Here is a 144,179-nt window from a genome sequence, read left to right as displayed (position 1 = left end):
ATACAAAGCCTTGTTACATTTGCACACTTTGTCCTCTTGTCCTTTCTTGACAAAACCACGAGGCTGCGTTACATAAATTTCCTCAAATATGTCACCATTCAAGAAAGCAGTAACAATATCTGATTGATGTACGTTCCAACCAAAATGAGCTGCCAATGCACATAGAAAATGCACAGTAGTCATATGACAAGTGGGAGCAAAAGTATCTTCATAATCTATGCCTTTTTGTTGTGCATAACCCTTTGCAACAGGTCGAGCCTTATGGCGATCGATCTCACCATCCGGTTTGCGTTTCAACTTGTAAACCCACTTCGTACCAATGGCCTTTTCGCCAAAAGGCAAATCACATAATGTCCATATGTCATTTTCTATAAGTGGATCATATTCTGATTGCATGGCAGCCATCCAATTTTTTGAATTTTGTGCTTAATCAAAAGACAGAGGCTCCTCAACATCATGTAAGCTAGACACAGCCAAAGCATAACAATCTGATGCATAAGGTGCATGGCAAGAGCCTGATTGAGTACAACTAGACAAAGGTGCATCCAATTTACTATCACGCAAAGTGTGCACCATCCATTTTGGCATACCTCTAGCCTGCTCATTTTCAGCCCTTTCCTCATCAAGTACATCATGTACATCTGCATCAGTAATAGGCTAATCTGTAACATTTTCAAAAAACCCCATAGACTGTACATTTGCCTCATTAGAACTTACATTTGTATTTCCACCACTGAAAAGAGGCAACAAAGTATCATAAATGTCCTGTGAGCTTACACTATTGTCTCTAGTAAATGACAGCAAGGGCTGAATAGAATCACAAACACTACATCCCATGAAAGCAAAATACGCTTTGTTTGTGGATGATACAACCTATAACCTTTGCTTTCAGCACTATAACCAAAAGAAATACATTTGACAGCCTTATCATCCAATTTTCTGCGTTGTGTTTGTGGCACCAAAGCATATGCCAAACAGCCAAAAACACTCATGTGCTCAATAGATGGCTTTCTATCATGCCATGCTTCATATGGAGTAATAGACTGCAAAGCTTTTTTAGGACACCTTTTTAGTACATAAGTGGCACACATGATGGCCTCAAGCCAAAAATAATGTGGCAAAGCTTAACTTTTGACCATACATCCTGTCATTTCCATAAGTGACCCGTTTTTCCTCTCAGCAACACCATTTTTTTGAGGTGTATAAGGCACTGTATATTGGTGTTTTATCCCATGACTAGCCAAAAATGCATTAAATTCATGAGATATATACTCCCCCCCTCGATCAGAACGGAGGGTACCCATAGTACATTTCGATACATTTTCAGCCATAGCCAAAAGTTGTTTGAAGCACATAAAAACTTCGGACTTTGCTTTAAGCGGAAATACCCATGCATGCCTGGAGTAATCATTAATGAAAATCACGAAGTACAGGTAATTGCCCAAGGATGGAGTTTGCATGGGCCCACAAACATCCACAAATTTGACTACAAGTCCAAGTCTAGCAAGTGCGGATACTTACAGACAAGAGATTCTTCTTGATCCCAGGTACATAAAGTGCATCAACAAGTGTGAAGGAACTGCCATTTGCAGCAGTAAGCACAGTCTTTCCAAATCCCTGGACTGGATAAGAGGCATTGTTGGCACAAGTGATTGAATTTCCATGAGGTACAGACTTGAGAGACGTGAACAATTCAGGATGTGAGGTAATGTGCTTTGTAGCACCACTGTCGAAATACCACACATGTGAATATGCAGCAACTGACAAGCATGCATTATGGAAAACAGAGTTGTAGGTACACTCTGCGCTAAAATCCCATTCTGCATCAACATCAGCATCACAGTCTCCTTTCACAGAAGACTCAACAATGGCTGCATTTGCAGTGGAACCAGCATTTGCATTGGAACCCTCTCTTTCTTCTTAGCCTCTTTGGCCTTCAACTTAGGACACTGCTTGATCAAGTGATCATTAGCTTTACAAGAATGGCAACGCATCTTCTTTTTGCCCTTATCACCAGAATTTCCAGACGAAGTGTTGATAGCAGAAGCATTGGCAACATAAGTTTTGCCACTCACATCAGAACCATAATAAGTGGCTACATCGCTGTTACCGCCCTTTCTTTGAGAGCAATAAAAGCCTGTTCAACTACAAGCGGCCTAGTCTTGTTTTTTCTAGAAAGTGACTCTTGCAATAGCAATGTGTATAATGCATCAAACTTGACAACTTCAGGATTTCCTTGGGTCATAAGTCTCCAAGTACTAGCAAAAGTCTGGTAAGAATCTGGTAAGAATCTGGTAAGAATCTGGTAAGGCATCAAGAACAGTCTGCACAAGGGAACTGTCTGAAATGACTTAACCTGCAAAAATAAGTCTCTCATTGATATCCTTGACACCATTGTAGATGGCAAAGGCAATCTCACTAGGTGGGAACCGGCTCCTGTAAGCCAAACAGCGGACCAGTAATTACCATGGTGGTTACCACATTAACTCCAAAGGCCTATAAATAGGACCCATTACATTGTAATCGGGTTGGCAATTGTTGTCGACTATACTTCTGCTTATCTTTTGACTCATTACCCTTAGTTGTGTGGTTTTAGCCCTGAGCTATTCCTGAGCTACATTATCTTCATTTTTAATCCTTCACCTGGAATCCTTAATACAGTAATCCAGTGTACTTCATCCATATACACCTTGTACTCATTCTCTCTGAATCTGAATCTGAATTTGAACATTATTCCCAGTCATTCAATTTGTCCCTCATCTTAGTAGATGTATTTCAATTCATATAACTATTCCAGTTCAATTTCTATCTTCTCTTCCAGTTCTACTATCTGAACTAACAAATCACCAGCAGCTGTAACTTTTAACACTAGAATCAGCTATCTAAAGATATCAACTCCAATTCCATTTTGGTGATCACGGTGGCTAGATCTGTTGCTTGTTGACCAGAAAACTCCTCTCCCAATTTGAAGTTTTCAGCTGAAATTAATGGCACCAAAACCCAGGCGTGGCCGGAAACCATCCTACTGCATTGACCCTGGCCCTGAGGAGTCAGAAAGAGATTCTGACCCCAACAATGAACAAGTAACTGACATTGAGTCTCAAGAGGATCACAGTCATGCTAATGAGGCACATGACTCTCAGCATTGTAGTCAGTCCAGACGCAAAAGGGTAGAAAGGGAAGCACGCAAGGCTAACAATTCTCGGTCCAGACAGGGGGACGAGGGAGCCAAAGGTAGTAAAGGAAGTCACCATAGTTCCAATAGAAAAGCCAGGGAGGAAACAGCAACTAAGATGGAGGAAGATATTAATTGGGATGCAAACACAGACAATTATAAGAAAGCTTCTAAAAAGCGTCAAGACCCCAAGAAGAGAAGAGGAAGAAATGATGTTGATTGGCATGATTACACATCTTCATTGAAAATCTCTTTTCCCGTGTTCAAAGGGGGAAAGAAGGATGACCCATGTGTTCATATCCAAGCCTTTGAGAAATATGCAGAGCTGAAAAATATTGATGAAGATGACTAGGGTGAATACTTTCCGCAAACACTAAAGGAGGCAGCAAGGAAGTGGTACTACCATTACCCAACCTACGAGCTCAGATCATGTAATAAACTCCTTAAAGATTTCAGACTGGAATATTTAGACAACAGAGGTGATGAGGATATACTCTGTGAACTGGATAAGATTAAGCAGAGGAAATTGTCAGTCAGAAGCTATGTTGAGAAACTCAAGGAGTTGAATAGGCAAATGCAGGAACCACCATCTGAAAAGTGATTGCGAGCATGGCTCTTGAATGGCTTTCGCAGCAAGAAGCTTAGGGAATAGGAGGTGCCAGCACCAACAAAGAAATTCAATGATTTGGTGCAGCGAGTCCTGAAGCTGGAACAACAAGCTAAGAAGGAAAAGAGTCATAAGAAGAGGAGGTCCAGTAGTAGCGGTCCTTCTACTGACAATTCTGATTCTAGTGGAGCTTCCAGTAGTTTTGAGAGTAGCTCCGATGAAAAGACCAAGGATAAGACTAAGAAGGGATCTTGGTCTAGGAAGATTGAAGAGATGGCCTGGCAAATTGCTGAAATTAGCCAGACCAGACAACTGGTGAGAAGAATGGAAACTTGGTGTTCAAAGTGTAAATCTAAGGACCATGTTTCCAATGAGTGCCCACAGTGTACTTATTGCAAATCGTATGGCCATCTATGGAATAATTATGGTATTTGAATTCATCATTTCAAGAAGGGAAAAGATTTGTCAATGGTGGCATTTACCAATGCCAAACTAGTAAGAGTGGAAACTACCAGTGATTCTCAAGAAGAGAAACCAGGTACCAGTGGTACTTGTACAGGGCGCGGCAGATACCAAGGGGGTACTGGCTGGGGCCAAGGACGTGGTAATTTCCAGAGTCGAAGCATGAATTACTATACTTGTGGTAAGTATGGGCATTTCACAGCTCAATGTCCAGAAACACCTGTGACTGCAGCTATTGAGGTGAATTAGTCCCAGTACGAGCAGTTACACGAAGTAAAGAGGTAGTGATTGAGGTAATCCTAGAAAATCCAGCAAAACCAGTCACTGTTGGAAGTAGCAAATGGGCTCAGTAGAGAGAGGTATGGAAGGCCAAGGGTAAAGAAAAGGTGGTTGATGAATGGTAGGAGTAGAGAGAACTAGCGGCAAAAATCACAGAGGATTTACCCAAGAAGCTTCCAGAGCAGCCAGAGAGTTCTGAAGCTCAGGTCATTCAAAAGATACCAGCCGAGTCTACTGAGACAGACCAGTCAAAGCCTGGCATACCTGAGACCATGTTGGCTGCATTACAAGGGTTGATAGAAGAGTTGGGAACTGATAAAGGAGTTGAAAACACTAAAAGGAAGGAATGGTATTGTGAAGATACTACCAGTTCTTCAAGCTCTGATAACAACTTTGATCATGAGAAAGAGGAAATTCATGTCAAAATCTATGACAAAATTCAGAAACTCACTGTGGAGTTGGAAGACATTAGAAGAAATTTGCCTAAAGTAGAAAAATTCATCAGACAGCGAAGGAAGGCTGATGCGGAGGCCAGATCAGTTGACTTGACGGCTGTCAGAGATGATGAAGTGCCGCTGATTCAGGTGGATTACAAAGTTCAAAAATAGTGGGAACCACTATCGAGCGTCCTACTGGATGGAGGAGTAGGAGTAAACATCCTAGGAGCACATCTTCAGTAGAGGATGGGAATTACAAACCTAAAACCGACACCTTTCAAAGTGCAAATGGCGGATCATAGAGTGGTGCAAGCTACTGGTATGATCAAGAGTATGCAGATAAGAGTGGGCAAAGAGAAGTTCAAAGCCAATTTTCTAGTACTAGATGTGCAAGGAGCGGATGGAATGCTACTAGGACGCCCATGGTTGCGAACGGCACAGGTTGTTCACAACTATGCTAATCAGACTCTGACCATACAAGAGGCCAGTGGGTGGCACAATCTAGATTCAGACAAACAACACTAGAAGCTGGAGACAAGAACTGAGACCCAAAGAGCTTTGCCAGAAGTATAAGGTGAAGAAGATTGAAAGAATGTTAGCAGTTCTACTGAACAAAGAGCAAACTGAAAAACAAAAGAAACAATTTTGAGACCAATTTACTGAACTAAATTCAGGAGAACGTTCAGTTCAACTAACTGGCAAGCCAGAAGAACCACTTGAATCCAGCACACCGGTAGAACCAGTACATTCTGGGGAAGATACTGTAAATCAGAATAGTGATTCAGAGCTCAGAGGACCATCTTGGGATTATGCTGAGGAGTCAACCAAGAGAAAGGGCAGAGGGCCTAACTAGTTACTCCCAGATGATCGGAGATCGAGGAATGGAATTTAGGCTCTGAAGTAAACCCTAGATTGATCAAGGTTAATAAACATCTAAATTCTACAATGAAGGAGAAGGCGCGCCAAATGTTCCAGCACTATAAAGATGTGTTTGCATGGGAATATATTGATTTGAAATGGGTGGATCCAGAGGTCTGTCAACACTGAATACCACTGAAACCAGACGCCAGACCAGTATGACTGCAGAGGTATCGAATGAATCCCAACTATGCTAAGAAGGTCAAGGAAGATATCGACAACCTTCTCAAAGCTGGGTTCATTACTGAAGTGGCCAGTAGTGATTGGTTGTTTCCTATTGTAGTTGTTCCTAAGAAGAATGGGAAGCTGAGAGTATGTGTAGATTATAGGAAACTGAACGCTCAAGCCATTAAGGATCCATTTCCATTACCCTTCACAGATATGTTACTTGATGAAATTGCAGGATATGAGATGTACAATTTTATGGATAGATATAGTGGCTATAACCACTTACAAATTGCTCCTGAGGATTGAGGAAAGACCACTTTTATTACGGAGTGGGGAGAATTTATATATCTAGTAATGCCATTTGGCCTTTCAAATGCACCAGCCACTTTCCAGCGGTGTATGATGGAGATATTCAGTGAGTTTATTCATCAATTACTTGCCATATTCATGGACGATTTCATTGTATATTCAACCAAGGAAAAGCATTTACTATTCCTGGAGATGGTTTTTAAGCGCTGTCAGGAGAAGCGGATTTGTCTGAATCCATTCAAATCTGTTTTCATAGTCTGGAAAGGACAGCTACTGGGACATGTGGTATCCCAAAATGGAATAGAAATGGCCAACAACAAGATCCAGTGTGTTTAGTAGGCCAAGGCGGCTAGAAATGCATCAAAGTTAAGTTCTTTCTTAGGATATATTAATTTTTATAGAAGATTTGCGTACAAATTTTCTTCCCAAGCATTACCATTGTATGAACTCACAAAGAAAACCAGCAAGTTCAGTTGGACTGTTGAATGTGAGGAAAGTTTTCAGAACTTAAAGAATGCCATCATCAATAAAACAGTTCTTCGACAACCGAATTGGGATGTTATTTTCCATGTACATGTGGATGCTTTGGGGCTGGCAATGGGAGTGATACTAGCTCAACCAGATGGAAGAACTGATTATCCCGTATACTTTGCCAGTCGCAGATTCATCCAGGCTGAACAAGGATATACAACCACTGAAAGAGAGGCTTTAGGGATGGTTTTCAGTGCTACAAAATTCTGGCATTATTTGCTAGGCAAATTGGTTCATTTCTATGTGGATCATCAAGCCTTATCATACTTTATTAATAAAGTCATTATTCAAGGCAGGCTAATACGGTTCCTTATGGAATTTGAATTTAGTATTTTCCATAAACCTGGCAAAAACCACTGTGGTTCTGATTGCCTCTCTAGGAGTACGGAGAGCTACTCTGAAGCGTCTTTAAGAGACGAGCCAGTGGATGCTGAATTATTTCAGCTGGAAGCAGCAGAATCAATTGATCCTGAATTATATGAAGTATATCGGTTTCTCTCAGGGTGGGTTCCCAAATGACTGGAAGCAGAACCAGAAGAAGTCTCTGGTTATTAGAAGTTTAAATTTTACCATCATTGGTGGCTCACTCTATAGATTGGGTATCGATGGGATTCTTCACCGATGTATGCCTATGGAGGGTAGAATGCAAGTTATTTCAGAGGCACATAATGGGGAATTTGGTGGACACTTTTCTACTGATATTACTTTCAAGAAGATTCTGCATGCTGGTTTGTGGTGGCAGACCTTGATATCTGATGTCAGAAGTTTTTGCAAAACGTGTGATATATGCCAAAGAATGGGCAGACCCATAGCAGCAGACATGACTCCCTTAACACCAGTTCAGCCACTAGGTGTTTTCATGAAATGGGGTCTAGATTTTATGGGACCATTCAAGAAGGTTACTCCAAGGAATAATAGGTATATATTGATGGCTACCTGCTATGTGACCAAGTGGGTAGAAGCTAAGGCTCTTCCCGACAACACAGCAAAATCCACTGCTAGGTTTTTATTTGAGAATATTGTCTGCCGCTACGGATGTCATGTCGAGATTGTGTCAGACCAAGGGACACACTTCATAAATGACACTATGGATATCCTCATGGATATGCTTTTAGTCAAACATTGAAAATCCACACCATATTATCCTAGATGCAATGGGCAAGCCGAAAGCAGCAACAAGACCATTAAGACTATCCTCACCAAGATTGTGCAGAAAAAGCCAGAACAGTGGGACTTGAAGCTTCAAACTGCTCTATGGGCATATAGAATAGCTTATAAGGTCACTACGGGGTTAACACCATTCAAAATGGTGTATGTTACTGAAGCTATTGTACCTATGGAATTTGTTATACCAAGTCTCAGAATGGTCGTAGAGTATGGTTTGGATTTTAATCACAATCTTAAGAAGCAACTGGAGGAGCTAACCCAGTTAGATGAGCTCAGACAGAGAGCTATGCTGGAACAAGAGATTGTTCAGCAAAGAAGGAAGCACTGGCATGACAGAAGAATTAAGGTTAGGGAGTTTCAGAAAGGTGATATGGTTCTCCTATACCAATCCAAATTAGGCCCTAAGAAACCGAATTTAAAGATAGCCTGGGCAGGACCATTTGAAGTAGATTGGGTTTTCTCCAACGGCACAGTAAGGCTGAAAGACTTGTCTGGATTACTGTTGCCAGGGGTATATAATGGAGCCAAAATCAAGCTCTATTATTCAGAAGCCAGAGAACCTTGCCAAGAAAAGGGTACTGATGATCTGGGAACTGAAGACCAAGAAATTCCAGAATCAGCTATCTTGGGTCTTTTTCATGTACAGCCAGTTCCAGAGCCAGTCAAAAAGTCAGACCAGTACCAACACGACCAATCCAAGCTCATACCAAGACCAGAAAAGTGGAGACACCAATATCAGTTTTTGGGGGACCAATGGTCAGATGCGATATCAGTGGTAATCATTTCAAAGACAAGCGAGATTCTTGTCCAATGCATGTCTGCCACGTCACTTGCGGTGCACAAAACTCTAGGAACGGTAAGTGGTGGAGCTTTTATGGCGCGAACGCGTATAACAGTAAGGCGAGTAAGCATTTTTCCTCGCAAATCTCCTGCACGACGCTTACCTTCTGTTGTGCATTCACCATTGCCAAGCTCCAAAGTTTCCTCACTGCAGCCACAAACCTCTTCTTCAGAGGAAACTGTGGATTTTCACTTGTCCTTGCCAGCCACACAAGGATACGGGTTTGACGAATCAAGTAATTCATCTTCTTCTTTGTATACTGATTCATCGTCTTCACGGTGTATGGGTAGGAAGAAAATATCGGAGAAGATGCAAGAATCTATCAACGAAACCCAAGCCCTTATTATTGCTGCAAAAGCAACTCTTTCGCTCATCCCGTACAGTAAATTTCAGTGCTATGTGTTTATTGAGCAAGCCAAGGCTTTACTCAAACTGTGGGATTTGCATGTGGTTCTGCAAGCCACAACGATAGAGCTTGACACAGCCATCATACGGCAAGTCCTGGATTCTTTCAATGTTGAAGATGGAAGTGTTGTGGTCTATGGCAAGAAAGTGTCCGTAACCCCAAAAAATATTGCTTTTGCATTCCGCATGCCAAATGGGCCAAAGCCAGGGTCAAAGCCATATGTGGCAACTGCAGAGCAGATCATTGCAACTTTGAAAGAAGATGATGCTGCCAAAAAGAAACGGAAAGCCAGTGCGCAAGGGATTCCCATAGCAGGTCTGGACATTCCTGTTGCTTATTGTTTTGTGGTTGAAGCTGTGAGCCTAAAAAATAATCCAACATATGTGTCAGAGAAACTCTTTGCTATGCTCTTAGCAAAAAGATTGGATTCTAAAGTCTCTATAAACCTCTGTTAGATATTGTTGCATAATGTGCTTCGGTAAACTGCCAAGTTGAAGTCTCAAAGTGTATTCAAGGCTTGGTATGTTTGGCAGTTTCTGTATTGGGCAATTTCTCTAGACGCCCATGATCAGGTAAGAATGGCTAGCAAAAAGATTGGATTTTAAAGTCTCTATCAACCTCTGACAAATATTGTTGCATAATGTGCTTCAGCAAACTGCCAAGTTAAAGTCTCAAAGTGTATTCAAGGCTTGGTATGTTTGGCAGTTTTTGTATTGGGCGACTGCTTCAGACGCCCATGATCAGGTAAGAATGGCTTGGAGCTAGAAGCCATTCCCAATATCCAGGAGTATGGAATTATCATTTGATGAAGAATCCCCAGAAAGCCAGTCAGCCCTCATCGGACAAAAGAGAAAGGCTATACAAGAGGAAGCTGGTAGTCCAAAGAAACCAAGGACGACACTGACCAAAAGCACTTCTCTTTTGAAGCAGTTAGAAAGTCAAATCAGAACAATATCTACTGAAAGGACTCCAGCTAGCCAGACTGAACAGCTAACGGTCCAGAACACTAGTGGAGTCAGCCAGCCGGCAGGGCATATTTCAGCAACCACCAGTACTAGACAAGACCAGTCAGAAAGGACCAGTACCAGATTGATAATGGAAAAGGACCAGCACCTCCGAGTCCACTTGGCAGGGTTTCCATCCCTTATATTGAAGCAACCCTGAGATTAACTAAGAAATGGAAAAGGACCAGCACCTCCGAGTCCACTTGGCAGGGTTTCCATCCCTTATATTGAAGCAACCCTGAGATTAACTAAGAAAGACAGGTTACAGCAGATGCAGACTCATCCTCTCAAGGGACGTCTACTTCTACAAAAATCTGATTATTCTGCATTATCCTACATGGCTCTTGTCATGGTTTACAAGCCAACTAACTCTGACCCAGCAACAGTTAAAGATGGATGCTCTGTCCTCATTCAGTCATCGTGGAATACTATTGTCAATGCCATGGGACAAATGCTGGATACCTCATGTCAGAGGATGCATTAAATAAAGTAAAGATTGAAATGAAGGAGGCTGAGGAGAAGATTGAAAAGATGGAGCAAGGGAGAACAACCCAAAATCTGCACCACAGTATCCTTGAAGGTCAGTCAGCTAGGACTATTCAGCAGTTAGAAAGTAAGCTAACCAAGGCGGAGTCTGAGATATGGACCATGCGGGAAGAAAAGGCAGAAGTTGAAAGAGCTGCTGATAGGTTCAAAACTATGCTGAGAATTAAGAGAGTTGAGTTCAACTCATTACTGACCAGCCACAATGCTTTGAAGGCCACATTAACAGAAAGATATATCTATAATGGTATGGCCGAGATATTGAATCCAGAAGGGAATGTTGTTTTCAACATGGATAACTTGAGGTCTCTTATGGAGACAATGGAGAGTGATTCGCAAGATAAAATTTTTGAATATAATAGTGCTCTGTAAAATCAAGCTATCCTTGATTATATTGAATAGCAGAACACCATTGAGGAGGATGATGATAAGGAAGAAGAAGAAGCAGAGAAGGAGAATGAACCAAAAGAAGGGCATGATGATGATGATGATGACTCTCCTCCATCTCCACCTTCAGAACCTGGTACTGGTGGTGCAAGGACAACAGAAGGAAATCAATCCAAGGCAGACCAACCAGACCAGCGTGAAGGGCAGCAGTCAAGTGATCAGCAGCAGCTGGGAGAGCAATAGCCCAGCAACACTGGGAATTCACCAGCACACCAGTCACAACACAGTAGCAATGCTAAAGAGAAAGGCAAAGCTGTGACTGAGGGTCTAGCAGATGATGAGCGACATTCGTTACAGCTCATCACGCTAAACAAAATATTGAGACATCAGCAGGCTCCTATAACCAGGAGGTATCTGGAGGATGATGATCTTATCTCTAATCTGGAGCGATTTCAGTGACTATATGTCAGCGCTAGGGAAATGGTTGAACACTGGAAATCAGTTGCTTTCCATGATCAGGAGGTCTGTCAATTTCCTGAGCATCCCAGTACAATACAGTTGTCAGAGAGGGTGCCTGAATGGATACTGACTGCTGAAGAGAGAGTAGCTAATCCACATTGGCAGCGAAATTCTACTGCAAATTTTCATTCCCTAGCCATGGAATTAGAGCTTTTGCTAGGGAATAAGCGGACATATAGATGCATGAAAGATATCAGGAGTCAATTAAAAGAGGTTTTATTGCAAATGCAAATTGCTAGGGGAGTCTGGATCAAAGGGTGCGAGCTATTCTTGACTGCCACCAGCAAGGGACCTCAAACTCGAATGACAGTGGGAGAACAAGCAATTTCTCTCTAGCGATTGTTTCAACTGGTTAAAATAACCAGAAAGATGATGCAGTAGGAGAACGAGGTTGTCCTTAATTTCTTAGAATTTGTGTCTAATTCCCCAGTTTTCATGTATGATTTACCAGCAAAAGAGACAAAGTTGCCAAGATTCTTTCCACCACTCTATCCCCAACATACAGAGCCAGTAGATCGGCTCACATATTTTAAGATTACTGATGATCTTCAGGATTGGTATGAGTGATCGACTGTGGAATGGAAAACTTGGCAAGCACTTTTCAATGATGCTTTCCAATTGAATGATTTCAAGGAGCTAAGAGATGAGGTGCATAGGATCAAACTGTGTATGGGACAGTGGAAAATTCAGCTCAGAGGCCTCACTAAGATCACCAACCAACTACTGCAACTCACTGTTGAGTCCTCTAAAGTGCCTGAAAAGGACATTACGGCTAAACCAGGCCTAGGATCACAGTACACGGAGATGACTGAGATTCTTTTTGAAGCTCGAATCAAAGCAAATCAGCCTCTTCCAGAAGGATGGATCCATATAGCCTCGCATTGTCACAAACTGGCCAGAACTCATCTAACAAAAGGCAGACGAACGCTCTATGATCCCAGCACCAAAACTTATCATCCTCTCACGCCTTATGAAGTCGAAATGACGACAAAAAGGCGGGATCAGCTTGATCAGGAGGCCATTTACAGACTCATTCAGAAGGATAATGCTGGCACTGGGACTTCTTAGACTCCATCAAGACCAAAGGGCAAACGGAAGCGGGTTCAGTGGAAGGATGCTGGGTAGTTCCATCTCAGAATTCGCTCAAGGAATCTTTCCGCCGGTCTTCGAATTAGACGGTGGATTTTTTCAAAAATTTTAGCATCAAACGCTGGCTTTTTCCAGTCAGGTGTTGGTGTCTCTTGGATGGATACCCTTGGAATTACAATTATAAGGGTGTCAAGCACTCAACAACCAAAGCTCTAGAAGAATCAGACGGTGGATTTTTTCTCAGAAATTTTTGAGTCTTACCAAAATTCAAGAAAGGAGGGAAGGATGTAGATGGCGGAGGCAGTCTCACTAGGTGGAAACCGGCTCCTATAAGCCGAACAACGGACCAGTAATTACCATGGCGATTACCACAGTAACTCCAAAGGCCTATAAATAGGACCCATTACATTGCAATCGGGTTGGCAATTGTCGGCCGTACTTTTGCTTATCTTTTGACTCATTACCCTTAGTTGTGTGGTTTTAGCCCTGAGCTGTTCTTGAGATACATTATTTTCATTTGTAATCCTTCATCTGGAATCCTTAATACAGTAGTCCAGTGTACTTCAGCCATATACACCTTATACTCATTCTCCTTGAATCTGAATCTAAATCTGAAAATTATTCCCAGTCATTCAGTCTGCCCCTCATCTCAGTAGATGTATTTCAGTTCGTATAACTATGTTCTCTTCAAGTTCTAGTGTGTGAACTAACAAATCACCAGCAGTTGTAACTTCTAACACTAGAATCAGCTATCTAAAAAGATCAGCTCCAATTCCAACCAGCAAGAAAAGTGTCCATATCATCTTCCTCATGCATAATCTTCGGTTCCAGCTCTTTACGCAGCAAAGCAATTTTAGCCTCATTGCGGCTTGCATAAAGACCTGTTAGAATATCACAAGCTTGTTTTGAAGATTTTGTTGAACGAATATAGGAACATCCCAACAAGCTTGTTCTGCCATAGGCAAAACAACTCTAATAGCAGCAATCCTTGCAGCAAGACCTGCAACATCCTCAACATCGCCTACATCCTTAGAATCAAGACGTACATCAATGCCCTGCACAATATTTCAGACGCCCTTTGACACAAGAACGTGTTGCATCATATAAGCCCACATAGGGTAATTGTCCCCATCCAACCTGTCCTCAGCAGCAAACATCTTGAACAAATTCTTGTTGTTGTCAGCCACCATGGTAAATGCTACACCTGATGTGAAAATTGCCTGAAAATAGGAGAAACAGAGCGGGAACAACACATGCTATATAGCACAAACCGTAGAAGACTGTAAGGCACCTATTATGCAAAAAACGGCATTGATAAAAATTCTACACAAAATGACAAAATTGCTTGTGCAGATCTGCCTATAGTGGAAATGGAGGCCGAAATGAGCCCGAATCAAAAATCTGAGCAGACTAAGCTTTAGGAGCACTCCTGAAATATTTATCGACCTGAAAATGCTCACCAAACCTCACTGTAATTGGAGAAAGTGAGCAGACGTGTGCTAGAGCAGCTGGCGACTAAGCCCGAGAGGACGCAACCTGCTCTGATACCAATTGTTGGAATTAGGGTTGTAGAGAAACACACACAGCTTGGAGAAGATGAAGGAATCTCAAGGAACACAATAGAGAGTGTGTTACTTGGTGTGCAATGGAAAGATAGATAGCCCTAGAGTGATGGGCGTATATACAATGCACGTGGGAAAAAACCTCCTAAAGAGGGAAAAAATGCCCAGGCAGTCCTAGTGTGTTCACACACATCACTACCACATGTATATGGTAACACCGGCAATGATCGGCGACATTGAAAGGAGATCCTACATTGGATGTTGGAAATAGGGTTGCAGGGAAACACACACAGCTTGGACAAGATGAAGAAGTTCAAGGCACACAACAAAGAGTATATTGCTTAGTGCACAATGGAAAGATAAGTTATCCCTAGAATGATGGACATATATATAATGCACAGGGGAAAGAACCTCCTAGTGAGGGAAAAATACCTTGATAGTCCTAAGTGTGTTCACACACTTCACAACCTCATGTATGGTAACAAATTCCCCCTGGGAGTGATGCGGTGAATGAGAGCTTGCACATAGTGAATAGGGAAGTTCCATATCATGAGGACATGATCAATTCACAAATGGGAATAAGCCCAAAGATTTGCAAAAATCTTTGAACTTCTCATGAGCCAATGCCTTTGTGAAAAGATTTGCAAGGCTGTCCTGTGTCGGCACATAAGCCAAGATGATCTCTCTTGTTGAGAGTCTCTCTCTAACATAGTGCTGATGCACCTCAATGTGCTTCGTGCTAGCATGAAAATTTGGGCTTCTTGTGCTCTAATTGTTGGTGTAGATGATGTTGATAGTGTTCTATCCAACAATCTAAGCCTAACTGACAACTTACAACTCCAAATGGCACCAAACTTGAATTAAGGTCTTATTATACTATGTTCTAACATGTGGTGTTGTCAAATGATGAAAGTTGTACAATTTTGAAGACCAAGATAATAAGCACGCTTATTATCTAGGTGCCAAATTTTGTAACTTTTTCCAAATATTTCAACTCACACACTTAAAACAAGGTATTTTAAGACATGTCAAGAAGTTTCGACCAATTATGTTTTGTTTCAAGTGTTCTTACCTTCAATTGTCTGTTTCTTTAGAGTAAAGGTTGTTTTAGCCCAATTTTACCCCTAATGGAATTAGAATCACTTGTGCCTTCACAAAAGTGTTAATATATCACCCAAACAGGATATCCATGTGAAAAAAGTTCAGTTTCAAGCTTAAGAAATAAAAAGAATTTATTATCTACATGCCAAAATATGTCCTTTTGGGAATTTTGATGGCAATCACGTTTTATATAGTCTATTGCAAGTACTTTTGGCCAAACAAAATCACATTTGCATGCATCTATCATAGGGGAGATAATAAGTTGAATTTTGGCCAAACTTTGTATTTTTTATTTGAAAGCTGATTTCTGACTTACCAATGGGTTGCTACAGCTTTTTCAAGATCTATGATAGCCAGAAATGTTGTTTTTGATGTCTCAAACTTGCCTCACAAGTCTAGTATTTGTAAACTCTACAATTTCACAAACACTTCATTTATGAAATTTCAGAGAGTAAGATAGGTTGGAAATTCTTCTTAATGTCTACTTACCCTACTCCTAATCGCATTAGCCAAAAGATAGTGGAAAGTGTCCACCAACACTGGGTTTTTTGTGTTTCTGCTTGAAAAGTGCGTCAATTCTTAGACTCTGACATAGTCTAAGCTATCAACCACTAAAAAAAGACCTAATTCAAGCTTAAAGGTCCTCAACAATTACGACTACTCCAAAGACACCTCTACACAACTGACAAACATCAATTGTGCAGTTTCTAGAAGTTGGTTTTTGTACTCCAGGTGAACTTAGAGAAAGTTTTGGACAAAACTACTCAGCATTGAGGTTTTTCCCTAGTTTAAGTTATCTCCTCCCTAGCAATGATGCCAAAATGTGGGGCTCCTTGAATGCCAAGCCTCGCTATCTTATTATAGTGACAATGAGAACCACGTACATAAATGTGGGGCTCCCCGAATGCCAAGCCTCGCTATCTTATTGTAGTGCTAGTGAGAATCACGTACATAAATGTCATACCCGTGGGATGAAGTTGACCCGATTAGTGCATGGAGGCTACAAGAGGTTTTCAGTCTCTTTAAAAACACACTCAATCCCTATCTAACACAAAACTAGACTCAACAGCATGTCAAGCAGCAAATGCTAACTATGACATCACAAGCAAACATTGTCGATTCACTAAGCAAACAAAGACAAAACAAGACAAAACTTATAGGACAAGTAGACAATATCTAAAGACACCTGCCCCTTCTCTTAAATCCCCCTTTCAACCACTTGCCAAAACCACTCTTATTATCTATAGGACATATTTGACCTAACTGTTTCCAACCTCGAAGGCACCCTAGAGTTTAGCAATGATGCCCCAACACCCCTCCAATGCATAAAATGCAGTTTTATTATTTAAATCTTGAGTCATGAGCAGATTTAGAAGGAGGTTAGTTGCAGCAAAAACAAAGTACTACCACAAGAGAAGCACAATGTCACAAAGAGCTTTCACTTGTGAAAGTGATGAAGCAGACAACACTTCAAGTGGACACTTCATGAGGGGTTATGATCTATAGAAAGAAGAAGGAGAGTACATAGTGCTCTGTAGAACCATCGTAACACTTATTATTCAAAAACCTTACAAAAGTTGCCTTTTTTTCCTTAGCCATAAAGTTTTAAAATGTGCAATGTCCAAGTGCCCAAGGACTTTAAGGCTCCACAAATTTCTGTGTTTGTAACTTGGGCACACTAATTGACATATTCTTTACAAGTTAGAACTCTCATTGAGCCCGTAACACCTTACAATTATTAGAATGGCTTCAAGAAATTACAATACATGGCCATTTTGGAAAAATGTAAAAATATGTATCTCCAATATTTACTCCTTCTTTGTATTCTTCCTTGATGTGCAGATGCTAGTCTTGGTCCTTAAGCAGATTCTCCTAGCTGATGTTGGCTTAGTTAACACACACACAAACCTGCTTACAGGACTAAATAGCCAATTGTACAACCCTTTAAACATGTTTTTGTGTATGTGTGTTCAAATATGATAGATGTGCCAATTGTTCACATCTTCTATTCCTCATTGAACTTGTAATGGATTATTTTGGACAAGTGGCCTTACTCCAAAGTCTACTTAACTGTGTGTATTGTCCCCTTGTCCCTGATTGTGCAGACCATTGTGTTTTAGTACAACGAGGACTCATGTATAAATAAATATTGTATCTTTGGTTGTGCACACCACCGAGTTGCACTGCAGAGAGGGCTCAAGGGCAATAGACACACTTATATATAGTGAAGTAATCCTCATTGAACCCGTAATGGATCATTTTGGACAAGTGGCCTTATTCCAAAGTCCAGTTAAGTGTGTGTATTGTCGCCTTGTCCTTGATTGTGCAGACCACTGTGTTGCACTACAACAAGGACACGTATATAAATAAATGCTCTATCTTTGGTTGTGCACACCACCGTGTTGCACTGCAAAGAGGGAACAAGGAGCAATAGACACACTTATATTTAGTGAATGAATTGATCACTTGTCCAAAATAGTCTATTACAGACTTGGTGAGAGATAAAAGATGTGTACACTTTGTACATTTGTCATATTTGAAATATACACACACAAACCTTCTTAAAGGACTGTATAGCCACTTGTGCAACACTTTAAGCAACTTTGTATGTGTATGTTTATATATGATAGATGTGCACAATTGAAAAATGCACCAATTGTGCACATCTTCTATTTCTCACTAAGTTTATAATCGATGTTTGGACAATTGTAGCTAGTTACTTTACTCTAGACTCCAATAAGTGTGTATGCTTGCCTTATCCCTAGTTGTGTAGACCGTCACCTCCCACTGCAAGGAGGGATGCGGTTTTAATAGACATCTGTCCCTGGCTGTGTAGACCTCCGTGTCGCACTAGAGAGAGGGTTGCTACTGTAATTTTAGACTTGTCATTTTAAAACATTTTTCATCAATTTAGAACTTTATATCTTTGTGTTTGATGTTGCATCAATTTACGCTACTCACTATTGATTATTATAACATTTTCATGTATTAATGTTAGGTTTTCTTCTCTAATTTTGATTTCATATATTTCCAGCCATTGTAGAGACAAAGATGTCACATTTCCATCGTAAGGTCATTATTGATGCTCTTGTCCTCTACCTATATCATTCTACAAAGTATCATATATGATGAGCATTTAATCCACTTGCGTTGAAGTTCAAGGACTTCCTTACAAAGCTTGTGAGACACTATTTTAGCAAGCTAGAAGCATCATTCTCTTCAACATAATTTGACCAAATCCTTCTAAAAAATGGAATCATGCATGTAGCAATCAAGCAGATCTTAGGATAAATTGTTTGAACATTCAAGAGCATCCAATGTTGTCATGCAATAGCACGTACATAATGGGAATGGATGATAAGCATTGTGATACATGTATTTTCTTACTTCACATTATTTTCTTTACGATATTCAATCTTTATGCATATTTAGTATGAGTCCATCAAAACATAAGCCAATGCACTAGCTTGACTACTTCTACCATGCATCATTTTTAAACTCATATCAATCCTCTTATTAACTCTAGTCAAAGGCTACATGGCATGCTTACATCCACCATGATGCATTTACTTTTGGATTCAAATGACAACTTAAGTAAACCTAAGAGTTATAAAGCTAGAATCATTCAAGAGAAAGGACAAGTGGCAAGAAGAAGACTTCTAGCAGGACAAGTGATAAGAAGAAGACTTCTAGAAGGGCAAGTGTCATCACCAAACAAGCAAATATTTGGAGATAAAATTTGGAGAAGCAAATAGACAAGTGTCACTCATATTGTCTGTGGTTAACACTTTTGATACAAATGCCTCGACACTTTTTTGAATGCTACCAAATATCTTCTCCTTAAGGAGGAAAATTCACCTATAAATAGGCCCTTCTTTCCTCAATTGGGCATTGTATCAAGACAAGCTCTAATCTCCCAAGCACACTACCACTCTATCAAACCAAGACCCAATCTCCCAACCACACTTCCACTCTATCAAGCGAAGATCATAGTACTATCATCATGTACTAATCTCGACCTCACAATTAGCTTTATGTAACCATCTCTTATCAATAAAGCCTTGTTGTTGATGATTAAAGGAACATGTTAAAGGGTATCTCTTCTTTACTGCTTCAACAAATTGGCATCAAGCTTGTGGATCTTGGATAGTAAATGGTGTGTCACACTCCTCGTGTCCTGCTCAAGTCTGTGTGAGAGTTGCATGATGTGATTTTATTTTTTTCTCTTCCAATCTTTGTCCTAGTACTTAGAAGTCTCTCATCTTGCCTACTTGTTTTGAAGCATCTAGAGGATCAACCCATGCGAATAAATTTTTATCCCTTTTGCTTGTACAATCCCTTAGAATCAAAGTATCATCCATAAAATCCACTTTCAACAATTGTTAGTGTTTCTCCTTGGGCTTGAAAAACTGCAAAAAAGAGGTGAACCTTTCCTTGGCTTCGCTATGAACCGGGAAGATTTATATACACAACTTGTCCCAATTGCTAGGCAAAACATATATATCATTGTGAGCACTGAACTACAATTTCAAAAGTTGATTTTTAGCATGTGTGGACAGTAAAGGTTAGCCACCATTAATGCATTATTAACCCCTTTTATCCTACCTATGATCAGATATGAATTGAACTTTGACGTTTTCTTTTTTGTCTTCTTTTGAGTGAGGGGTTTTATGTATATGTGTGTGCAAGAAATTGAAGCTCTTGCGGTTGCACTCAAAGTTTTTACCATTAACCACTAAGTTTCAACTAGTCAAAGTCTCTTACAATTCCTTGCAAACTCCCGTAGCCAAAGGCCCCATGCTTTCCTCGCAAGAATGGCAGCTTTTCGACAACGTCCTGAGATAAAAAATGCTCCAAGGATTCTAGATTGAATGGATATTATTTCACAACTACATTTGCAGCTCAAGGGCAAAACCAAACAAAAATACTCCAAACATCCAAGGATTGAAGAGGAGGTACACATTGCTCCTACAACAAATGTTCAGCCCGCATCCCAAATTTCAGCAGCAATAGCCGAATCATCCATGTGCCCTTCTATCAAAGAGGTGATTGCTTTGAATGAAAGCCTATGCCTCCCTACCCTTCACTTGCATGGTGAATAATCACTTTATCATCTATAGTCTCCCCGTTGCCGTGAAGAAAGTGAGAGTGAAAGATCCAAAATTTAGGGATGTTATATATGTGGCCAAGATATGCAAGCTCATGCCACACAACAAGTCCCCTATACAAATGGCACTATAAGAAGTTACTGCCAGGGTTGGTCAACACCGTGGTATGATCCTGGCTAAAGGCCTTGTAAGCCATAGCATCAATCCAATGCTTATTTTAAGAACTTGGAATGGTGGCCACTTGAAGCAGTGAATACAAGCTTAGAAGCAAGCCACAAGCCTCTTATAAGGGAGTTCCAATACACCTCTAGAACCTTGGAGCAGTTATTGAGAACATCTTGACAATCCCAAATGCCCTCTTACGTTCCTACATGCTATGGTCCTTTGGGTGGGCGTGTGCTTGTAAATTCCCAAAGGAGAATAGGCCTTTTGGTTGGGGTTTACAAAGAGTGGTTTTGGTATACTTTTTGGTGTTGAGATTGCAGTTTTAACGCTCTTAGGAAATAAAGCTATAGAGGTTTTTCAAAGACACAACTTCTTACACAATGATTTGCATACTTGCAACATCTCGATACACTTTGAAAAAAAGATTGTATGTGTTAGCACTGTTGATTGGGGATCAAGTACTATCTCAAACACCAAGGATACATTTTTCCACTTGTTATAGCTATCCTAAGAGGCATGAGCACAACAAGAGAAAGATTATCCATGGGTAGCTCTTGAAAACGTAAACACAAACCCGCTTTCTTCATTAAGGCCTCTGATGTATATAGCCTTTGTTGGATTCTTAAATACTCGGTTTAAGCTTGGTTTTGTGTATCAAATAGCCTTCTAAACATGTGAAACAAGCTTTTTTGTGCAATGTGCTACAATATATTGTCCAAGGAAATGAAAGGAATCCCTTAGATAGGCCCAAGGTGTGGGATTGATTGCTTTGTATTAATCGAGTCCATAATACTGGCTACAATATTGTAACTTATTACTCTAGCCTACAACCAATTGATGATTGAATGGTCAAAGAGCCATTGCAGCATCTATGTCTTTAAAATATTTCAAGTTCGATCTTAAAAGCGTTTCAAGCTAGGGTCTTGAAGTATTTCAAGGTTTAAATTGCATATACATTTTTCTTGTTAGGGCAAGGGTCTAGAGATTGGAGGCATGAACCTACATAAAATTTTGTCCCCTCTCTCTCTCCTTGCCAGTGTGCCAGCACGAGGAGCAAAGCTCGTTTCTGTAGCCACCCCGCTTTGAGCATTTAGTGGAGTCTCTGTCTCTCTACTTGTCTTCGATGCAGCAGCCCGACATGCCATACCTTGTTTTGAGCTTTCTTGTTCACAACCACCCTTTAATTAGAACTAAGTGAGGGAGAGTGCCCACATAGGCATACCCCCTCCCATAGCTTGTGAAATTTGTGGAGAGCAGAGGAATTTTGGCAAGATCTTTTGAGCATGGTCAACGTCAACAACATCAATTTACTTCATGAATTTTTGGGTTCGCAAATTTTATTTTATTTTGAATATCTTTTTTTATGGCATCTTTATAAGTTAAATACAACCATATATCTCAAGTAATCTTCTTGCTACCTTCAACTTAAAGACTCTTTCTTCATCAAAATTGACAAGGTCAATTTTGATGGGTTTTCAAAGCAGTTGGACGGGCTTTTTTTCAGGGGACCATGAGTTTTGACCACAAGTCTAACACTAGAGGGTAACAACTATAAATGGTGGATGGTACTCAAGGAGAAGGGCATCATACCAAAGTCATGGGAGGCCTTCGAGGATGTGTTGAGAAAGGAATTTTTGTCCACAAATAAAGGGAACAAATATTGGTCTACATGGGACAAGTGCTCTATGCATCAGCATAAGACATTTTTTTAGTATATCTTGCACCATCATGACGCGATTCTCAAGCTGGAGGGTCTAGTTCCAGCAAGTGCGTGGGTTAACACAAGAGCTTGAGCATGTTAAAACCCAAGACCACAAGACGCTTGATGAAGCTATAGTGCAGGCACGTATCCATGATGATCCCGATGAAAAATCATTGCATAGCACACACATGTTTGACACTACACATGCAGATGTATGAACACCTCATGGAAATAATAAGAGAAAATTTATAGTAGCTACAGTTGATGTATCCAAGAAGCCAAGGGGCCTAGGGGTCATCTGTCTAGTGAATAGTTTGAGAGCACAAAGAAAGAAAATCTATGTTTCAACCGTTTAAGCAGTGGGCATGGCAAAAAGGATTGCTCCAAGGGAAAATATGTTGTCCAAGGTAAAGAGAAAGCGGTGCACATGGTGTTGTTGCTACCTCTCAATTCCTCCTCTCGCTTTTCCAATGTGGAAGTAACACACACCAACCTGGTGTACGAGTGTTGTATTACAGCCTCAATGTGGCAACTGACCTTTGGTCCACACAAGCTGGTGTGCATGCATGGGATTATCCAATGTCACAAGGCAAGAATATTAGTAGACGATGGTGCTTTGCACAATGTCATTAATTGTTGTAAGTTAGTGACACAACTCAATTTGCCCCAGGCTCCTAGTTCCAACCTCCACAAGGTAGCTATGATTAATGGCCATGATGATGAGGTGTGGGATGCATAAGTAAACAATGTATTGTTGGAGATTCAAGGGTAACATACGTCCTTGAATTTCCAAGGCATGAATATGGATTGGACACATGTGGTACTTAGTTGGGAGTGGTTATATGGGTTAGGGTCATCATTAAAGCATACCTATAAGCATAATATTTTGATGTTCAAATCCAATGGCATGCATATGCTATTGTTGGGAAGAAAAGATGTTCCTTCCTTGCCACTGATTTTTACAATTGAGCTTATGAAGCTCTCTTCTTAAGATGAAATAGAAGAACCCTTTTTGTGTTACTTGATGTGTCATTTTTTGTCAAATGTTGATAATGTTTTAATAAGTGACAGCTCCTCAATGTTGCATTCTTCTCTCTCTTCTCTTCCACCTCCGGCTACTCCTTCATCACATGAACAATCAACTATTGCTACTAAATTTAAAGACTTATTAATGGAATACAAGGATGTCTTTCTAGATGATCCGCCACTAGGATTATTGTTGTCATGTGTTGTGCAACACAATAGACGTGGTTTTGCAGGAGACTCGATAAGGAGGCTTGTTAGGCGTTGAGCTTCCTGGAAGGAGCTCAATTGGATGGTCATCATCCCTTCATTTTGGAGGTAAGTTCATAGGGATATCATCAATGAACTTATCTTGGAATCCTTTTAGAAAATTAGACAAGTCTAACTCTTCTTGATTCCTACCATTTACATTTGATGAAACATTAGGATCTTTTAGAGACTCTTTGACAAAAATCATGTATGAAGAATTGAGCTCTTCATTGACTTATCAAAAGCAGGAGGATTTACAAGTGGAATAGTACGACCATGCTCACTAGCATCTATATACATGTTCTTTCCCCTGTAGGTGAAGTAGATTCCTCTCAGGGAACTTCATACTGGCAGCCATGCGATCAAGCCATGGTGCCCCTAGCATAGCATCCTCATGTTGGAGAGGAGGAATGTTGTCCCTTGAAAGCTGTGTCAGCCGTTACCATATCTCCCATCTTAAAAGCTTCAATGCCCAACTTGGTGGCCAACTCCGTTGATATGAAGTTTGAGTAGAGCCAGGGTCAAACAAGATGAAGACATCATGCTCTCTTACTTTTCCCCAAGCATAGGAAAGTGATAATCCTTTGCAATGAGCATCCTATTTTGGAGCTTCGATGGTGGAAGCCCTAGGAGTCTCACTGCAAGCATTCTTTTTGTGGCAAGAACGATAGCCATGTCCTTGCTCCCCACACTGAAACACTTATGGTCCTTGCAAAAAGCTTTAAGCTCTTCAAGAGAGAGTTTGTTTTTGCCTTTGTAGACTCCCTTCTCCTTGGAATCGATTGTTCTTGTTGTTGTTGTTGGAAGTGCCTTGGGAAGAATTTTGAACATTGGTTTTCCCCTTTGCATCATTTTAGTCTTTGTTTTCCATGGGCTTGACATTCCATCTAGCCCCTTGATGGAAATTGATGCGTGAAGCAACCATGGTGTGATGGATTACTTCGCTAAAAGAACCAGGCCATTGAGAGTTTATGTATTCAGCCATCTCTTCAGGTAATCCCGCACATAATTGCTACCTTTGCTCGGTAAAGTCTATCTTTTGAAAGAGAGTAGCCTTGAGATGTAAATCCCAAAACTTGTCTACATACTTGTGGATAGACTCATGAGGGAGAAGCTTCAAGCTGTGCCATTCAGTAAGCACTTTGTCCTTTGCATAGCTTGCAAGGAATTGCTTCATGATGGAAACTCGTAGAGTTTTCCATGTCTTTGGGGCTTCACCATTGCCACGAAGGACAGTCCACCATTGACGAGCTGATTTTTGAAAGTGCATAGCTACATGGCGTAGTTTGGAGGACTCCGTGAAGCCCTCGTCTCCAAAGGCCGCATCAAATTGTTGGATGAAAGCCAACACTTTGTCAGTAGCACCAAAGGTGCCATCATAGGTGAGAAAAGAGATACTCTTTTCTCCCTCCTTGAACTTCTTTAGCTTTTGGGATCTTCACCATGCAGGGTATGATTTGCGATTTCCTCCGCTCTTGTATTCTCGAGGAGAATAGCCATAGATTTCATCAAAAGAGGAGGAAGGTGCAGAACAAGGAGAAGAAGGTGACCTCTTCCTAGCCTTTTTCTTCCTTTTTTTCCTCTTTCGGAATGACGAGGAGAGGGACTGTGTGTTGTTTTTTTTCTCTTGGGGGGAGTGGGCGATCGTCTAGACCATTGTCTTTGTGGAGCCACATCTTCAAAGGAACTTAAAGTTTCATTGCTTTCTTGCTCTTTAGATTCCTCCTCTTGAATGGGAGAGAGTCTTCTTTTGGGGTTCTCTTCAAGAGGCCTCCTAAGCTCTCTCTCCTCTTGGAGAGGAAGGGAAATTCCATAAGCACGAAGTTGCTGAGTAGCTTCGTCTTGCAAAGCTGGGTTGCCCATAGCTTGCTACAACCTAGTAACGAGATAATTGACAAACATGGGGGCATCATCATTAGCACCTTCATGTGCAAAATCCAAGCTATCAATGTTCATTCTACTCTCTTGATTATTGTCAGCAATGTTAACAAAATTAATGTATGTACTTAGTGTATACTTTGGCAATTCAAAACCTTAATTACCACTCCTCTTAGCCTTTGAAAATTGGCTCTTAAGTATCTACACCCACTGCTCGAAGTGGTTGATTATAGAGAGTAGAGGAGTAGGCTAACATAGCAGAGTTGCCAAGGGCTAGCTCCTTTCGGAACTTTTATGGCTCAATAATGGTAAAGCCGTAGGAAAGTCAAAAAAGACTCCATTATTAATTCCAAATCTCCGGAGGTGTGCACCATATCCCACATAGTGGGCTCAACAAAACCGATAATAGATCCCAGCTCCACTTACCCTAATATAAGTAACAACATCAACCATTTATAGGCTACTTAAGGACCTCTCTTCTTAAGCAAGAAAAGAGAAACCAAATGCTCTGATACCAATGTAATGCAATTGGCTAATAACTTAAGAGTAGTGGAAATTAATGAGAGTACTTTTGAAAAATTACTTTGTGATCATAGCGGGTGAACATAATCAAAGATAACAACATAAACATAGCAATTAGTTAACTTGGCATGCACAATACTTTTGCAAGAGAGATAATTTAGAGAACATGGCAACAGTTGAGGACCGGATTTATGTGGAGCCGGCCCCACCTCCAATAGGCATTTGTATTATGATTTCTCCCATTAAGAGAGACTTGTTACAATACAATCTTTGTGCTCCTTGTGACCTAGGTGATGCAATGAAGATGGAAAGCTTCATGCATCACAAGCATAACATAAACTTTGAAGAAAGCTTTAACTATCCCAAGACCTCAAACACCTTCGAAGGTGGAGAAAGCTAGCAGGGAATGAGGGTAGGGAAGAGGAAGAAGAAACATTTCATAGAGAAATAATTAGTTCCTCACTTATCATAACTCTTCTTGCTAGCATACATAATAGCATAGTAATGAAGATGGAGGAGATGGCAAGCTTAAGCATTGAAGCATGGCTCTTGATTGGATTTGCACTCCATAGCCAAGAGTGTTGATGTAGACTTGCTTGGAGAAGGAGGGGGAGCTCCTGCACTTTGCACATTGCATAATGAGAGTGTGTGTGAGTGTGTGTAGGTGAGTATACCCTGCAAGCAAGTCCTCTCTTGCTTTGGTCGACCCCCTCTTCTAGCACATGCTTGAAGCTCATTGGTTTATGCCAAGCCTAGCCAATCACAAGCTAGGGCCATTTCTAGCAATAGGGGTAGTCTTGGGACAAGTGTCCCCCTTTCCCCTTTGAGAGAGAGGACTTGATAAATGCAAAAATAATTAGTTAATTCAAGTAATTTATCATTGGACCCCTTTTAAGCCTGGCCAATAGGATTCAAGCACCTCATGAAGGTAACATGGGTAGGAGCTTGACATGTGTCCTTGCTGCCTATTAAGGCTTGGGGCTACCTTGAGTGTGTGTGTGTGTGTGTGTGTGTATGTGTGTGTATTCTCTCACTAGCCCCTACAATATGGGCTCGCCCCCTCTTATGTAGGGATCACTTTGACTTTTGGTGCTCAAGCACCTTACACATCAAGCATGACAAGTACTTCTAGCTTGGGGTGTTCCCACAAGCATCTCAAGCAAGCACAACAAATCACCTCAAGCACCTTAGTCATCCAGTAGGACAAGCACCTTAATCAAGCAGGACAAGTACCTCAAGCATGACAAGTACCTCAAGCATGACAAGCACCTCAAGCAGGACAAGCACCTCGAGCTTGGGCCAGGTTCCCACCTCAAGCTCAGCCCTAACTTAGGTCAAAGGACTTTAAACACTAACCTTTGGAGGTCTTTATTAAAGCTAACCCTAAGGTCTTCTAAGCTCCATTGTTAGCCTTGCTCTTTGATAGACCATCTCTCATTTGGGCCCCTTTACCCCATTGGCCCCGTGTTGAGATAAATCTATAAGCACATGTCTATATCTTAACTCTTGTTCCCGTTTATTATCCCACGTTAAGTGATCAGTTTAATATGAGAAAATCATTTGGGTTGGTTAGATATTAGATTTTATGACATAACTAGAAGCTTCAACATTATTCTTCGCAAGAACAAAGCCATGGCTATAAAAGCCCGTGGCACATGCTGGTGGATGTTTAAGAATGCTCATCTATGCCTAGTTTTTTGGTCATGCTCATTCCGTTTAGAAGGAAACCACCTTGTGCTTTACCCGTTTAGGATGGATCTTCCTCACCTCCCATTCCTATATTACAAATCCCTCCACACAATTGCCTCTTCTATAGGTAAGGTTCTCTATAGTCTCCCATTCAAGGACTTCAACCCCCTGTGGCATCCCCAAATCCTTGTAGAAATGGACCTTAGCAAATCCCTGCCTAATTTTTTCATCATTAGTCTGGATAATGGTGATTATATTATTCAACCTCTCACCTTCAAACATCTCCCTCATGCATGTTTTCACTGTGGGCTTATGATCATAAAATTAAGGACTATCTGGCTAGGAAACCCATGACCATAGTTCCCTCACCTGTTCCAGAGCACTTGGCCCAAAAACACCCTCTGCTCCCTCCGTCCCCCCCCCCCCCCCCCCCCCCCCCCCCCCCCCCCTTCTCAGCACGCCCCCCAACAGTTTTCCCCCTCTTTAGTGGGAAGAGCTTCCTTCTCATAGCCTGTCAATGATTTTGGGAAGAAGAAACAACATCAACAACCCATTAGACTTCGACATTCATTTTGGTTGGTGCAGTTTTGACTTTGATTCCCCCACTCCTTTTACCCTCCTCATCTTGTGCTATGTAGGGAGATATATTCCTCAAAGGACACCCCTTTGGGATTCTATCATAGCAAATTTGGATAGGCCTCTTATTCTTCTAGGTGATTTCAATATGGTGGAAACAAGGCAAGATATATACAAAGGACTTGGCACTATCTCAAAGGGTCAGAACGTGAAGCCTTCAACAACCTCTCTGACACATTTGGTCTGGTCAACATTGGGGACATTGGTGACTTCTCATGGGAAAACTATAGCAAAGACCACTTATGTCATAATGAGAGATTAGATAGATGCTACATCTCCTCTCTTTTACTATCTCCATTCCTAAGTGCCAATGCACATGTCGCTAGACCCAGCTGCATCTCAGACCATTATCCCCTGGCTATTTCTTTAGGAGGCTCTATACAAACACCTCTAATGTCTAGTTTCATGTTGACATGTCTCTTTTACAAATTTTCCTTATTAAAAGTAAATTCATCAAATTTAGAAAGATGCCCTCCTGCAATTTTTCTCGCCAGCAAAAGCATGCATGTAGGCTACTAAGGCTACTCAGAGACGCTTCTCAAATACAACAAGAAGGTAAGACAAATTCACAAAGACATCAACCTTCAAAGATATAAGAAACTGAAAGCTTTGGAAAGAGAAATTTTCCTTATTAAAAGTAAATTCATCAAATTTAGAAAGATGTCCTCCTGCAATTTTTCTCGCCAGCTAAAGCATGCATGTAGGCTACTAAGGCTACTCAGAGATGCTTCTACAAGAAGATAAGACAAATCCACAAAAAGCTTCAAAGATATAAGAAACTGAAAGCTTTGGAAATTCTCTCTCTCTCTCTCTCTCTCTCTCTCTCTCTCTCTCTCTCTCTCTCACAAACTACTGGGCGTATGAATGGCCTCTTGCAACCGTTGCAGAGCCTTCTGCGGCCTAGTTTTCCTAATTTTCCTGGTACAGACTACCTCAAGTACCTGCTTTCACGCCACGTCAGGAACCACCACAGGCGGCAGCAAGGCGGGAACGGCTACTGTCAGCACAAATCGTAGCTGCAGTACTGGAGCGCCTGCCCGGCGCGCCACCAGAGTAAGTACGAGCAGCGCTGGTGGAAACCTCCACTACCCAACAGTTACCTGTATGGGGGCGGCCGCCTGCACAGTGCAGAATGCCTACGGGGCCTGGCCGGAGCGGGGCCAGTGCCGCGCAGCAATGGCGGTGTTTCCCACGACCGAGCAAGAGGTGATCGAAGCGGTGGCCCGGGCGGCTCAACGAGGACAGTCGATAAAGGTGGTGACTGCGACCGGGCATAGCAGGCCGCGTTGGGCATGCCCGCGCGGGAACGAGGGCTTGATCATCAGCACGCAGAATCTGAACAGGCGGATTGACGTGGACCAGAATGCACTACGGGTGACAGTCGACAGTGGTGTGCAGGTGCGGCAGCTGATTGACACGCTGGCAAGAGCGGGGCTGGCGCTGACGCACAGCCCCTACTTGGACGCCATGACAGTGGGAGGCTTGCTGAGCACGGGCTCCCACGGCAGCTCGCTGGTGGGAAAGGGGCCCGCTGTGCACGAGTACGTGCAGTCCATGCGCCTGGTTGTGCCGGCGTCTGCGAAGCAGGGCTTTGCGCGGGTGGTGAAGCTGGAGGGTGGCCAGCCGGATCAGCAGCTCCTCTTCCAGGCTGCCAAGGTCTCTCTCGGCTTGCTTGGCGTTATGTCCCAGGTATCTTCTCTATAGACTGACTCTGTGTGTGTGTGTGTGTGTCTGTGTGTGTGTGTGAGAGAGAGAGAGAGAGAGAGAGAGAGAGAGTCCTTTCCCCAATTAATATTCTCACCATGGCAATCCCTCGTCTATAAAACGGGGTGGGAGTCGAGAGATCTACTGTGTGGCGTGTGATTCCCGCCTCGGGAAGTTTTGTTTGGGGGGGGGGGGGGGGGGGGGTTCAATTGCTCACGATCACCTATTGATTGCGACCATTGGATTATTTATGGAATACAAAAGATTTTCACTTTCTCAGATTTTGAACCATAAAATTGACTCTAACCACTAGGCTTACGTGCACTTATTGAAAGGTGTATGTGCAGTGGTAAGTTTATAGATCACGACGTCGCGGACAAATTTACATCTAGTTCACATTGAATTCACACCAAATTTGATGTGATGTGCAGACCCTCGCCAATTCACACCTAATTCACACCATGTTCACGTTGAGTTCACACCAAATTTAGTGTGGTGTCTATACTTAGAAGTTAGCACGGTAGCACCAAGTTCGTCCTAGATAGATAGAAGGTTGAACTTAGGAGCATGAGAGTTGCAGCTAGAGTGCTGGTAATTATCCGTAACCTACACGTGTCACATACCCAAATTTTTTTGTTCCACATTGGCTAAAATGTTTCTCAAGAGGCGATCAAGGATTAATAAAACCCTATCTATACATTTTCAATTTTGAATAAAACACCCCTCTTTCTTCACAACTAACAACTCTTTAAAAAAATGGGTTTAAAATCACCTGTTGTAAATGTCAATCTATTGATTTAGTAGAAATAGTACACCTTCATGTCGAGCGCGCATGATACACCTACGTATAGACAAGGTGCAACCAGAAAATGTTGTCTCTTAGCCTTTGATGAGAAGTTAGCTAGTAGAAAATCTAGATGGCGACATGGTGCAAGCAATGATATTATCACAGTATTCTCCTTGGAAAGAAAAGAAAAGAGGGGTGTGTGTGTGTGTGTGTGTGTTTTTTTGGGGGGTTATAGGGGTACAAACACCTAATGTAGCTTACCTTGTCTAATGCAAACAAAAAATTTGAAAATCCAAGATAATGACCCATTAAGTCTCCCCGAACTTGAAAAATAAAAATCCTTTCAAAACATCTTAAGTACGCAAGTGAAGGGTGAGTTTAGGAAATGAAAAGACCCATGCAAGTGAGTTTAGGAAATGAAAAGACCCATGCAAGTGAGCGATCAGAGCAAGGCCCTATGGGTTGTTAGGGTTTCGCTTAGCCTGCAAGCAAAACACACCAGGGGGACCCCAAGCCTTTCGTTGCGGCAAGGGGCGGGTCTCTGCAATCTATGGCACAGTGTGCAAGGGCGGGCTTCAGTCCTGTGTGGAATGAGCTATGGGGGTGTGTCCCTGTTGGGAGGTCCTCAGGCGTATATCCCCTTGATTTGTCCTGCCCTCTCCTTTTCCCTCTGATTTTTGGCAGCGGGAGTGGTCTTCCTCCAACCTCTGCTACAAGAGGAATTCAAATATCTCAGTGTTACTTGGACTGCTGCAAGTTGACAACAGTTGAGGTGGTGGCAATGGCTTGTATGGTGATGGGACTTGGCCCCCCTCTTTGGCATGTGGATCTGTTCGTTCTTGCTCTGGCGGACCTGCCTTGTGACGTTCTTCGTGTGGTGCATGGTGTATATAGTTTTGGTTGGTGATGGCGGTCGTCTTATTCTACCTCTGCTTTATATAGTGACTTTTTCTTGCCATGATGTGTGCTGGTGGCAGCAGCACATGCATGGTGGCACCTTGGGAAGCTACTGGTGGTGATGTTTTATGTCAGTTTTTCTAGTTGGCTTTAGACCATGTCAAAATAAGGAAAAGCAATAAAAAATTAAGGTGTTTGAATGCTTTGTATCAACTCTGACACAACGAATTGATGTAGGCCACCTTTTCTTCAATTTCCTAGGTAACATTAGCAGTGGAACCTCAATTTAAGAGAGCAATTGAAAAAGAGATAAGCTCGGATGATGCCTTGGAGGAGAGGATTCTTGAAGTCGGAAAAGCTTATGACTTTGGAGATGTCTTGTGGCTACCATCCATGCACAGAATGGTGGTAAGCAAGGAGTGGCGCTTGCCTTGTCATACTCCAGGCAATGAAATCAATGCATATGTGGCCTTTCAACCAACCCACTTTCTTATTAAATCAATCCTGAGGACTCTTGGTATCTCTCTCTCTCTCTCTCTCTCTCTCTCTCTTATTTATCTATTGAGTTAGTTCTACTTGTAAAGTGGAGATGTGTGTGTGTGTGTGTGTGTAGCACATAAATATGTGTGCATCATGTATTGTTTATGCGCCCCCAAATGCGATGCTTATTGTAGATTTGTTTAGAAGAGCTCAAGTAGGCTCTCCAAACATGCTCTTTTGTGGAGAGTCTTTGTTTTTTGGAGTGTCTTCTTCGGCCCTTTCTAGACACACTAGTAAAACAGCGCCGCCTTCGACGGCGGCATGGCCTCTCTTACCCTAAAGCCCCCCCTCCCCCCCCCCCCCCCCCCCTCTCTCTCTCTCTCTCCCCCCTTTTGGTCTCATAGATCATAATGGCCTTTTGGAGGCATGGATATAACATTTTGTTTTGTTTTGTTTCATTTTTATGCATTGTTGAACCTTGTCTTTCCTTTATTTGACTTCGGGTGTAGCCACTCTAGCAAGGTGAGACTATGCGTTTGGGGTGGAGCCCCATTTCCTTGCCCTTGCAGCTCCATGTCATCTATCTCTCTTGTTGCGTGCTCTCTCTCTCTCTCTCTCTCTCTCTCTCTCTCTCTCTCTCCCCGCAAGAGAATGAAGGCTGGAAGGTTGCAAAGAATTCACTACATCAAAACGTGTATATTTGTTTTTGCCTCTCCAATTCTATGCTACAAAACCAATCCATCTTCAGCCGGATCCATGGACATTGACAAAGCCAATGTCCTTAGTGTAGATCCAGAAACATTGACAGCATCCAATGGTCGTGCAGCTCACGATGGTAGGCTGCTAGTGGAGCTCCTCAAGCGGCCATATCGCCGTCGCAAGCGCTTGGTTGAAAGCAACGATTTGGCGGAACTGAAAGCGGAGGGGGAGTGCCATCGATGGGAATCATTAGGAGAAAGTTGGACTCAATTTTGGATCCTATAAGAAACGCCAACTCAGCATAGAGAGAGGTAATCCTAAAAAATACAAAAGGAGTTTTTTGGAATTCTATTTCTCATAGTACATATGTAAAAGTTTGCTCGATCACTTAAATGCATGCTTGTACAAAATGCTTTTCGAGAGCCCAACTTAAGTGTGCACGAAAATCCATGTCCGTGAATCTTAATGAGTGATGTGATGTGCGATGAGAGACAACACATAAGAGATGTTTTCAAAATACAAAAAGAACACCACGGATGCATTCGAAACGTCCAAAAACCTTCGGATAGCACTTTAAACACTGAAATCCAACGTCTCTAACTCAAGATACAACCGTTTTAAGCCTAGGGCCTCATGAGGTCATAACCAAGCGAGTAGAGGCCCTCAAGACCCCTCATGGGCCTTTATTCGCTTGGTTCTGACCCCTTCACAATCTTAAATAGTACCTATCAATCGCTATCAAGTACAATCCGTTCGAATTTGAATTGTGAGTATCTCATAAAAAGGTGATTGATGCTTGTGCGAGATAGCAACATTTGGTCATAAAAAGGCGCTCGGCGCTTGTGCAACATGTCACTATCAAGCGCCTCACTTTTCTCATGACAATGATAATTTCGCCAATATGTTTTTCATGGATATTTTCAAAAATGAGACAAAAAGCTTTTCAACGTAATGTTAGCCTTTTTCTTATTGGCTAAGGAGCATTCTCTCACTAGAGCTAAAAGGCCCAAAAATGATTCCATTTCTTTCCTAATGTCGTGGAGGCGGATACTTGGATCCTCCTGCTCAATTGCGGCTCATCAAATGCCATGCCAACTGCCTGCAAAACCAAGTGGTGTTGGTGGATTGGCGGGATGTGCAAGTCGAATGTTTCACGGCCATATATCACTCATACCTTTTGGATGGAGGTGTACCACGTGTTCGATCGCGAATGCACAGCCAAGTGCTTGGCCAAAGTGTCGCGCTGCTCTGACAGGCCCTACCCGACACACACCGCTCCTAGCAATCTGCGCAACCATGTCGTGCACGACATTCTCAACATGTGTGCTATCCTTATGGGCGTTGGAGTGGCTTACGTCTGACAAACCAACTCTCTCTCTCTCTCTCTCTCTCTCTCTCTCTCTCAATGTGCGGGGATCAGTCGGGACCCAAAGAATGAACGTTGTGTACACTGAGGACTTGCCTATGTGCACCCCTCCTCCAGGCCACCGGTTCTCTCTCTCTCTCTCTCTCTCTCTCTCTCTCTCTCTCTCTCTCTCTCTCTCTCTCTCTCTCTCGACAATTGAGATCCGTGTTTGAGTGATTAGCATGTAATTTGTCCCAAATTGCCTCACAAAAAAAAAGCGATTACGTCTAAAAAATAATGAAGCGATTCATCTCGAAAGCCTAGCATCTTATGAAAAGCTACAAACTTTTTTATCTCATGACCAGGGTACAAGTGGCCAGGGGTATTTTGGGACTTTTGGAAAATTTGAAGGACATTTTGGAAATGTGTGATAAAATATTGGGAGGCGGAAAGTGCGGACTCTCTCTCTCTCTCTCTCTCTCTCTCTCTCTCTCTCTACGCAGCACGCTGCAGGCCTCACCTCGATATTGCGTCAGCACAGCCAACCCAAACCCCGTCGCCGTTCCCCTCACGACCGCCCATGCAACCGGCATCATTACGAGGTCATTCATTCCAGGAGTTGGTTGTTTGGTGTTTTGGTTTTTGGACTACATAAATAATTCTTAGTAAAGGGTTGGATTTTGAGTGCATCTCTTGACCATCGGATAAAGCTTGCGGATTAGTATCACATAACAAGCTAATGATTATAAACTTTTTTATTATGATTTCTTTTAGGCCTTTGTGAGAGCATGTTGAGATTTGTGTACCTCTCTCTTCAAAAAGGGCATTGAGTATTGTATCGAACATTACTTTTTGGCTTTCTAAAAGAAACCCTTAGTGTTGTGTTCGGTTAGGGAGACTTTCATTGTTGTCACTCCATGAGAGAAACTTACCTTTCATTTCACATCGTGATGTTCTTTTTGCATTCTATTGTTTTAGAATGCTAAACTGAAGCTTCACCTTGCATAATTCTAATAAATTTTATACACACACATATATTAATTAGTTCTTTTTATTTCACCACAACTTCAGAAGGTTTTACATTTCTTGCATTCTATAGCTTGATTTCAGTCAATGTTAACGTTCGAGAAAGACTCTTTTATCAAGCGGCTGCTGTTGGTTGAGTTTCCTCCTCATAAAGAAGAAAATCGGAAATACTAGCAAAAATTTTGAGATTTGCAAAATTTTTGGACGACTTTCTCAGAGATTTCATCGATTTTTCTTTCATTTACCATTGTTTGCAGGTAGCTAGTCTCGATTTTCAATCGACTCAAGACTAAGCTGAGGCAATCCTTTCTCAAACATTGATACCAGTTTAATTCAACCTAACAATTTTATCACTTTCTTATTGTTTCTGAAAGCTATCGTGACCCTTTCACTTGTTACTAGTAAAATGGCGCCGCCTTCAGCGGCGGCATGGCCCTCTTACCCTCAAGCTCCTCACTCTTGACAAATTTCACAAAAGAAGATCAAGAAAACTACTCTCTCTCTCTCTCTCTCTCTCCTTCCTCTTTTGTTTGTGGCAAGTCTCGTTCTCTCTTACCACCAATACAACTGTAAGACCTTCGCCGGTGCTTAGGCATGCCAACAATATCTACATAAGCCCTACATTGAGAGAGAGAGAGAGAGAGAGAGAGAGAGAGAGAGAGTTGATTGTTTCATTTAACCTATTATCATGAATATCAGCATGAATCCTACTACCTTGGAAAAACTCCTTCCTCTTAGCAAAGCATAGTTTTAAGTGAGCTCACAAAAGAAAGATCTCTTCTCTCTCTCTCTCTCTCTCTCTCTCTCTCTCTCTCTCTCTCTCTCTCTCTCTCTCTCGGTGTTGCGAGCAAGAACGTGGATAGCTCTCTTTCTCTCTCAATGCTGCAAGCATCATTCATCGCAAGTGTAACGTTGAAAAGGGACTTCGTAGTGTCAAGCTGGCTATCAAAATTATATTTTGATCTCTCCTCAATGTCTCATGTCCGCTTAGAGAACACTACCCAAAGGTGCCGGAGAAAGGAGTTACTGACACGCGTTCGATGGGGGGGCGTAATACCTCCCCCAGGAGAGAGAGAGAGAGAGAGAGAGAGAGAGAGAGAGAGAGAGAGGAGCCGTTCTACCCTCTTTCAAGTTTGCTTGTGTAGTGGATATTGTTGCTTTCGGGGTGCTACTTTGTGTCCACAAAACCATTGGTGCTTAGAGAGAGCCACCACCTGGCACATGCATACCTACTCTAGAATACTCAACTATCAGCACCTCTAGGATTAGCTCGTGGGCCGAGATAGAACCCATGTTGGGTGTCATTGGATTAAAACAACCCTCAAAAGGGCGATGTGCAACACCACATGGGCATTGGGCTTGGGCTCTGGCACGTGACCTTCTCTACTCTAAACACCACGATCAGCTCTGGTGCAAGAGCGTCACAGGCCCCTCCATGTTTGCTTGTGTAGCAGACGTTGCTACTTTCTTGGCACTCCTTTGTGTTCATGAAACCATTCTGCAGCGGATATCACCTCTCTATCCATGTTTGCTTGTGTAGTTGTGTTCATGAAACCATTCTGCAGCGGATATCACCTCTCTATCCATGTTTGCTTGTGTAGCGGATATTGCTCCTTTCTTGGCTCTCTTTTATATTCACAAAATCCTTGGTGCTTAGAGAGAGTGCTTGGGACCACTAGCCCGGTGGCACCTACAAACCTGCTTTAGAATACAAAGGGCCCTCTAGGGTTACCTCATGGCCGAGGCAGAGCCCACGCTAGGTGGCACTGGAAAGTAGCCTCAAAAGGACGATCTACACCACCACATGGGCCTTGGGCCTTGGGCTCCTCCGCATGACCTCCTTTGCTCTGAACACTGTGATCATTTATATTCACAAAACCCTTGGTGCTTAGAGAGAGTGCTTGGGACCGCTAGCCTGGCAGCGCCTACAAACTTGCTCTAGAATACAAAGTTGGCGGCCCCTCTAGGGTTAGCTCATGACCAAGGCAGAGCCCATGCTGGGTGTCACTAGAATGTAGCCCTCAGAAGGACGATCTGCACCACCACATGGGCCTTGGGCCTTGGGCTCTTTCGCATGACCTCCTTTGCTCTGAACACTGTGATTTTCACAGTGCAAAAGCCTCCTCAATCCCAAACTTTACCGCTTCTCTCTCTCTCTCTCTCTCTCTCTCTCTCTCTCTCTCTCTCTCTCTCTCTCTCTCTCTCTCTCTCTCTCTAACGGGACGATGCTCGAGATGAGGATCATAGAGAAGGTGAGCAAGATGATGAACGCTACGACATAAGCCCAAAAGACGAACACAGTAGTGCTTTGTTGAACACCCTACACATCATCGCCAACGGCAGCAGCAGAGCGTGTTGGATCCTTCACACCTTGTGCATTTTTCTTCTAAGCTTCCTCTTGCTTGCCTTTTGTAGGCTCTCTTGCACCCATTTTGCTCTATGTTCCTGCCTTTGATTGTCTCTTGTCTCACCTCGCACGGGGCACACTCGCCTAAAAGCTACCAGAGGTAGGGAAAAGCACCACGTGGCAAGGGGGGGTTGGAATCATGATACCATTTTATTATATCTACCTCTTATCTCCCTCTCAATGTCGCTCTCTTTATATATATATATCTCTATCCTACCTCTCTATATATCAATCGCTCTCCCCCTCTCTATCTATCTCAATCTCTTTCTCTATCAATCACAAGAGTCTCTCTCTCTCTCTCTCTCTCTCTCTCTATAACTCAATTTATTTCTATATCAACCTCTCTATCTCTCTTTGAATCTCTCTATTTGAAATTGTTCAATGACATTTGTAAATTTTTTTAATAAAATGTCTAAAGCCACAAAAAAAACGTGTAGAACCATTAAAAAAACATCACAAATCTGCTAAAAACATTTAAAAAAATTAGTAGATTTGTGAAGTTTTTTGGAAATGGTAGAGAGAGAGAGAGAGAGAGAGAGAGAGAGAGAGAGAGAGAGAGAGAGAGAGAGAGAGAGAGAGAGAGAGAGGAAACCTTACTTTTTCTCTATTTTGGGGCGAAATTTCTCCTTTTTCCCCTCTCCCTCAACTGGCATTTGTGAAATTAAAGTTTGGCACGATATTAAGTTGAGACACATTTTTCCCGGACACTGGCGCCGCCAGCCCTGTTCAGGAACTTCAGGTATCTTACCATAGAGAGAGAGAGAGAGAGAGGTCTTCTTCAGTGGAGTCTTGATGTTGACAGTCAGTTGAGGCCGCCCTGATGTCCTTCAAAGTGCCAGAGCTGCAATTAAAGCCACAGCTTGCATGCTACAACATTGAGAGTCGGGAAGGGGGAGACACACAACGAGAAAGATTGGTTAACATGTCTCAATTTCAACCATTGCTTTTGCTTGCCTACCTGGGTCCTACCTGAGAGAGAGAGAGAGAGAGAGAGAGAGAGAGAGGAACTGTAGTGCATTCCCATGTAGGTGTCATGTCCATCTACATCCCTCCGTCTTGTGCATGCATTGCACTGCGTGGGTTTTTTGCTCTGTTGTTGCTCTCGTTGTCGCACACAGGTCCCTAAATGCACTACTTTATTAAACATCCTGTTAATGCAAGAGTCCATTTCCACTGTGCAAAAGAAAACCTTTCGCCACATCCGAAGTTCTCTCTGATCCCTCTTGTCGCCTCTCTCACGACTTGCACGTTGCATACATGGAAACGGGCAAACAGCGCGCGCACACACACACACACACACAGAGAAATAGAACGCACATGGCCCCACGAAGTGCTCCAAGATCTCTGAGCCAAGCGACTCCGGCTTTTTCCTACATGGTGATTTTTACTCATGGTGATTTTTACTCCGCTGTGTGTGGCGGCCCTTCTCGTGCCAGGTGTTCACGCTCGCCTTGGCTTCTAACACCTATCCCTGAGCCATCCATGGCCTGTCGCACCAGGCCTCATCCGACACACATGAGCACCCAATTGACATATTGTCCCCATTCGATACCAACAACAAAGAGCGAAACATGGTTAGCATGTCTCGATTTGAGTGATTGCTTTTGCTTGCAACTTTTTTTTCTGTAAAACTCACAATTTGTAAGTGAATTATATTAAGCACTAAAATTTACAAAATAACGTCAAGCTTAGGTCGTGAGCCTTGAGGTGCTGAAGATTACAAATTTGATTTCTACTGCTTCTTACCGAGGCTAATCATACCGGCTTTACAAGTTAGGTGAACTATAGTTCTAGGCTTTTACTTATCGCAAGTTGACAACAATGCATGTGTAGCCCTAGACCAGTGTTGCTTGCTTTGGAGCGTATAGATCATCACTCCGCTTTCTTGTATAATCTCTGAGAAGCTTGCCACAACAAGATCTTCTTCAAACACATGAGGGTTTCTCACCTGTCATATATGGTGAAAGAAGAAGTACCTGACCATTTGATTGCAGATAAGAAGAGCACGACTTTCCATCTTCTTGCCACCAAGACATAGATCAGTCTTGAACAACCTGATCTGCCATGTCCTTTGGACCCACTTGCAGATTTTTCATGCCGTGCCTCTGATTGCCTAGCATTCCATGAATAGGTGGGCCAGATCTTCACTAGCTATCATGCACCCCAAGCATCAATCGGGCCCAATTCCTCTTTCTTGGATCTTTATGCCCATCAATAGAGCAACCCAAATCACCTTCCACAAAAATATCTTCATAAATTGCAGCCACTTTGGCTTTCAGATGTTCTCCATGACTTCCTCCCATCGTTCTTCCGACCATTGTCTCTTCCATATTTTGTTAAGGGAACTAGAACAATTATTTCGTGTATTAATGCATGATATATGCCTTTAGAATGGGGTTTCCAGAAAAGACTACTTCCGAGCCATCTCCAGGACTTCTAATCAATCCCAGATTCACAGATTGACATTACAACATTGCCAAGCTCTTTTATCACTCTATCTCATAGACATTTAGTTGATACTAGGTTGCCAGAAAGTCAATGGTTTTCCAGCTCTTATTGTTACCATCCCAGAAGTGAACAAGCTGATTCAGACCCTTATTATTCACTATCCTGGCAGTTTCTATCCAATAGGGGCTTTGTGGTGGTCCTAAAACTTTAGAGATTTAGGGGGACCAATGCAAGATCGAGTTCTTGAAGTGCCCTGATTTCTTCCCCCCACTCCAATACCCCAGCTGCTCTTTTGCACTTCCTTACCAGTTCCCCTAAGATGCCCCCCAGACTTAGGCTAGTCCATGTCAGGGCTAAGAGTTTTTCATGAAACTCTACCCCTTTCCACCTACCACCTTTTGAACCAAGTTTAGCTGCATCTAATATATCCTTGTTCATGATAGCTTTTGCTTGAAACTTATAGCCCTTTAGCTACACCCAAGCTCTAATAACATTTTCGTAGATAGAGAGGTAGAGAGATTTAGCTCTTATAAGCACACATCCACACACTCATGTTCAAGATTATACACAAAGATGTGTAAAATTTATGTCTTCATACAAACTGCACAGAAATAGGCTAGAGTATCTCAAAGTTATTTTTCTATTTTTGTTGAGAAAATATATGGAGTAATAATAGAGCATTTGACACATCACAATCAAGGCATGATCTTGTATATATTTAACATCTCAATGAGCTTTTTCAATGATAGCCAAACAAGTCTAATATAGTTGTTAGAGCATGTAACATCCTAAACATACCATGTATCCATACAAAGGAAACAAACATCGAGGCCCTTGCGCTATCTTCCACACATCTTCTGCAATCAACATATGTTCTATGGCCACATTGTTGGTGTTCCTATCCAATTTGTCCTCAACAAGTAACATGCAGCAAATACAACATAGTTGTCAACCATGGCCAATGATTGCACTTGATGAAAAAGTTGTTTGCATACATAAGAAATTGCACAAAATCAACATATGCTACAAAGCACAACCTAAAGCATACTACAGAATCTGCTTTGTAGAATTTTTCACTATCCAAAATTTTGCACAAAAAGATAAAATTACATATTTAGTGCTTCTTATACTAGAAACGAAGGTCTAAATCAACCTAACTTTTCAAGACTCTTCTGAAGTATATGTCTCCCTACAAGCATTGATCAAAGATCACCTCAACCTAAGAAAGTGAGGCCAAGGGTTCAAGAGGTACGAAGCCTACTCTCATATTCTCTTTTGGAATCAAGATTGCACACACAAAGCTTGAAGGAGAAGAAGAAGCACAAGCACTGACATTTCTTACTACGGAAGTACAAAGATAAGGCGGCCTAAAATTTTGGATTTGCTTGTACATCAAGAAAAAGGACCTCCTAGTGAGGGAAAAGGTGTCATGATAGTCGGAAGTGTGTTCACAGACGTGACTACCAAAATATGATAAAACTTACCCCAAGACAGAGAGTACAAGGTCCAAATTCAAAACCTTCTTCAATAGAAGGTCAATGTATCTATGTTGAGACTCTCTCTCTCTCTCTCTCTCTCTCTCTCTCTCTCTCTCTCTCTCTCTCTCTCTCTCTCTCTCTCTCTCTCTCTCTCTCTCTAGCTATTTTATTTTAATAGATGAACATAAAAGTTCAAAAGACAGCTGGATTTAGACAAGTGACCAGGGGTAGCACAAAAACAAATTAGAACTATTCTTGTGCATAGCTATAAGAATGAGGTCTCATTATAGTGTATAAGCACAAAGGTTGATCTGTGTTGTTTGTTCCATAAAGTGGTAAGATTCTGGTACATCAAGGGCGGACAATAGCTAAGCCAAAAAAATTTCAAGAAAGGATAGAGTCCTCACCTGCATCCATTCAAACAAGACAACAACTAAGTTAGCCTTGAATGCATTTTACAAGTGTCAACGGACTATATCAGTTGTTATCCATGTCCAACTTACAACCATTTTAACTTAAAACCATCCTCCAAAGTATTCATGAATTCTTGTTTTGTCAAGGAAAAGGTGTGGTTTTGTCCTTTTTAAGTTCATTTTAATGCTTGTAAAACAAAGGTCATCACTCCTTTAAGATACCAGTGAATTTTGGTAGTAAATATAGGTATGGTTATTATATAGCCCGACTTTTTTTTAAAATCCTTAAAATAGATATTTACATACACATCATTTTGACTGGAAGGCCACCACCCCTTTCGATCCAAGTGTTTTACTCCCAATTTCAGCCCCAAAGCATTTTGCACCTTTTCCTCAACCCTACAATACTATATATTACATAGCAAGGTGGTCATGTACTTTCATAATGCATCAGAATTAGTTTAGGAACTCATCCAGACCAAGCAAGTGCATGCACGATCACTCTTATCGCCTCCATCCTTCTCTCCTTTTTTAAGAAAACCCAACAAAACTCAGTAGCCCTATCCTCTATATCCGACAAGACTCCCAAAAACACTGTGTTACACAACATAAAATTGTCTCGTGTTTGGCTTAGGCATCTACATTGCAAACCATATCAAGCCAAAAGAAGTCAACATACTAAATTGTGAGCGAGGTACCAATCCTTTTCATCATTTTTTTGAAAAAGCTTTAAAAAAAACGCAGGAACTGTATCAAAAAACCAACAAATATTATGATGCCATGCATAACATGTAAAAAACCTACTTATTTCAATCCGTTCAACCACAACACCTGCCTCCAAGTGTTTCAAGACCAAAAGCCCAGGTGCTTTCAAAACCTCAACCATAGTATGCAGTACAACCCGAAACATAGTATGTAGCACCACACCCAGTCAACAGTAAAAATGTGATGCAGGTTCAAATGCGGCACAGCCAATATGCTAACAATCCCACAGTAAGCATATACCAAATGTAACTAGAGCCTATCGGATCGGAAGGATGGGAATCGAGGAGCTTTCTCAGGGAGCTTTTTTCTTGATTTTTACTTGCAGTAGCAAAAATCACAAAAATCTCCCTTGTGGAGAGAGCTCTCTCCCTTCTCTCTCTCTCTCTCTCTCTCTCTCTCTCTCTCTCTCTCTCACACACACACACACACACACACACACATATATATCTATGTGTGTGTGTGTGTGTGTGTGTGTGTGTGTGTAACACACACATATATATCTATATATACATATAGATATGTATCTGTGTGTGTAGCTTTTTTAACTTATATGATAAGACATAATTGAACTTTTACATTCAAAAGACAGATAGCTTTAGAGAAAAGGAAAAAATTAGTACAAAAATAACGCAGTCCTCGAATTATCTTTGTACGTGGCATATGAGAATGAAGCCTCATTCTAGTATACAATGATACTGATCCAATAAAGAATTACTTCCCAAGTGGTAAGAGCAAGTATATTATCTTGACTGACAATAGCTTTAAACCAAAAAAAAAAAAATCCAAGAAAGGATAGAGTCCTCACCTGCATTTATCCAAACAAGACAACAGATTCGTTAGACTTGGATGTGTATTACAGGTGTCAATGGACTATATCAATTATTATCCATGTCCAACTTACAACCCTTTTTAACTTAAAACCACTGTCAAAAAATGTTCATGTCTTTTAGTTCTTTTCATTAAAAAAAAATTAGTAATTGTATGTTTCCTTTATATCCCAATGTTTAAAAAGACCTTTAACATATATGTCATTTTGATCAAAAGGGCATTACCCCTTTTGATCCAAAGTGTCTTATTTTAACCCATAGGTTAGTTTGTTTTAGAAAATTGTTACGCCAATTTGTTTTAGGCTCAAATTCTCAAGTATCAAAAAGCATAAAGTAACCTAATTATCAGCTTGAGATATGTACCAATAACAAAACATCTTTGTCAATTTTATTAGGCTCCGATTTCACTAGCATAACTAATTACCATGAAGCCATAAAGTGTTTCTCATCACTTTTGTCAAGCCGACTTAACAATCTCATATTCATGTATGACTGTCATCCTACTAGAGTTTTTATGAAAAAAAACCCCACTAAAAGAATCCAAGTTAAAAAGATTAGTTAGGAGAAAAAATCCATATATGTTACTAGTATTGTCAACTTCATGCGATATAACTTACTATGCGCGATCCTTTGTAAGTGTAGCCCAAGTTAAGAAGATTAGTAAGGAGAAAAAACCCATATATGTTACCAGTACTATCAACTTTATGCAATATAACTTACTACGCAGGATCCTTTATAAGTATAGCAAACCCAAACGTGGCCTAAGGGAGAAAAACCCCTTTACACTACATAGTAGTATGCAAAAAATTCCATGTATCTGATACAAATTCTCAATAGGCCCGACTTCAAGCTAGAAGAATGAAAGTAACAAGTAGAAGATCCCCCATTTTTCATTGTCTGAGTACTGCCACATTTAAAGCCCCACTATACTGGTTGTGCATTGGTTACCATATCATCTGAAATGAGTTACAGGTGTTGTTCAAGCTGGAAAAAAAACAACCCCAACCTTTTGCTCAAAATAAATCAAGCCCCTTTGCACTACCTAGTAGTATGCAAAAATTACCATGTATCTGATACAAAGTCTTAACAGCCCCAACTCTAGGCCAAAAAAGAAGACAGTATCAAGTATATGGTCCCCCATTTTTCACTGCCCGAGTACTGCCACATTAAAGCACCATTATATTGGTTGTGCATTGGTTATCATACCATCTAAAAAGAGTTACACGTGTTGTTCAAGCAGAAAAAACCCAACCTTTTGCTCAAAAGAAACCAACCCCTTTCCCACTGCGTAGTAGTATGTAGAAATTTCCATATATCTAATAAAGTGACAAATAGCCCCGACACTAGGCTAGTCATACAACAGTATCTCATATAAGATCCCCCATTTTCGTTTCCAAATATTACCACAGTAAGCACCATTTATATGGTTTAAACAAATACCTTCATCAAAAAATGATTTACAGGTGTTGTACAAGCTAAAAAAGGTAGAAACTAATTCCCCTACACTGGCCAAGAAACCAAACAGTACTTAGTATGATCATCAATGTATTTCAATCCATCTTTAATTGCCTAGATATGTCGCAAAAAAAAAAAACAAAGAAAAAAAACCAGGTACCGTTAGTTGGTGACTGCTTGTTTTTAGTAGAATAAACATTAATGTATCTCATCAAGGTATCAAGGTGAGTACCAACTTCAGATGGTAGCTCAACAACTTCCATAGCTGCTTAGTATCAAAAAATCCCTCACACCTTTTCTTGAAAAACACATGCAGAGGAAAATAAACCCATAGACTAAGTGAGGGGCCAGAGCACCCTCACCTTATATAGCGCCTCCAGGCAAGTTCAAGGTGAAGACGCCCACGATCAAGTACTCAGTAGCTATTGCTTCCCAAGCCGCCTCTATGGCCCCTCCTGCTTACATACAGGGAGTTGAGAGAAAGAGAGACCCCGTATAGGGGTTATCATATGCATTGCAATGTAGTTAAGTGAGACAGACAGAGCCAGCGGGCGTGAGGTTTAAGGTAATGAAAGTAGCTACCTCAAAAGGGGTGGGTTCCCATGATGTGTTTGGGTAAAATCATGTTAACGTGTCACTGAATTTGATGTCCCGGACAATGATAACTAGCATAGTTTTGACATATGCTAACTAGTACAATAACATGAGCTACATCGCCAAGATATATGATGTATTGTATATCAGTAGAAAGCTCTTGAAACAAGGAATCCAAATGTACAACCTCCGACAAATTTGGATATTATTTGTAAACAATTTACTGGATGCCCAATTATTTCAAGATGTGCTAATTTGAAAATGCTAGCACAAAAAGCGCGTCACAATAACATGCATTCACTCGTTTGGGAGGAGAAAGGTTAACCCCCCATTTTTCAACTACTTCCTTTTCCAAAAAGTATTACCACAAGGGATTTGTGTACCAAAATACATGCTTTTTTTGGTTTTTATATATATAATCAAACTACTGTATAGGTAAACATGTGTGTGTGTGTGTGTGTGTGTGTGTGTGTGTGTGTGTGTGTGTGTGTGTGTGTGTGTGTGTAGCTATTTTAACATAAATAATAAGACATAATTGAACTTTTACATTCAAAAGACAGCTGGCTCCATAGAAAGGGAAAATGATAAGTACAATGTTTATAAGAATGAAGCCTCATTGCATTATACATATATTAGAAGTACTTCCCCTACAATAGGTATATGTGTAATCATGTGTGGACAATTGCTTTAAGCCAAAAAAACCTTCTAAGATAAGATAGAGTCCTTACCTGCATCCATCCAAACAAGACAGCAGATACGTTAGCCTTAGATGTGTTTTACAGGTATCAATGGACTATACCAATTGTTATCCATGTCAATCTTACAACTTTTTCTCAACTTACAAGCTTAGTCCACAGTATTTATGTGTACAAAAAAGAAAATCTTTAAAACCCATAGTTTATATTTTAGCATAGATATTATTCTGATTAAAAGGCCATAACCCCTTCTAGTCCAAGTGTCTTATTCCCCCATCAACATCTTTATTAGTTTTTTTTTAGTTTTTACTTTTCCATATTGTGAAGCTCACCACATGAAGCCATAAAAGAAGCCTTAAAAATTCCATTTATAGTTCAAGGATATCAAGCTTGATTTTGTTTATTTATTGTTTTATGCCCATTAGGGTTCATGGAAACCAGTCCTTTCCCGCGTTTGTTTGTCACTTACTTTAATTATACAACTCTTAGCAAACCAAGTGGTAGAGAACCCTTGCGGTATCCAGCCAGACCGAATGTCAAACCATGAAGTAAAAGGAATATACGCCTTTACGGGTTTATTTTTCGACTATACCCGACCATGTGAATGCAAAGGTATTGTAACATCTTATCAAAACAACCAGTAACGAACAAGTCTAGTATCAATATGCAGCCGGGGTATACCCCCAAAAAACCCTACCAACTATGAACAATCCAACATTGGTATGCTGTCGGGCCAAACCCCCAATATAGAATTAGCTAGTATTTTACGCGATCTGTAACCATTACCAATAACAAGTTTAAAACCAGTAAACACCCGGGGTATACCCCCCATCCCAAAAGATTTAATTTGAACAAGTTCAGCGTTAGTATGCAGTCGGGGCAATCCCCAAAAAAAACCCCAACCATTGTGTATAAAAAATCCAATAATAGTACGCAGTCGGGCCAAAACTCCACTACTCAATTTGGCTAGTAATTTTGTGCGACATGCAACCTCTATCGGTAACAAGTCCAAAAACCAGTAAACATGCAAGGTATACCCCCCATCCCACATATTTTTATGAACCATCAGTATGTCATGCCATTAACAACAGAGCCCTACATTGCCAAGCCAAACGGCAGCAGTTATTTACAACATACCTCAATATTTTTAAACCAAATGAACAGTTAACGCAGAGTAGCCAAAAATCAGAGTTTTGCTAAGTCAAGTGGTCAACAATGCTTAAGCCACATCTCAATTACTTAAGAAGTAGCGGGATCATTAGTTTGCCACATGTGTATTAAACCATCCAATGTATTGTTAGGTATGGCCAACCCATACATTGGGCCTTACCAAGCTTTGAGCAACAATGGTTACCATAGCCGGTTGTTTACATTATCCTAAGACAAGAAAAAAAGAAAAGAAAACCTTAATAACAAGCTTAGTGGCCAATCTGTGTAGATTGAGTTGCAAGCTCCATGTTTGCTGCAACAGAGAATAAACAAACACACAGTCCTATCTCTTTATGCAAGCAAAACAAACACAAGGCTAAGTGAAGGGCAGAATGCACCCTCACCTCTTTAAATAGAAGAAGGAAGACCACCATCACTCATGGCATGTAGCGTGCAGAGAGCACTAAGTAGAGCACGCTCCTCCTAGGGAATTAAAAACGGGTAGCCGCCTCTGATGTGGTCCGGCAGAGTAGAGCAGATCCATCACTGCACCTCACGGCAAGTAGGTGAGGCCAGAAAAAAAAAATATAACCACATTATTAGGGTCTTGCAACCATTATGACCCTTTAAGGGTTCTATAGTGGAGATATATAGCCAAAATGACAACATTTAGGGGTTAGTATAGCTTTTCTAATATGCTGAAAACATAAAGGCAAGAAACAATGTGTGTGTGTGTGTGTGTGTGTGTGTGTGTGTGTGTGTGTGTGTGTGTGTGTGTGTGTGTGTGTGTGTGTGTGTGTGTGTGTGTGTGTGTTACCATAAATAATATGACATTCAAAAGACATTTGGCTTTAGAAAATCGAAAAGATAAGTACAAAATAAACTAAGTCTTAGAATTATTTTTGTACAATGTTTGTAAGAATGAGGTCTCATTCGAGTATACAAATAACAAACGAACTTCCCAAATAGTAAGTGAGTGTGTAATCCAATGTAGTACAGCTTGCCAAAGTCAAAAAAACCTTCCAAGATAAGATAGAGTCCTTACCTACATCCATCCAATCAAAACAACAATTCAGTTAGCCTTGGATGTGTTTTACATGTATTAATGGACTATACCAGTTGTTATCCATGTCAATCTTACAAAAAAAAATTAAAACTTTTACAAGATAAGTCCAAAGTAAAACAATATATCTTTTCCCTCATTTTCTTAAAAGAATCCCAGAGTTTCTAGGCAAAGCGTACCATTTTGTTTAGAAGGCAATCACCCTTTCTAATCCAAGTGTTAGAATTTCCTCTTTTTCATATATTTTCAACAGTTTTATTAGTTTATGAAAGCTCCACCAAATGAATTTAATAAAAAGTTTTATAAACAATTTTCTTAAATTATAAAGCTCGTTAAGACTTGCTTTTAGGTTAGATACCTATCATAGTGAATGGACTCCAAAACATCCCTTAAACTTAATTTGTACATCTTTTACCATATACTTCTCTTAAGCCATCCAAGTAACAAGGAGCACTACTAAAAGCACGGCCTTTCTCCAAACCATGAAGTCTCTTTTTAAGTGCTAACACTAAAACAATAATCAAAGCAATAACGGGAGCAACATCTGGCCGAGTGAATGCAAAAACTGTATAACTTAACCTTACCAAAGTGAAGGTCAAGCGCAGCCATACTCGGCAGCCGGGTACAACACCCTAAAGATCATTGTGTGTTGTTTTTTTAAACGTAGTGAGCAATAGGACACAAAAGACATCATCACCCATGTATGTAACTACCCAATCATAGTTAGTGTGCAGTAAACACCTTCAAACTATGTAAGTATCCATAATTGTCCACCAATATACAAGGCCAATCAAGCCTTTGATGGAGTAATAAATCTCAAGTGAAACGGTGATAGTAATAAGTAACCCACGCAACATTCCAGTCAACTCTTTGATGGTGTTTATAAATTTTAATTAAAAAAAGCAACAGTATTAAGTAACCCACGTAGCATTTTCTGATGCTCATTAAGCCACCAAGGTAGGCTTGGTTATTGCCGATAGAGTATAATCAAGCTCAGTAGAGCGGCAACAAAAAAGCCCGCTTTCAAAAGCCAATGTAAACCTCATGCCATTAGGAAACAGCAAATATAAATGGTAGCTATTGGTACCTGAAACACCTTTACCTTTCTCAGTAACCACGAAGTACAACATCACATGAGACCCAGTGGAAGGGTAAAAAGCCATGCCATAATATCATTATCATACATACTCACCGTCCATGGAGGACCATAACCAAGTTCGTAGCAAAAACCTCATGCAAACCCACAATATCAAACACTATCTACAGCAATATTAACAAAGTGAAAATGCCCCTTTTAAAAAACCTGCAAAGAAATATGCATGGGCAGAGTGGCCAACCTGAGTGACTATTGTAGCGAGCTCCATACTTCAGTGTAAAACAAAACGCAATTCTTTTTAAGCAGAACAACAAACAAATCTAAGTGAGGGGCAGAGAAGCGCCCTCACCTCTTTATATAGAGGAGGGAGGTGGGCCGCCAAATCCTAGCAATAAGCAGAATCGGCATGACTGGAGAGACTCCCTTTTGAGACAGCGAGGCCGCTTACATTGCAGAGAAAAAACCCTAGCGCCTTCACGGCAAGTTTTTGCCATAGTACCGTAAACCACTTAAGAAAAAATCATATTTTGCCAATATTATAGATGGGCCATCGGACCCAGCCCCCCTTGTTTTACAATTATCCCAATATACCCAGCCACTGTGTAGATACATCACTGGTGTATCTTGCGTTTTAATGGCATCAACGGCTAAAGCCGTACCTAATAGCCCAAAATACTGAGTCAGTACGTAGAAGTACGAGCCCAAAACCTAAGCCTCATACTTTTTTCCATGCTTACCCGTGAAGTGCATGGGTACGACCTAATGCCAGTTATCCCTATACATCAAAAAGATGGCCAAATCCCAGTTTTTTTTAGAGTGAATGCTCGTCAAAGCATTGGTGGAGAGATACCTACACCCGTGCAGTCATTAAATACAAGTCATGTGAAAAAGCCCTTCAAAAATCCTTGCAATCCTCATTTATGTGCTCAAGCCAAGTGACTTTTATGCCCAAAGTCAAAACAAATCAAAAAAATGTATGTCGACCACTGTTTTTTTATTTTACCTATGTAGTCTAAAAAGACCAAAGAAAGCACGTAAGTTCATGGACTAATTTATTTTAATGCTCATGGCTGCTAAATCTCAAGCCACGCCATCTTTCTTACTTTAGTTTAGAAAAATTATCTGCAAACCATATAAAACCAGAACATCTGGTGGAAAAAACCAGAACCTCTGGTGGAAAAAACCAGTAAAGGAATACTTTTACAGAATGCGGACCTAAGAAGCACCATCTTTCTCCACAAGCTCCATGAATAGAGAGTAGGCAAGCTTCCAGATAAAGCCCTCAAATCTCTCTTTACTCCAACACAAACACCACGCAAAGAGACTAAGTGAGGGGATTAGGGCCATCCTCACCTTTATATAGTGCTTCATGATGATGCAGACCTGCATCTTTGAATTCTGCTTGGTTTCCAAAGTGTTTGGCTAAAAACGGTAGCGGCCATGGCCCCATAGGGGGATTGAGCGGGAGAGAAGAGAGAAAAAACATCATCATGCAACGTGCGGGTGCACAGAGCTCACATGACATTAAGGTCGTGAGGTAGATATTGTAAGCAACAAGCGTGAACTACTCGATATGCACACTCATTTAACTCAGTAACCAGAAATGCCCGCCAGTTACCATTATTTTGGGGTAGTGTCCCCAAATCGTGACGACATACTTCATGCACCGTTGAGAGGCTAAAAAGTTATCAAAGTGATATTTTAAGGGGCCAGTCCCAAGAAAAGGGGGGGGGGGGGGATGGGGGGGATTTTGTATTGAGGGGTTGTGGGGCTAAAGAAATCCTAAACCAAACCTGGTAAAGAGTCGGCTTTTGTACTAGGTTAAAGACTAGTTGTATAAGTACTTAGGTGTGTGTGTGTGTGTGTGTGTGTGTGTGTGTGTGTGTGTGTGTGTGTGTGTGTGTGTGTGTCCCTCTCTCTCTCTCTCTCTCTCTCTCTCTCTCTCTCTCTCTCTCTATACATATATACATATATATATACACTTATTTATTTATTCATTTATTATATATACTTATTTATTTAATTAATTATTATTATTATATATATACTTATTTATTTATTTATTCTTCTCTCTATCCCCGCCCCCTCTCTCGCTCTTGCTCATATTCCTCCCTGCTATTCTCTCTCTCCTCTCTCTTTCTCTCTCTCTCGCACTCACTTGAACATGAGAGAGAGAGACAGAGAGAGAGAGAGAGAGAGAGAGAGAGAGAGGGGGGCGGCAATAGAGAGAGGAATATATAAAAAGGTGTATATATATATGAGAGAGAGAGAGAGAGAGGAGGGGAGGGGGGAGGATGGAGAGACAGAGATGGAGGGGAGGGAGGGATAGAAAAATCTTCCTCCTAAACATCTTTCCACGAGGGAGCTTTCTGAATGAGCTTTTTTTTATTTTTGCTATTGCAAGTAAAAACGGTATAAAAAGATCCCTCAAAATACTCTCTCTATACCTCTACTCTCGGTCCGGGTATCTTCTCATACACAGTCGAAAATACCACCTAACTCAAAAACTATGCGTTAAACTCCATTGTATAGCCCGAAGATACACGGGGAATACCATACTTATCACCCCCCCCCCTCTTTTTTTGACCCAATAAATCAATCCAATCGGAACGAATAAGTGTAGCCTTGAATGCGTTTTGCAGGTGTCAATGGACTATATCAATTGTTATATGTGTCCAACTTACAACCTTTTTAACTTAAAACCATCATCCAAAGTAATCACGAATTCCAATTCTGCCAAGTAAAAGTTGTGTTTTTGTTCTTTTTAAATTCATTTTAATACTTGCAGTCAAAAATGGCATCACTCCTTTAACACTAGGTTGGTAATGGGACACTTTTATGTCCTGTTAAGTGACCATTTTCCTTGAATTATGTCAAGAGTTTCAAAATAGATTTTGAGGTGCTATCTGTCTAGAAAGTTGTCTCATGAGCTGCAAAAAACTCGACATTTTTTTGGAATATCAATTCCATCTTTAACCTTGTCCTTGCACAACATTTCACAACCTAAACTGTGTGAAAAAACGGGTCCTGTTTTTGGCTTTTTTCAACTTTTTGCAACTATACCACTCTAGAATTCATGTTTGTGAGGTCTACAATGCTAGAGAACTATCTTTAGTAGTCCTCAACATGTCCTGATGCTTCTAGGGAGAAATAAATGTTAAAGTTGTAAGTTATGACCAAATCACAAAAATTATCAAATCCTGTTTTTTAGCCAATTTTAGCTCTTCTATGATTTTTTTGGTGGCTTTCATGATATCCAAATGCAGTTTTGATTTTCTATGTCGCATATTGTAACATAAAGCTAATATTCCTTGAGTTTTGGGGCACCTAAAACCCTATTTTGCATAGTAGACAACGATGGTTGATTTTTTCAATTGTAGAAGAAAACGAAACATTCTAGTATATCAAGTATAGCTTTTTCAATATTGTTAGTTTCTTGTGACAACTACATGCATTTTGTAGGTAGTAACCATATCTAGTCATAAGGATCAAATTTGGCTAGATAATGAATAGTTTCTATGGGATTCTACAACTCATAATGTTGAACCCAGTTTTTTCATTTTTGTTGTATTTAGCACTTCATCTTTGTCCCCAAGATTCCCCTTGGTAAGAGATGTATTATTCTTTTGACATGCTCCATGGCTCCTTATGAACCTAAAAGGACAATAGGGAACTAAGAAAACATGCATATATTATTTGTATTGAGCGTGGCTATAGAAACTTTGATGATAGGTTTGCAGAATGGTACAAATTCAACTTTTTTGTACCTATTTCTTTTGGCAAAACAAAAAAAAGTGAGTGAGAAGCAATCATATGTTCTAATCACCAACCCATTGAAGTTAACTAGGGAATTTATCTCAAGTCCTACAAAAATCCCTAATCTTATTTTTATGCAACAAAACGTAAGAAATGATTGTTTTAGTGAAAATGTACTGGTCCATCAACTTTGGAGGCTTGGTGTGACCAAAAGATGAGAAATTTTACAAGTTTCTTATTTTTAACATGTGTAGTAGGCCTTGAACTATAACCTCATGAAAGGATTTTACAAATGAGTGGATCTACTATGGTTTTGGAGGTTTTTTTTCAAAACCCTGAAAGGACACTTTTATGTCCTGTTAGGTTACCAACCTAGTGTTAAGACACGTGCAAATTTTGGTAGTAATTATAGATATGGTTATTATATAACCCGATTATTAAAGTCCTTAAATAGATATTTACATACATATCATTTTGATTGGAAGGCCACCACCCCTTCTGGTCCAAGTGTTTTATTTCTAATTTTAGCCCCAAGTTTATTTTGTACCTTTCATCAGCCCTACAATAAAAAAATGCAATTTCACTATGCAAAAAAATTGGTCTGGGAACCCATCCAGACCAGGCAAGTGCGCGGTATCACCCTTACCTTCTACAACCCTCTCTTTTCTTTAAAAAACCTAGTAAAATCACATAGCCCTATCCTTAGTGTCAGACAAGGCTCCACAAATATTGTGTTATACAACAGAAAACTATCTACTATTTAGGCTTAGGCAATCAACACAGGTAAGTATGTCAAGCAAGAAGAAGTCAATATGACCATAGAGTGAATGGAGTACCAATCCCTTTTTAAAAAAACCGAAAAAAGTGTAGTAACTTCATCATAAAACTATCCGATGTTAAGGTTAAGATGCCATGCATTATATGAAAAAACTTGCAAATTTCAGTATGCTTTGCCATACAACCAGCGTGCAGGTGTATCAGGAAGAAGCCACAAGTGTTTTCAAAAACCCTTTTTTCTTTTAAACCAACCGTAGTATACAGTATAGCCGCAGGGTCACAAAAGCGACACCACGAGTATGCCGATCAACCTAATAGTAAACATATACCAAATGTAACTAGAGCTAATCGGGCCATGTATCCCCACATATAATGTTGCAAATACCATCCAGCTCCAAATATCTGCACGAAACACCTTTATTTACATCATATTTTCATGCAGCAGAACACACAGTTCGGTAGCATGCTACACACCATGTGTAAATAAACCGTTTAGCTCATTGTGCAGTAAAAAACCCCAAAATTTAATTGTGACCAGAGCCCAACGGGCAAGAAAATGCTCTTGTTAAAAAAAAACCACGATTCAATCCAGAGTGTATAGGAAGAGAGAGCCGAATTTGACAGAGTACGAACTTGTGAAGCCCCTTTATGTTCCACTAACTCCATAGCCACATTGTGAGAGATCGACCAGAAAAAGCCCTCAAATCCTCTCTTTACTCATACACACACAATACGCACAGACAAGGCTAAGTGAGGGGTATGAAGCATCCCTCACCTTGTTTATATAATGATATGTCGTCAGCTGATGCAATAAGGAGAGCCAGCAGGGCAAATCCAGTTCTGATCCGCTCATCATAAGGCATAGGGTTGCTAGTGGTGGCCGCCATGGTTTCAAATGTAGAGGAGGGGGTGGAGGTAGAGAGTAGACAACGTGGAGACGACGCAAAATGCCTAGTGAAAAGAGGGAAAAACCTAAGCATGAGGCATTAACACCCGAAAATGAGCCATAATGCACTGGGCTAGAGAGCCAAGATATCAAATCGGGTCGGACTCGTATTTATTTAATCAAAGGCAAAGCCTCCTCTTCCAAGGGTAATATCATATGTGGGATGGGGACCCCAAAATGGTGCAGTGTTCCTAGTTGTGGATAATTGGAATGATGGTGAAGTAAAAAAAATTCGACCAGGTAGGTGTCCATATTGCCACAAAGGTGCCAATTGTGGGTGAAGAGAAACTAAGTTAAACAAGTGAAAGGATCACGATGGCTTTCTAAAACAAATGGCTTATATATTATGAAAGGGCCCCAATAATAAGGTAAATGGTGCACATTGCACAATAGTATTTTCAAACAAAATAAAACGAAAAGGAAGTAAAATTAAAAAACACATTAAAAATTAAAACAAAAGAATATTTTAATGCTTTTAAATAAGCATAGAAAATAATTAAACAATTTAGTGAAGTGGTTTTTTTTTTTAATCTCAAATGAGAGAATCGTTCATCAATACCTCAGTGTTTGAGAAAGATGTGTCTAAGCTTAGACTTAAGCCGATTGAAAATCAAAATTAGCCGGTTGCAAAGGATGGCAAAGGAGAAAAACCCAATAGAATATACTCAAAAATAGTTCGAATATTTTGCAGATTTAAAAATTTCTACTAATATTTTCATTTTGTATTTGTGTAAGGAGGAAACTTGCCACTTAGACAAAAAGGACTTTTTCGAAGACTACATCATAAGATCAAACTCCTATGGATATTTTGTTTAATGTTTTGATCTCTAAAGTCATTTTCAAGCATGCAGAGAATGTGAATGCTGCCTAACATTCTAAAACAATAGAATGCAAAGCAAATGAAAAGGTCACGAAGGCTTTCAAAAACACTAAGAAAGTAATAAAATTGCTAGGTTGAATTAAACTGGTATCAATGTTTAGGAAAGGATTGCCTCAGCTTAGTCTCGAGCCTATTGAAAATCGAGTCTAGCTAGCTGCAAACCATGGTAAACAGAAGAAAAACCGATGAAATATGTGAGAAAGTCGTCCAAAAATTCTACAAATCTCAAAAAATTTGCTAGTATTTTCGGTTTTCTTCTTTGTGAGGAAGAAACTCGATCAACAGCCGCTTAGTAAAAGAGACTTTCTCGAATGTTAACATTGATTGGAATCAAGCTATAAAAAGCAAGAAATGTAAAGCCATGTGAAGTTTGAAATGAAAGGTGAAATTAAAAAATATTAATTAATATATGTGTGTGTGTAGAATTTACTAGAACTAAACAAGGTGAAGCGTCGCTTTAGCATTCTAGAATAATAGAATGAAAAAAAACCATATGTGTGTGTGTGTGTGTGTGTGTGTGTGTGTGTGTGTGTAAAATTTACTAAAGTTATGTAAGGTGAAGCTTCACTTTAGCATTCTAAAACAATAGAATGCAAGAAAAGTAAAGAGATGCGAAATGAAAAGTCTCCATCATGCACTCAAAACAATGAAAGTCTCCCTAACCCAACACAACACTAAGGGTTTCTTTTAGAAAGCCAAAAAAGTAAAGACAGCTCAGAAATGAAAGGTAAGTCTTTATCATGCACTGAAAACTATGAAGCCTTCCTAACCCAACCTAGCATTCTAAAACAATAGAATGCAAAGAAAAGTAAAGACAGGATGTGAAATGAAAGGTGAGTCTTTATCATGCACTGAAAACTATGAAGCCCTCCTAACCCAGCCCAACACTAAGAATTTCTTTTAGAAAGCCAACAAAAATGTGTGTGTGTGTGTGTGTGTGTGTGTGTGTGAGAGAGAGAGAGAGAGAGTATTCTAGTTCCTCTTGATGCATGCTTGAACTTTTGTCACGAATTTCTCTGCAGAGGAACTTTCCGAGCGGTGTATAGTATGTAAATGCGCACTGGCAGCAATAATGAGCTCAGCGATACTGAGGCATGGCCGTACCTTACAGTTCTTGCAGAAAGAGAAGGCACCAAAAGTTGGATACAACCATCAAATGCAAGCATCAGGGAGCTGTGCTAGGTCTCAAGATCCAAACATGGCTTGTCCATGGGCAAGGCCCGGCTCCAAAGGCTACTTCTATCATGAAGCCTCCTTCACCATCCCCTTAGAAAATGTGAGCAACTTCTTGAAAGATGTGAAGAAGCTAAGAGAGATGACTACCTCAGCAAACCTTTGCGCGCTCGACTTCTATGCCGGCATCCTCTTCCGATATGTGAAGAGATCAACTGCATTTTTAGGCCATCAAGGTGATTGCGTCTCTGTCGACATGGTCTTTCATCGATCAAACCACCCACACGTGCCAAGGCTTGATGAGGATATCTTCGAAGAGATAGAGCAATTGGCCTTCTTTAAGTACGCAGTGTTGCCTCATTGGGCTAAGAACAGGCCTCTCGCTTTCATGAATCTACGATCCAAGTACCCAAAGATGCATCAGTTCTTACTTGCGAAGGACATGCTTGATCCAAAGGGGCTCTTTTCAAACGAGTGGTCAGACCGTGTTTTAGAAATAGTGGGAAATGTAACTTCTGATAGTGATTATTGTGCACTAGAGGGGCTGTGTGTGTGTAGTGAAGACAGACATTGTGCTCCGGAGATGGACTACTTTTGCCAAGCGGGTAAGGTCTACAAAGAGGCTCGGGTGTGTGCAAAGAATGTGACTGGTGCCTTCATTGACAGGCTATCCCGCTCTCTCCTTATCTCTTGGATGCAATCATGCATATCATCAGTAGTAACGACTGCTTATTATATGTACATCTACCTGCAGGATTTGCTCAACAATGTGCCCTTCCTGACTTCAAGTGAATAATATACGATGATCAAAGCAACGGATGCTCACCGTCAGATAGCAAAGAGTGCAGTAACTACATCAGACAGCAAATAGCTTATGCATATACTAATTACAGCTCAGTGTCAATAGCTATGGTTTGTAAGCATGGGTGTCAAAAAAGATGACTATCATCAGCATGTTGCTGGTTTTTAAAAAACACCTTGTACCTTCTTTGCAAGCAATGGTGAACCCATGAAACAAAAGCCCCTTATCGAGGCTCACCTTCATGGTTCCGCTGCCTTCTTACATTCTTACAGTAAAACAGAAAAGGTTGATATTTCAGTTTCAGACCACATCCTGATGACTTTTTAGTTTACATCTGTCGAGTGTACAAGCTCTCAGAGTGCATGAACTCCTGCTAGAAGAGCAAAAAGGGTATCATTGGAAGTGTGTTGGCCACGTAGATGCAGTGTTTGAGATTTGAGATGCTGCCAAATCTGCTACATTATTGACCTTTGTAATTAGTAAAATATTATTGAAGAAATAGGGCCATCTTTTTCAGTGGGCCATCTCCAATTGCAGTTTTATGAAGAGAAACCACACAAAGGAGGTTCAGAGGACAAACAAGCCTGCAGCAATGGATGATTAAACGCATAGACCTTCTTTCTCTTCTTTAAGGAACCAAAAAAAATTTTGCAGAAGCCAGCTTTGGTACTGAAAAGAAGCCCGACTTTCAACACAAACCAAGTCATGCAGAAATTTTACTTTGAACTCTTTCAAGTAGAGAATTTATTCACCGCATGATATCGATACAATTGCTAGGTGGGACAACCTCAACCACCAGATATGAAGGTATTACTTACAACAGGCCCAACAAACTTCTTATGCCAAGCCCGGCACAATTATACTTACACTCAGATATCCTGAGAAAAATGGGTGAGACCTTCGTGGCTTCCTAATTCAGTCTTTGCCAAAAACCTCTGTCTTTCCTCGTGCACTTGATCCTGACTAATCTCTTGCCTTTAAAAAAAACAGCTTTTGGATTCATCCCGGTAACATTCTTGGCTACCGCCACTGCCTGCAATAAGTCAAATACACTCCAGCAGATCGCTGACATCCGCTTCATCTAGAATGTCCTCTTCATCGTCTTCACAAAATTCCTCCTCAGAGTCCTCGACGTCAAGTTGTTTACGTCCTCTCTTTTTACCTGATAGCAGCTTTCTCCCTTTGTTACTGAATTCAAGCTTCAAGAGACCACCTTCATTTCTGGGATGGTAGGGGACCATAAAGGAGAATTGAAGAATGTCATCATAAATCACTTCTTTTTCCAACACCCTGTAAGGAGGCCTTGGTCAATGACACTTATCAAAGATAGCTCCAGATAGCTCAAAATTCTAGTACACACGCTCTAACCTGAATACATCTGTCTGCAATGTAAGTTGCAAAATTTTGCAGCGAGCTTTGAAGCCTTCCTGGCCAGGTTTTGCTGCATCCAACTTACTATGATCTACTTTGCTCTCCATGACAAGCTGTAGATAATATTTACGTCCAATTTTTGACGCAAGCGTTTACAACAGACTTGATGCTCATGAAAAAGAGGAAGGGTTCAAGAAAAACTAACCACAAACCAGGGGCGGCTTCTTTCTTGTCTTTGGTAAAGAGCCCAAACTTCTCCTTCCTTTGGATAAAAAAAATAACCAGTCCGAGTCTTCACAAAGCCAGTTACTCTTCCAGCCCAAAAAAAAATTTAAAAATTAACATAAGCATTCCAGCAATGTACTGTGCAGTTAGTGCACACACCACTATAAAATTTAGTAGCAAAGAGCCTCCAATCATTCAACGTAACCACAGGCCTTCAAAATCAGTACATTTGAGTCCCTAAAGACCATTTTTGGCCTACAAGGCCTTAGCAAACCATGGAATTTTTGGGAGCAATTGTGGACCCATTGGATAAAGCTTGTCCATGCCACATGGAAAGCTAATGATGGCAAATATTTTTCTTTTCTTGTAAGAGGGGCATTGACTAAGCATTGCCTTATGTATATGTAGACCAGGTGAGAGAGAGTCGATATTTGTTTTCCTATTTCTATAAAGAGGTACATTGGGTAGTGGGTCACACACTCTTTCTTACCCTCTCATGTAAGCCATTGTGATTTTTCACCTTATTTTCATTTGAAAAAAGCATACAGAGTAATCAATTGCAAGCCGCTCAAGTGTCATTTTCCCAGAGTAGCTCAGCAATATGAGCTGTTTAGCCAAATGCTACCATTACCTGTGAGAGAATGACAGCCAGCAATCCTGTGTATCTGTTGCTGTCCCAAGCTGATACAAGCCAGCTCCTCTTCGTGGGTTCCACTTGTCGATCTCTCCACAGGTATAGTGATTTGTTAGCTCAAGAAATTTCCTGGGAAAAGGTACATGAAAATAGCTCACAATGATTTTGGTAATAGATGGAAAAAGGTCTTCATACTAAACAGCAGCCTTACACTTCAATGTGAAGAGGAAGCTTCTTAGTGCTTTTCTTCAAAGTCTCCAAAGGAGAAAACCGATCACCCGAACGTTCCTCTATAACAGCATACCAATTAGGAAGCTGTTGCATGTTATACAAGGCCCAAATCTGCCACGTAGAAACATAGATTTATACCATACGAGTAGATTCTATAAGACATCATGGCTTTCATTGCACGATCATTCACAGTGCTCTTACTTCTCCAACTTCCATGGCAGAGCACTGTTCTTCTGCTACACTTTGAGGGAGAACAATCGTTTTTGTTGCGAGCAAAGTAGCTAAATCTAAAAGAGGACTCAGTAGGTATGCAATTACTCGCACCTGCATTAACAAGAGACACAAAATGTTACCCTCTCTCAGAGTTCTGAAAAAATTCGTGTGTGATTCACGAGCATAATTGGGTTGCATGATCGCACGTGTTCTTCCTTACAGAGAAACTGTTGCCCAAGAGCTGCCACCGAACTTTAGTATGCCCTTTCTGGGTGAGTTCTAAGCTTTTGCCCACATTCTTCATGAATTCACCACTACCCTTTGTTCCCTCATTTCTTGCACGGAGACGACCTGTTTGGAAGAAATAACACATAAGCATGTTGCATTAACAGACATGGCCCCTTTGATGTATACAACCTGCCAACTGTGCTGCTTAAGTCCCACAGCGGGTTGAAAAAAGGTCATCGTGGTTCAGCTTCTTGGCTACACTTTTCCTACAAGTAAGAAACTAGATACTAATATGTTTTGACAGTCTCAATGCGATAAAGAGGCATTTTTTAATATCCTACACTTCACTGAGAACCCCTCCTGTATCTATTGAACCGCTTATATGATTCAAAAACACCGTGTGCAACAGATAGATAAAATAAGACTAACACATTACATAAAACTGTCGCCACGTAAAACCTGGCACAAAGTGCAGAACTCCCTAAACTTGCTTTTAGATAATCTCAAATAAAAACTCCCCAGCTTCTCCTCACACTGCAAACTATCTATTCACTATTGTGGACAAACAATAATTTTCAGCCAATCCAATAAAATAACAAATTTGTCAAAATTATGAAAAGCACATTACCAGGTGTTGTCATGTCAGGCTTCACTTCTGGCTTCAGCTCTGGTTTTGATTCTGGCTTCACCTCAAAATGAACATCTGTATAACCGACAGGAAAACCCAAGGCCCTCTCCACTTCGTTAATATTCACATACCGAACACTCTTTCCGTCACTCTTCAAGACCTGTTGAAGCATGACATTGCTCCCCAATGGATTTTGCCCCACTATACACTACAAGAGGCAGACACATGCCAACGATTTAGGACCAAAAGATAAGACAGTGATAAAATAAATAGAAATAACCGTGATACAACTGGAATACTGACCCCAAGCTTTTCTTCAAGTGCAGTGGCATTTTCAAGTACATGCTGTAGCCTTGTGGATTCGTTATTTACCACATTTGGTATCCTCTTTGGATGAGGGATATTTGTCCAGTAATAGCGTTTTCTTTTAGTAGCCGTTAGCTCTTGAGAATCAATCTCAATGGGTAGTAGCCCAGTGTGCTTGGAAATTTCATCACGGTCAATCCAATGCATGGATGCCACATTTTCAGCAAGGACCCTTATCAGGACATGGAAAGAGGAAATGAACGAAATTCTCATATGTTAATATGCACCATACTCTCTTATATGAATACGTAGCAAGTGTGAGCAAATCACTACATGCATGACGGGGGGAGAGAGAGAGAGAGAGAGAGAGAGAGAGAGAGAGAGAGAGAGAGAGAGATGAAATGAAATGATATATTTAACGTCTTTTAAAGGCCAAAATGACCTACGAGACCATCAGATACAAAGTGGTGAATCTAATACAATGTCCGAGGTACAAGTACAAAAAGTACTGAATGTAAAAATGAAAACTGAAAATGAAGTGTGAAATGTGAAATGTGAAATGTGAAAATGTAGAATAGGCCCTCAATGACACTCTGGGTGTCGTACTAGAATGCCTCTGATCCTTTGCTGGAGTCTCCGTCAATGGAGTGTGCTCCTGTGTCTCGGTCGTGGTCGTCTCGATCTCCCGAGCTCAGTCGCCCTGTCAATGAGGGTGCCTCTGGTATGAATGTGGGTACAACCCTATGTTGGTGGTTGGTCTCCTGGCTCCCTCGATCCAAAAAAGTATGTGATCTGTCTCTGTGACTGTCATACTCCATGTCTCAGCAGACTATCTCTATGTCGGTGTAGCTCAAGTAGATATAAGCCAAGGCATCTCTGATCCTGATACCTCATGACTCTATCTAGGCGTCCAAAACCCTCCCTGAATAAGCAATGGAAGAGCCCTCGTATCTCATAATACACAGTGCAGTGGCATATGTAGTGTAGCTCTGTCTCTGGCTCTCTATCGCATAGTTGGCATATCCTAGACTCCGGCGGTATCCCTCTGAATCTACCTGTCTCGATCTCCAGCTGGTGTGAGGATGTGCGAATCTGACCAATAGCACATTGCAGACCATGAGACAAATGAGAGTCCATGTAGCTCGGACGAATCACAGACCCATCTCCCGAAAGTTGGAGAAGATGCTCTTTGTAGAAAGCCATCTTCGTGCCCAACTCCTGCATCGGCTCTACCCATGTCCTCCCGGTGTCCAACTGTATAAGATCCTGACGAATGAGTCTAGTGATCTCCGTCCGTGTGACTAGCAGGGAGGGTGCATCCAGGGAATACTGAAAAGGAGGCAATCTATCCATGCTGAAACCATGCCTCTGAAACCATGAGGTCATCTGCTCATACCAACATGACGCGTCTCCCTGCATCGCTAACTGTCTAGAGGACTCAAGAGCCAATCTAGTATATCTGTCTCTATGTTATCCCATAGACTGTGCATAAAGGACACTGATCTGGTAAGAGCCTCAATCTCTATAGGAGGGGCGGCTACCTCTGCTCGAATAATCGCATGTGGTACGGAGGCCTAGGCTCTAATCATCCAGGATATCATAAATACCAAGGGTCTCTCCATGCTCCTCCAACTGTCATGATTCACAGATGGTCCCCAAACCTAGACCCCATAAAGCATAGCTGGAGCAACCAAAGTATCAAAGAGCCATAGCTTTGTTCGTGGTTCTTGAAACTGAACCTACGAACACATCCTCTCTAGCCCTCCCAATGCCGCATAGGCTCTGGACAGTCTAGTCTCTGCTACTCTCCTCAGAGTAAACCTCGGTCCCGTGAATACCACCCCTAGATATATATATTCATCTGTGTACTCCACAGTGTCCTGACCATATACAAGTGTAGGTGCCGATCTCTTGACCCACTGTGGTGTGGTGTTAAACACCATAACCTTGGTTTTAACAAGGTTCACAGACAATCCACTATCCTCTGCAAAGCTGTGCAATGCATCCAACTGTCTCTGCATGCCCTCTGGTGACTCTGATATCAACACAATATCATCAGCATATAATAATAAAGGGATCCATGTCCCTGCTAGCTGAGCGCCTCTGTCGCCCTCTCTGTCAATGTAGTCAGAGACCTCATCTACATACATACCAAAAAGTGTAGGGGACAAAGGACACCCCTGTTTCACTCCAATGGTGGAATGAACAATGTCAGAAATCCCCTCAAGAGTGCGTACCTGACAAGTCACTGAGCCGTATAAAGCCATGATCCCCCATATGATCTATGTGGGTACTCCCAACTTCAGTAGCTTGCGCATCAATCTGGCCCTCGGCACTGTAACAAATGCTTTGCGGAAGTCCACAAAGCAACAATACATCCGTCTCCCATGTGCCCGACCCTCCTCAATAATGGCTCTGAGTGTAAGAATATGGTCCAAAGTGGAGAAACCCCACCTGAATCCAACCTGTCCTGCTGCTCGTATGCCCTCATTTTCTGCCCATTTACTCAGTTGTTGTTCAAGAATGGATGCATACAACCGTGACAATGTGTGCCCTATCATAATAGTACGGTAGTTCCCTCGCACCATCTTGACGAGAGGTACAATAGTAGATAATCTCCAAGACTCGGGTAGTCCCTCACACATGACACGGTTAAACAACCACGCAAGAACCTCTAACAGTAAATCTCTAGCATGTATCAAGTGCTCTGCCACCAAACCATCATGATCATATGCTCTCCTAGTCCTCATCCTGTCAATGGCATTCTTCACCATCTCAGTGGTAAAGAAGGTACTAGTGGCTGGACATGGCTCTAGAGGGTTTGGTAGTGGTGGTTGCCCAGGTACTGTATATAATGATGCTGCATACTGACCCCAAATCTCGGGAGAGGTAATCACTGGAGGAGGTGAGTGCTCATGGAAGAGACGCTAGGCCTCACCTGAATCTCGACTCAAAAAGAGCTGATACAAATCACGTTCCATCTGGGCTAAAAAGGCCCGCTTCTTCCCTCGCACTAAACGCCGGAGGGCAATCCGAGACTGTCTATATGTAATGACTCCAAGTATAAGCTCGCTCTGAATCTGAACTCTCATCTCTCTGCACTCCTCATCATACCAACTATTCTGAGGCATGTTCCCAGAACGTCTTCTCTGATCTGGTTGAGTGTGTGGGTATGCCTCTGTTGTTGCCCCATGCAAGATCTCCGTCAATAGAGTGGTGATCTCCTCCACGTATATACAGGCTAGGCTGCCCTCATCCGCCTGTAAATCTCCTCCACATAAACTGAGTCCGTCTCTCGTGTAAAAGTATACTGTGTGTGTGCAATCCTCCGTGGTGTCTGAGAGGCACTATACTGGAAAGAGACTGAAAAAGTCAGGAGAGCATGGTCCACTGCTACTCCAACAGGTCTAGGTCCCACACTAAGATCCTGAATACTGGAGATGAAGCTTGGTGAAGTCATGACATAGTCCACTGTACTAGCCCCATGTCTGTGTGGAAAGCATGTGAATCCCCCAGAAGAAGGAAAAATCTCTAGACCATTAAGTATGGCCAAACCATGCGTAGTCGTCATCTCCATGAGATATCTCCCATACTCTGTGTGCTCTCTATCCTGTGAGTGTCTGTCAAGCCCCATCTCCGATATATCCAGCTCTCTAAGCATCTCCTCCGAGGTATCATAAAATACCGTTTGGGAGTTGGCCGTCCTGGCATTAAAGTCTCCCAAGAGAATGATATCTAGAGAACTCCCATATGTCATCATCAAGTATAGAGAAAGAAGGATTGCCCTCTAGGTGAGGTATAGACTGATGTGCTAGGGGGAAAGTAACATATAGCAATGTATAAGAATCAGCCCGTCTCAGCTCTCAATCTCACCCACATGTATCTCGCCTGGTCATCTCTCCGGAGAATCTGTAATAGCGGCTGCAACTCCTCCCTGAATAAGACTGCTACCCCTCCTGAACCTCGACTCCCATGCTGGGATCTAGTGTCTGGCCGACAAGCTGTCTCCCGTGCATGACCAGTCACACTTGGCATCAACTATCCAGATTTCTAATGTGTCTCTCAATAAAAGACAATGTCTCTATCTCTGAAGCTATCCTCAAAGGCACCCACATCCAGCTTATATGATCCATTACAATTCCATGCCGCCATCCAGAGTGTGGTCCCATATGTCTCGCACCGTCATGTTGTGCGTCTTTCCAAAACCACTACTTTCCCTCCTCTATAAAAGGCAATTTTCCCCTTCTCCCTTGCAGCCTTGATCTCTAGCATCAACTCTTGCATATGTGCTATTCGTGCTAAAGTAAGGTCATCCCCCATAAATATCCCAGTTTTCTTAAGTGTTGGTCTCTTCTTCAAGAATTCCTTCCTTGTTTCCAAAGTCGGGAAACGCAAAATAAGTGCTCTCTCTTTGACGTTTCCCTTCTCATCTATTCCCTTTTTTCCTACTCTCCAAGCACCTGTGTGCATAGGTTCCGGGATGCCCATGCGCTGCAAGAGTTCCTTCACTTCTTCTTCTACATTTTCGATGTCTTTGATACCAATAATATGCACATGGAGGGTTCTATTCCTCCTCTTCTGTTCCTCCTCAATGGTCATATTGATGATGGTAGAAGTCTGTGCGGCTTCTGGCGTCCGGGCCTTCCCTTTCTTTGCACCTTCAATCCATTTTTCAGCTTCATCAACCTTCTCCTGTGTTTTAAAAAGGCGCTCCACCCATCAGGAAGCCTCTTTCGAGTTTTGTTCTTCCCCTTCGCGCAGAGTTTTCACCTGCTCCTTAATTTCTTCGAGCTCCTTTAACATCGAGGGCTGATTTCCCCCCTCCATTTTGGGCATAATTTTGCAAGCTGCAAGTTCCCCTTTAAGCTCTTCAATCACTGCATCCTTTTCCTTCATGCACTTTTCCACATTGGTTTTCCAAGATTCAAAGCTTGCAATTGCCTCATCCAACTTTTTCTGCATAATACATTCCGTTACATTCACTTCTGCCCGCATTAGAGCCTGCATCTCCCCTTTCATAGATAGATACATCTCATCATGCTTACCAAGCATCGCTTTATCCAATTCTTTCCTCATATCTGCATACATAGAATTCTTATAACTCTCTACGTTTGCGTACATCTCCTTCCTGAAGTCATCTCTCATAAAGCTGAGCTCGGATTTAATCATCACTTGAACCCTCTCCATCATTAAATCATCTTGGACTCTGACGGTTTTCCCTGCCCATAGAGAGCTTGGCGAGAGTATACTATCTTTGTTCCTCCGCTTGAATGTCGCTTTCATTTTTTGTGGGGTGGTGAAGCGAGAGAGAGAGAGAGAGAGAGAGAGAGAGAGAGAGAGAGAGAGAGAGAGAGAGAGAGAGAGAGAGAGAATGAAATGAACATCTTCAAAAGGCCATAGTGACCTACGAGACCAGAAAGTTACAAGGTGGTGGATCTGATACAAAGTCAGAGTAACAAAATAACCTAACAATAGTACAAAACAAAGATATATACTATGGGATCCTAGATTGGTCGATGTGGGCTAAGCAAGAAACTGAGCAAAAATGGGCGGCTTGTTGGGATAGCTGAATCACAGAAGATCTAGCATCGATCGTTGGCGAATCTCATCAATTTCCTCCATGGTAAGTAGTCTGACCGGGCGTCGTGCATGCCTGGCCAACGTGCTCCGAATCTTCTGACGTAGCTTCCGTCGATGTTGTGTAGTCCTTCGCAATCGTGGACGCCTGGATTTCCCCAGTTCAATCGCTCGGTCGATCAGTGTGCCTCTAGTGTGAGACGAGGGGGAGCTCTGCTGTGGGAGTGGCTCTTGCGGCTGTCCCGTGTCTGCTCTGAAGAAGTCTGTTGGGCAAAGAGAGAGAGAGAGAGAGAGAGAGAGAGAGAGAGAGAGAGAGAGAGAGAGAGAGAGAGAGAGAGAGAGAGAGAGAGAGATGAAATGAATGAAATATTTTATTCAACGTCTTCCAAAGGCCAAAATGACCTATGAGACCAAACTCATACAATCCTTGTGGATCGAATCCAATGTCTGGGTACAAAAATCTTATTTAAAAAAAATGAAATGGAGTAAAGTGAAAGACTAAAACTAAAAGATTAAAAACTCAATACAGCCACATGAGATTATTCGAGCCGAGCTAGCTGTCCCCACTCTCGTAGTTGAGGCCCTTACTAGATCAATTTCCTTCATGCATAATTTATGGAACCTTCCGCAAAGCTCAGCTCTCGACACTGTATTGAAGGCTTTGCGGAAGTCCACAAAGCAACAATAGAGCCGTCTCCCACGTGATCTCCCCTCCTCAATAATGGCTCTGAGTGTCAGAATATGATCAAGGGTAGAGAAACCTCTCATGAAACCCGCCTGTCCTACTGCCCGTACACCCTCTCTCTCTGCCCATCTACTCAACTACTTTCCGAGGATGGATGTGTACAACTGTGCCAATGTGTGTCCAATCATGATAGACATCTCATTTTCAATGTCACCTCTCAAAAGGCTCAACTCCCCCTTGATCATCACATGTACCTTCTCATACATTAAGTCATCTTTGACTCTAGACAACTTCTTTGCTCTCATTGAACCTTCGTCATATAAACCTGCAGAGGTTTGAGCGCTCCCTTCATTTCCACAACGCTCTACATTTGGTAAGCGTAATAGCATTTTTTGTTTTTTTCACAACTCTGCTTTTTTTAACAGCATTGCCTTATTTGGATTTTAGGGTCTGCAAGCTGTAACAAACTTGGACACCCCTAGTCAAGATTCTGTCGCGACACAACAGAGATTCACTTCAAAATACTTCACAAATTTAAGAGTCGACAAAGCCCGGCGTAGTCCCGTGCAAAGAGAGATTGGCCCCAAAGAAGAAATAAAAAGCCTTTTGAATTTCAACCATTTAACCGGAGCTTCCTTTCTTAGTAGAAGGGTGGACCACCATGTTCAAGCATTTCCCTTGAAGAAAGACGTAGCCCTCCGAATCTTGGAGTGCTCTGAGTAATGCTCTCCAAAGAAAGCTATGTTAAACTGTTGTATGAAGGCCAAAGCCCTCGGACATCTCGGAATCCAAAAAAAGAGTCAAACTTAATTGAATTATTGACTGTCCACCTTCTTTGAATTCTCTTACTTTCTTGCTTTTATCTTCGAGGAAGTCATATTGGTTGGCTTTATAAAAATGCTTCTTCTTTGCGTAAAACATGTGATCGTCGGAGTCCAAACTATCTGAGGATGAGTCCTCTGTAGAACCGTTAGAAACTCGGCGAAACTTAAACTTCTTTGCCTTTTTCTTGCCCTTTCCAAAGCTTTGCTTTTTGCTTCTCTTTTTCCCTTTTCTATCTTCTTTGCTCGAGTCAAAAGAGCTAGAAGAACTGTCAGAAGAAGAAGAACTAGGTAGTCCTTCAAATCGGACACGCTTCTTCTGCTTTCTTGTTGATGCAAAAGTAGATTGACGACCCAAATAACCCAAGAAGTCAGTTCCTTTCTTCTGTTTTTTGTCATGCTTTTTGGCTTTGTTGTTTGCGTCCAAAAGCCGATTGATCTGTGTCTGAACCACCTCTTCTAATTCTTGCTCCATAAACATCCTCGAAAAAGGAGGTTTCTTGAGTGCCGGTTTGATGGGTGGCTCTGTGGCCTTTTGCCACTGGGTGTGCACTTCTTCGAAGGATTGTTGGATCAAAAATTTTGCCAATTTTGGATCCTTCGCTATGTTAATCATCATCTTTGTTGCCTTGTCAACCAATTGTCGACGTTCCATCTCTTCAATCTCAACTTGAGTAGGCCGAGGTGGGCCGTGCTCTTCATGAGAATCTTCTTCGTGGTCTCCTCCCGCATTCCCAGATGCACAAGAAGTTGATTGATATCTTTTGGAATCCATAAGTGTCGCGAGAAAAGGATCGGATTCCCCGGTAGAAGAGAAATCAGTCGCGCTCTGATACCACTGTAACAAACTTGGACAACCCAAGTCAAGATTCTACTGTGACACAGCAGAGATTCACTTCAAAACGGTTTACGCTTCACAAATAAGTTGACATGGCCCGGCGTAGTTCCGTGCCTAGAGATATTGGCCCCAAAGACTGGCGCCCCTTTTGGTATTTCTTTTTGTATTAATCTATGTTCAAAGTACAAGAGAGTGAGTAGGTGCTCACTCTCGAGTCTCAGACTTTGCATCCAGATGCTCTAAAAAGTGAGGCCCTGCCACTTATTTATTGATACAAGGGATGCCCAAAAGCAGAGCCCCAAAAGCAGTAATTTAAAAGCTTGCTAAAAAAAAAGCAATTATCCCATAAACTACCATAAAAACAGGCTACAGCTAGCATAATTTCAAGAGATCCGTACGTTGCCAAGTCATCAACAGTTTGCGCCAAAAGTGGATTTCTGTACAATTTGCCATGTCACCCAATCAGCGCATTTTGTGTCGTAAAATCAGGGTTGCCACGTATCTCCTCTCAATGCATTTACCGGGTCCGTACTCTATTGCCCGACTCTGTGAGTGTGTCCAAGGTTAGCCACGTCATCCCATTTGTGACATTGGAGGAGTTTTCATTGGTTCTGCATCCACAAGCATCAGAAGCAGTCAACACTAGAAGTATAAAAAGTTTCCAAAAGATAGAAGTTCGGCAATTGTGCCTCACCTTTAACGAGGGGATGTCACGTGCGCACTTCAATTGTGCTACGTCGACATGCTTCTGCTACAGTCTAGCATGAGTCATTAGCTTAGGACTGAGCCTGGCATTTTGTGAGCCTCTAGCAGGACGTGCATGTCCAGGCCGGTCATAGTTGCATACCCTCTCTTGCACATTACATTCATTTCAACATACACGCATTTTATCATGTGAACCACCTCTTATAGGTCATTTATTTATAAGTGACTTTTAGAATTCTTTTTAGAAATTGTGAGTTTGTTGGAAAACTTGAACGACCCGGTCTATAATTCTTATAAAAGAAACCCTAGTGCTCGGAGAGAAGGGCAAAGGAACAGAGCAATGGAGCCTCTCAAGCACAGTGACTGTTGTCACAAACGGCATAGCAATATAAAATACATTTTGATAAATAGGATTTATCACTTATTACTGAAGCCACAGGATATAGAGAGAAATAGAGAGAGAGAGAGAGAGAGAGAGAGAAGATCGACACAGTACTAGGGACCAAAAGATGGGTTGGTCCGCCCCGTAATGGTATCTTTATTACTGAGGAGAAGTCTATACAAGCACTTGAACCGAACATATTACCACGTTCTTTCTAGAATAAGACTTGATGGTTCCCGGAAGCCTCGGCTTTCTATTCCTAGGGCAAAACCCTATTCCAAGGAACTTCCGTTCCTTATTCCAAATCCTCAAGAACCAAGGTTCTCACCTCTGGATCTCACCTTCCAGACTCAGGGCATAGCATTCCAGAGTCCTCTTCCTGCTGAATAACTCTGCTTTCCTGGACACAAAGTCCTTCCCTTGGGAATTTTAACTTCCGGATCACAACTTGAGAGACTACCTCTCTCCGGTCCATGGATCCACTTCTCAAACTCGGGTACGAAACCCTTGGGCTGATCTGGCTCTAGTTCCTCAGAGCGCTTTCTCCTGCAGAGGCTCATGCCTTCCTCTGCTCCTACTCGCTCACTAAGAGGAAGTATACCTGCGAACAAATACTTAAAGATCATAACATGAAAATCGTTACCTTCAAAGTCTCGACGCTCGAAACGCAACTCGGTTCTCGAAAAGCAATTCCCCGGAAGAGACCTCTACATAGAAAATCCTCTCTTCCAATCCTACACACAAAAGACGTGTGTTCTCGGGTTCCTTCTCGTAAATCAGCCCCGTCTACGACGTTTATGGGCTGAAAACAGAGAAAAACAGAAGCTTGTCACGATAAAAACACACTCCATAGGCACTTCTTCACAAGGGAACTCGCACACTGGGTCCTAGCGACATCCGGTACACTTGGGGCAGCCATGGGCATCACCGGCAACGTCTTATTTGTGGCTGAAATCTGCAGCAGCATCTCCTCCGTGCGAAAACTGATCTCCTCTGAGTGAGGGCATGTGATGCTTTTATAGCTCCTAGCCACGACACGAATAACTGCTCGCGTAGAGATCGCGGCCATTTTTTTTTTTCCTTTTTTTAATGCGCTGTTCTACCAGAAAAAGAGAGAGAGAGAAAACGCTAGCTGATCTATTGCCTTATTTATCAGATGGCTGCCCACTTATTACGTGGGCGGCCGGCATATTTTAAAAATAGTCTGAAACGGCCCAAAAACTCAATAAAACCTTATAAGTTAAAAACAATGCTTCCACAACACTTCCAGGCGTCCCTGGATGCAATCACACGCACAGTTGCAATGCAGACATAGACTTCCATGCGAGAAAGCATCTGCTTTCCCGAAAAGCAATCCCGCTTTCTCAAAAAGCATCCGTTTTTCCTCAAAGTTTCCTTTGAACCCATCTTCATTCAAGTGCTTGCTTTTCCTTGTGCACAATTCTAACACAGTTCGGAATTTCCTCTCGACTATGGATATCCCCTTTTCGATGCACTCGTCATCCACTTTGTGACGCATCAGGAATACCCATCACCTAGTCCTTTCCTATCGAGCTTACGGTACAATCTCCTTCGCGATGCTCTGTCACCCATCCTATGACGCATCAGAGATGTCCGTTCCCAGATGGTCGGATACTTCTTCTCGATGCTCCCTGTCACCCATCCGATATGACGCATCAGAAGTACCCGTTCTTGGTGGCCTTACAGATAATCCCGTTCTCAGTGCCCTTTGAATGACGCAATAGGAATACTCTGTACTCAGATGTCTCCAGTGAGAAAAACCCTCTCTGACTTAAAATTCCAATAATTCATTTAGAATTATTTTTCCTTGGTGTTCCAAGCGAGAAAACCCTCTCACTTATAAATCCAATAATTCATTTAGAACTATTTTTCTGTCAAATAAAGCTAATTTAGCAACATCTCTCTCACTTATAAATAGTTGTCCTCAACTATAGAGGTCCAACTGAACTGCCCGGGGAGAAACCGAAAAAATTCAAAATCTTGCTCAATGGTGAGTTGAGCAGGTCTTTCTCAGAAGAGAACTCAAAAATTAAATTAAACAAAAATTCAAGAATTCAATACTTACCTTACTGGTTCATGTCCTTCCTCTAGTACCTCGAGGATATCCTTCACCAATCATCAAACTTACAAGCCATGCAAGAACTTGTCATTCACGTCTATCAAACAGATCAGAAGTTTCATCATCCGAGAATCTATTAAAGAATTCCACCTTCTCAATCCCAAGAAGAATAATCCTCCTAGAAATCTGTAACAAACTGCTGACGTGTCAAAGCCTAAAGAATGGAGCCAACTTACAGATTCCAGCCGAGGGGCCTAAACCCTAAGAAGACCAAGTAACAGAAGAAGAAGTCCTACCAACTTATGGGGACCCGTTCGATGGGGCCCCAAGTGACACAAAGGATTAAAATAAAGCAGGACCTGCACACACAAAAACCGATGACGTGGCACATTTTCGAAAATTGCGCTGACATGATAATGTGGCATGCTGTACGGAATTCCACAGGCTGTACGGATTTCCATAAATTACGTTGGCAGCTTTTGGCATTGCTTTTTGGACCAAAAGCTTTTGAGTTTTGAAGGCTTTTCACTATAACTGCTTTTCAGGCCAAGGGCCTTTAAATATGAGGTTAGGGCTCATTCTCTGGCATGCTTCCTGGAGAAGGTGCAGAGTCTGGAGTACAGGCTTGTATTGTGTTGATGCAATATAAAGAAATACCGAAAGGGGCGCCAAGGTTTGGGGCCAATAGTCTCTGGGGTGGAATTCCACCACTCCGTGTCGCGTGTCGTCTCTCTTCCAGTTCAGTTGTTATTGAAGTGTTAAAAGTCTGTTCAATATGTTCTTTTCTATTGGCACATGGTGCTCGTCTTGTGACAAAATCAATCTAGGTATCTGTCCTTGCGCGTAACCCTGCGCCGTTAGTCCAGAGGGTATTAAACCTCTTGTGTCCTCCCACATAGGAAATGCCCAAATCATAGAGTATTAATCTTGATGTCTTTCTTTCACAAACAGAGTCTGCGATCACCTTAAAGAAGGTTCTTGTTCCGAGCCGTCGCTCAACGTAGGCAGACGGTTCTAATTCGTAGATTCCTTGTGCACGGCGGCACTTCTTTCCAATTTTTTCCTCTTGCGAGTTATTACCACCAACAGTGTTTTCCCGACGCCCATTAGCGTCTCTTCCTAGCAAAATCATTAAAAAAATGATTCACCTTGCAAGCATCAATGACGACTTGCAAAATCTTAGGCAGATGAAATTCTAGCCATGCCATTCCGTGAACATAAGTTCAAACTTGGTCCACTTAAGGGCGAACCCGCTTTAGATCTCAATGATATTCTCCCATATGTGGCCAAGATAGTTCTTACCATTTTAAAACGGTTGGCGAACTATATTCTTACGAACATAATAGTTCGAATTATTCCAGCAGCGCGTAAATGCTACTTGACCTGCTCATGAAGAAACATATACCGCAACCAAAAGTTGCTACTGTAATGGTAAAAGCACATAGCGTACTCAATGATCAACGACCATCAAAAAACCTCTTCTCTGTAGAGAAACTCAAACTCCTTCTACCGAACACACCTCAAATAGAGATTCTCGTGTCAGAATATCCTTGTGTGCAAAAAGGCGCTCAAGAGAGTATAGCAAACTCCCGTCCATTCAATTCCTGAAAAAGAAGTTGGGTCATTTCATTTTGTTCAACAAAAAAAAAAATCGACTGATAGATGACCCACCTTGGCATAGGTCTGCATCTTCATGTGTTATCCATATATCCAAAGGTGTACGTAGTTCTTAAGCTGTGTTAGAGTTTTGGTGAACCTGGGAAATTACCTTCCCTTCATAAGATCCTTAGAGCGATGACGCTCAACCTGACAATCCCTTGGCTCGATCTTAAAGCAAAACCCGCTCATTAAATAAACTAGGATTTCAATCCTTGGATTCCTCGAGCACAGGCCGTAGCCGTCTCTTGCTCCTTCCCTCATAAAGAGAGTGTTCATTCACTTGTGCAAAAAGCGCTACCATATCTTCCCTTACCGGGTAAGGGGTGTAGGCTCATAGGGTACTCAAGCTTAGTGAAAGCTTTTCTTGGTTGAAATCTCGGAATGGTTCTTTCCTTTTTGCCGCCCTATCCGGAATAGCAGGTAATTTGTTGGTGAACTATCCGATACGAGATCAATAGTTGACCTTTCAGATGGTTGAGTAAACCAATTCATCGCATAAAGCAATGTTTCAACTCAATTCTACTCTCATAAACACCCGAGAGTGATTGTCTTGGACCTTGGTTAGACACATGCATATCTCGTGCATAAAAGCAATACGCAGTTTATGTAACTTTGATCAAAGACCTCCCCTCTCACTTAAAGTTCGAGGGTCTTTTGTTCAAAATCTAAGGAAAGATTGAATTCCCTTACTTAAAACTTTCTCCGGATAGCAACATATCCTTCGAGGAGAGATAACAAAATTCATTGTTTCTTTGTCCAATGGTTCCCGTCCCACTGCGGGGATTAGATTCTATGTACACTGACTGAGGTGTACACTTTCAGCTTGTATTGTTGACTCCACCATCTGGTGCAAAGTATCTTGCAGATGCGTCTACAAAATTCGGGCAAAAGTCGTTGAATTTCTTCATCTTTCCTTCCTTAGAGAGGATCAAGAGTGGAGCTACCTTGGCAAGAGTAAACCACTACTTGCTTTGACTTGCTTGTGTTCCTATTGGGCAAATCGATCCCCCAATCTTCTTGGACGCCTTTCTCAAAGCGTAGAGGAAAAAAAATTAGTCGAAAAATTCAGCCTTGAATTGAATCCAAGTCTTGTTGTAAGTTCCTTGCAGAGCTTTGGTATACCACCAAGTACTTTGCAATTCCCTTTGAGGTGTTTGGTCACATGCCTCACCTGCCATTTGCAAAGGCAACTTCAAACTATCGCATTTAAGCGGTAGCTTTCGGGGCTTCCCTTCCGTCAAAAGTATGAAACTTGACCTGAGTGTTCTGAGGTCTAAAGACCTTCTTCATATCCTTCCCGGACTGACAAGATTTCTTGGCTATGGTTCTGGATTGATGTTCATGGATATTTTCTGGATTCTAAAGGATCTTGAGCATTAGAATCAAAGGAGCATCATGCTCTTGTCGCCTTCTCAAGTCTTGTGTCGACTTCTTGCAAAGAGAAAAAAAATTTCCAACTCTGCGAGCTTTTCCTGCAGAACTTAGGTTTCCGCCTACTTACTTCTCTCTTGGCTTGTCATGGCTTCTTCCCGTACCTTCCCAGAGTCGTCCTCCTTCACAGAGAAAGAGAGGAGACCATGCTCTGATACCACTGTCACAAACGGGAGCGCATAGCAATATAAAATACATTCTGATAAATAGGATTTATCACTTATTACTGAAGCCAGAGGATATAGAGAGAAATAGAGAGAGAGAGAGAGAGAGAGTGAGAAGATCGACACAATACTGGGGACTAGAAGATGGACTGGTCCCCCCCCGTAATAGTATCTTTATTACTGAGGAGAAGTCTATACAAGCACTTGAACCGAACGTATTACCACGTTCGTTCTAGAATAAGACTTGATGATTCCCGGAAGCCTCGGCTTTCTATTCCTAGGGCAAAACCCTATTCCAAGGAACTTCCGTTCCTTATTCCAAATCCTCAAGAACCAAGGTTCTCGCCTCTGGATCTCACCTTCCAGACTCAGGGCATAGCATTCCTACGACTCTCTTCCGACTCAATTTCCAGAGTCCTCTTCCTGCAGAACGACTCTGCTTTCCTGGACACGAAGTCCTTCCCTTGGGAATTTTAACTTCCGGATTACAACTTGAGAGACTACCTCTCTCCGATCCGTGGATCTACTTCTCAAACTCGGGTACGAAACCCTTGGGCTGATCTGGCTCTAGTTCCTCAGAGCGCTTTCTCCTGTAGAGGCTCATGCCTTCCTCTGCTCCTACTCCCTCACTAAGAGGAAGTATACCTGCAAACAAATACTTAAAGATCATAACATGAAAATCGTTACCTTCAAAGTCTCGACGCTCGAATGCAACTCGGTTCTCGAAAAGCAATTCCCCGGAAGAGACCTCTACATAGAAAATCCTCTCTTCCAATCCTACACACAAAAGAAGTGTGTTCTCGGGTTCCTTCTCGTAAATCAGCCCTGTCTACGACATTTATGGGCTGAAAACAGAGAAAAACAGCAGCTTGTCGCAATAAAAACATGCTCCGTAGGCACTTCTTCACGAGGGAACTCGCGCACTGGGTCGTGCACTGGGTCCTGGCGACATCGGATACACTTGGGGCAGCCATGGGCATCACCAGCAACGTCTTCTTTGCGGCTGAAATCTGCAGCAACATCTCCTCCTTGCGAAAACTGACCTCCTCTGAGTGAGGGCATGTGATGCTTTTATAGCTCCTGGCCACGACACAAATAACTGCTCGCGTAGAGATCGCGGCTGTTTTTTTTTTTTAAATGCATTGTTTTGCCAGAAACAGAGAGAGAGAGAGAGAGAGAGAGAGAGAGAGAGAGAGAGAGAGAGAGAGAGAGAGAGAGAGAGAGAGAGAGAGAGAAAATGTTGGCTGATCTATTGCCTTATTTATCATATGGTTGCCCACTTATTAAGTGGGCGGCCAGCATATTTTAAAATTAGTCTAAAACTACCCAAAAACTCAATAAAACCTTATAAGTCAAAAACAATGCTTCCACAGCACTTCCCAGGCGTCCCTGGATGCAATCACATGCACAGTTGCAATACAGACATAGACTTCCTCGCAGGAAAGCATCTGCTTCTACGAAAAGCAATCCCGCTTTCTCAGAAAGCATCCGGTTTTCCTCAAAGTTTCCTTTGAACCCATCTTCATTCAAGTGCTTGCTTTTCCTTGTGCACAACTCTAACAAAGTTCGGAATTTCCTCTCGACTATGAATATCCCCTTTCCGATGCACTCGTCATCCACCTTGTGACGCATCAGGAATACTCATCACCTAGTCCTTTCCTACCGAGCTTACGGTACAATCTCCTTCGCGATGCTCTATGTCACCCATCCTATGACGCATCAAAGATGTCTGTTCCCAAATGGTCGAATACTTCTTCTCGATGCTCCCTGTCATCCATCCGATGTGACGCATCAGAAGTACCTGTTCCTCGTGGCCTTACAGATATTCCCATTCTCAGTGCCCCTGTCATTACTTTGAATGACCCACTAGGAATACTCTGTACTCGGATGTCTCCAGTGAGAAAACCCTCTCACTTAAAATTCCAATTATTTTTCCTTGGTGTTCCAAGCGAGAAAACCCTCACTTATAAATCCAATAATTCATTTAGAATTATTTTTCTGTCAGATAAAGCGAATTTAGCAAAAGCTGTCCAACATATATGCCACCCATTGAATCGGCGTTTTCAGCCTTCGTACCTCGCCATCATCAACATCTTTGGACGATCAGATTTCAGCCAAAGAACCAAGGGATTTGCAAGGCACCAACCGTGCCACAGTAGCCAGCAGCAGCCCAGCGTTTTTGCAGCAGGACAAGCCATGATGATCAGCATTTTCAGCCAAGACAGCCAACGTTTCAGTTGTGAAGCGCCAGCAGATCTCAACCTAGCCTCGTCATGGTTGCAAACACCTTACCATCGACACCGCTAACAGATTCCGGCATTCAACCGTAGTGTCGCCGTCGTCACCGTCGTTGACACAGTACCCCAGCACCCAGTATCCCTTCTACCTTGGCTCGCCATAAGGATCCCCAAAACTTCGTCGTCGTCGTCATTGTCGTCGTTGTCGACATCATCGTCGCCAACATAGGCTCCATCAATACTTCGGCGTCGTGGTCGTCATAGCCTCCATCAATACCTCGTCGTCGACATAGACTCCGTCGGTACCTTATCACAACGACATCATCGTCGTCGACACAGACCCCTCTGTACCCGTCAGAACCCCTCATTAGCCATCAATAGCTGTAACAAACTTGGGCACCCCGAGTCTAGATTCTGTCGCGACACGAGAGAGAGTCACTTAAAATACTCACAAATTTAAAATCACAGTTCAATTTGGTCAACACGGCCCGGCATGGTTCCGTGGCTAGAGAGATTGGCCCTAAACATTGGCGCCCCTTTTGGTATTTCTTTTATGTAAATCTTTGAGCAAAGTACAACTCCCGCAGGGTCTTCTGCTCTCAAACTCTACATCAAGATGCTCTGAAGAGTGGGGCCCTTAAGGCTCTTTTATTCTTACAAGGGATGCCCAAAAGCAGAGCCCCAAAAGCAGTTTAAGCTCAAAAGCAAATAATCCCTTAAAGTAATTTGTTCAAAAGAAACTGATCCAAAAAATCTGCCCAGAAAAAGCATCAACGCAAAGTACGGAATTTTGTACAACTGTCAACGCAAAAAGCGTCCATGTCCGTACAAAACTGCCACGTCAACATGTCAATGAAATTTCCGAGGATCCGTATTGCTGCCACATCAACGTCCGTACAGCCAATACGCGTGTGTGTCCGGGCAAAAATGCCACGTCATCAATTTGTGACATACCCCCCTCTTGAAAGAATTATAATCACCCTCAATTACGCCTGCAAAACAGAAAGAAGCAATAAACCGTCTTAGTAGACACTGACTGTTAGTACCTACGCACTAGACACAACACATCTAGCACATGTACAAAGACGACAATCACATCACTGCACATGACATCATAGGACATCACATGACAACCAATCACAGAAACATTCATTCCAAATCTTAGACCATGACTGCCAACAACATATTTAGTAACCACACCTTGATCCATTATGGACCTCATTGATGTCGGACTAATTAATCCCATACTGCGATCATGTTTATAGAGATTTTTTTACTCAAGCACTGTCATTCGCCTCAAGCCTTCTCATGTGCGAGAATCTGTCGCCTCAAGCACTGTCGTGTGCGCAAGAATCATTTCTGAGGATCCCAAATTATCAGTAAGTTCATTCTGAACAGAGTGGTTCAATCATTCATTCCATTGAATCAGTCGTGATTCATGATTCGTTATCAAGTTTATTCAAGAGTTGTCACTGCTCCATCTCATTCTTAATCCTGCTCTTTTTCCAGAATTAAGAGATTCTTTCATGAAACATTAGTTTTATTCAAAATTTAAACTCATCTTCCAAAAAGTCTTGTTTCATAAATTCATAAAGCAAAATAATGCTAATTCAAGAAGCTGTTCTGGACAAGTATCACCTCGTCCTGCTGTTCTTTCAACCTGCCATTCATTCTGATTCTTGTGCCCTTTTGGGACACCTTGTAGCGATATGTCCTTGTTCTCCACATTCAAAACACTTCCCTGCTTTGAAATATTCATCTCTTTGGTCTTCTATCAATGAAGGTCGTCTATCTCTTCGTTGATTGTTTCTGCTGTGACTTGTTGAAGGTTCATCTAATGGGTAAGCCAATTTACCCAAATATATAGCAAATCCCCGCTTCGCGTGTCCCATCAACTGTTGTATAGACTCGGACTTCCTTTCGAGACAATAATCTCGAATTTCTTTGGGAAGTTCACAACAAAACCGTTCAATCTACTCCTTAAATTTGATCTTCTTAAAGGATAAAACAGGTAGAAAAAAATTCCAAAATCTTTCACAATAAGAATCCAAAGATTATGTCTTGACCATCCGAACATGGTTCAAATCAATAATCACACCTCGTTCGTATTCTTGTGTGAGCCATGAAGAAATAAAAAGTTTCTTAAATTTCAACCACTTTGTCGGCGCTTGTTTCCTTAACAGCAGAGTGGACCACCATGTCCATGCATTGCCTTTCAGAAAGGATGCCGCCCGTCTGCTCTTGGAGTGCTCTGTATAGCGGCCTCCAGAAAATGCTATGTCAAACTGCTCGACAAAGGCTAAAGCCTTGGGAGCATCTCGAAACTCTGGAAAATGCTCAAACTTTACTACATGTCCTCCCTCTTGGAATTCTTTGGGCTTTTTGCCCTTGTTGTCGAGGCAAACGTATTGATTGGCTCCGTAAAAATGCTTTCTTTTTGCATAAAACATGTGATTTGTCCGTCATTTCTTGCCTTTTTTGTCCTCATCACTTAAGTCAGAAGAAGATGAGGCGTCCGAGCTATCAAACGATGAGGACGAACTGGGTAATCCTTCAAAGCATACACGCTTCTTGTGCTTTTTGGCGTTTTCAAAAGTGGATTTTTGACCCAAGTAACCGAGAAATTCAATTCCCTTGTTACGTTGCTTCAGTTACTTTTCCGTCGACTTCTTCGTATCCAGAAGCTGATTGATTTGGGCTTGGACCCCATCATGGACTTCTTCTTCAATAAACATTCTTGGAGTAGGAGGCTTCTTGATCGCCGGTTTGATTGGTGACTGGGTGGTTTTCTGCCACTAAGTATGCACTTCGGTCATCGCCTACTGGGTCAAAAAATTTGCAAATTAGAAATCCTTAGCAAATTTGATCATCTGCTTCGTTGCATCGTCAACGAGTTGTCGACGTTCCATCTCTTCAATCTCGAACTGAGTGGGCCGAGATGGGCCGTACTCTTCCTCTGTTTGCTCATGAAAATCTTCTCCGTGATCTCCTCCCGCATTGGCAGAGATAGAAGAAGTCGATTGATCTTTGTTGGAATCCATAAGTGTCGCGAGAAAAGGATCGGATTTCTCGGTAGAAGAGAAATCGATCGTGCTCTAATACATGTAAGGTGGAGCGGAAGTGAATGCCTCAAGATGAGTGCTCCGAACTGTGCTCAAGGTTCCTTTTACTTACGGAAGGGAGAGCCTTCCGTTCCTTTAGTGAGAGAGTGCAATGGACACAAACAAAGTGGATGAACACTGTGAATGAAGGTACATGAGACTGAGAGATAGAGAGAAAAGAATACGACACCAGAATGTTGTCAAAACCATCCTTCGAAGGCCCGACTCTCATGGTGAGAGCGGTCTACTTATGATTGCACAAATCTCTACAATGCTTGGACTTGCCGACGATGTCGACGACGATGAGGACGACGACGAGACGGGCTGAAATCTGAAAACGCTAATGGCTGAAATCTGCAAATTTTTATCTGCTGAATTATGACTCTTATGTCGGTGACGATGTCGATGGCGATGATGCAACGACAACGCGCTGAAAACGCAGATGCTGAAATTTGCATTTTCCGGGCTGAAACTGCAAACTGCACTAGATCTGACCGTTCGGCGAGGATCTGCTGCGAGAAGGTGAGATCTGCGAGGTTTGGGACTTGTTCTGCGGTGTCTAAAGGCTGAAAACTGAAAATGCTGGTCCTAGGGCTGGTTCCGTCGCAAATATCTGCAAAATCGCTGAGGCTGTTCTGCAAACCAAAAACGCTAGGGCTGCATTCTGCTGTCTGGTGAAATCTGCTATGGATCAGCTGATGCAACTGCTAACGCTAGGGGATCTGTTGTCTTGTGGTCGCCGAGGCTGCTCTGTAATGGCAAAAATGCCAAGGCTGATCTGGAACAAAAAATGCTAGCCTTTGTTGTTGGGCAAAAACGCTAGGTCTTTGTGGTGGTCTTGCTAAGAAGTTGCCTATTGAGCAAGGTGCTCTTGCTGCCTCTTCTACCAGAAAGTGCTAGCGCTAGGTTTCTATTTATACAAACTTAGCAAAATTGCCCTACCTAATTTCCAACAAAAGTCATAAGTGAAAAATGTCAAAAATAGGGAAAATAGGTCTATGCACTGTAAAAATGCTCATGATGGATTCTGAATGTAATCTAATGATCATGCTGTGTACAACCAGAGGATATGCATCTACTCTAAGTGTCTGGACATGCACGGTCTGCGAACAGACTCACAAAAGTGCCAGATCACTTCCTATCCTAGACTGACTTGACTGAACTGAACCCTGGTCACGCTGTAGCTTGTTCACGGACACATAGGGTTGGATGTGTCACGTGACATCCACGGACACATAGGGTTGGATGTGTCACGTGACATCCCCTCCTTTTCAAAGTGAGAAACTGGTACCGAATTGTATGGCGTCGAGGAAGATCGCCAGCAACATCCAGAATCCTCGAAAGGACTCTTCGCCGGCCCACTCTGATGTGTGGGTCGTGCGATACTTGAACTTTATAAAGGTCTGCAACGCTTGCTTCTTTGGGCCGCGCCGAAAGCGACACAAAGTCATCTGTGGCTCCTTCAATGCTTCCACTTCTTCCATGGACGTAGGTCCACCAAGGCTGAAAATTCATGAAACCACTTCCAACACAAAAACATGAACATACCCATTCCATGTAAAGTGATTGGAAAAATACTATTCTTCTTGAAAGATTGTGCATGCAATGCAGATGAACATATAGACGGAGTGCAAAACCGTTCATCAAATACACGCAAACAATGGGATCAAACTTGCCTTTTTGATCTAAATCTATGAAATGTGGCAAATCACAATGAAAATGCCGATGCTTAATGCTCAATCCTTCTTGTGCTCTTTCGACGATTGTGTCATGCCAAGGAAGAGACAAGGAATGTGACTTCCTTGAATGCAAACATTTCATCTTTCCATGAGAAATCCGCATACATCCATGCTCATTTATGAGTGAATCGTACTCAACGTACAATATGGCATGCCTTTGGAAAGGCATCACATGAAGACGCTGACTAAAATACAGGAAACGATCACGAATGAAACACTCGAACAATGCGTGCTGACTAATCATGCGGACACATAATACTTCCCGTGGGGGGTCTCTGGACGTAGGCTCGAGAGCCAAGATCGGTTCTTCGTACAGGATCGAATCTGCAATGAGGTTAGTGTTACTAGAAAAAGCATCAATTAACCCATCATCCTAGTGAACAATCACATCATCATGCTTGTGAAAAATCACATCATCTTCCTGCAAATCATCATGCTTGTGAGAAATCACACCTTGATCATGCAAACCATCATGCTCGTCATTGTCATTCAAATCAGCATGCTTATCTTTATCATTCGAATCATTATGCAAATCATGTAATTCTTGTGTGTCTTGCTATGGAGAAGAAGAGACGGAGGGAGTCTCCTTCTCCTGATTCTGTTCAAACTACGCCTGCACAATAGAAAAGAGTCACAAGAACTCTTTCATGTGTTGGTCGCTCTTTTCTTCTCTTGCTTCGTTCTCGCAATCAAATTCTACTTGTCTTGCTTTGTTCTCACGATCAAATTTGGTTCGTCTTTCCAAGCGTGCTTGCTCGTGCTCACGCTCTATGGCTACCATTCTTTCTTCGTAGTCACGATCTATGGCTGCCCTTCTTTCTACGGTTTCACGATCTATGGCTTCCATCCTTTCTGCTTTTCTTGCTGACTCCCTGTCTATCATCATCTTGTCGAAAGCCTCCATAGGAATTAGTGCAATCCTTGGCGTAGATGGGGAAGGGGGAGGTCGGAAAAACCTCTTGGTGGGGAAAATTCTTCTTTGCCTCTCTCATGCTCATCACCTCCAAACAAAGTATCCATTTTGCTTCGAGTGACGACCATTCTGAAGTCGTGGGTTCTTGTGGGTTCTTGTGGTCTTGGGTTCTTAAGTTCACGAGGAACTTGGGTTCTTGTGGGTCTTGGTTTCTTGGGTGTCTTGAGGTTCTTGGGTTCTTGAGGTTCTTGCGGTTCTTCTTTCGCTTGCAATCTATGTTCGAGAAGGATGAAAAGAGGCACAAGGGGAGGCTAGACAAGCCCTTCTTGGGTTTCCTGTCACTCTTCACAAACACGATTAAGAATCGACATGCCCAAGGGACTTGGGTTACGTGCGACCGCAACAAGCAAAAAAAAATTATGTGGTTCTTTCCTTGAGTGATACAGAACACTGCCAAAGCTCAGATACCAATGTAAGGTGCAGCGGAAGTGAATGTTGAACTTTGCTCAAGATGAGTGCTCCGAATTGAAGGTTCCTTTTACTTACGGAAGGGAAAGCCTTCCGTTCCTTTAGTGAGAGAGTGCAATGGACACAAACAAAGTGGATGAACACTGTGAATGAAGGTACATGAGACTGAGAGATAGAGAGAGAAGAATACGACATCAGAATGATGTCAAAACCCTCCTCCGAAGGCCCCACTCTCTATGGTGAGAGCGGTCTACTTATGATTACACAAATCTCTACAATGCTTGGGCTTGCCGAAGATGTCGACGATGATGAGGACGACGAGGAGACGGGCTGAAATTTGAAAACGCTAATGGATAAAATCTGCAAATCTTTATCTGTTGAATTATGACTCTATGTCGGTGACGATGTCGATGGCGACCATGCAACGACGACGCGCTGAAAACGCAGATGCTGAAATCCGCGTTTTCCGGGCTGAATCTGCAAACTGCGATGGATTTGACCGTGCGGCGAGGATCTACTGCGGGAAGGTGAGATCTGCAAGGTTTGGGACTTGTCAGAATGATGTCAAAACCCTCTTCCGAAGGCCCCACTCTCTATGGTGAGAGCGGTCTACTTATGATTACACAAATCTCTACAATGCTTGGGCTTGCCGAAGATGTCGACGACGATGAGGACGACGAGGAGACGGTCTGAAATTTGAAAACGCTAATGGATAAAATCTGCAAATCTTTATCTGTTGAATTATGACTCTATGTCGGTGACGATGTCCATGGAGACCATGCAAAGACAACGCGCTGAAAACGCAGATGCTGAAATCCGCGTTTTCCGGGCTGAATCTGCAAACTACGATGGATCTGACCGTGCGGCGAGGATCTACTGCGAGAAGGTGAGATCTGCGAGGTTTGGGACTTGTTCTGCGGTGTCTAAAGGCTGAAAACTGAAAACGCTGATCTTAGGGCTGGTTCCGTCGCAAATATCTGCAAAAACGTTGAGGTTGTTCTGCAAATCAAAAACGCTAGGACTAAATTTTGCTATCTGGTGACATCTACTATGGATCTGCTGATGCAACTGCTAACGCTAGGGGATCTGTTGTCTTGTGGTCGCCGAGGCTGATCTGGAATTGAAAACGCTAGCCTCTGTTGTTGGGCAAAAATGCTAGGTCTCTGTGGTGGTCCTGCTGAGAAGTTGCCTATTGAGCAAGGTGCTCCAGCTGCTTTCTTTTGCCAGAAAGTGCTAGCGCTAGGTTTGTATTTATACGAACTTAGGAAAAATGCCCTACCTAATTTCCAGCAAAAGTCGCTTAAAAATAATAAGTGAAAATGTCAAAAATAGGGAAAATAGATCTATGCATTGTAAAAATGCTCATGATGGGTTCTGACTGTAATCTAATGATCATCTTGTGTGCAACCAGAGGATATGCATCTACTCTAAGTGTCTGGACATGCACGGTCTGCGAACAGACTCACAAAAGTGCAAGATCACTTCCTATTCTCCACTGCCTTGACTGAACTGAACCCTAGTCATGTTGTAGCTTGTCCACGGACACATAGGGTTGGATGTGTCACGTGACAATACCACTGTAACAAACTTGGGAACCTCAAGTCTAGATTCTGTCACGACACAAGAGAATCACTTAAAATACGTCACAACTTTAAAATCACAGTTCAATTTGGTCGACACGGCCCGGCGTAGTTCCGTGCCTAGAGAGATTGGCCCCAAAGACTAGCGCCCCTTTCTGTAACAGACTTGGACACTCCCAAGTCAAGAATCTACCGCGACAGCACCAAATAACCACTTCAAAACAGTTCACAATTTATTCGACAATGGCGCGACGGAGTTCCGTGCCTAGAGATATTGGCCCCAAAGACTGGCGCCCCTTTCGGTATTTCTCTTTGTATTAATCTGAGTTCAAAGTACAAGAGTGCAGACAGGCACTCACACTCAGACTCTACGTCCAGATGCTCTGAGTTGTGAGAGGCCAACCCGTTTATTTAAAGGTTACATGGGATGCCAAAAGCAAAGCCCCAAAAGCTGAAAATCAAAAGCTTTCTAAAAATAAAGCAAAAGATCTCTCTCTCTCTCTCTCTCTCTCTCTCTCTCTCTCTCTCTCTCTCTCTCTCTCTCTCTCTCTCTCTCTTAATAAAATAAAGCAAAGAGGCTTTCTCTCTCTCTCCCAATTGCGTGGAGCAAATAAAGCAAAGGCTGCCAAAAACTGCCGCACAAAAGCTGCTAAAAAAGATGCCGTTGATTCCAGCCCTCCGCAATTTCCGCCCCGATTCACGCTGACATCCGTACAGCCTGCCACGTGTCATCTCTGCAGCCAATTAGGGTTAGGATTTCCCACCAAAGGGTGTGTATATATCGAGAAACCACGTCATCACTTTGTGACATACCCCCCTCTTGAAAGCATTGTAATCGCCCTCGATTACGCCTGCAAAACAGACAGAGGCCATAAACTGTCTTAACAGACACTTACTGTTAGTACCCACGCACTAGGAAACGCACATCTAGCACATGTACCAATCGGCAGTCACATCGCACGACATCACTCGACATCACATGACATTCAACATTCATTCGGATCTTAGACCATGATTTATCAGCAATGTAGCTACCAATCGCATCTAGATCCAATCAGGACCTCGTCTATTCGAGATCAATTAGATCAAAATGTTGCAGTCATTTCGTCTATCAGTTCCTGCACTTAAAAACAAGTCAAGAACAAACCAGTTTCATATTCCCGAATTCCATTTCATAAAGTCATACAGCAGAATATTGTCAACTCTCAATATCCCTGAAGCTCAAAGAAATATCAGTGACTCTAGTATTCTAAAAATCAAGGCATCTGTTGACAAAGAAGCGGAGTAACTCCCCTCTTGTGCATCCCACTGCACCAGATCTGTGGCCAAGCTGAATTCTCGGTTCCATTTAGAATAGACTATGCTAAACCAAAAGCTTCAAGGTAAAAGTTCACGATCTGAGGAGTATCTGCTAGGTCCTCCTCCTTTATCCATTTCGCATCCAAGGTAGGATAGTTCTTGAATTTAACCAAGAACCGCCTTCTTACTTTACGCTTATTCTTTTTTTTTTCCCCCAAGAAAAAGATCCTTCTATTAGTTAATGAAACTGCCCATAGTGCTACAACCACCTCTCCGAGAGAGGGCTACAACAACCATGATGGGGAGACTCTCAATGACAAAACAGCATAGGTACAATGAGGCTAAATCAAGAAATGGGAGGAGGGAAAAGCCACACAAGTGGACGGTAGTGCCATCTGAGTACACCCTGGACCATGGTGAAAAAAGGCCAAGGACGCCAAAGTCGGAGGAAGGCCTCTCTGAGCTCCATCATGCGGTCGGAGCTGCCTTGAAGTCTCTCGAGCTGTCCTCTAAGAGTGTGGATCAGCTCTAACCAAAGATCACGAACAGTCTCTACTGGTGGTACAAGGCGAGCCTCAGAGATGCGGAAGCAACGGGCCCGCCAGATGAACCAGAGTGTCAGGCCACTCATGAGCTCCCAGCACTCCTCTCTCACTCTGCACCACTCCTGTGGAGTAAGCTCTATTGCAAGCTGGAGTGTAGGTCGCCCCCCCCCCTGCATCACTATCATCCTGTTGGTGGAAGATAGCTCAAATTGTAGTGCCGGGCTCGTGAGAGAGGACAAAGCAGCTGCCCCCCAAGTGTACTGCCGAGCCCTAAAGAGAGCAGGCATCAGCCAAAGAACACGAAGCCACACCTGTTGTACCAAGGGACAATCCCAAAGACAGTGGCGCTGACTCTCCACAAGATAGTCACAAGCTGCGCATGCGGCCGAGAGACCACTATGCACAAGCCAACTCCCAACTGCTGTAGCTCTGTGTACGACCAGCCACTGAAACAAAGTGACTCGCCTCGACTGTCTAGAGTCCCACAACCTCTCCCAAAAAGCTGCCAAGAACTCAGCTGTGAGACCCTTCTCCTGCCAATGAGGTGCTGTAGAGCAAGGCGAGCCTCTCTCTGTGCTGCCAGAATGTGACGTCCAAGTCGAACAGTGTACTGGAAGAAAGGGACGCCTGGGTAGTCTGTAGAAGAGAAAGAGTCCCTCCATAGCGACTCTCCAGGATTCCATTATACTCGTGCTAGTAGACAGCACTCCCAAGCCCACAGTCTCCAATGTCGAGTGCAGGTGGGTCAAGATCGATGACACAAGTCCTCCCAGCTGCCCACTGTCACAAACAGGAGCGCATAACAATATAAAATACATTCGGATAAATAGATTTTATCACTTATTACTGAAGCCAAAGGATATAGAGAGAAATAGAGAGAGAGAGAGAGAGAGAGTGAGAAGATCGACACAGTACTGGGGACTAGAAGATGGACTGGTCCCCCCCCGTAATAGTATCTTTATTACTGAGGAGAAGTCTATACAAGCACTTGAACCGAACGTATTACCACGTTCGTTCTAGAATAAGACTTGATGGTTCCCGGAAGCCTCGGCTTCCGATTCCTAGGGCAAAACCCTATTCCAAGGAACTTCCGTTCCTTATTCCAAATCCTTGAGAACCAAGGTTCTCGCCTCTGGATCACACCTTCCAAACTCAGGGCATGGCATCCCTGCAACTCTTTTCCGACTCTGTTTCCAGAGTCCTGTTCCTGCAGAATAACTCCGCTTTCTTGGACACGAAGTCCTTCCCTTGGGAATTTCAACTTCGGATCACATCTCGAGAGTCTACCTCTCTTCAATCCGTGGATCTGCTTCCCAAACTTGGGTACGAAACCCTTGGGCTGATCTGGCTCTAGTTCCTCAGAGCGCTTTTATCCTGCAGAGGCTCATGCCTTCCTCTGCTCCTACTCCCTCACGAAGAGGAAGTACACCTGCAATCAAATACTTAGAGATCATAACATAAAAATCGTACCTTCAAAGTCGCGAGCTCGTAACGCAACTCGGTTCTCGAAAAAAGCAATTCCCCGAAAGAGATCTCTGCATAGAAAATCCTCTCTTCCAATCCGTAAGCACTTCTTCGCGAGGGAACTTGCGCACTGGGTCTTGACGACATCTTGTACACTTGGGGCAGCCGTGGGCATCACCTGCAACGTCTTCTTTACGGTTGAAATCTACAGCAGCATCTCCTCCTTGCAAAGATTGGTCTTCCTTCTAAGTGAGGGCATGTGATACTTTTATAGCTCCTAGCCACAAGGACGAATAGCTGCTCGCGTAGAGATCGTGGCCGGGTTTTTTTTTTTTCAAATTTTTTTTTCCATTTTTTTTTTCACCGTTATGCCAGAAAAAGAGAGAGAAAACGTTGGCTGATCTGTTGCCTTATTTATCAGATGGCTGCCCACTTATTAAATGGACGGCCGGCGTATTTTAAAAATAGTTTGAACCTACCCAAAAACTCAATAAAACCTTATAAGTTAAAAACAATGCTTTCAAAGCACTTCCCAGGCGTCCCTGGATGCCATCACACGCACAATTGCAATGCAAACATAAACTTCCTCGCGGGAAAGCATTTGCTTTCCCGAAAAGCAATCCGCTTTCTCAAAAAGCATCTGTTTTTTCCTCAAAGTTTCCTCTGAACCCATCTTCATTCAAGTGCTTGTTTTTCCTTGTGCACAATTCTAACACAGTTCGGAATTTCCTCCCAACTATGGATATTCCCTTTCCGATGCACCCGTCACCCACCTTGTGACGCATCAGGAATACCCATCACCTAGTCCTTTCCTACCGAACTTATGGTACAATCTCCTTTACAATGCTCTATGTCACCCATCCTATGACGCATCAGAGATGTCCGTTCCTGGATAGTCGGATACTTCTTTCCGATGCTCCCTGTCACCCATCCGATGTGACGCATCAGAAGTACCCGTTCTTGGTGGCCTTACAGATATTCCCATTGTCAGTGCTCCCGTCATTACTTTGAATGACGCACTAGGAATACTCTGTACTCGGATGTCTCCAGTGAGAAAAGCCCTCTCACTTAAAATTCCAATAATTCATTTAGAATTATTTTCCCACCACTCGGATCCTCTGAAAACAGCAGTCAGCCACCTGCAGGGCCTCTACTGCAACTCGCTGTAAGCATCCCTCACCCTGTAACTCGAAAAATAGGGAGGGAACAGTCTCTGAACAAGCCCGAACTGAGATGAGAACCTCCAGTCGCGTGAACTCGAGAGGTGTGAGCCACTCAACTGGTGCTGCCTCTGAGATGTCCTGGCACATGCTCTGCACCCCTCTCATGCCCTACAATAGAAAGCCCTGCAGCTCCTCTGACAAGCCTAGAAACTGTAGCCAGTCACCTAAAGAGTGTGTTGGACCCGCTACCATGGGACCCCAGGAAACATGAGGCCGACTACCAACCAGGTGGCCTCTCTGAGTGCTAACCATGGGGCTGTCGAAGGCGCTCCTCCGTGCAAGTAGGTTGCCGCTACTCCAGGCCTCGCCGCAAGTGCTCCCAAGATCGAAGCAAACCCACAGCGAAGCAGTCCTCCAGTCTCCTGCTCAAGCCAACTCTGCGCATCTCTGTGAAGATCCATCTGGTCGAAGGTTGCCATGAGGCACCCTAGCACGAAGCGCTGCAGCAAGACCTCCTTCCAAGGCTCCTCACTTGGAAGAAGTCCTCGGACGATGAACTTCCCAAGAAGGGCTCTGCTCTGCTGTGCTGGGTCTATGATCCCAAGCCCTCCCTGTGAACAAGGAAGAGTGATGACCCTTATTCTTTGTATCCTTATGTGCCAAAATCTATTCAAGAACAACGATCTCCTCGTTTTCCTCCACTTCGGGTTGCTCATCAAGCTCCCCATCGTCAAACACATCACCTTTATAAGGTTTCAAGAGACTCACATAAAATGCATTGTGAATCCTCCAAGTGTTAGGCAGTTTTTGTCGGAAGGAGACATCATTGATCTTTTCGGAGATCTGGAAAGGTCCGTAGTATCTCATACTAAGCTTTGTAAAAAGCCTCTCCTTTCCCTTCTTTCTTAAGCATGCCTTCTCAAAACGTAAGAGCACCCAATCATCCTCCTTTAGTTTCAAATCGCGACGATGGTGATCCGCTGCCTTTTTCTGTCGTTCTTGAGATTTTTGCAAAGCCTCGCGGACTTTGGCAAAAGCCATATCTAAGTCGCGCGTATACTCATCAGCTTCAAAAATCTTAACTTTCGTGCTCAGGAAGGGTGGAACCTTCGCAGCACCTTCAATAATCTCAAATGGCACCTTCCCCGTCGAAGAGTGTATTGTGTTATTATAGGTAAATTCCACCAAAGGTAGATACTTTTCCCATTGAGTCTTCTGATCTAAGATATAAGACTTCAATAAATCTAAAACCACTGAATTGGCAATCTCAGATTGCCCATCAGTCTGCGGGTGGAAAGATGACAAGAACTGCAACCGCGTGCCAATGTTCTCCCAAATTGCCTTCCAAAACAAACTCGTAAATCTAGGGTCCCTGTCGAAGACAATCGTCTCAAGCATGCCATGTAATCTGAAAATCTGGGCCACAAACAATCTCGCTAAGTGATCGGGCTTGACTGTTTTCTTCACTGGAATGAAATGAGCCTCTTTGCTAAATCTGTTAGCAACAGTTCAGATACCATCGTGGCCACTTTGTATTCTCAAAAGATCAAAAATGAAATTCGTTGCAATACTTTCCCAGGCTATAACAATCCTTGTGCTTTACGCCTGTCAAACTTGACCTTCTGGCATACCAAGCAACTGCACACAAACTCGTCCACGTCCTTCTCGAGTCTCGGCCAAAAGAAATATCTCTACCCCTTTCATGGTGGTAGCAACGCCGCGTTGACCCATAAAAGGTGGACAGTGGCATTCGGTCATAACCTTTTCCCTCAACGGTTGTGTAACGCACAACATGGTTTTTCTCATCAAGTAGCCATCCCAAATGGAATATCCCGCTATTGTCTCCCCATCTCGTATCCGTGTGAAAACATATGCAAAATCCGGATCTGTGACATACTGATCAACCATATCCTCGAAGCTCCTATGTTGTATCGCAAAAATAGCCAGAACCAACGGCTTCCGAGACAAAGCATCTGCCACCACATTCTTTTGTCACTGAACATGGACAATCTGGAAGTGAAACTGTGACAAGATGTTCGCCCACCGCATCTGCTTTTCCAATAGCTGCTTCTGTGCCAAGAAGTAGCGTAAACTCTGATGGTCTGTAAAGACAGTAAAATGCGCTCCGGGTAGGTAACGCCATTGAGTAAGAGCATGGATAACCGCCAAAAGCTCTTTCTCATAAATATGTGCTGTCATTTCCGGCCTTGAGAACAATCGGCTCTCGTAAGCAATGACATGGCCTTCTTGCATTAAGATCGCACCCAGACTACGACCACAAGCATCACAATATACTTCAAATGACTTCTGCAAGTCCGACAAAGTCAAAACCGGTCTCGTAGTCAATTTCTCTTTCAAAGTCTGAAAGGCAGTCACCTCTGTGGGTCCCACGAGAAAAGGACTCCTTCCGTGTCACGTTATCCGAAGGGGAAGCAACCTCTGCAAACTTTCAAATGAACCACCTGTAGTATGAACACAATCCCAAGAAGCTTCTAACTTCATGGACATTCTTCAAATCGGGCCAATCACGGATAGTCTCTATCTTGGCCGGATACATCTGCACTCTTGCTGCTAACAAATGTGTTCCAAAAAGTGTATCTCTGGTAGGAAAAATTCACTTTTCTTTGTATTAATCACTAACATGTGATCTCGTAATGCCTGAAAGACCTGAAGCAGATGATCTCTATGTTCTGCCTCATTCTTGGAGAAAACAATGATATCGTCAAAGAAAGTGACAACAAATAGCCTGTACTCTCAAAAAATCTTGTCCATCATCCGATTAAATGTCGCAGGAGCATTGGTTAAGCCAAAAGAAATCACCAAAAACTCAAATAACCCAAAAGTCGTCCGAAAGGCTGTCTTATAGACGTCTCTCGACGCGATTCTGATATGATGATATCCACTCTTCAAATCAATCTTGCTAAAACACGAGGAACCCTATAATCTGTCGAGTATATCATCGATCCTAGGAATCGGAAATCTGTTCTTGATGGTGATTTTGTTGAGAGCTCTATAATCGATGCACATTCTCCAATATCCGTCTTTCTTCAAAACCAACAACATTGGAGAGCAATACGGTGAAGTATTAGGCTGGACAAGACCCTTTTCCAAGAGGTTTTCCATTTGGTTCATAATCTCTTCGTTCTGTGTTCGGCTCACACAGTAAGGTGGCTGGCTCGATGGTGTGCTTCCAAGTATCAGATCAATGGATGATCTTCAGGACGAGCAAGTGGTAACTCGCCTGGCAGGCCCTCTGAGAAGCAATCAGCATGAGAGTGGAGAAAATCTTGGCGTTCTTTATCAAGTTTAGACATATTTGTCCTATCCTCATCACTCAACTCTTTGATAAAGATCTAGTAAACAAACAGACTGGATTTCATTAATTTTGAACTGGCCGAAGCCGATACAATAGGGACAGACTCGCCCTCAAGTTTAATATCAAGTACAATGGTTCTGCCCTTCTCTTTAGTCAATGTTGCTTTCCTCGCCCGATAGTCGACCACGACATTGTTCTTGTGGTACCAGGGAATTCCCAAGAGGACGTCACAACCTTCCAAAGGCATTATGTAAAAGTCCTCATGCCCCAAATGTCACGTGACACATCCAACCCTATGTGTCCGTGGACAAGCTACAGCATGATCATGGTTCAGTCAATCCAGTCGCTCTAGATTAGAAGTGATCTGACACTTTTGTGAGTCTATTCGTAGACCGTGCATGTCCAATCACTTAGTGTAGATGCATATCCTCTGGTTGCACACAGCATGATCATCAGTATTCCAACCAGAATCCATCAGATTCCATCAGGAGATTTTTCCAGCGCATTTAGCCTATTTAACCTATTTTTGATATTTTTCACTTATTAATTTAAGTGACTTTCCAACAAAAGTAGGTAGGGCAATTTGGGTAAGAAAATATATAAGCAAACCAAAGTTAGCACTAAATGGCAGATGAGCCAGGAGTACAGCAGGCCTTTGGCAACAGTTCCTCCCTCTCTCAGCAAGAACCCTCAAGCATCCACTAGCATTGGCGTTTTTCCTTACCCTCAGCCCTGGCGTTTTGCATCATCGCTAGCCATCCCTTTGCCTTGGCGATTTCAGCAGATACCACCCAATTCCACCACTTTGCATCTAGCGTTTTCAGCCTTGACCAGCAGTACCTAAACCCTGCGTTTTCAGCCTTAAACCGCAGCAGGACAGCAGCGTTTTCAGCCCTACAACACAGCAGTCATCAGCGTTTTTATCAGGCTATTTCAATGTTTTTCTAGCAGCATAAAGTCAGCCCGAAAATCAGTGTTTTACTTGCAGCAGATTTCAACAGTTAGCGTTTTTGGACAGTTGTTAGAACCATCCCATTTTCAGCCCTATTGTCATCATCACCATCCCGGTTGTCGTCGTCGACATAGCCTAGATCTGCATCAGTTTTATGCATCATCATTGTACCCGTTTGTGCAATCAATCGTAGACCACTCTCGCCAACGAGAGTGGGGCCTTCGGAGGAGGGTTTTTCAACGTCTCTGGTGTCGTATCTCTCTTCTCTCTATCTCTCAGTCTCATACACTTGCACGCACAGTGTCCACTCTCTTTGTTCGTGATTATAGCACTTTCCATTAAGAACGGAAGGCTCTCCCTTCCATAAGAACTAAAAGGAACCTTGAGCAAATGTGGATCACTCATCTTAAGAAAGAACAACAATTCATTCCGCTGCACCTTACATTGGTATCAAAGCTTTGGCAGTGTTCTGTATCACTCAAGGAAAGAACCACAAGAATCACAAGAAATTTTTTTTGCTTGTTGCGGTCACACGAACCCAAGTTCGCTTGGGCGTGTCAATTCATAATCGTATTTTTGAAGAGTGACAGGAATCCCAGGAAAGAAGGGCTTGTCCAACCTCCCCTTGTCTCTCTTTTCACTCATTGAGAGCGGACCGTGCACTTAGCGCCCGGCCAATCGACGTGAGGTGGGAAAAAGCAACCTTGGTGTGAGCGCAAGGCCGCCAAGGAGTGCGCCCGCGGAAAGGAGTAGAGCTCGGGTGAAGAGAAGATCCTCCTCAAACACGGTTTGCAAGCGAAAGAAAACCTCAAGAACCTCAAGACCCTCAAGAACCCAAGTTCCTCGTGAACTTAAGAACCAAAGATCATAGTGCATGGTCGTCACTTGAAGCGGAATGGATACTTCGCATACAGGTGATGAACATGAGAGAGGCAACAAAGAGTTCTCCCCACCAAGAGATTTTTCCGACCCTCCCTCTTCGCCATCTACGCCACGAGTTGTACCAACTTCTATGGAGGCGATGGTCAAGTCGATGTTGGACATGATGGCACAACAACAAGAAACGAATCGAGTTGCGTTGGCACAACTAGCAAGCAAAGCAGAACAACAGGAAGCTAAGGACCGTGAGCGCGACGAAAGAAACGAAAGAATTGCCGCACAACAAGAAGCAAATCGCATGCACATGATGGCCAAACAAGAAGAGACTCGCATTGCTTTGGAACGAGAACGCGACGAACAAAAAGAAAGAAAAGAACAAAGAAAGGAGGAAGCGGCAGCACGAAGCGCAGCCTTGGAGGCCGAGCGTGAAGCTCAAAAGGTGGCCTTGGCGGCCGAGCGTGAAGTTCAAAGAGTGGCCTTGGAGATCGAGCGTGAGGCTCAAAGAGTACTACGCACTCAAGAATTGATTTGACAAGTACTTGCCTCGAAATCCGAACCAGCCAAAGATCGTGGGAGTTCCTCGAGTGGAGCAAGCCACGATACGGATTCCAACCATCCAGTTACAAAGAAGTTGACTTTCAGTAAGTATGATGGTAAGATGGATGCTACGGTTATTTATTTTTGGTTGCATCAATTTAATGCTTATTTTGCGACAACTAAGAAGACAAGAAATAGCAAAGTTTTGACGGCAGCCATGTACCTTGCCGGTGATGCCATTAATTGGTACCACGCATGGCAAGAGGCACAGCTAGTCGCCACCTAGAGGAAGCCGACGAACTCACGCCCCTTTCCTTCAATTGGGCTGATTTCCAAGACAAGCTCAAGGCGCGGTTTATGCCACCTCAGTACCTCGCATGATTGAAGGACGATTGGCGCGCTCTCAATGAAAATGGTATGCCGGTTATATCTTTTTCTAATCGTGTTTTGCAGCTAGGTACCCAATTACGCAAGTCGGATGATGAACGCAAAGAGGCATTCCTTTTTGGGTTAGACGACTATATCAAGTTTGATGTAGAAGTCTTCGACCCAATTGATCTCAACAAGGCGGTAGCGATTGCTCTCGCACAAGAGATGAAGAACAACAAGGGAAAGCCTAAGGAGAACAAAACTTCCACAAGTAACAAAACTTCCACAAGTAACTCGCAGACTTCTCAGAACCCTCAGAACGGAAAGAACGGTAAGAATGGTAACTCTTATAACCAATCTTCCAACAGTCTCTCAGAAAAGAATTCTTCCAATGAGTCTAAGGGTAAGGCTAACACAATTGTTAAACCTAAGCTTACTCCAGATGAAAAGATAGCACAAGAAATTGTAGGAGGATACATCACGTCGGAAGAGCAAAGCACTTATTCTAAGGAAGGTCGTTGTTTTCATTGTCACATTAAGGGTCACATAAAAAGAACATGTCCTAAGCTTGAATCGAATGACTCTAAAGAATCCACAGAACCCACTTCCTCTGTCAATGCAATTAATGATAACACGAGTGTGCCCCAAGTTTCTCATGACCCTCCCATTGATAATTTCTCTTATTAAATGTTATGGTCATATGACGGGGCAACGTTTTGTCATATTGTTTGACCCAAGTAGTATGCATGATGTGATCAGTCCCTCTCTTGTTGAGAGAGCCCGCCTAAAAGTTAGTCAGAGATCTCCTATCGAGGTCTCTGGCTTTGTTCCCGGTATGGACGCTCTCATCACGGAGAAGTGCCTTGATGTGTTGTTTGCAATTCAACAAGCTGCCTTCACTAGAAGATTTGTTGTCTCTCCTCTCTCAGGATGTGATATGATTTTGGGCATTCGATGGTTTCGTGATGCTAACCCTCTCATTGATTGGGAGGCTAACACTTTCACTCTCAATGCCAAAAGTGATTCTCCCATTGTCATTCATGGAGAGGACATTGTTCATTCTCCATCTCTCATTGCTAATATGCAGGACAAGATTGAACGGATTCATGAGAAGGAGACTCTCTCAGTCTCTTTTTCTCCAAAGCATGACACACAGGATTTGCATGATTATAAGAAGCATGATGAATGGAATGATAATGATGAGCATGATGATTTGAATGCCAATGATTTGCATGATGATTTGGATGACAATGACAAGCATGATGATTTGGATGATAATAATGAGCATGATGATTTGCATGATCAAGATGTGATTTCTCACAAGCACGATGAGTTGCATGAAGATGATGTGATTGTTCACAAGGATGATGAGTTAGTTGATGCTTTTTCTAACGAAGTTAACCTCGTTGCAGATTCAATCAATCGCGAAGGATCGATCTTGACTCTCGAGCCTAGGTCCAAAGAACCCCTTCAAGAAGAACCAATCTTGGCTCTCGAGCCTAGGTCCAAAGAACCCTCACAAGAAGTATTATGTGTTCGCATGATTGATACACACGCCACGTTCGAGTGTTTCATTCGTAATCGTTTCCTGTATTTTAGTTGGCGTCTTTATGTGATCCCTTTTACTAGGCATGACATATTGTACGTTGAGCACGTTTCACTCATGAATGAGCACGAATGTATGCGGATTGTTCATGAAAAGCTGAAAAGTATGCATTCAAGGAAGTCACATTTCATGTCTCTTCCTTGGCATGAAACAGTACCCGAAAGAGCACGTGAAAGTATGAGCACCAAGCATGGGCATTTCCATTGTGAATTGCCACAATTGATTGCTCTAGATCAAAAGAGAAAGATTCAATCTCATTGTTTGCATGTGTTTGATGAACGGTTTGGCACTCCGTCTCTTTGTTCATCTACATGGCAGGCACAGTCTTTGAGGAAGACGATTTTTTCCATTCACTTTACATGGAATGGGTATGTTCATGTTTTTGTGTTGAAAATGGTTTCAGGAATTTTCAACCATGGAGATTCTTGAAGAAGAAAGAAGCAGGACTCTAGACGAAGTTGAAGCATCGAAGGAGCCACAGAAGACTTTGTGTCGCTTTCGGCGCGGCCCAAAGAAGCAAGCGTTGCAAACCTTTATCAAGTTCAAGTACCGCACGACCCACACATCAGAGTGGCTGGTGAAGAGTCCCTTCCAGGATTCCGGATGCTAGTGGCGATCTCCCTCGACGCCATACAGTTCGGTATCAGTACCTCACTTTGAAAAGGAGGAGATGTCATGTGACACATCCAACCTTATGTGTCCGTGGACAAGCTACAGCATGATCATGGTTTAATCAATCCAGTCGCTCTAGATTAGAAGTGATCTGACACTTTTGTGAGTTTATTCGTAGACCGTGCATGTCCAGTCACTTAGTGTAGATGCATATCCTCTGGTTGCACACAACATGATCATCAGTCTTCCCACCAGAATCCATCAGATTCCATTAGGGGATTTTTCCAATGCATTTAGCCTATTTTACCTATTTTTGACATTTTTCACTGATTAATTTAAGTGACTTTCCAACAAAAGTAGGTAGGGTAATTTGGGTAAGAAAATATATAAGCAAACCAAAGTTAGCACTAAATGGCAGATGAGCCAGGAGTACAGCAGGCCTTTGGCGATAGGTCCTCCCCTCTCTCAGCAAGAACCCTCAAGCACCCACTAGCATTGGCGTTTTTCCTTACCCTCAGCCCTGGCGTTTTGCATCATCGCTAGCCATCCCTTTGCCTTGGCATTTCAACAGATACCACCCAATTCCACCACTTTGCATCTAGCGTTTTCAGCCTTGACCAGCAGCACCAAAACCCTGCGTTTTCAGCCTTAAACCGCAGCAGGACAGCAGCGTTTTCAGCCCTAGAACACAACAGTCATCAGCGTTTTTATCAGGCTATTTTAGCGTTTTTCTAGCAGCATAAAGTCAGCCCGAAAATCAACGTTTTACTTGCAGCAGATTTCAGCAATTAGCGTTTTTGGACAGCAGTTAGAACCATCCCGTTTTCAGCCCTATTGTCGTCATCGCCATCCCGGTTGTCGTCGTCGACATAGCCTAGATCTGCATCAGTTTTATGCATCATCATTGTACCCGTTTGTACAATCAATCGTAGACCGCTCTCGCCAACGAGAGTGGGGCTTTCAGAGGAGGGTTTTACAACGTCTCTGGTGTCGTATCTCTCTTCTCTCTATCTCTCAGTCTCATACACTTGCACGCACAGTGTCCACTCACTTTGTTCGTGATCGATCATAGCACTCTCCATTAAGAACGGAAGGCTCTCCCTTCCATAAGAACTAAAAGGAACCTTGAGCAAATATGGATCACTCATCTTGAGAAAGAACAACAATTCATTATGCTGCACCTTAACCAAATACCCCTGACAATCAACCGAAGTATGCCAATGACAGGTGTAATGGCTACATCCCTGCCGGGTGCTGCTAGAACAGCCTCTGCAAGTGGTCCCATCCGATCGAGAGTGATCTCGAGTCGCGCCGCCAATTCCGGTGAAATGAAGTTGGCTCCTCCATCAAAGAAGATTAGGGCTTCTTGGTCTTTCACTTTGTCCCAAGCTCGGCAAAGTTCTGTACTTTCGTCCATCGTGCTGGGATCGGTACCCACGCAATCTGGAACCAATCCTATTTCATCTTGCCTTTTCTTCCACGTTCCTCAGTTGCTCTCGAACTCTCAGGCCTTTCGTCGTCCTTGTCATTCTATCCTTTCTATGCCTTTTTAGGGCACTTCGCGGAGATATGTCCAGTTTCCCCGCATCCAAAGCACTTCCCCTCCGTGATGAAGCGAGCCCGCTCCTGAGGAGTAAGCTTGGGTCGTGCATCTTTCTTTTCTGAGTTGCTCTTTCTCTTTCTACTTTCATTTGTCGAAGTCTGTTCAGCTCTTTGTGTCATGATCTCATCGGTGGGGTAAGTCAGATTGCCACAGTGGATGGCAAAACCCCGTTTCGCATGACTCATCAACTCCTAAATAGAAGTTGACTTCTGTTCCAAGCAGTGATCTCGGATCTCTGTAGGAAGACCCAAGGTAAGCCGCTCAATCTGCTTCTTGAACGAGATCTTCTTAAATGAAGAGGTGGGTAGAAAAGAGCTCCGGAATCTCTCACAATAAGCGTCCACTGTATCTTTCTTGGTCATCCGAGGATGGTTCCAAGCAGTTCGTATATCACGTTCATACTCTTGAGTCAACCAAGAAGAAATAAACAGCCTCTTGAATTTCAGTCATTTAACTGGTGCAATCTTGCTTAATAGAAGCGTGGACCACCAAGTTCGAGCATTCCCCTTAAAGTAAAAGGCAACTCTTCGAATCTTAGAGTGCTCTGAGTAACGCCCTCCCGCGAAAGCGATGTCAAACTGTTGTACAAAAGACAAAGCCTTCGAAGCATCTCTATATCCAAAAAACGTGTCAAATTTAATTGACTGTCCACCTTCCTTAAACTCTCGGACTTTCTTGCTTTTGTCTTCGAGAACGTCATACTAGTTGGCTTGTAAAAATTCTTCTTCTTTGCATAAAAGTTGCTCCCATCAGAGTCTGAACTGTCTGTAGACGAGTCCTCTGTAGAACTCTCACTCACGGGGCGAGATTTAGACTTCTTTGTCTTTTTCTTGCCCTTTCCGAAGCGTTGCTTCTTGCTTCGCTTTTTGCCTTTTCGGTCTTCTTCGCTCAAGTCAGATGAGCTAGAAGAACCATCAGAAGAAGAAGAACTGCGTACTCCTTCGAATCGAACACGCTTCTTCAGTTTCTTTGTCTTTCCAAATATCGTCTAACGACCCAAATAGCCCAGGAAGTCAGTGCCTTTCTTCTACTTTTTGCCGTGTTTTTCAGCTTTGTTTTACGCGTCAAAAAGCTGAGCAATTCGTGCATCCACCACCTCTTCTAATTCCCTCTTTGTATACTTCTTGAGAGTAGGAGGTTTCTTGAGAGCGGGTTTTGGGGATTGTGTTGTTGTCTTCTGCCACTGCGTCTGCACCTCCTCCAAAGAGGTCTTGCTCATATATTTTTCCATTTTCAGGTCCTTGGCAAAATTAAGCATCATCTTTGTTGCGTCGCCGATCAATCGTTGACGCTCCATCTCTCGACGCTCCACCGAAATAGGCCGAGCCGGGCCATACTCCTTGCTTGAATCTTCGTTGTGATCCCTTCCCGCATCTCCAAATGCAGGGGGGGTCGACTGATCCTTGCTTGAAGCCATAGGTGCCGCGGAAAAAAAATTGGGATCGGATTTCCCGTAGAAGAGAAATCGGCCGTGCTCTGATACCACTGTAACAGGCTTGGACACTCTAAGTCAAGAATCTACCGCGACAGCACCAAATAACCACTTCAAACCAGTTCACAGTTTACAATTTTTTCGACACTGGCCCGACGGAGTTCCGTATTTCGGTATTTCTTTTTGTATTAATCTAAGTTCAAAGTACAAGAGTGCGGAAAGGCGCTCACACTCAGACTCTGCGTCTAGATGCTCTAAGTTGTGAGAGGCCAGCCCGTTTATTTAAAGGTTACATGGAATGCCAAAAGCTGAAAATCAAAAGCTTTCTAAAAATAAAGCAGAAGATTTTTCTCTCTCTTGCTTAATAAAATAAAGCAAAGAGGCTCTCTCTCTCTCTCTCTCTCTCTCTCTCTCTCTCTCTCAAAAAGTACCTCTTTGACACATTGGTGACACCGGTGCTTCTTTATGGAGTGGAGGTGTGGGGTGGAAGCATCAGGAAGTCTACTTGGAAAGAGTTTGAGAATGTCCAAAAGCGTTTTCTCACCAACTTTCTCCAAGTCAAGACACAAACACCCTACATGCTCTTACTTCTTGAGTCCGGATCGCTTCCCATTGAGGTCTTGGGCATGGAAAGGGTTGTGGAGTACATGCGTAAGACACAACGTAGCCCTTTGCATCGACTTCCTAGAATCGCATATGAAGCAAGTCAAAAGGTTCAAAAGACATGCAAGAGCAAAATACTAAGTTCGGGGTGGATGCTTGATATCAAGAAATGGTTTGGAAGATGGGATGCATGTCACTTGGTCAAGGATGCGTCGATCGACTCCCAAGTTAATGAGGCCTTCTTACAACGCCAATGTATCATGGCTTGGGAGAAATCCGGAGGTTCTCGCTTCAGCCATTACACCACACACGTTGCCCCAAACTACAAATCTCTCTTCTTCTCGGAACGAGGTAACCGAACCCATTCCTACATCCTTGAGCCCATCCCGTTGAGTGCGATCCGCACCATTGCCTCCATTCGTCTTAGCTCCCATTCTCTACGCTGCGAGACAGGACGTTGGGGCACTAGCGAGGAGTGTCATCGACTTTGCACCTTATGCCCTCGTCAAGTGCGAGAGAGTGAGTACCACACACTACTTGAGTGCTCAGCTTTTGACCACATTAGGTCCTCTTTTCCCCATATATTCAGCCATGAGCTCTCCCTACATACCTTCCTCTCCCAACCACGATGTGGACTCTCTATTGCGACGCTCATTTCAGCCATTTTTGAGCATCGAGAGTCACTTATGAACTCCACTCACACCACGTGACATGTTCATTTGGTCCCATAGGTCATATTTGACCTCCCAGGACGATAATAGAACTATCTATCTATCTATCTATCTATCTATCTCTCTCTCTCGCTTAATAAAATAAAGCAAAGAGGCTTTCTCTCTCTCTCCCAATTGCGTGGAGCAAATAAAGCAAAGGCTGCCAAAAACTGCCGCACAAAAGCTGCCAAAAAAGCTGCCGCTGATTCCAACTCCCCGCAATTTCCGCCGCGATTCACACTGACATCCGTACAGCCTGCCATGTGTCATCTCTGCTGCCAGTTAGGGTTAGGGTTTCCCACCAGAGGGTGTGCGTATATAGCGGACAGCCATGTCATAACTTTGTGACACTTTCGGTATTTCTTTTAAATTAATCTTTGAGCAAAGTACAACTCACCCAAGGTCCTCCGCTCTCAGACTCTACATCCAAATGCTCTGAAGAGTGAGGCCCCTAGGGCTCTTTTATTCTTACAAGGGATGCCCAAAAGCAGAGCCCCCAAAGCAGTTTAAACTCAAAAACAAATAATTTCTTAAAGCAATTTGTCCAAAAGCAAATGATTCCAAAAATCTGCCCAGAAAAAGCATCATCGCAAAATACGGAATTCCGTACAACTATCAGCGCAAAAAGCGGCCCTGTCAGTACAGAACTGCCACGTCAGCATGTCAATGGAATTTTCAAGGATCCGTATTGTTGCCACATCAACATCCATACAACTAATACGAGTGCGTGTCCGGGCAAAAATGCCACGTCATCAATTTGTGACAGTAGCACCAGTACCCATTAGCATCAGCATCTCAACATTTAGCATCATTGTATCAGCATTGTGCAAGAATAAAGAAAGTACTTGCTCTAGCAACAAAGAAAGGGGGCCCTTGAGGGTTTGAGACCCGACATTCAGTGTTGTCTCTTTTCTCTCTCTCGTGTCTCTCTCTTTCTTTCAATTGAGTTCAGTTCTTTCAAGTGAAGTAAAGTATCCCTTGTGTTTGTGCGGAGTACTAGATCCGAGCTAAATCCATAAACACTTCTGCTGCACCTGACAGTCGTAGGAGGGACTACCACTCCATCTACAGGCTTTGGATAAGTGTTACACAAAAGAGGCCTCAGAATGAGCCTTGAGGAGACCAAGGTACTAACTTTCATACACTAGTTGGAGGGCGAATTAAGGTGTGTACCTTGGGATTACTTTTGCAACCACCGCATGCAGTTTCTCCACGGCCAGTGCAACCAAAATGGCACAGACTATGGTCCAGCATCGAGACCTATCTCATTCTCTTTGGGTGGAGGCGATCACAAATATATGCATATCCTCAACCCGGCTCGAATTTCCTCTCTTCCAAGTAAGGCTTGTTATAAGTATTTTGGTAGGAAACCAAATGTGTCCCATTTCCATATTTATCTACACTTCTAAAAATTTTGACTTCAAGTAAAAGAAGATGACTCTCGGTGACTATGATTCTCTTTCCAAAGGCTACAGGTTGTACATGAGATGATTTTTGTTAGCAGACATGTTGCAAGCATGTAATACAGTAAACAGACTGTGCTTCTGAAAAAAGAAACATGTCTGAAATGAATAAGCTAAACTGCCTTCACGTTTCCTGCACAATCAACGAGTGCTACAGAGCTGTTTAGGAGTAATCACTAGAAAAAAAAACTATATTAAATGTTAGATCCATGCTGAAATTCCTTTCATGCACAAGCATAATTTTTACAACAGTGGTGTAAACCTCCAGAACGAAACAATAATACGAAACAGACTCATTGATAACCACAGAGAGAAGTCATGGTATCTCTTACCATTTTGGCTTAAACATCTTGGTGATGCGCAGAAGTTCAAAAAAAAGCTTGCTTCGCTCTCCATGTAAACTGCAAAAAGATAAAATATAATTGTGATAAGCTTGGTTTGAGCTCCATGTTAACTGCAATTTACTTTCAAAAAATAGCTTAAGTCCAGTGCTTTGTTGCCTCTAAATTCTAAAAATAACCCCATCGACCTATGGGAGAATCTAGATACATTGGTATAGTCTCAAAGATCAGAATGGCCTTTTGACCTTATAAGATTCTTATATACTTCTTTGTTTCCTGAGATGCTGTGATTGTTCTTATTAATAGGGAGCCTGTTATGTTTTACAAAAAGATCTTACTATCAAGCACAGTAAAGTTTTTAAAATTAGCATCTTTGAGATGCTGTTATAATCATTAATCAGGCAGCCATTCTGTATTACAAAAGGACCTTAGTAACAAGCACAACGAAGTTTTTAAAATTAGCGTCTTTCAACTAAAGCATCATAATTTCCCCCAACGAATACATCTACCAAGAGTGCAGAAAACAAAAGTTTTGCTTGTTCTCCAGAAGATAAAATCACTCAGCATGAAAGATGGCTGCCCTGATAACAATCAACCAAAATAACCCCATAAGCCACATCCATTATCAAACATGGAGGCATTCCGGCTCAGCAAAGAAGCCTAAAAGAGAATTTCCCAAACCATTTTTACCACAACCTGGAGAAAAAATACATAATTCACCTTCATACAGTAGTAAAGATCTGAACTTCTGGTAAATCACAAGGGTCAAAGTTACAAAAAAACTCAATTTAAATGTTATCTGTGCAAGGGACATGAGAGACAAGTGCACAACTACGACATATTGGATCAATTTATGTACATAATGGGGCAAAATGCCTGCTCCTGAGTTAATCAGCAAACCACCAACTAATAACAGCAAAAAAATACTTTGTCTCAGAAAGAAATGATTGACTACACAAACATTACATAGAAGATTTTGACACCAGTGAAACCTGCACAACAACAGCACGACTGCACTCAGAAAATTCCAGTGTATATTGAGTCAGCGTTCTCTAGCAAATATCGCAGAGGATGTATGTGTAGCTTAATGAGAAAGGTTTCGGCATCAGAGAATCTTGTCAGCTAACAGCTTAACTCTTTCTTACTTAATGCAGTCATTATTCATTACGGTCTGAATTTATCATTAGATGACCATACAAGCTTAACACGTCTGGACGTCCAATGCTAGTACCCAAATTTGCCCAAAGCAACAACCGGTCAGTTAACGAACAAACTGATTGGACATCTAACGTACTAGTTCAGTCGTCCGTACGGGACTAAACGAGTCGGACACAAGGGTACGTCCGTTGGACATGGACAACGCTGGGACTATTAAATATACAACACACCAGAGAAACTGGGATCAAATTTAAGCTCACGCACTTAGTTGGATGCCTGAAATCTTATCAAGCTTTACTCTAAGTGTGAGCTAACTAGTTTCTATCATTGCAAGGTCATGTCAACAGCCCTCTTCTACTGTGAAAGACAAAGCACAATTGACCATTCATACAATCACCTTTTGTGCAACAGTCTTGCCACAAAGGTATGTGGGAGTTGGACGCTGGGGTTTTCACAGCCAAACTGGTCACAATTCCACTGGAATTGTTCCCGAAATGCAAGGAATACTAGTTGCAGTCAACTCTAAGTTTCTCTCTTCAGCCCATTTAAATTAGCGATGGATGCAATGAAAGTTAAGTTTCTTGCTATAGGCTCATAAAAATATGCAATATGGATCGTGCAAAAGCACTTTGCTGAAATGGATAGTTCTAATGTACCACAATATGATAAGCAAGAGAGATACCCAATTTTTTTCCCAAGCCAGCTAAGATCTTGGCATGGAAATCCCCCCACCACCAGATCAACCTGCTCATTAATGTGCTCTCTGTGAACTCCTCTGACATCGCCCAAATGTTGGACACTTGGATGCCTCGATTTCAATACCTGATTAGCGAAGGGGTTCTGCAAAAAGGAAAAAACCTGTCATTTTCAAAAAGTATATTCTTATGAAATAATCATGGCATCACATGTGAGATGTCATACCACTTCAGCACTGTATCCAATATAAGGAATTCCAAGAGTTTTTAACGCAATCCAGATTCCTCCGATGCCATCAAACAGACTGAGAACAACCAGGGGCCTACTCTTCCACCCTCCACATTCTCTTTTCAAAGCCTCCACCCAATCCTCGAATGAAGAAGCTTTCTGACACAGCTGCGCTCTCTCCTGCAAGTACAAACGAACTCTACCTTCTTTTAAAAACTTTAGATTTAAAATCATACCCAATGCTGGAAAGATGGTGAGAAGCAAATGCTGCATGTGAGGGTTGTGTATAAATGACCAGTTGAGTAACCTTATTGACAGTCACTAGCGCTCACCAGATGATAAGGCTTGCTGGCACTCAATAGTGATTCCTCTTTCACCAGGTCTTTCAGTGATGAAAGCTGGCTCTCAATATCTGCAATTCTCTTTAGAATTGTATCCATGGTGCCTTAATATTCACTTTATTAGCTACAAAATTAATCAAACATGACTAGATGTTAAGGATGATGAGAACAAGTTAAATCATAATTTGTTATAAAAAAAAAAGCATCTTGAGACACTGGAAAATGAAAGCATTCGGCATAAAATGCAAGGGCCTTAACAGTAAAATAAAAATTTCATTACACTACGAATAATTTGCACTTTATATGCATGACTTTTGTCAAAAAAGACTACACAAGACAAAAATAGATAAATTTATATATATACCTAGATGAATCCAGGATATACCCAGATTCACCCTTGAAGGAAAGTGCAAGGTATAGACTCATGGTAGTCACCCACGAGACAATATAACCATCAGCTCCATCATGCATAGTCAAGAGAAAATTTATAACAATACCATATACACAACCTAGTCCCAGTCCCTAAAGAGGGATATATATTACAAAAGCACATACACAGGAAGGTAGAGCCCAATTCCCAGTCTCCCATCGTTTAGAACCTCCTTGGTCCAAGGCAAGAGTACCTAGAGAGCTGAGCTAAGAACTAATTTACACTCTACGGCTCCGTTGTAGGCATCTATGTCATGTGCACATCTAACCCTACATGCATATAGATAAAATAACTCCTATTTCTAGGAAGTGTTATGGCACCCTTGTGAGCCTTTACGCAGGACATGCATGTCCAAGCACTTTAGAGTAGTTGCATACCCTCTAATTGCACATGAGCACAGCCAACATCTGGTAGGTGTATGCATTGTGGAGTGTTCCCATATAGTTGCATTAATACCCAACCTAAGTATTTATCTGCATGTGAAGCACCTCTTATAAGCGAGTTTATTAACTCATTAATACGTGACTCTACAAGAAATCTTGGGTTTTTAGTGGCATTGCCTAACCCAGCTTTATTCCATATATAACTGACCCTAGGGGTCACTTCTCAAGCATAAGTCACTACCCTTAGTACCAGCAACAAGTACCCGTAGTGCCTCAGCATCTCCGGTGTTTTTGCACTAGATCAACTTACAGCACCCCATCAGCACCAGCATTTTCAGTTTTCAGCCAAAGACGGAAGATCAGCCAGCAATTTCAGATTCAGCCCTCAGATCAGCCAGCGTTTTTCAGTTTTCAGCCCATCCTTGAGTCGGCCAAAGCAAATCAGCCTATAGCCTCATCAAGCTTGCGTATACCATTCAGCATCCCTAGCATTTTGCATTTTCAACCCTTAGCCTTGCAAATCTAAGCATCTATCACAAGATCCCATTAGCATCCCAGCATCTAGGACCATTGTATCAGCATTTGTGCAATCTAAAGCAAACACCTCCCTAGCGGTAGAGAGGGGGGCCCTTGGAAGGGGATCTGGGACCCATCTAGTGTTAGTCCTCTCTCTCTCTCACTTGGAACTTTCATTCACGGTATCAATCTCTCTTCTCTCTCTCTAGTCTTTGCACATCTCCTATGAAGTATAAGGAACCTTGAGTGCACACTGAGCAATCATCCTGAGCAATCACCATCAATCACTTCTGCTGCACATTACAATCTAAGAGCTGGAAAAACAGCGAGCAGTCGAATAGGAGGTGTCTGAAAACAAACCCTCAGGGCTAAGCTCTGGCACCTGGGTGGTAGCTCTACAGAAATAGAAAGACTGAGAGATCTGGCATATCCATTCTTGCTGCTGAGGAACATACAAAAATTTGTGCCCTGCCCCCTTGCTTATTTTTTGTTCATAAGACGCAGGGCTTGGTATCATTGCGAAGCCCGTGGACAAATTACAAAATAAAGGGAGAATCACCAAAATACTCCTGAAATTTGTGGAGATTTTAATCAAATCTTAAATCCCCCATAGTTTGCGAGAAATTTCCAAAATGCCCTTAAATTTTTCAAGAACTCCCAGAATACCCCATGTTAATCTCACAAACAACTCGGAAGACGTTTTATTTTTGCAACTCTTCATAGGAAGATTGGTTCTTCCCCCAATAGATGATGATACAACTAGGATTTTCAAGATGAAACAGTTCATTGTTTGTAGACACACATGCCTCTATTTATGGGCTCATTGGTTTTAAAAAAATTGTCTTAGACGATTACAGACAAATATATATTGCCGAAAAGAATAGACAACCGAAAAGAATAGACAACGCAAAAGTAGGAGCAATACATCCAAATTTGGTACACGGATATTCTAGGAATTTTTTTAATTTGAGGGGTACGGAATTTCCCAAAAATTTCAAGGGTATTTTGGTCAATGTCCCCAACACAAAACACCAGTGATATGGTATAATACCCAAAAAAAAATTAACAATGAACATATCCCAAAGGCAAAAACCCCTTTCTGCAGAGTACAAGAAGATAAGGTTCAATCGCATACAAAGAGGCGTAAGAGAAAAGTGGAGAATATTGTGCATTGGAGCTGGCTACACGGATAAGGTTCCAACTATAAAGAAAGGGGCATAAGAGATTAGTGGAGAATATTGTGCATTGAAGCTGCTACACGAGTTGACTCAAACACAATTAAGACCAAGCAACTGAAAAATCATGCAGCAGAGTCCAAGGAAATCAGTCTCCTGCTTTCTCTGATCAAAGGCCAACCAAACCAGCATGGACCACATCCTCTGCAGTAAACCCTGGGAATTTGTAGCCAAGTCTTGAAAACACCAAGTAATACTCATCAAAGAATCCATACTAAAGAGAAGGGAACACGCCACCCCTGTAAGGCACTCATCAGGGCTGCCTTGCAACTTTGCTTGGAGCAAGATGAAGACCACCCTCCACCTTTGCATCAAAGGCAGCGTACACAAGGACGAAGGACAGAGAGAAGAGAAGAGGAGCCTCATCCTTTACTTTTAAGTACATAGGTCCTAGACGAACCCAAGATTCACAAAACCCATTTGCACCCACAAACAAGGAAAACTAAAAAACAAGGACAGGCTTGCACTCACCACCACAATGCAAGGAGACGAGCAAAAAAAACCCACACACCCCACAGGTACAGGCACACAACAAAGTAAAAATAAACTATCTGCCTCCCATCAGAGTCAGAAGCAAGCATGCAAGCAAATTTAGCTAGCGATTAGGCAGAGGCAGGCAAGCTGAGAGTGAGGAATGGTCGCCAATAAGGCAATGGACGAAGGCAGGCAACAACAGCACAATGCAGTGGGGAGGTCAGAAACGTGTCTTCACTTATGCACTTAATATGTTTTGAAAGAATTTTTATTTTTCTGAGATTGGAGAGACCTAATCGCCCATGAGTTAATGTTCCCTTCTACCAAAACATCTTTCTCTGCACCAGCAAACCCTCTTCCAACAACTATGAGATAAAAGGTGAGCTCCATCGTCAGGCTCAACACGAGATGGCACTAAAGTTGGGTACAAATTGTGGTTTTATCAAGCACATTTTCCACAGAGATGTAATCCTGGCTGACTACCAATTACGATAAGTTCTTTGATGTCCATGTTGTAAATATTACGAAGTAAATTCAATTTCCCAACTCATGTGGTCATGTCTTTTATGCAGTGAGCTTTTCGTGGTTGCTCCCTAAACTCTCTGCATTCAAAAGATTCAGTCGAGCTCAAGCCAGGTGCAAGTCAGCTCAAATACAGTTGTCTCAGGTATAAACCAAAAAAAGCTTCCCCTGATGCCCTAAGTCCTTCCATCCAGGACGACGATGCATGAAACATTTCACCTGAAAGACACATGAAGCTGTTCCAACAGAGGTAGAAGTTGGTCCGGTCACATTACAAAGCAGCCTAAATGTAACAGGATTTAGACATTCAAACCAAAAATTGCAATCGGTGCAAGGATGAAGTGAAGTATAGGATTGATTGTTTCTGTAACATACTTGCCAAATACAAGTTTCTGACAGACGGGAAGCAAACTTCTTTATGCTATTTTGCAGAGACAATGAAAGCAGGAAAGCAACAAGAAACTCACAAGAAAGCATTCAACTTGGTGCCAAAAACGTTCTCTCTCCTCGGAAACCATCTATGACAAGCTGCATTATCGAACAACTCAAAGTCACAATATAAAGAAGAACGGGGCTGCATGCAAGACCTCTCTCTCTCTCTCTCTCTCCAAACGGAAAAAGACTCCCGCAGAAGCTGTAAAATCTCACCTGCCTGTCTGCACTTCTAGGCAACTTCATGGCCTTTCTGCCTTATTGGGTTTCACGGCGGAGGGACTTCGAAGAGACAAATGCAGAGAGATGTACATGTCTATCTGCATGTGGGCGTGTGTGTGTGTGTGTGAGAGAGAGAGAGAGAGAGAGAGAGAGAAAAGGGAGGAGAGAGGAGTAGGGGAGGGGCGGGGCGGGGCGGGGAGCGGGTGAGAGAGAGTGTCTGTGTGGGCAACTCTCGCCTTCTTGCGCTAAATTAAAAGCGCGATCTCTCTATAATCATAACGCCTGCGTAATAAGGTCGGATTGGCGCCCTCAAATGTGCCACCATTGCCTACCAAGTACAAACGCAAATTCCAACTCCATGCGAAGAGAATCTTTTTGAATGGAGTAACTTTGGGCGGGTAGTGTGTTTTTTTTTTTTGGGAGCTTTCACACTCGGCTTTCTCTTACTCCTGTTCTGTAGTGCTTTAGTGACGCAGAACTCTACACACAGTGAAGAGATATGCTACTACACTTTTGTGCATTTGTATTTTGTGTGGTCAGTACCAAGCGAATAAGGGATGGTAAAATCTGTTTGTTGCACCTGTTCGTTTGGTACTGACCATCGTTTTTATTAATGATGTTTGTTATAACACTTTTTTGAGGTCAGTATCAAACGAATAAGGGAAGGCAAACTCTGTTCGTTGCACTTGGTTGTTTGGTACTGACCTCAGAAAATATTAATGATGTTTGTTATTACACTTTTCTGATGTGAGTACCAAGCGAATAAAGGAAGACAAACTCTGTTCGTTGCACTTGTTTGCTTGGTACTGACCTCAGAAAATATTAATGATGTTTGCTATTACACTTTTCTGATGTCAATACCAAGCGAATAAGGGAAGGCAAACACTGCTCGTTGCACCTGTTTGCTTGGTACTGACCTCACAAAATATTAATGATGTTTGCTATTACACTTTTCGAAGGTCAGTACCAAGCGAATAAGGGAAGGAAAACTTTGTTCGTTGCACATGTTCGCTTGGTACTGACCATCGTCTTTATTAATGATGTTTGCTATTATACTTTTTTTGAGGTTAGTACCAAGCGAGTAGAGGTAATACAACCGTATTTGGTGCACTTCTTTGCTTCATGTTGACCCTAGAAATATTAAATCTCTTGCGCAACAAATGACATGTCGTTTTCTGTTATGCTATTTGTAGAGATGCCTCGTGCAAAGGCAACGCCTAGAAGGGCAACAGGTGACTCTTTGAATGCTCAAGCAAGAAGACGTCGATATGAGGCTCACAAAGGTGTACTGCAAGAGCTGTGAAGGATCAAACGACACATGCAACCGACCATTCCACGTCTTCCTTTCCAACGAGTAGTGCGAGAGATTTACGAGCATTGGAGAGTGGGCATGCGATGGGCCAGCAGTGCACTTCTCTGCTTGCAAGAAATTGTAGAAGACTACCTCGTTGGATTCTTCAGCAATGGATATATCCTGGCTGCCCATGCACACCGCGTTACTATCATGCCGCGGGATCTCGACACTCTTTGGAGGCTACACTTTCGCTACGATGGGCTGCTTCAGCCAGTACCTATCCGGGATAGTAGAACCATGGATATTCTTAACACCCCCCCTCTCCATCCTAGTACACGATAGATAGATCCTTCTAGGGCTGGATTAAACAGCAGAAAGACACAATCACGGGTCGAGAGGAATGACACAGATGGGCAGGCTGAGCCAGCCGATGAGGGGCATGAGCAGGCCAGGATGAACCCTGAGGCAGTCATTGAAGAAACAGAGACATTTATGGAGAAACCAGTTATGAAGCAAAATGAGCAAGGCATGGAGGATCTGGAGCCTGTGTCTGTAAGGGAGAATCATGTGCCTGTAATGGAGGAGCCTGTACCTGTTAGGGAGGAGCCTGTGCCATTAAGGGAGGAGAATGAGGCAGCCATGGATAAATCTCAAGAAAGGCAAGGGAAAGGCTCTACTTCACAAGGGCCATCCAACGAGGAGCCTTTATCAGAGGAGTTGATTATTTTAGAGCAAATCAACAAATAGAACAAAGAGGAGTTGCAAGTTCTGATTAGTGCAACGCCTCTGCATGCATCGATACTACTACTTGGAAGGCCAGAGGAGGCCTGCATTCTCAACCTTGATCAACAAGATTTCCTGTGCATGCGCAGTTTCTCCAACTCCAACGCAACAGATGCCATCGTCAACATTGCTTTGTGGTACTTCTCAAGCTCTTTATAAGTCACGCTTGGTTCATTAAATGGCTCACTTTCACTAAGACGTGGGTCAATACCAAGCGAGTTAGTGGCTTATGGAATTGCATAGTGATACCACTCGGTATTGACCCATGTCTTCGCTGCAGTCGTCAACGTTGCTATGTGTTACGTCTCAAGTTTTTCTTTATAAGTCACGCTTGGTTCATTAGATAGCTCACTACCGCTAAGACATGGGTCAATACCAAGCGAGTCAGTGGCTTATGGAATTTGATAGCTGTCCCAATCGCTCGGTATTGACTCATGGGTTTGTGACAGGACAGCCCACTGATATATCTTAAGTCTAATCTCTGCCATTGATTCATGTTAGGCATGCTATCTCGCTTCTGCCCACTGAGGTTCAAAACAAAATATATGTAATAGATCCGTTGATCTCGCCTATGTTGCAGAACAATGGAGTTTCCTTTTTGGCTCTGATGGGCTCGTTTAGCAGAGTCAATTTCGATCTAGCGTATTTTTTGGTCATTGCATACAATCAATCGTGAGTTTCTTCTTGCCTTGTAAAAACCAAGTTGGATTTAGGATCTTTCTCCTCATCTTTGATGGTTTTGGTGTAGTGATCATTGGAGTTTGTTGTTATTTGACATTGAAGATAAGATTGTCTACTACGCAAACTCCGGGCAAAGCAGGTTGTTTCACAGTCATGTAAAAACGTAAGGTACATCTGGGTACATTTGGAAGTAGTGTCTCTTAGTAATGTGTTACTGACTCAAGTGGTTACGTATGTAGTGCCGCGAAAAAACTTGTATGCTGTGTAGAGCATGTTTTGTTAGAGCATGATCTAGGGACTACCATCCGGCACGAACAGGTCACCGTGCCCACACAGGTTGATGACTATAGCTGTGGCTGGCGAACTTGTTTGAATGCCTTGTGGCTCCTCAATCAAATTTTGGATGTACCAAACGTAAGTAATCGTGTTGTTTCATTGTTGTTTGCTGCAATGTTTGTATTAAAAGAAGCAACATATTTACTTACTTTCCTATTGTCACGCTTCTACAGGAACTTCAATTACATAACTACACCCCCAATGATGTGCGACATCTTTCTGTAATGGCCATCCAGCATATTATAATCTCGGTAAACAAACATACAAGAGAGGAAGGGGTGAGAGCTGAGGAGTTCAAACAGGCTCGCATTGATGAAATGACGCAGCGCTACAATTAGACTCAAGAGGAGGTTTGAAATATGCAAGAAGCAATTAATCAATATTATGCGGACGCCGCAGAAGTAGAGGAATGGGCTTCACGTCAGCGGCGGCAAGAGCAAGAACAGAGGGAAGCTTCTAGGTGCAAGATGCATGGGAAGCCATGGAAGAGGCCCATGATTTTGACCGACGCGAAAGGATGCTTGAGACCAACATCCCCCTCGAGGTAGAAGTAGCAGCAACCTGGGAAGAGGACAGGGGAGCAGTGGCAGCAATCGGGGGAGAGGGCAGAGGACCAGTGGCAGCAACTGGAGGAGAGGACAGGGGACCAGTGGCACCAACCGGGGGAGAGGATAGGGGAGCAGTAGCAGGGGAAGGGAGCAATAACTTGTATACATCTTGACAGAAATAACACAATTTGTAAAGTTTTGAGACAATGAAAAGTGTACATTTTTTAAATGTTGTTTGAGTGGCACAAAATGTCTCTGTATTAGTCATTTTGAAGAGTACATCATGGTTTGCATGGCATCAAAGCTCATTGCGTGCACAAGGTATGTGACCTAACTTCCGATGGAAGCAATTAAGTGAAGTGTATTTGAGAGTGACTCCTTGCACAATGTTGTTTTCTCCTTACGTTTTGGACTCTGAGAAGAAGAAAGAGTTAGATTCTATGTCTTAATGTATTAAAGACAATCAAAATTCATCCATTTAGTAAGCACCTTTCTATTGCTAAGACTGAATGCATACAATTCTGGCAAAAGTGGAAGTTCTTCACATGTAAGATCTACCCTGAGCTGTGCAAGAGTTGTGCTTGACATTGTCTCCATCATAGTAAGTAGGTTGTCTCGAAAGTAGAGCTCCATTGATAAAGGTTTGTTCTCAAGGCTAGACTCTGTATCTTGGTCGAGTGGAATAAGCTGCCCACTAAGAAGATGATATCTAAAATAGTAAAATGACACTATGAAATTTTGAGAGCTTATAATGAACTTGCAAATTATGGACTTCTTTTGCAAAATACAGATTTTGCCCTATGACTGTTTCCTATCCCAATTATCATCTAAAAAGTCCAAACAACTCTCAGACTTGCAAATGAACATTGTTGCGGTAGTTCTTATCTACTCATCAAAGAAGAAATCTACAAACACTTCAAGTGGCATAAATAGTGCGAGCCGAACTATTTTTGTGCCAATTGAATACTTGAGGGACTTTTGTATATCCTGAAACAACATATTCCTAAAGCTTTCACTAGTTTGCGAAGCTGACAGAGACCAATCCTTGTTGTCAAAGGATGGAAGTGAAAAAGGAGCTACACGACCCCAACCAAAGGAAGTTCTCGGTTCCAAATATGACATATCATAAAAGAGTATTCCATTATCTGCAAGTTCCTTGTGTTGTCTTCCTGGGTACATTTGCTCACCAATAAATGCATGGAAAGCATCAAAAATCCCAACTATGCTCTCAACTAGTTGCCAATCCATCCTATTCAATGGATAAATATCTAAAACATACCAAAGATGATATCCACCACTTAACCTTCGTATATAATCATGCACTAAGTGAGATGCTCAAAATAACTTACAATTGGTTCGATGCCATGGAAAACTTGGAGGAGATGTTTGCAACCTTAACTCTGCATGCTGGAAAGCATGTTGTATGAGGACCTCTTTCACCCCTTGCTTTGTGCACACACTTTAAACTCTTTAACTTGTCCCTTGAAAGCCTCCACGAAATCATTGCGTTGCCTCCTCTTCCTCTTCCTAGTTTGCAGTAGAACCCAACTTTTGATAGTTATTCGAGATGGTATCCATGCTTGATCATCTGTAGTATAACTGTTAAAAATGATAACATAGTCAATGATAGTGCTAGGCCTTCGAGAAGTAGTCATGGTGTGCACTAGAATACACAGAAAGTTTAGCGCAAATATGAAAAAGGGAAGAAGCTTTGAGAGGGAAGTAGAGCTACTCAAAGTCATATTTGGGCGGGAACATAGATACTAGATAGAGTCTTCAATCAAAGTTCTGAAATCCATTGGTACAGAGTTAGTATGACTTATGGTATTTATGCCTTGAAAGCGTGAAATTGTGCAATTTGATGAACAAAAATAATATTTTCTCCCTTTTTTCTAAAAGAGCTTGGCTCCAAAATGTCGATTCTCAATGTAACGTTAGCCTCTTCCTCATTGATCAAGCGCCACTCTCTCTCTAGAACTGAAAGGCCCAAAAGTGAGTCCAACTTTCTCTTAATGTGTCAACAACTTCCTCCCCTTGTTATTGGTGTCAAAAATTACAACAAAAATTAACAACATAACCTAGATCAATTATGAAGTTTAAAGAATGAGCCATTTATTTACGATAATGTTTACATCATTTAATTCCAGAAAAATTTGGACAGCATCTCCTTTGTAGTTTGAATCAGTTTTCAAAAGTCCAGTCAAATGCCATCTCATCCAAGACCCTCACGTGAGGATTAAGGCCCTTTTTGGAAGCATTGGAGTGTTTTCAAAGTACAACACTAGCAATAACTTAAAAAGTTATGCTTCTATTCAACAAAAAGCATTTTATGTTTCTTTTACCACCAACAATGGTGTCATTCCCATCGAGATGTAGTTAAGAGTTTTAAAAAAACCAGCATTCCATCAACTAAGTACTGCCAACCACAAAAAGTATGAGTTCACGCCATGCTTCTATACCTCATTCAGTAAAATGAATTTCAGAGTTTTCTTTAAGGTTCAGGGTCTCGATCCGTGTATACAAAAGTAACTTTATGATGTTCGTCAGGTTCTTAGTCAGCTTGACGTCATCAAGCCGAACCTCATAGCGGATAGAATTTCAAATTTCTAGTCAAAGCCATCTCTGTTGAGACCCTCACAGGATGTTAACGGTTTCAAAAAAGGAAAACAAGTTCAAAAATTATGTTATGTATTATTCCATCTTCTAATTTACTAATCTCTAAAAAAGTACAAATTTGGGCAGCATTTCCTTTGTAAAATGGACAAATTCTCAAATATCCAATCCATGCCATCTCTGATGAGACCCTCACAAGAGGTTTAAGGCTTCTAGTACCCAATCCAAAGCTACATAATTCAAAAGTAAAACAATGTAAATGTGTTATTTTCTAGTCAAAAACCATCAAGCTAAACCTTAAGTCAAAATGTTGAATCTAACACTTATGCATAGCAATTCCAATCTGTCAACACGTTTTTTAAATATTACTAAGGATCAATGTTCATGTAGTGTATACAAGATTCAAGAAACCATTATGCTCAAACTCAATTTTTTGTAAGTGTGCAATAAGCCAATTTTCCAAAAATTTGATAGCATCCTATTTGCATTTTCATACTTTTTTTCAAAAATTCCGTGTTTGCCATCTCTTATGAGACCCTCACAAGAGGTTAAAGGCAACAAAAAAGGAAAAACAAGTAGCTTCAATCAATCTATAGTATGTCAAAAAAGGATTATGTCTTTATAGTTTTAATCTTTTAAAGTAAATACCCTTGTACTTGTCATTACCAGTTCAACCCTCCTCTGAGTAAATATTGAAATTTTTCTTGCCAAGAATATACGCACAAACTAAAGCGTTGAGGTAGATATCAAATTACACAAAGCGTTTAGATACAGAAGAAGAGAATATGAGGTGTTTTTGTTTTAAAAAACCATTAAGCGCGGTGAAGGTAGTAGGGAGAAACGTTACACATATACATTGTTGTACAATACACCCTCGAGGGACGATCGTGGGAACACCCAAGAGAATGCAACCCGTGAGCCTCGAACCCCTGAATCTTGGGCTTACATCACAAAGGTCTCAAAGCCGTCATTGCATTAAATCTTGAAAGGCCACTAGTATTGCTTTTCAAAAGTTAAACCTAGATTATCTATGTTAACGAGAGGGATTTGGGGAGGGGTTGTTGCACTTTTTTTTTGCCATGAGCATGGGAATTTTGATAGAGAAAGAGACCATCTGCATGAGATATTGAACACTTGAAGTGAGCTTGAAATGTTGTTTTATTATAAATTTTCATGGCGATGATCTCATTTGCTTTGCCTTAAGGAGTTATTTTTTACAGGGAATGAAGATGTCGAACCTATTATCATCATGCTTAAAGTGAAGAGAACTTGAAGACATTCAACTCGACGACATCGACATTCAACTCAAATGAACATTGTTGCGGTAGTTCTTATCTACTCATCAAAGAAGAAATCTACAAACACTTCAAGTGGCATAAATAGTGCGAGCCGAACTATTTTTGTGCCAATTGAATACTTGAGGGACTTTTGTATATCCTGAAACAACATATTCCTAAAGCTTTCACTAGTTTGCGAAGCTGACAGAGACCAATCCTTGTTGTCAAAGGATGGAAGTGAAAAAGGAGCTACACGACCCCAACCAAAGGAAGTTCTCGGTTCCAAATATGACATATCATAAAAGAGTATTCCATTATCTGCAAGTTCCTTGTGTTGTCTTCCTGGGTACATTTGCTCACCAATAAATGCATGGAAAGCATCAAAAATCCCAACTATGCTCTCAACTAGTTGCCAATCCATCCTATTCAATGGATAAATATCTAAAACATACCAAAGATGATATCCACCACTTAACCTTCGTATATAATCATGCACTAAGTGAGATGCTCAAAATAACTTACAATTGGTTCGATGCCATGGAAAACTTGGAGGAGATGTTTGCAACCTTAACTCTGCATGCTGGAAAGCATGTTGTATGAGGACCTCTTTCACCCCTTGCTTTGTGCACACACTTTAAACTCTTTAACTTGTCCCTTGAAAGCCTCCACGAAATCATTGCGTTGCCTCCTCTTCCTCTTCCTAGTTTGCAGTAGAACCCAACTTTTGATAGTTATTCGAGATGGTATCCATGCTTGATCATCTGTAGTATAACTGTTAAAAATGATAACATAGTCAATGATAGTGCTAGGCCTTCGAGAAGTAGTCATGGTGTGCACTAGAATACACAGAAAGTTTAGCGCAAATATGAAAAAGGGAAGAAGCTTTGAGAGGGAAGTAGAGCTACTCAAAGTCATATTTGGGCGGGAACATAGATACTAGATAGAGTCTTCAATCAAAGTTCTGAAATCCATTGGTACAGAGTTAGTATGACTTATGGTATTTATGCCTTGAAAGCGTGAAATTGTGCAATTTGATGAACAAAAATAATATTTTCTCCCTTTTTTCTAAAAGAGCTTGGCTCCAAAATGTCGATTCTCAATGTAACGTTAGCCTCTTCCTCATTGATCAAGCGCCACTCTCTCTCTAGAACTGAAAGGCCCAAAAGTGAGTCCAACTTTCTCTTAATGTGTCAACAACTTCCTCCCCTTGTTATTGGTGTCAAAAATTACAACAAAAATTAACAACATAACCTAGATCAATTATGAAGTTTAAAGAATGAGCCATTTATTTACGATAATGTTTACATCATTTAATTCCAGAAAAATTTGGACAGCATCTCCTTTGTAGTTTGAATCAGTTTTCAAAAGTCCAGTCAAATGCCATCTCATCCAAGACCCTCACGTGAGGATTAAGGCCCTTTTTGGAAGCATTGGAGTGTTTTCAAAGTACAACACTAGCAATAACTTAAAAAGTTATGCTTCTATTCAACAAAAAGCATTTTATGTTTCTTTTACCACCAACAATGGTGTCATTCCCATCGAGATGTAGTTAAGAGTTTTAAAAAAACCAGCATTCCATCAACTAAGTACTGCCAACCACAAAAAGTATGAGTTCACGCCATGCTTCTATACCTCATTCAGTAAAATGAATTTCAGAGTTTTCTTTAAGGTTCAGGGTCTCGATCCGTGTATACAAAAGTAACTTTATGATGTTCGTCAGGTTCTTAGTCAGCTTGACGTCATCAAGCCGAACCTCATAGCGGATAGAATTTCAAATTTCTAGTCAAAGCCATCTCTGTTGAGACCCTCACAGGATGTTAACGGTTTCAAAAAAGGAAAACAAGTTCAAAAATTATGTTATGTATTATTCCATCTTCTAATTTACTAATCTCTAAAAAAGTACAAATTTGGGCAGCATTTCCTTTGTAAAATGGACAAATTCTCAAATATCCAATCCATGCCATCTCTGATGAGACCCTCACAAGAGGTTTAAGGCTTCTAGTACCCAATCCAAAGCTACATAATTCAAAAGTAAAACAATGTAAATGTGTTATTTTCTAGTCAAAAACCATCAAGCTAAACCTTAAGTCAAAATGTTGAATCTAACACTTATGCATAGCAATTCCAATCTGTCAACACGTTTTTTAAATATTACTAAGGATCAATGTTCATGTAGTGTATACAAGATTCAAGAAACCATTATGCTCAAACTCAATTTTTTGTAAGTGTGCAATAAGCCAATTTTCCAAAAATTTGATAGCATCCTATTTGCATTTTCATACTTTTTTTCAAAAATTCCGTGTTTGCCATCTCTTATGAGACCCTCACAAGAGGTTAAAGGCAACAAAAAAGGAAAAACAAGTAGCTTCAATCAATCTATAGTATGTCAAAAAAGGATTATGTCTTTATAGTTTTAATCTTTTAAAGTAAATACCCTTGTACTTGTCATTACCAGTTCAACCCTCCTCTGAGTAAATATTGAAATTTTTCTTGCCAAGAATATACGCACAAACTAAAGCGTTGAGGTAGATATCAAATTACACAAAGCGTTTAGATACAGAAGAAGAGAATATGAGGTGTTTTTGTTTTAAAAAACCATTAAGCGCGGTGAAGGTAGTAGGGAGAAACGTTACACATATACATTGTTGTACAATACACCCTCGAGGGACGATCGTGGGAACACCCAAGAGAATGCAACCCGTGAGCCTCGAACCCCTGAATCTTGGGCTTACATCACAAAGGTCTCAAAGCCGTCATTGCATTAAATCTTGAAAGGCCACTAGTATTGCTTTTCAAAAGTTAAACCTAGATTATCTATGTTAACGAGAGGGATTTGGGGAGGGGTTGTTGCACTTTTTTTTTGCCATGAGCATGGGAATTTTGATAGAGAAAGAGACCATCTGCATGAGATATTGAACACTTGAAGTGAGCTTGAAATGTTGTTTTATTATAAATTTTCATGGCGATGATCTCATTTGCTTTGCCTTAAGGAGTTATTTTTTACAGGGAATGAAGATGTCGAACCTATTATCATCATGCTTAAAGTGAAGAGAACTTGAAGACATTCAACTCGACGACATCGACATTCAACTCAAATGAACATTGTTGCGGTAGTTCTTATCTACTCATCAAAGAAGAAATCTACAAACACTTCAAGTGGCATAAATAGTGCGAGCCGAACTATTTTTGTGCCAATTGAATACTTGAGGGACTTTTGTATATCCTGAAACAACATATTCCTAAAGCTTTCACTAGTTTGCGAAGCTGACAGAGACCAATCCTTGTTGTCAAAGGATGGAAGTGAAAAAGGAGCTACACGACCCCAACCAAAGGAAGTTCTCGGTTCCAAATATGACATATCATAAAAGAGTATTCCATTATCTGCAAGTTCCTTGTGTTGTCTTCCTGGGTACATTTGCTCACCAATAAATGCATGGAAAGCATCAAAAATCCCAACTATGCTCTCAACTAGTTGCCAATCCATCCTATTCAATGGATAAATATCTAAAACATACCAAAGATGATATCCACCACTTAACCTTCGTATATAATCATGCACTAAGTGAGATGCTCAAAATAACTTACAATTGGTTCGATGCCATGGAAAACTTGGAGGAGATGTTTGCAACCTTAACTCTGCATGCTGGAAAGCATGTTGTATGAGGACCTCTTTCACCCCTTGCTTTGTGCACACACTTTAAACTCTTTAACTTGTCCCTTGAAAGCCTCCACGAAATCATTGCGTTGCCTCCTCTTCCTCTTCCTAGTTTGCAGTAGAACCCAACTTTTGATAGTTATTCGAGATGGTATCCATGCTTGATCATCTGTAGTATAACTGTTAAAAATGATAACATAGTCAATGATAGTGCTAGGCCTTCGAGAAGTAGTCATGGTGTGCACTAGAATACACAGAAAGTTTAGCGCAAATATGAAAAAGGGAAGAAGCTTTGAGAGGGAAGTAGAGCTACTCAAAGTCATATTTGGGCGGGAACATAGATACTAGATAGAGTCTTCAATCAAAGTTCTGAAATCCATTGGTACAGAGTTAGTATGACTTATGGTATTTATGCCTTGAAAGCGTGAAATTGTGCAATTTGATGAACAAAAATAATATTTTCTCCCTTTTTTCTAAAAGAGCTTGGCTCCAAAATGTCGATTCTCAATGTAACGTTAGCCTCTTCCTCATTGATCAAGCGCCACTCTCTCTCTAGAACTGAAAGGCCCAAAAGTGAGTCCAACTTTCTCTTAATGTGTCAACAACTTCCTCCCCTTGTTATTGGTGTCAAAAATTACAACAAAAATTAACAACATAACCTAGATCAATTATGAAGTTTAAAGAATGAGCCATTTATTTACGATAATGTTTACATCATTTAATTCCAGAAAAATTTGGACAGCATCTCCTTTGTAGTTTGAATCAGTTTTCAAAAGTCCAGTCAAATGCCATCTCATCCAAGACCCTCACGTGAGGATTAAGGCCCTTTTTGGAAGCATTGGAGTGTTTTCAAAGTACAACACTAGCAATAACTTAAAAAGTTATGCTTCTATTCAACAAAAAGCATTTTATGTTTCTTTTACCACCAACAATGGTGTCATTCCCATCGAGATGTAGTTAAGAGTTTTAAAAAAACCAGCATTCCATCAACTAAGTACTGCCAACCACAAAAAGTATGAGTTCACGCCATGCTTCTATACCTCATTCAGTAAAATGAATTTCAGAGTTTTCTTTAAGGTTCAGGGTCTCGATCCGTGTATACAAAAGTAACTTTATGATGTTCGTCAGGTTCTTAGTCAGCTTGACGTCATCAAGCCGAACCTCATAGCGGATAGAATTTCAAATTTCTAGTCAAAGCCATCTCTGTTGAGACCCTCACAGGATGTTAACGGTTTCAAAAAAGGAAAACAAGTTCAAAAATTATGTTATGTATTATTCCATCTTCTAATTTACTAATCTCTAAAAAAGTACAAATTTGGGCAGCATTTCCTTTGTAAAATGGACAAATTCTCAAATATCCAATCCATGCCATCTCTGATGAGACCCTCACAAGAGGTTTAAGGCTTCTAGTACCCAATCCAAAGCTACATAATTCAAAAGTAAAACAATGTAAATGTGTTATTTTCTAGTCAAAAACCATCAAGCTAAACCTTAAGTCAAAATGTTGAATCTAACACTTATGCATAGCAATTCCAATCTGTCAACACGTTTTTTAAATATTACTAAGGATCAATGTTCATGTAGTGTATACAAGATTCAAGAAACCATTATGCTCAAACTCAATTTTTTGTAAGTGTGCAATAAGCCAATTTTCCAAAAATTTGATAGCATCCTATTTGCATTTTCATACTTTTTTTCAAAAATTCCGTGTTTGCCATCTCTTATGAGACCCTCACAAGAGGTTAAAGGCAACAAAAAAGGAAAAACAAGTAGCTTCAATCAATCTATAGTATGTCAAAAAAGGATTATGTCTTTATAGTTTTAATCTTTTAAAGTAAATACCCTTGTACTTGTCATTACCAGTTCAACCCTCCTCTGAGTAAATATTGAAATTTTTCTTGCCAAGAATATACGCACAAACTAAAGCGTTGAGGTAGATATCAAATTACACAAAGCGTTTAGATACAGAAGAAGAGAATATGAGGTGTTTTTGTTTTAAAAAACCATTAAGCGCGGTGAAGGTAGTAGGGAGAAACGTTACACATATACATTGTTGTACAATACACCCTCGAGGGACGATCGTGGGAACACCCAAGAGAATGCAACCCGTGAGCCTCGAACCCCTGAATCTTGGGCTTACATCACAAAGGTCTCAAAGCCGTCATTGCATTAAATCTTGAAAGGCCACTAGTATTGCTTTTCAAAAGTTAAACCTAGATTATCTATGTTAACGAGAGGGATTTGGGGACGGGTTGTTGCACTTTTTTTTTGCCATGAGCATGGGAATTTTGATAGAGAAAGAGACCATCTGCATGAGATATTGAACACTTGAAGTGAGCTTGAAATGTTGTTTTATTATAAATTTTCATGGCGATGATCTCATTTGCTTTGCCTTAAGGAGTTATTTTTTACAGGGAATGAAGATGTCGAACCTATTATCATCATGCTTAAAGTGAAGAGAACTTGAAGACATTCAACTCGACGACATCGACATTCAACTCAAATGAACATTGTTGCGGTAGTTCTTATCTACTCATCAAAGAAGAAATCTACAAACACTTCAAGTGGCATAAATAGTGCGAGCCGAACTATTTTTGTGCCAATTGAATACTTGAGGGACTTTTGTATATCCTGAAACAACATATTCCTAAAGCTTTCACTAGTTTGCGAAGCTGACAGAGACCAATCCTTGTTGTCAAAGGATGGAAGTGAAAAAGGAGCTACACGACCCCAACCAAAGGAAGTTCTCGGTTCCAAATATGACATATCATAAAAGAGTATTCCATTATCTGCAAGTTCCTTGTGTTGTCTTCCTGGGTACATTTGCTCACCAATAAATGCATGGAAAGCATCAAAAATCCCAACTATGCTCTCAACTAGTTGCCAATCCATCCTATTCAATGGATAAATATCTAAAACATACCAAAGATGATATCCACCACTTAACCTTCGTATATAATCATGCACTAAGTGAGATGCTCAAAATAACTTACAATTGGTTCGATGCCATGGAAAACTTGGAGGAGATGTTTGCAACCTTAACTCTGCATGCTGGAAAGCATGTTGTATGAGGACCTCTTTCACCCCTTGCTTTGTGCACACACTTTAAACTCTTTAACTTGTCCCTTGAAAGCCTCCACGAAATCATTGCGTTGCCTCCTCTTCCTCTTCCTAGTTTGCAGTAGAACCCAACTTTTGATAGTTATTCGAGATGGTATCCATGCTTGATCATCTGTAGTATAACTGTTAAAAATGATAACATAGTCAATGATAGTGCTAGGCCTTCGAGAAGTAGTCATGGTGTGCACTAGAATACACAGAAAGTTTAGCGCAAATATGAAAAAGGGAAGAAGCTTTGAGAGGGAAGTAGAGCTACTCAAAGTCATATTTGGGCGGGAACATAGATACTAGATAGAGTCTTCAATCAAAGTTCTGAAATCCATTGGTACAGAGTTAGTATGACTTATGGTATTTATGCCTTGAAAGCGTGAAATTGTGCAATTTGATGAACAAAAATAATATTTTCTCCCTTTTTTCTAAAAGAGCTTGGCTCCAAAATGTCGATTCTCAATGTAACGTTAGCCTCTTCCTCATTGATCAAGCGCCACTCTCTCTCTAGAACTGAAAGGCCCAAAAGTGAGTCCAACTTTCTCTTAATGTGTCAACAACTTCCTCCCCTTGTTATTGGTGTCAAAAATTACAACAAAAATTAACAACATAACCTAGATCAATTATGAAGTTTAAAGAATGAGCCATTTATTTACGATAATGTTTACATCATTTAATTCCAGAAAAATTTGGACAGCATCTCCTTTGTAGTTTGAATCAGTTTTCAAAAGTCCAGTCAAATGCCATCTCATCCAAGACCCTCACGTGAGGATTAAGGCCCTTTTTGGAAGCATTGGAGTGTTTTCAAAGTACAACACTAGCAATAACTTAAAAAGTTATGCTTCTATTCAACAAAAAGCATTTTATGTTTCTTTTACCACCAACAATGGTGTCATTCCCATCGAGATGTAGTTAAGAGTTTTAAAAAAACCAGCATTCCATCAACTAAGTACTGCCAACCACAAAAAGTATGAGTTCACGCCATGCTTCTATACCTCATTCAGTAAAATGAATTTCAGAGTTTTCTTTAAGGTTCAGGGTCTCGATCCGTGTATACAAAAGTAACTTTATGATGTTCGTCAGGTTCTTAGTCAGCTTGACGTCATCAAGCCGAACCTCATAGCGGATAGAATTTCAAATTTCTAGTCAAAGCCATCTCTGTTGAGACCCTCACAGGATGTTAACGGTTTCAAAAAAGGAAAACAAGTTCAAAAATTATGTTATGTATTATTCCATCTTCTAATTTACTAATCTCTAAAAAAGTACAAATTTGGGCAGCATTTCCTTTGTAAAATGGACAAATTCTCAAATATCCAATCCATGCCATCTCTGATGAGACCCTCACAAGAGGTTTAAGGCTTCTAGTACCCAATCCAAAGCTACATAATTCAAAAGTAAAACAATGTAAATGTGTTATTTTCTAGTCAAAAACCATCAAGCTAAACCTTAAGTCAAAATGTTGAATCTAACACTTATGCATAGCAATTCCAATCTGTCAACACGTTTTTTAAATATTACTAAGGATCAATGTTCATGTAGTGTATACAAGATTCAAGAAACCATTATGCTCAAACTCAATTTTTTGTAAGTGTGCAATAAGCCAATTTTCCAAAAATTTGATAGCATCCTATTTGCATTTTCATACTTTTTTTCAAAAATTCCGTGTTTGCCATCTCTTATGAGACCCTCACAAGAGGTTAAAGGCAACAAAAAAGGAAAAACAAGTAGCTTCAATCAATCTATAGTATGTCAAAAAAGGATTATGTCTTTATAGTTTTAATCTTTTAAAGTAAATACCCTTGTACTTGTCATTACCAGTTCAACCCTCCTCTGAGTAAATATTGAAATTTTTCTTGCCAAGAATATACGCACAAACTAAAGCGTTGAGGTAGATATCAAATTACACAAAGCGTTTAGATACAGAAGAAGAGAATATGAGGTGTTTTTGTTTTAAAAAACCATTAAGCGCGGTGAAGGTAGTAGGGAGAAACGTTACACATATACATTGTTGTACAATACACCCTCGAGGGACGATCGTGGGAACACCCAAGAGAATGCAACCCGTGAGCCTCGAACCCCTGAATCTTGGGCTTACATCACAAAGGTCTCAAAGCCGTCATTGCATTAAATCTTGAAAGGCCACTAGTATTGCTTTTCAAAAGTTAAACCTAGATTATCTATGTTAACGAGAGGGATTTGGGGAGGGGTTGTTGCACTTTTTTTTTGCCATGAGCATGGGAATTTTGATAGAGAAAGAGACCATCTGCATGAGATATTGAACACTTGAAGTGAGCTTGAAATGTTGTTTTATTATAAATTTTCATGGCGATGATCTCATTTGCTTTGCCTTAAGGAGTTATTTTTTACAGGGAATGAAGATGTCGAACCTATTATCATCATGCTTAAAGTGAAGAGAACTTGAAGACATTCAACTCGACGACATCGACATGATCGTGAACGTTGCAGAAAGAACAAAGAGAGCATGAGAAGAGGAGAATACCACCCATTTTTTTCTTTGTCGAGTGTTTGGCTAATGCATCTGTGAGCATTTCTTGTGTGCCGGCTCAAAGGGATAGAGAAAAATAAAACTCTCTGTATTGTGCCGCCATAGGCTAGTGAGAGTAGGAGAGAGATTTTTTTCTCTACGAGGCCGAGTAAGAGAGAGAGTGAAAGATTGGGGTTCTCGTTGTAGAATCGAGGAAGGAGAGAGAGAGGGAAAACCTCTACAGACGATTGGAATGAGAGGAGCCAAGGGGAGGTGTGAATAGGAGCCTAAGGAGGCTTTGTTTGAATAAAAGAAAAAGAAGTGTTTTAATGGTTTCTTTAATAAACTATCGAGGGTTACGAAGGATGGCGAGCAGGCATTTGTTAACCCTCACGGCACACGGACACCCTATGATCTATAAACGTTGTATTGTTTAGAGTCAGGTACCGAGCTTGTCGGACCAATAGGAACAGGGTAAGAGTGATCACCGATGACAGGCGCACTTTAACTGGAATATTCAAGGAGTTAGTCGGCTAAGTATGGGGGGCCAAGTGTGAATGGGGTGAGCTCATATAAAAGCCACTAAACCTAATCTTTACTCATTCTCTCATTGTGCAATAGAAGCCGCTCTTGCTCCATCTCCACCTTCTCCTTCACCATCTCCTTGTATGTGTGTGTGTGTACGTGTGTGTGTGTGTGTGTGTGTGTGTGTGTGAGAGAGAGAGAGAGAGAGAGAGAGAGAGAGAGAGAGAGAGAGAGAGAGAGAGAGAGTGTGTGTGTGTGTGATCGAGCGTTGCGGCGGCACGACGGCGGCGAGGCGGTTGAGCGCGGCGTAGCGGCGTCTCCCTCTTCTTCGTGGCGCGGGAATCCTTCATTCGCAACTACGCAGGAAGGTGAGTGACACACCATTCTTCCTTGTGAGCTTGTCTGTTGTATGACTGTGTGCTAGGAGCCTTTGTGGCTCGCACACGGCGCGTAGCAAGTCCCTAGACCTGACATTTTTGGCGCCGCTGCCGGGGAGCTGCTGCGCGTGAAGCTCCAATGGCGACCTGTAAATTGTATTGAAGCTATTTTTTATGTAGGAAAGGTGCGGCTTAAGTTTGATTATTGTTGTTATGCAAAAACAGTAGAGAAAGACACAATGTTGTGGATTGCATTCAAGTTTTCTGTGTTCTGTTAAGCTCTGTTTTGCTAGTTCTATTAAGCTCAGATTTCAGCTTACACAATTAGCATTTCTTGCGTTTCTGGTTTGCACTGCACAGTTCTGTCAAGTTTCAATTTTCTGCATTTTCAGTGTTTTCTAGTTTGTGCACAGTTAGGCGCACAGTTAGTTAATTAAGTAGGTTAGTAATTAGGTGAACCACTGATTAGCAGGTCAGTAGGTAGGTGAGACAGTAAATAGTTAGGTGAGGTCAACGCACACCAAAACGCGTACCAAATAATATCCAAAAAAATAAAATAAATTTTTTTAAAAAAATTAATAAAAAATTTAAATAAAAAATAAAAAATAAAAACGTGAGTGAGGGGGAGGTTATAAAAACGGACAGGTTGGTTTGTATAAAAGTGAGATCGAGATCATTTGACCCAATCCCAGGCCCAGGCTTTGTCTCTGTCTTATGACATAGGGTAGTCTCACTCCTATATATATAGGCTAGACTCACAAGGAGGGAGTGAGGAATGTGGGATAAGTCCTACACTCTCCTCTCCTACATTGCACACTAGGACTTGCTATTTGGAGCCTAGTTCCCCAGCTAGGAAAAGATTGTTTCGGGCTTTTTTGGAGCAAAATAGAATCAAACGGTAGGCTGTAAAGCACAGCGCGTCCCTCCTAGCGATACGCTCGTTTCGAGCTATCACACGGCCCATTCCACGACACGCTCTAAAAAATCTAGCAAAAAAACAAACAAAAAACACGCAAAAAACTAGTCACAAGGCCTCCTAGAGCAGCTTTTTGACACCTTAGGGTATCAAAAGCACATGCACTTACGCTCTGGGTGGGTGCTAGAACACGAGCATATTGAGGGTGCCTCTGTTCATACGGACACCCATTACCCATCCACGATAGGCTCTAGACCCTCAGCGGGGACACAAGGTAGCACCACCCAAGACCCTAAAATAGCCGCTAGTGATTCCTCCTCCGACTCAAAAATCATGGAAGCATACCCTACCCAAAACACTGAGAGAGAAGGCCATACACCTCCCGAAGCTCCACAGCCTAGTACTAGTATGTTTAGCCGTTTCATGGAAACATTAGGTAGAGCTACTCGCTCGGAACCTGATGCAAATGAAGCACATGAAGGGGGTGGGGAAGTGGACTCTCCTTTCACATCGCACGTAGACCCCACACCCCCAAAGAGTGTCCATGTGGATATCCTGCCAACTTCTTACCAAGAAGGCCCTGTTGAGCTGCCTCCTTCAGAAGTTCCCTCTAGAGTACCATTGGTGACAAGTAAAACCACGGGGAGCAACATTGCTTCTACCTCACAAGAAACCGTTAACACGTCGACTCTAGAAGGATTGTTCATTAATGATCATTGGACATACGAACTCCACACTGAGGTGTTGACGGATCTACACTCTGGCCACGCCTACCATGTAGGATGGATAGAGATTGTACGATCCACCTCTAGTGCCACGAGCATCGAAGATCAACAAAAAATGATCTGTAATGTTATCCATGGCATTATTCAATCAGAAAGGCAAAACCGAGGGGTAAATATACTCTCAACTAGCCCCATGAGATTTCTGGATATGAGCAAGGCTCAACAGCCTACTCTATCACAAATGGAGACTCCTCTAATGAGTCCCATGGACCCATCTTACGTCATTTCACTTGGGGTCTCTATGCAATCTGAGCCTCCGAGCGACAACTTTAGCTTCCCTAACTTGGCTCAACCCTCTATTAAGGAAAACACAGTGCTCACTCCAGGGATAGGCCTGACAGAGAATGTACCGATGACATCTACGGTTAGCGCAGTGCCACTACCTAGTGTCGTAGTACCTAATATGGGGCCTCGACCGTATGTGCCTCTAGCCCCTAATGCACACATGGCCCCCACACCTCCAATTGTACCACTTGTTTATGCTCCTCGAGTGCTGTTCCCTAGCCCTTATCCGAGTGGACCTATGCCCGGTTATGTTCCATATCCTGCATCATCCACACATATGCCAAGACCGGTACCCGTCCCTCTCCCACATATGATTCCAAGAGTACCTCCACCGGCCCTGCCTCCTCACATAGGTGACTTGGCAGCGTTTTCTCAAACCATAGGTCGATCTATCGCGGAAAATATGCGTCATGCATCTGATAGAGAGCCTAGAAGTAAGGCAGTACAAATTGCCAAACTCACGCAAAAATTCAATGGGGACGAAGATGCTAGAAAACACATTGAAGTGTTTGAACAAGTATGTGATTCCTTAGGGGAACGCAACGAACTACATAAGTGCAATGCCTTAAGCTTGACATTAAGTGGGAAGGCTGGAGATTGGTATAGAACCCTAAGGGTGGACGAGAAAACAATCTACCCTACCCTTTGAAGGTTGTTTCTAAAGGAGTACATACGAGAAGGTGTGCTTTGGGGTGTAGCATCTCAGCTACAGAAGGCCGAACGTAAGGAAGGAGAGTCAGTAAGGGACTTTATTAGTCGTCTAAAGCACTTAAACTCTCGCTGCCCTGTAAATGAGCGCTTCAACAATAACCAACTGCTTGATCGATTCATTCGAGGGTTGAGGAATGAAGGAATCTATAATGGACTAGTGATTAGAGGTATCACAACCTGGGAAGATGTCACTGCCAATGCAATCCAATTAGAGGACAACTTGATGATAGCAGGCATGAGGCTGTCTACTGACACGAGATCCACTAGCTCACAAGCCATTGAGTATGAAACCATGACTGCAAAGCCCATTGCCAATGAGCCAAAGGTATTTGAGACATTCTTGACAGACCTCACCAAGGCAATCCAAGAGTCTCTTAAGGATAATCGACCCCCTCAAAATAGTCACATGTATCCAAGAAGGGAGCAACAATGGTGTTCCATTTGCTTAGGTCCACATAGCACTAGTGAGTGCCCTACGTTTAGAGTAAAATTTAATGGAACTTACAACGCATGTGGTAGGTATGGTCACCAAGCTAAGGATTGTTTAATGATCAAACGGATGATGGCAAATAGACCACCTGTAGCCTGGACGGATGCGCCTCGAGCTCCTGTATTGATGCCTGCTCCACCTGTTGAGCAACTACCGCAACACATGGTCCCTAGATCTCAAAATGTTGTACAAGCTATACCGCTACCACCTCCTGTGCTAGGACCGCAGCCCCCGCATCCAAGAGTCGCCCCTATGAACCAAGTGGGTTGCGAGCCATCTAATGCTTATGCAGATGGCTGTGAGGAGGAAATAGACACTATTATTGCCTACGGACTTGATACATTGGAAGAGTGTCCTATATACTACATGGAAGATTGTTGGGGGCAAGTCAAGCCGGTTTATCAAGCTGCTGCTCTCGCATCTAGAGATCAAAATATCAACACCGAGGCTAGGAGGCCACCTCTTCAATGCTACGAGTGTGGTGGACCACATCGGGCAGCGGAGTGCCCTATTAGGCTGCAAAAGAATGCTGCACAGATGCAAATGAATCAAGGGAGTACGTCTGCAATGCCAATACTCACATGTAATCGTTGTGGCATAGATCACTTGATTGCCCAATGCCCCTATAACCCAAATGCGCCTAAAATCACACCCCTAAATTTGGTCGAAATTGCTAGTGTGACATCGCCAATACCACCCGTCGCACCCGCTTATGCGATTACACGGTCCATGCTTCAAGGGCCAGGCCATATCCTCGAAGAGAGAGATACCGCGTCAGTTATCCAAGCAAGGAAAAAGAAGACACGAAGGAAGAGGTCGCAGAATACGGGAAATTCAAAGCCAAGTTCCAAAACAAACATAGGAACAGGAGATGACCCCGTGTATATGAATGACCTCGAGGATGATTCAGATTCAATCGAGACAATGGAGACTAGAACCAATACCACAAAGAGAAAGACCGACAAAGAAAACCGTAACATGGAACCAAATGAAAACCGAATAAGAGAAAACCATAAAGAGCCTCTGAAAACACCACAAATGTTTCCAAATCCAATCCAAGACCCCCAAGATAAACCGCAGGGGCAAAAAGGGAAGAATCGTAAAAAGAAGATTGGGACGTACCCAAACCCAGTAGACGAGATTGAGCAGGTGAAACATCTAAGAGGTTTAGTGGAGGAGACTCAAAGGAAACTAGAACTAGAACCCATGCATGTCAAAATTCATGACACAGTGTTTCCCACGCAAGTTCATCCACCCCACATGAACCATAGACCGTTAGCCATACCTAGTATCATCCAAGAAGGGAGTGAGGACGGGACATCAGAAAGTGAGCATACACCTTTCTTGTTGGAAAGGATGTTTAACGAAGGAATACCTGATCCCATTGAGGAATATGAGATTCCATCCTCACCAATTCCTAGTCACGGACCTACACCGTGCAAAATGCCAATGAATGTTGCCAAACTAGTGGACTTCATGTCTTCTGAGGTCCGAACCACGATCATAGCAAAGCTGTATGGAGATCCTGAGTTATTCTTTGCACTTCAAGCATTCCTTAACGGAGAGCTACAAACGGGATTACCGCAGTTTGCGCAACCAAATAGGCCTGACTCGATTGATGAGGAAAATCATGTGCAATCACTTGACTTACATGGACACGAGTCTATGATCGAGGTACCCATTAACGAATTAGGGCAGTATTTTGAAGGCGACGAGACTAATGCGACCCTACCCATCACTACCAAGGGATTAACTATAAAGGGAATTCTTGATGGTGGTGCGGGAGTTAGCATCGTTACAAAAGATTGTTGGGAATCCATGGGAAAACCCCGCCTCAGTGTTACTAACATTGTGGTAAAGATGGCAAATGGTACCATAGCCAAACCTATGGGGATGCTCAAGGATCTTAAGATCAAAGTTCTAGGACACAAGGTACGACATACATTCATTGTAATGGATTTCTCTAAACACCTTATGTCATATGAAATGATTTTAGGACGATCATTCATGAGGGAAGCACAAATGGTTCATGATTGGTCTAAAAATCATGTCTATTTGCAATTCCAAGACTCTGTCCTTAGAGTGGATTTGGTGACTGGTAAGGTACACCCCTTAGGGAGTAAAACCATTATTGATCATCTCTCTGACACCACAGTTCACTCGGCCCCACTACAATATTGTTTCACTTGTAAGAAGGATACAGACATTGGCCAAGATTCTCCTTACATGGATGTGTTACCGGGTATGATGGAATCAGACAACGTAGACTGGGTACACCTAGCTGCAACCATAGATACCTGGGGAAATAGAGGAACCACTTGGGTCACACCAGAGGGGGAAGAGGTACCACAAATTGCACCTCTGAACATGATAAGTGCCATACATGCATCTTCTAAGGGCAAGACAATTGTAGACCAATCTGACAGTGACACCGATAGCTCAGTTATATAGGAGCATGTGATGCTCATCGAAAATTGGTAGACGATTGGGGTGAATATCTCCAAAATGTTATGTGGTGTAGACCACGACCCCATGACATAGCCCAATTAGAGATCATAGACAAGCCAAAGTTGAGCCGCACTGCAAGGAGGCGTCAAAACCAAGAGTTAGCTCGACAACACAAGAAAGCAGAAATAGAAGCACAGACCAAAGCACAACCAGAATCCATAGACTTGCATCGTGCACCAGAACATTTCAAATCTTACACCACAGGGGAAGCAAAGGTTGTGTACACAAAAGCCCAAAGAATACCTATCGATGGGAATAATGGAATCTATGATGGTCCGGCAATAGTTAAAGAAATAGAATTAGCCGACCCCGGTGAAGAATCAAAACCTGTTTTTATTGCCCAAGACCTCACAGAAGTTGAAGAGGCGGTCCTCAAAGAGCTTCTCAAGGAATTCAAGGACATATTCGCTTGGACATACCATGATATGAAAGGTGTTCCACCTTCTGTGGTCCAACATACAATCCCTATGATTAGCACTGCGAAGCCCGTACAATAAAGACCCTACCCGATGAATCCTAAGTACGCAAAGATCATTCAAGAAGAACTAGAAAAGCTTATCAAATGTGGGTTCATATATCCTATTGAACACTCTGAATGGGTGTCTCCAATAGTTATCGTGCCAAAAAAGAATGGGAAACTCAGGGTGTGCGTGGACCTCAAAAAAGTTAATGCAGCTACTAGAAGAGACCATTACCCCCTACCATATTCCGAACATGTACTCGAAAGAGTTGCAGGCAAGGAAGCTTATAGCTTTCTAGATGGGTACTCAGGCTACAACCAAATCACGAAAGCGCTAGAGGACCAAGCTAAAACTGCCTTCATCACAGAATTTGGCGTGTTTGCATTTCGTGTGATGGCTTTTGGCTTAACAAATGCCCCTGCTACATTCCAACGATTAATAAACACTGCTTTTAAAGAATATTTGAGAGAGTTTTGTGAAGCTTTCTTAGACGACCTTTGTGTTTACTCTTCCTGGAAAGAACATCTATCATGTCTGCGGAAGGTGTTTGAAAAGTGTAGGTTATATCGTATCTCATTGAACCCGTTCAAATGCCAATTTTGGGTCAAGCATGGAGTTATTTTAGGCATATAGTATCTAAGAATGGTATCTCAACCGATGAGAGCAAAATTAAAGTGATTCTAGAGTTACCACCACCAACCAATTACAAGGGAGTTCAAAGGTTCATGGGACACGTGGGTTATTATCGACGGTTTATTTTATTTTTCGCTAAGATAGCACGTCCTTTGTACAAGCTTCTCATTGAATTTAAATGGACTGAAGAGTGTGACCAGGCCTATGAACAATTGAAGAAAACACTAGCAAGTGCTCCGATTTTAAGGACACCTAACTGGGATGTCATTTTCCATGTGCATATTGATGCATCAAACTTTGCTATTGGGTGTGTTCTCACTCAACCAGGAGAACATAAATTGGACTATCCCATTAGCTTTGCAAGCCGTCAATTGAACGATGCTGAAAGGAACTACACCACTACAGAGCGAGAAGGTTTAGCAATGGTTTATGCAGTAAAGAAATTTCCCTACTACCTTCTGGCAAACAAGTTTGTATTTTATGTGGATCATCAAGCGTTGCTGTATCTGGTAAACAAGCCATGCTCCACAGGAAGAATCACACGATGGTTGTTAATTCTTCTGGAGTTTGATTTCACGATTGTAGTGAGACCCGGTAAAAGGCACGTCATGGCTGATCATTTGTCTCGCATACCCAATGGTGAAGCCCCTACAGGAGTTGATGATGAATTACCCGATACTTCCCTATTCATAGTTGAGACTATGCCTGAATGGAGTGAGAACATTGTTAACTTTTTAGTTAATGGTTTTCCACCCAAGGAACTTCGTAAGGATATCGCTCGAAGGCTAGTAAAAGAATGTGAACCCTATTGTTTGATCGCCGGAACTCTGTATAGACTAGGCAAGGACGATATTCTTAGGCGTTGTGCCCGCGAGGATGAATATTTGTATATCTTGCAAGAAGCACATATGGGCATAGTAGGAGGACATTTTTCAGGAGACCTGACTGCTAGAAAGGTGCTGCAATCAGGCTATTGGTGGCCAATTTTATTTAAGGATGCATCACTTTTTACAAAAGGGTGTGATGAGTGCCAACGTTACAAGACCACACAGCGCAAAGACAGAATGCCCTTACATCCTATTAAAGTAACCCAACCATTTGTAAAATGGGGCTTAGACTTTGTAGGTCCAATTAGTCCCGCAGCTCACAACACTCAATCTCGATATATTCTAGTTGCTACGGACTATGTAACAAAGTGGGCTGAAGCTAAGGCTTCACAAAAAGCTAACGCGAGGACAACAGCTAAGTTTCTTTTTGAGAACATTATCACAAGATTTGGTTGCCCTTTTGAAATTGTTAGTGATAATGGTACCCATTTTATAAATGAGGTAATAAGAGAGCTTACCACGACCTTTATGATATCCCACCATAAGTCTACACCTTATTACCCGCAAGCTAATGGACAAGCCGAGAGCACCAACAAGACTCTAATCTCTATTTTAACCAAGACGGTAGAAGCTCATCGCACTGTTTGGGATTTGAAGTTGACATCTGCTCTATGGGCTTATCGTACAGCTTATAAAGTGGCTATTAATTGTACGCCATTCAAAATGGTATACGGCCAAGAAGCGGTTATGCCTTGGGAGTTTGTCATTCCTAGTCTTAGGGTAGCTTCGCAAGAAGGATGGAATGGTAACCCCTTAACCGAGCGTTTGTATATCTTAGAAAAACTAGACGAAGAGAGACAATTGGCTGTGTAAAATGCTCTTGTGGAAAAGGATAGGAGAAAGAAGTGGTTTGATCGCCATGTGAAGGACAAGGACATCAAAGTTGGTGATAAAGTCCTTATGTATGGAGTACATAAAGAGAAGAAAAAGTTGAAATATGCTGGTAAAGGACCATATAGAGTATGTGAAATTACCCCACAAGGTACCCTTCGTGTGGAAACTCTTGATGGAGTTGAAACCATTGGATTCTTCAATGGGAGTAAATTCAAAAGATATTATGATCCTTTAAGCCAAGAAGAACTACGGGCCATTCATCAAAAGAAGGCCGCCAAAGCACAAACCGAGTTAAAGAAGATACAAGCTCAAGCTGAGGCTAAGGAGCGACAACAACGTATAAGACAAAAACGAGAGGCTAACCTTGGAGTCACAAATGCATTCCACGTGGAAATCGAAGAGGATTGGTTGGACTCTGACACACCTCTACGATACCCTATTGAGTTAAATAGTGCCTATGGAAAAGTGCTATATAACGCCTTATTGGACACAGGTGCTAAATATAATCTGCTATCCTATGGGGTGTGGTGTCAGTTAGGGAAGCCACCTCTATCTGAGAGTATTATCCAAGTCAAGGGTGTCAACAAGAAAAAAACTACGGTTTTTGGAATCTGGCACACTTCTGTCAGTTATGACAATGGAATTGTAGCTCAAGACTTTTTGGTCATGCCTACTGGAACTATGGAGGGTAATATAAACCTAGGACGCACGTGGATGATAGCCACCAAATGCACTATTGATTGGGGGACTGGGGGTGTCACAACGCAAAAACCAACTCTTATCCCTACCACTCAAGCCATAGTCCCTGAGATATTGCCTAAGGAAATAAAACCCAAGACATTGCATGTCCAGGAGGTTGAACCATACGTCCCCATAGCCCAACTCTCTAGATCTTCAACTGATGTAGTTGAAAGAAAGCTTGAGACACACAAGAACCATCCTAATATAACAAAGAAAGCATACAAGTGGGTCCCTAAAGCTTCTTTAGTAACCATGTTTGATGCTAAAAAACGGAAGCCTCGTAAGAAACGTCCCACTCGCTCCAAGAAATGTAAGAAAACGTGGCACTGGATTCCTAAACGACTATTAAAAGCCCAAGGATACTATAAAGGAAATGATCAAATCTGGGTGCCCAAACGTAAATTGTACTCTTACCTGTCACCTGGCCCATGTAAACCCAATCCTGTGGCTCCAAAACAAATTGAAAATCGTGGAAAGGAAAAAATCACGGAATGCGACACACCTGCTCCAGAGCTAGTTTGGGTACCAAAGAAAGAACGATTTGTTCCACCTAGCTCAGGAACAGGAAAAGCAAATGAAGCTTCTTGCTCTTCATGTAGTTCCTATACGGAAATAGAAACTTCGACACAACCTCCACCTACCATCGTACATATCCATACAAGCAAGAAAGAGTTTGCACCTCCCGTTGTAGATTCACCACCTCCAACAATGTTGCAAATAAAATCATGGGAGAGTACCTTACCACCCTTGCAACTAGATGAAACACATAGGGTGATCGAAAACTATTGGTTAAAGCCTTTACCCATAACAACTTGGAACAATTGGTTTCAAAAGGCGACGACATCATTCCAAAAGGTATGATCTACCCAAGGAAGGGGGGAGTGTTTGTTGACATCCGTCATTCACTTGCTTCCGTCTCAACCTTCCTCCCTGACCTCTCAATCTCCAATCTTAGGGAATGTATATATAAAGCCTTATACTCACAAAAACAAGATAAAAAAGTAAAAGAGCAAGAGCCATAACACAAAATAATAAAAACAAATTATGCACAAGAACACGACCCTTGTAATATTTGCACTCTAACCATCATCTATTTGCGTGTACAGATATGGCTAGTACGCTAGAGTCATCCACTCCTGCCTTGGGTGAGAGGTACCTCGTTACTTTTCACAAATGTTTCACATGGTCTTTCCAGTGCTTGCATGTGAATGGGATTTGATAGGTACGCTAGCATGTGAGAGGAATTTTGAGGAGTTAGAATGGCTGATACGTCTCTTGACCACATCTGATCCATACTTAGGCGAGAGCGTTTCTCCCATTGCACAAGCCTACCCTTTTGACCAAGATAACTATAGGCGTCTAGTGACGTTCTTAGTAAACATGGGCACCTATGATGAAGAAGAAAATTTACATGACTACACGGATGGCACATATGGTCTCATGGATGATGACTTTGTTTATCTCGACGACGAGGATAGGGGTTTAGCCTTAGGGTTTCCCCCCAACCTTTACAATATCCTATTCCCTTGACTCTTTAGGGGGAGTGCAAATAATTAGGTTAGGGTTCCTTATGTTTTTTGTTGTGTTCAATAAGTGTTGGTACCTTTTCCCACTAATGTGCCTCCTGGAGGTATTCCTTTTGTTTCCTAGTGTGTACAGGAGCGTGTTGCTATTGATAGGATTTGGACCTTCATGGAACCTTTCTCTCGTTCACACTTCAAATCAAGTGCGACCATCAACACAAACATGTGTTTTATGTCCATTAGCATTGCCCTTATCTTTTTGCATCCATGTTTGTCTGCTTTGATTGTGATTGGTAGCATAATATTCAGTGCATTTGCTTAGTATCAAACATTTAATTCAATGTAATGTTTTGTCATAATCACTTGTCTAGGTTTAAAAATCAAGCAGTCCGACTAAGCTAGTTTGACCAACCTAGGTATTAGAAATCTTCTCTTAATACCATGGGGAATGCCTTCCTAATAAGCAATGGTTACTTAGGTTCTTAATCCGATTTAGGCAGCATTGTGTGAAATGTACTAGGGCTTTCTAGTGGGCTTAACCCTATTGACCTTTAGCTTAAGTATTATAAAGGGAGTTTACTAATGTGATGAGCCTGGGGAGGATAACAGTGTTATATGACCCCCCAAAGTTACAAAATTAAAATGCTGAAAATGAACAAACAAAAAATCAAAGTACCACAATGTAAAATTTTAAGCTGGAAGAGAAATCCCTGCTTAAATTGGTACTTCACTCACATGTATCGCCTATGGTACTAGAGCCCTAGAGGTTCCCAGTGTGGGCGCTTTTCCTTGAAAAGCAAAAAACCCAAGGCATACAAAATAAGCACACACATCAAAATTGAATCAATGTGAAAAGACTTTGGGGGGTCAAAGAAAAGGTAATCAGTCTGGCGATGATTTCATGAGAAATTCCTTTTATCGTAGCTTAACTACAAGGTCTTCTAGGTATAGCCTCTAGTCAGCCCTCGAACATCAAATACTTGGCTCTCGCGATTAAACAACTTACTTGACCAGAAAAAATTGAGAAGTTACCCATGGTATTAATAGTCGAGCTCTAATACCTTTTGACCGTTAAATTAGCGACCCCGGACTTGTTTAATTTTTTACCTTTACATCTGTTTATGCATTTGATTATATTGCAATTTAATGTTTATTGCTGACAAATTGTCTAAAATTCTGTTACCAATCAATTTGTCTGTCTAAAATTGCATATGATTTTTAATTGTATATGAGAATGCAATTACTGTGGCAATGTTGTTTGATTTTGCAGTGATTGAAGAAGGCTACACACATCCATGCCGACTGCTCTTCCATCTCGACGAACGAGCTTCAACTGGATAGCTTCCGAGGACGAAATCTACATCAGGAAGGGGGGCATGTTAACCCTCACGGCACACGGACACCCTATGATCTATAAACGTTGTATTGTTTAGAGTCAGGTACCGGGCTTGTCGGACCAATAGGAAAAGGGTAAGGGTGATCGCCGATGACAGGCGCACTCTAACTGGAATATTCAAGGAGTTAGTTGGCTAAGTATGGGCGCCCAAGTGTGAATGGGGTGAGCTCATATAAAAGCCACTAAACCTAATCTTTACTCATTCTCTCATTGTGCAATAGAAGCCGCGCTTGCTCCATCTCCACCTTCTCCTTCACCATCTCCTTGTATGTGTGTGTGTGTACGTGTGTGTGTGTGTGTGTGTGTGTGTGTGTGTGTGTGAGAGAGAGAGAGAGAGAGAGAGAGAGAGAGAGAGAGAGAGAGAGAGAGAGAGAGAGAGTGATCGAGCGTTGCGGCGGCACGACGGCGGCAAGGCGGTTGAGTGCGGCGTAGCGGCGTCTCCCTCTTCTTCACGGCGCGGGAATCCTTCATTCGCAACTACGCAGGAAGGTGAGTGACACACCATTCTTCCTTGTGAGCTTGTCTGTTGTATGACTATGTGCTAGGAGCCTTTGTGGCTCGCACCCGGCGCGTAGCAAGTCCCTAGACCTGACAACATTACAGGGGAGGTTGATTGGCGAGGGGGTTTGCAAGCCATACCGAACAGGCTACGGCCGGTTTCGAGGAGGGTGGAAGGAGAGACTGTCAATGAGGAAGGCACAGTTTGCAAGAATGACCAAGGGAGGCTGAGCACTGTGGAGGCAAACCATGGGAGGCATTGGAGAGATAGCCCCTGTGCGGTGTTGCTATAGAGAGCGGGAGTTGTCGAAATGAGATCGAGAGAGGGAGAGCTATCTCTGTAGCGCCAGAATGAGAGAGAGCGAGAAGTGAGGGCTGCAACAGGCCTGGCCATGCAAGGGGAGTGTTGATTTGGTGGGGGAAAACCATCGAATGCAGGCATTGTAGGCTGTCAAATCAGTGGAGAGAGAGAGAGAGAGAGAGAGAGAGAGAGAGAGAGAGAGAGAGAGAGAGAGAGAGAGAGAGAGAGAGAGAGAGAGAGAGAGAGAGAGAGAATCTCTTTGCATAATCGAAGAAAGAGAGGGAGCCAATAAGGGGTTGCATCCCCATGAGGAGGGGACCTCCTGTTGCCCAAGTGTGAAAAACAAAGAGAGAAAGAGAGTTTAGCTCTCTATGGCGAATCGAACGAAAGAGAGAGAATGAGGGCGCCCTGTTTTGTGCTGCATGGAATCGTAAAAGAAGTAATAAGAAAAAATACTCATTAATGCCATCTAAGGGGGCTCTCCCATAAGGCATAGAGAGGTCGTGATTGAGTGAGATCGAGAGAGGGAGAGCTACTCTGTGTAGCGACATGTATTGAGAGAGCGAGATATTGCCAAAGGGGGATGCCATGCAACATTAACATTGCGAGAGGAGAGAGGTTCGTAAGTCGACTTCCTCTCTCTAAAGGTAGAAGAGAGAGATATTGTGAGCCATAATAGAGGGAGAAAGGGAGATGTAGAGAGAGGTCTTTTCATGGGCCGTATTTGTTAGAGAGAGAGAGCCATTGAAGGCTATTGAGAGCATGAAGAGAGAGAGAGAGAGAAGTATTCCATATAAGAGAGAGAGAGAGAGAGCGAGTATTTGGAGCTACTAATCAAGAACAGATTGTGTTGCCCTATAGGGTGTAAACCAAATCACCGCGCTACCCTATAGGGTGTAAGCCTTGAGTTACTACCATTCAAAGTTTTTGGAGCCTACGAAGCTGCCTCGACAAAAAATTTCGAAGACAAAAGATAAGTTTTGTTGCGTTTGCTGTAAATACAAAAATTTCAAAATTCAAATCACTCAATAATTTCACGATGTCTCGTGCTCATCTCGTCTTTCTCTCTTTTTTGAAATGAAGACAACATTAAATTCTTCTCTCTCTCTTTTGATGAATGGTGAAGTGATCATTTTATTCGTGGATAGTCATTGATACGATCTGACATTGAGACTGCATTGCACATTCCTTGGCAGCGGATCTTAGTAGCACATCTCCAGCCATAGTTCCTTGTTGGTGGGCTTTGGTTGGGGGTTTGAGTATTACGCTTGCTTGGTTTTTCTTGTCTGGGTCTGCTCGATGGCCCAGGCCTAGAAAAATATCCATCAAGGGTCTACCATGTGGCAAACGCTCCACCCTACTTGCCTCGGAGTGAATCTTTCGGCACAGCATATTGACGGCCACACATTCATGGATTTCATTGCACTCACGGCAATGTTGAGGCATGCCCTCTCAACACTCCTTTATCCCACTCGTAGCTCCCAATCACACCTTGGCATTGTTGGCTCCCACTCACGCCTTGAACTGCAAGCTCCCATTCATAGCTACAAAAGTTTAACTCGACGCTTTGCTTAGTACTACATTCCTTAGTGCACATGCTTTTATGGTAGGCTTAGCAAACTCTGCCTCTTGTAGTCAGTTA

At 42.1% G+C, this 144,179-nt stretch overlaps 3 protein-coding genes across 6 annotated transcripts; 2 read left to right on the top strand and 1 right to left on the bottom strand.

Annotated features, from left to right (window-relative positions):
• Window positions 1-29,155: 29,155 nt before the first annotated feature.
• LOC147463208 (L-gulonolactone oxidase 3-like) lies at window positions 29,156-32,516 on the top strand. Of its 2 annotated transcripts, none has more exons than XM_086528198.1 (2): window positions 29,156-30,166; window positions 32,127-32,516. In XM_086528198.1, the coding sequence occupies exons 1-2, from the start codon at window positions 29,342-29,344 to the stop codon at window positions 32,433-32,435; spliced, it is 1,134 nt and encodes a 377-aa protein (XP_086384324.1). In that variant the 5' UTR covers window positions 29,156-29,341; the 3' UTR covers window positions 32,436-32,516. The 2 variants fall into 2 exon arrangements, with proteins under 2 accessions (XP_086384324.1, XP_086384334.1); XM_086528208.1 differs by having other exon boundaries at window positions 32,103-32,238.
• A 585-nt stretch (window positions 32,517-33,101) lies between these two features.
• On the top strand, window positions 33,102-58,133 carry LOC147463207 (putative truncated L-gulonolactone oxidase 7, mitochondrial). Its single transcript, XM_086495749.1, has 2 exons — window positions 33,102-33,303; window positions 57,187-58,133. Exons 1-2 carry the CDS (start codon window positions 33,102-33,104, stop codon window positions 58,131-58,133), a joined length of 1,149 nt encoding a protein of 382 aa, XP_086351875.1.
• Window positions 58,134-58,842: 709 nt separating this feature from the next.
• LOC147463206 (uncharacterized) lies at window positions 58,843-112,113 on the bottom strand. 3 transcript variants are annotated; one of them, XM_086487718.1, is made up of 15 exons: window positions 111,881-112,112; window positions 111,700-111,760; window positions 107,664-107,796; window positions 107,329-107,511; window positions 107,090-107,247; window positions 105,241-105,309; window positions 61,973-62,207; window positions 61,670-61,877; window positions 61,034-61,164; window positions 60,802-60,924; window positions 60,581-60,711; window positions 60,367-60,498; window positions 59,716-59,821; window positions 59,508-59,623; window positions 58,843-59,429 (listed from the first exon to the last, which is right to left on the bottom strand). In XM_086487718.1, exons 3-15 carry the CDS (start codon window positions 107,769-107,771, stop codon window positions 59,183-59,185), a joined length of 1,947 nt encoding a protein of 648 aa, XP_086343844.1. In that variant the 5' UTR covers window positions 107,772-107,796; window positions 111,700-111,760; window positions 111,881-112,112; the 3' UTR covers window positions 58,843-59,182. The 3 variants fall into 3 exon arrangements, with proteins under 3 accessions (XP_086343844.1, XP_086343849.1, XP_086343851.1); XM_086487723.1 differs by having other exon boundaries at window positions 111,885-112,112; XM_086487725.1 differs by lacking the exon at window positions 111,700-111,760 and having other exon boundaries at window positions 111,881-112,113.
• Window positions 112,114-144,179: the final 32,066 nt, after the last annotated feature.

This window comes from Adiantum capillus-veneris, chromosome 2, assembly GCF_014529385.1.
Source record: "Adiantum capillus-veneris isolate H3 chromosome 2, ASM1452938v2, whole genome shotgun sequence".
Classification (NCBI taxonomy): domain Eukaryota; kingdom Viridiplantae; phylum Streptophyta; class Polypodiopsida; order Polypodiales; family Pteridaceae; genus Adiantum; species Adiantum capillus-veneris.
Note: the sequence above shows the minus strand (reverse complement) of the source record. Positions and strands in the feature narration are given on the sequence as shown.

Bases quoted from the DNA above. Each gene is read 5' to 3' on its own strand.
- LOC147463207 (XM_086495749.1), top strand. From the start codon at position 33,102: ATGGACATTGACAAAGCCAATGTCCTTAGTGTAGATCCAGAAACATTG. The intron at 33,304-57,186 runs GTTGGACTCAAT...ATTTCTCTGCAG, and splicing joins ATGGGAATCATTAGGAGAAA to AGGAACTTTCCGAGCGGTGT.
- LOC147463206 (XM_086487725.1), bottom strand. From the start codon at position 107,771: ATGGATACAATTCTAAAGAGAATTGCAGATATTGAGAGCCAGCTTTCA. The intron at 107,512-107,663 runs GTGAGCGCTAGT...TTGTACTTGCAG, and splicing joins CCAGCAAGCCTTATCATCTG to GAGAGAGCGCAGCTGTGTCA. The intron at 105,310-107,089 runs GTATCTCTCTTG...ATCTTTTTGCAG, and splicing joins TGGCTTGGGAAAAAAATTGG to TTTACATGGAGAGCGAAGCA.
- LOC147463208 (XM_086528198.1), top strand. From the start codon at position 29,342: ATGGCCTCTTGCAACCGTTGCAGAGCCTTCTGCGGCCTAGTTTTCCTA. The intron at 30,167-32,126 runs GTATCTTCTCTA...TCAATTTCCTAG, and splicing joins TGCTTGGCGTTATGTCCCAG to GTAACATTAGCAGTGGAACC.